This window comes from Aulonocara stuartgranti (genome assembly GCF_965226115.1).
Source record: "Aulonocara stuartgranti genome assembly, chromosome: 7".
NCBI classification, from domain to species: domain Eukaryota; kingdom Metazoa; phylum Chordata; class Actinopteri; order Cichliformes; family Cichlidae; genus Aulonocara; species Aulonocara stuartgranti.
This window is the reverse complement of record NC_138945.1, coordinates 64,299,846-64,427,600: the sequence shown is the minus strand read 5'-3', so window position 1 is coordinate 64,427,600 and position 127,755 is coordinate 64,299,846. Positions and strand designations below refer to the sequence as shown.

Below are 127,755 nucleotides of genomic sequence, written 5' to 3'. Positions count from 1 at the left end.
TTGCAACAATTGTAACTAATACTCAGTTGTGCATGTAGCTGCTATAGCTACAATTCATTCTTAAAGCAATGGTCATTCAATAACTGAAATTGTACTTTTTTAACATCACTATCACTTTGTACTGTGTCTGAGTGAAAGAGAGCAGAACAAAGACAGCAAAAGCAAAGCAGAGATTGTATATTTTGGGACAGTAAAAGCTGGGAGAATTCGAGGGTAGAGGAGGGAGCGCTCTAATAGCAGAGGTGGATAGACGGAAACAGTTCAGTCTACTGTGGCATTGTCCTGCCAAGAGTGAGCACTGGGGCAGCATGGAAACTTTCCCCCTCTGACTCTCAGGCAGTCGCAGGAGAAGTCGTCGGTATTGGATATCCAAGAGAAAGAAAAAAGGAAACAGTAAATTAAAGATCCAGACATGGATGGAAAAGTTTGTCAGCTGAATTCAATAGTTTTGCACGTAACGAGATCCACTGTTTTAGCAATTCCTTCTGAAGTCACTTCAAACCTTCTTGAAGAATGGTCCAGCTCATTCCCTAAACAGTTGCTTGGGTAAAACAGGCTATGTGATAGCTAATGTGACAAAGATGCATGACAGCATCATGCACGTTTGTAATGCTAACGAAAGCTGTCCACAAATAGATTCACACAAGCACCCGCAAAAGTCCTCAAAAGTAGGTCTTTGTCATTAGAACCACAATTTGTCCACAAACATACACACAACATACACAGACTCACAAGGTGAAAGCAGCACTACCTAAGCTATTACATTTACTGTAATGAGGGTTTTTTTTAGACACTTTATCAGCCAAATACCCTACATTCAGTGAATTTTGCACAAAAACAGCGCCTTAGTAGCACGTTAGCATCTCACTGCATAGATACATTAAAGCGGATGATTAGGAATTACAGAAACAAAAATAAAGACAGACAGCAATGAATGAGAGAATGCTTTCAAACTAGAATTGAGTTAAAAGTGGCCTTCGGCTGTTACAGGCGAGGCTCATATAGTAGGTTTGGACTACAGCATGTTATGCGTGTTATGTGTAGCAGATGTGAAATGGTCGACTGCGTTGTGACAACAGACACGGACTGGCTGGAAACAGGGTTTATTCCTATAAAACAGAGTGCAGCAGCAAAATCAGTGTCACACAGCGGCAGCAGGCTTCTCCTCACCCAGTGTGGAGTCCGTACAGCTCTGGCTAGGAAACCCCACACCCGCAATGTGGCCGCAGGTGGCGTTACACTGATTAATGTCCCACTTCAACAATAACACACGGAACCTTAGTTCCACAAAAATAAAGTTCACACAATAAAAAAGTATAACCTATGTACAATACAGTTTTGAGAATGTTCACAATTCGTACATTATATCTCAGCTACATACTCCCCCCTGAACTTCTCAAAACCCGTTAGGTAAGGGTGAGCAACTGAGCGTCACATATAACAATTCGTAACTGTCAGTGATCTGGAAATTCACTACCCGGTGATACGTGCAACAAATATGTTTCCCAACTCATGGGGAAAGTAAACAGAAGAAAGTTGGCCAGACCCCCTAATGTGTACTCGCAAGAGAAAGTGCCTTATACACTATCCTGAACAAACAACACGGTAACAGCTACTATATGATGAATAGTACTCTGAGCTGAAGACAATCTCAAAATAGGTGTTAACATCTGACATGAAAATCACCCAACATATAAAACAAGTAGCCCTCACAGAAACAAGTTCTTGGCAAAGCTGCTCACTACATTGCCTGTTTGTAGGTTTCTTTGCTTCATAGTCTGGATTAACCTATTCACAGGCTTCACTATTCGACCCACTCTCGTCCTGATCTGGCCTGCTGCATTACTTGGGGGTACACCACCATGTTTCACGAGGCTCCCAACCTCGCTGACTGGCTGACTTTCAGGGTAACTGATACTTGGTAGTGTTCCCTCCTCAACTGGGGTAGTGCAAGCCCTGCTGTTGTTGTCATCATCTACTTCAGGGTAAGCAGCTACTTCACTACTGGCACTGTCACTGTCCTGATGCTCCTCATCATCCAACTGCGCACAGACACTGTCTCCAATACTGTCACACTCTTGGGGTCCTCTAGGAGCCGGGACACAGTCATCCGTCATCTGAGCCACCCAACGGGCTGTGCGTTCAGTACAATCGTCCTCAGGATCAGCGACAGGGGATTCTCCATCAGATTGACTCTGCTCCTGGCCGAGTTCTGATTCACTGGCAAAAGACATCTCTGGTTCGCCCTCGGACTCTATGGGCAGGAAATTAGCCTGCAAAAGCAAGTTCCTATGGACAACTTTCTCCTGTCCACTCTTGACGTTCCTGATGCGATACGTGTGGCATGTGGGGTTCTTGGAGATCACAGTGTAGATGGTCGACTCCCACCTATCAGCTAACTTCCTACGACCCCGTTCGCCCTTGTTTGCCAAAAGGACACGATCTCCTTCCTCAATGTCAACACCTTTCTGCTTTTTGTTGTACAGGTCTGCTTGACGCTGCTGACTAGCTCCGGTGTTAGTCTGGGCCAATGCGAGTGCTTCTCTGAGGTCATCTCTCATCCTTTTTACATAACTGTCATAGTCTGTTACATCATTGTCCCTTGCAACATTGTGAAACATGACATCCACTGGTAACCTGGGGATACGCCCGTACATTAGGAAGAACGGTGCGTAACCAGTGGACTCATGAGCGGTGCAGTTGTAGACAAAGGTCAATGTCTGCAACATCTGAGGCCACTTGTGCTTCTCCCTCGGAGGTAGGGCTCTGATCATATTTCCCAAGGTCCTGTTAAACCTTTCGGTGTGACCGTTACCCATAGGGTGGTAAGGTGTCGTTCTTGACTTCTGCACCCTGGCCACTTGCAGCAGCTCTTGGATCAACTCACTCTCAAAATTGGCGCCCTGGTCTGAATGGATCCTTTGAGGGAAGCCATAGACACAGAAATATCTGTCCCACAACTGGCGCGCAACTTGTTTTGCCGTCTGATCTGAGCACTGGAAAGCATGGGCCATCTTGGTGAAATGGTCAGTCACTACTAGAACATCCACACTCTTGCCCCTGTGATCCTCTGCGGACCAGAAGTCTATGCAGACGAGCTCAAGAGGACCGGTAGTTTTAATGCTTTCAAGAGGAGCCCTCCCCTCAGGCTCGAGTGTTTTGCTGACAACACAACGTTTACAGCACTTGACATGCTCGTGAATGTCATGCTCCATGTTGATCCAGAAAAATCTCTGCCTGGCTAGGTACAGAGTTCTGCTTTGGCCCTGATGGCCAGCATCATCATGGACACCTGACAGGACTTGACTGATTAATGTGGATGGGGTCACGTACTGATGGCGCTTTTTGCCAGTGAGCAGGTCTTTGCTCACTCTGTACAGGATACCATCCAACACTTTCAACTTTTCCCACTGTTTCATCGTCTTTTGCGCTCTGTGCGACAGGTGAGCTCTTTCTCTACGTGATGGACGCCGACCACGTACGACGAACGGAATGACTTGAGACAGTGTCACATCTGCTCTCTGCTCCTCCTGTAGCTCCTGGAGCGAGAAGGCAGACAAGGTGTTCTGGCCTAGTGAGGGAAACCGATCTAGCTCTTGAGTCAACCAGGAGATTGCTCTCTGTTTTGAGCCTTGGTCCCACTCAGCGTGGCCTGCGAAGACTGCGGAAACTTCATCATTAGCCAGGGAACAACACCCTAGGCTCTCTGCAGGGGCCAAACACTCAACACTTTGGTGGTTGGCACTGAGCCTGAATGCATCCTGAACCGAGATTTCTTTGACCTGTTGCGACTCCTCTAACAGGGTTGCATAGGGTTCAGTCATGAGTCTCTGACTAACACGGTTGTGAACGAATGGCTGCCTGCTCAGTGCATCTGCAACGACATTTTTACTGCCAGGAATGTACTTGATGCTGAAGTCGTAGGGGGACAGCTTTGACACCCACCTCTGTTCACATGCATCAAGCTTGGGCTTCGTGAGAATATATGTTAGGGGGTTATTGTCTGTCCAGACGGTAAAGCTATGCCCCTTCAACCAGTGGCTGAATTTGTCACAGACAGACCACTTTAGCGCCAGAAACTCAAGGCGATGGGCGGGATAGTTTCTCTGTGCACGGGCGAGGGCCTTGCTGGCAAATGCAACGGGACGTGCTTTACTCTCGCCCTCTTGGACTTGTGACAGCACAGCACCCAAGCCGTCCTGTGAAGCGTCTGTCGACAAGATAAATGGTTTGTTGAAATCAGGGTGAGCAAGCACAACGGAGTCAAGGAGTGCAGCCTTCAAGCGTTCAAACGAGTCAACATGCTCCTTCTTCCAATCACTTGGGCTGAGCCTCCGGAAAGAAGCAGCACCTCGGGCATTTACTTTCTTTCCTTTAGGAGCGGCAGTCAGGGTAAAAAGGGGTCTGGCAATCTTAGAACAGTCCTGTATGAAGTGTTGGTAATACATTACCATACCCAGAAACGACTTTATCTTCTTCTGGGATGGCGTAACCCCGTCCTCCATCATGAGATCAGCCTCTGAGATAGCGGTGATCGCCTTAACCTTGTCAGGATCGGTCGAAACCCCGCCTTCAGTCACAACATGGCCCAGAAATCTCACACTCCTTCGGAGCAGATGACATTTTTTGGGGGCCAGCTTCAGTCCATGGGCACGTAGTCTGCTAAACACAATCTCCAACCTCCTGAGAGCCTCTGCTTCATTGGGTGCATAAACAAGCAGGTCGTCCAGGTAGCACAGCAGGGTTAGGAAATTCTGGTCGCCAAATATGCCCATCATGAGACGCATGAAGCTCGCCGGGCTGTTGCACAGGCCTTGGGGGAGTCTGTTAAACTCGTAGAGCCCCATTGGTGTTGTGAAGGCCGTTAGCTTTTTGTCCTCCTCTGCCATCTCAATATTGTAGAAGCCAGAGGTGAGATCCATGGCACTGAAAATTGCGTTACCTCCCAGGGCTGCCAGACAGTCTGACTGGTGGGGCAAGGGATGGGCATCCTTGACTGTGCGTGCGTTCAACCAGCGGTAGTCCACGCATATTCTGAGATCTCCATTCTTCTTCCACACCAGTACCAGTGGGGACGCCCACTCACTGTTGGATTTGCGGATCAGCTCTCGCTCCTCCATCTCTGTGAGCACCTGTCGCAACTTGTGGTACTGCCCTGGAGGGACGCACCGATAGGGAAGTCTGAACGGCCTGTCGTCAGACAGATGGATGCGATGGACAAAATCCTTTGCCAGTCCACAGTCCAGCTTACCCTTGGAAAAGACATCCTCATACCTGTGGATCAGTTGCAGTACCTGAGCCTTCCAGTGGTCTGAGACTTCACAAGAGTCGAGGTCTAGGTCCTCCAACCCCATCTTCTGCAAGCTGTCACGCAGGCTAGGGCAGGAGGGAGGGCTACTCTGTGCGTCGCTACACACTGTCTGGCTCTGGACCCTAAGGGTCTCACTTGGGTTTTGGTCAGAAGCCACTTCGAGATCTTCAACAGCTACACAAGCGGAAGCATCTGCTACCTTAGCGTTTCGTCTCAATGTGATAGGCTTATCACATGTGTTCAGGATTCGAACAGGGACCCACCTATCGCCACTCATAGAAACCACAGTTCTACAGACAATGACACCTTTTTTATGAGTTTGCGATTTTGGTGGTTCAACCAGAATGGCGCTGCCCTCGGAAAGGGGTGATGACGCTGGCAGTCTGCCCCATACAAGGTGCTCTTGCTTGGGGAGTAGAGTCACTGCCTGAGCTAGTTTGACAGTGCCAATGACATCTGGCATTTTGTCACCCCTCCACCGGTTAATGCCAGACAGCATATTCAGAAACTGCACTATTTCAGGCGCTTCTGCTGATTCGGGTTTGCTCAGGACTTGCCAGAAATGGGGGGACAGCCTGAAGTGTCTGAGGAGGTGTTTGATAACATTTGTCCCTAAAATCAACTGATCTTTCTGACCGGGGACCACTAGGGCAGGCACTCTGAACGTACAATCATACACTTCCATTTTCAACTCGCATATACTCTTGGGTTTAACCTGAACTCCACCACAGCCCACTAGCACAATGTCGGTACGAGTGTCGCTTAATTCCAATGCGACCCCAGCGCTCTTTAACTCTCGCTCCGCCTCTTCGCTCAAGGTACACGCCATGGAACCTGTATCAAGAAGGGCCTGCAAAGAGACTTTGTCATTCACCAATGCATTTGTGTAAAAAAGGCTGTCTGCCTCATCAAGTCTTACTATATTCTGGGAAAGTACAACAGTACCAGGTGGGGCACACTTCAGGCTTTCTTTGTATACAGTCTGTATGTCATCACTGGGATTGAGGGTTTCACACTCTTCGCTCACACTGTCCCCTCTCAAGTGCAAGCACCCTAGTTTCCCTGGGGATTATTTTGCTGGGTAATGGGCTCAGCTGCTCTGGGGCAGTCTTTCCTCTGATGCCCAACCTCCAGGCAACCTAGACATCTCCTCTCTCTCATGCAGTGAGTGCGCGTGGAATGTGAGCTATTGCCACAAACCTGGCACGAAGGGAACCTGGCTGAGGCTAGAGGCTGTGGTCTAATTACGGGGTGGACAGGCTGGTTGGAGCGCTCTAACACCCTCTCCAGCATACTGAGCACGCGGTCTAGAGCACTTGGGTCTGAAGCGGCAGCTCCAGCAGCCTTACCCGGGCTGTCCTGGGAACATTTTACTGTACCTGCTTGGGCATGGTTCAGTTCAAACTCAGGCGACTCGCTTGTGGTTGTCGCAGTGGCCACGAGGAGGGGATGGGGTCTGGCAGAGCCCAGGCTCTTCTTTTTTGCATGACACTCTCTTTGGTGTTCATCAATGGCTTCCTGAACCTCCATTACTGTCCATTTACTGATGGGCTTACATTTGAAAACACAGGCGAGGCTGGGATCAGGACAATTTCTGATAAACATCATGGCTATCTCTGCCTCCATGTTCTCCATTTTGCCTCCCTGACGCTGTAAATGCTTGTCAGCTGCCTCAGCAGCGATATTAAGCCTCACCCAATAGTCTACTGGGGTCTCTTTTGCAACTGCTTGGGTGGCATAGAAGTCAGCCAGTGGTTGACAGGAGCCAGGACTATCACTAAAATAACGCCTGAGTATGGCATAGATGGTCTCAGGGTTGGTCACTACACCAGAACATGAGTTACTTTTCAAACCCACCTTAACAATGTTTTTAGCTCTGCCGAGGAGGTGGTTTAAGACTTCATCCACCTGCACGGCTCTAGACAACCCTCTCTTCTCTAAGTACACTTCCATCATGTCTATCCACTCATGAACAGAGTACTTATCCGCATCATCACCTCTGTACATAGGTGGGTCTTTGATATCTTGTCGGACCACTAAGTTCACTTTGGAGAGGTCGAGAGTGGTGTCAGGGCTCTTAACTTTGGGGGACTCGGCTGGAGCTGTCTGGTTTGGACCAAGTGGGACTTGACTGGATAGTAGCCGGCTAGCGATTGATTCACCTATCTGGGTTCCCAATTCACCAATGAGCTCACGTAGCTCTTTGTGTGTGCTGTCGTCGCTCAAAGCAGGGGTTGAGGACTGGCGCTCATGAGCTTTATTTCCAATAATGTCATCTGACTCTGCTGGCTCATCACGCGACATTATAGACCTGTCTCTCACTTCATCTGCCCCAGACAGTCTCCAACCTCTCCCAGCGACTGGCGTGAAAAGGTTAAAGGAGTCTTGGCCCCTACCAGCCATGTTGCTTACAGGAGGTTAGCAATAACTACAAAGGGGATCAGAAACAAAAGGAATACAAAAATACCTATCACTCAGAAAAATACAACACAAGTAAACACGGCTCAGTTAGACTCTAACAGGTGTAACTGGGAGAAATGCCTACTAACAGAACACTGGAAATTTTTTGCTGACCCACAGAATAATTTTACTTATATTACAGGTGTCGGAAGTGTTCAGCTCAACCTCAGCGATCGGCAGCGGCTGATCAGATGCATCCGGGTCACGGCACCACTTTTATGTAGCAGATGTGAAATGGTCGACTGCGTTGTGACAACAAACACGGACTGGCTGGAAACAGGGTTTATTCCTATAAAACAGAGTGCAGCAGCAAAATCAGTGTCACACAGCGGCAGCAGGCTTCTCCTCACCCAGTGTGGAGTCCGTACAGCTCTGGCTAGGAAACCCCACACCCGCAATATGGCCGCAGGTGGCGTTACACTGATTAATGTCCCACTTCAACAATAACACACGGAACCTTAGTTCCACAAAAATAAAGTTCACACAATAAAAAAGTATAACCTATGTACAATACAGTTTTGAGAATGTTCACAATTCGTACATTATATCTCAGCTACATATGCACCACATTCAGGGATGAGGCAAAACTGTATCAGGGGAACCAATTATCATTTTTGGCAGCAGCTGTTTATAATAGCATTTTCATCACCTGTTGACAATTTATAGCAGATGTTTCTGAGATACGACACAGTAAGACACTGTGGCTTGTCATCCATCAGTGGTCAGTTAACAAGTTGTCCAGTCTATACTGACATTTTGTTTGTGGCACAGGTAGAAGGTGCTCCACCGCCACAGCTCACACCAAAATATCTTAACAACTACTAGATGGGCCTGCCATAGATTCCAGTGACTTTTCGTCATTGTTCCTGGTGTAATGACAACATACAAAACTTTAGAATTAATCATATTTACCATCACATGTTTTAATACACATAAGAGCAAGCTGACTGTGACATGTAGCACCCACAACCACTTCTTAAGCTCATAGAGTTGTCTTGTTAGATTGATTTGATTAAGTAGCAAATCAGGGAATTCAACTGATAATGACTGAACATAAATTATTACCATGGTGAGATATATATATATATATATATATATATATATATATATATATATATATATATATATATATATATATATATATATATATATATATATATGTAAAAAATAAAAAAAAAACACCCAGCACGCCCCTGCGTGCTTGAAGGATAAACCGCCCGCAGGGGCATGCTGGGTGGTTTTTTTTTTTGTTTTTTTCTTCGACACCCAACATTCTTCGATACCCAACATCCACAATGACGATATATATATATATATATATATATATACATATATATATATATATATATATATATATATATATATATGGCCAAATAAGTAACTATTGTGCACAACCACTGTTTCCTGATATTTCCTGTTTTTCTGACATAATCTCATATTTGATGTTTTATATTTTATGTTTGAAGAACATGACTGAAGGTTTAAATCATTTCAACTCTAAGCAAAGTACTAAATCTACTTGACACCGCAAGCATAAATCATTAGCCTGTCCATCCTACACCTAATTAAACATTTGCCCCTGTGCCATCAACACTAAATGAGTGGTCAGAGGTAGTGGCCAGTTAAGGTCAGAGTCCTATGTTTTTTTCTTGTCCCATGTTCACACACTCGAATGGACTGGGTGCATGCCGTGCAGCAATCCTCTGACTATAAATAGCAACCAGTGTCATGGGCAATCTGGATAGCGTGTAAATGTAGACCCTTCCCCCCTCCCGGATGTTCCGTTGAAGTTACCAACCTGACCTCTGACCCAAGAGCCTGGCTGCGACAGGGCCACCGCTGAACTTGAATTTCAGGGTTTCGAATGCAAGCGTGAAAACACAAAAACACATGAGCAATCTTCAAGTACAGTGCATGCACACATGCAAAAAGACACAGTCTAAAAATGCAGAATCTGAAACAGTTTGAGACAGGTAGCAGTTCAAATATGTCACCCGAGGTCCTGAATACTTGCTGCATTCAGTCACTGTAAGAAAGACGTAAGCTGAAAGATCAACTGACTGTTCAGCTTCTTTGTCTCTCAAACAAGGTGCCTATAGAAGCACTGCAAAAAAATAAAACAAGACAATCTTCTTCTACATTCCTATGGTAATATGTAATCATAAAGCTGCATGCAGTTTTCCAGAGATTTTTAAATTGACTGCATTTGGAATAAGGTGATTAGGTAGAGCGCTCACACGGGTTCCCACAGACTTATCCAGTGTCTCTGCCCCTGCCAGAGTTATGTGATAGACCGGGGGGGTAGGAGGAGTGGCTGACATGCATAAATGAGGACAGGGGCAACTGATCTTCAAGGTATGTCAGTCAACACTCTTGGGATATCTGGTGCACTGCACCACAGAAGACCTCAGCCTACAAACGTAACAACATTGTTCCTGATCTGTGATTCCTCTCGTCTCATTTTTGCGTCCAATAAAAGTTTTGTTTGATACCAAAAGAGCCATAAACATGTTACAATAAGAGCTGTGTTGAAATAAATAGAGAGTGATAAATTAAAATGTACATGAGCAGTGTACAGCTTGGGTTGCAAAAAGTTACTGCATAACAGAAAATATGCTTCAGTGAGAGCAGCGTTCAGCATCAACAAATCTCAGTGTCCACTGAGATTAGTCACCATATAAAAGTATGGGTTGACCAGAAGTCCAGTGAATCTATGCTGACTTTATAACTCAAGGCAAAATTAATGCTGACAGTCAGAATCCCACCTTCAATCAATCACACCATCACCTGCAGCATTTCTGTCCTCAGATGTCTTTTGCCCATCACATGAAACGGAAGCACACACAACAAACTAAACTTCACACACTTAATGACACACAGGTCTTTAAATATCAAAACACACATGGAATCTACCATGGATTCCTTTTTTTGTGACAGTGCTGTATCTAAAATGTGCAAAAGTCACAATACTAAAGAGCAACACGTTAAACAAAACACTTGGTTGTAACATTTTGGCTACTGTATCGTAGAATGTTGGTTAAACAACTTATTTTAAGTGCAAGCTGTTGTCACATGCTGGAATGCAGATCATTTTCAAAACAAGTGACACTTAACAGAAAGAGCAGAGAAAGGCACATCTGGATGTAAAAGCCACAAGCTCATTTAATCATTGCCATCATCTTGTTTTGCATTGTCTGCTCTGTACTGGCTTTTCTTTTTGTGCCATGCATTTATTTTAATATTCTTATGTGTGGTAGTTCATATATATATATATATATATATATATATATATATACACACATATACATATATATACATATACATATATGTAACTAAGGAGGAACACCTAGACCAGCATTTGATATTTGATTTTTGATGTTTTTTTATATATTCAAAATATAGCTTTTTGGTATAACTTATGCACATAATGCATAAAGGAGTAGGTTTACTGTAATGTATTTGCTTTGAGCTATATGACTTTGGCCCTGGAGATACAGCAGAGATGTGTGATAAATAACAGGTGCCTCATTTCATTTTGTAACCAGCAAAACTAACAAATTGTCAAAAACCATTTTAATCCCTGCAAAGTCTGTAGAGCCAGTCAACAAGTGACATAATTATTTGTCATTAAAAATAGAGGAAAAAAACATATTTGGCCATTGTGGTAATGAGCCCAAAGATAACGCGCACCCACCCCCCAAAACAAAACAAAAAACAACGACAAAAAACCCACCAAAACAAAATGAAATTAAATTTGTATTTATTATTTTAATTGCTTGAAGCTTGAATAATTTGGAATATAATTGATCCTAAATGTTTGAACGCTTCTTTCATGATTTCACCATCAGTCCTTGACATTACCCTTTGCTTTTCATTGAAACACCCGGAGATCTCATTTGGATGAGGTATGGCATGTTCCCCGACCTTGCCATTTCCAATAGACGCTCCTCGCCGTCTACCAAACCAAGAGTTGAGAAGTGTGCTCAGACTTTACGCATGGAGAGCGCAGGGAGAGTCTGGGAGCACGCATGGGGGTCCCTCCCTTCCAGGCTGCCCGTGGCCTCCTCACCCCGGCGGGCACTTCCAAGACTCTGCCAGGCCCCCTTGATCCCCTATTTCCCCCTCTCTACCTTTCCTCTGAAGAAACTACCCGGCGTTACGTCAGAAAGTGCAGGACAAGCAAGACAGCGTCTTATGAGCTATTCGCAGGCATTGCTGCCAAACCCTACTTGAGGCTGCCTAAGAGCTCACTGCACCCAATGCTATTTACAAATCCAATCCTTTTAAAACATCAGCAGTATGTGGTAAGTCCGTTATTCATTCATATCATTTTATTTCTGCGCTGGGCTTTTTTTTTCTCACAGCTTTCCTCACATGACAGGTCTCTGTTGCCGGCACAATTGCGCAAAAACCCAAAACAGCAGTGTAAACCGTGTAATGATAAAGAGTAGAATGGTTCACACTGTAGCTTCACTGAAAACACCATGACATGATGAAGCAACAGATGATTTTGACGCTCAGAGATTTCTGCAGCATTTTTACTCTTTGACTCTTTGCTGATCTCAAAAACAACATGCCCCACGCTCGAAATAGGAACCCTAGCCCCATCCCAGAGGTAACATGGGATACGGGATTGAAGGAGATGAACGAGACCTGGAAAGGAGCGATAGCCTGTCTCGGGGTTGCCGTCTTCTTCGTAATGACCATCGGGATCATATACTGGCAAGTGGTGGACCAGCCCAACAAAAACTGGATCCTTAGGGGAACTTTCAGCGGACTGATTTGGGAGAGAAAAACCCACTCGCTGCTCATACAGACCCTGACTGAGGATAAGACCTACGTGGAAATTGACGTCGGGAACGTAGGGAACCCCGATATAGAGATTCCCTTCGTGAGGAACCTGTGCTGGCTCAATAAGACCGAGTTCTGCTATACCTGGGACTCGGTGGCCGAGGTGAAGATCTCGCTCGAAGCGAATGAGGATACGGAGACGGAGTGTTACAGCATGACTTGGACACCGGTACACTGTCATGTGGAGCTGAAGGTAATGTTTCTCTTTATGTGCACACGAAATACACAAATCACAGCAAAATGTGGAGTGCAAACCCAGTTTTGCACTTTCTTCAGGCTAGGAACATTAATGTCCCCCTTTGTAGTTTGTAGTTTGCGGAATGACATTGCCTTGCTTTGATAACAGCCTATTTCTGGTGCACAGTGTGCAACAATTTATAAGCAGGTCCCTTTGCAAAGTTTCTCCGTCAAATATTATAGAATAAGAACTTTAAAAGTATATATTTTATATCAATAATCAAGAAGAAAAAATGTATTTCACTCACAATCTGTTTATATAACTTATTAACGGAAAAGAGAAGCTTTCAAAATGGTAGAAATCTCCTTTTAGAAAAAGTTAAATGTGTTTCTTGCGGCATACGTGATTATCGTTTTCAAAAAACCGGATAAATGTTTTAAATTTGTATAAATTTTTTTAAATTTAACTGGATTTTTATATTGATCTCCAGTGTATGGCCACGGAATTATGTTAAACTACGTGAAACAAACATGTGCACATACAGTGTTCTTTTCCTCCATTTTAAAATGTATTTATCTCCATATTTGTCACACTTGGTACTTGTTTCAGATAATCAAGCTAGTTTTACAATTTCACATATTTTAGACAAAGATAACATGAATAAATGCAAAATACAGTTTAAAATGATGATTTTATTTATTAAGCACAAAAAAGGTGTGGCAAATAACAGTTGTTCAAACCTACCTGGCCTTATGTGAAAAAGTAATTGCCCCCTAAACCTAATAACTGCTTGTATCACCCTTGGCAGCAAGAACTCCAATCCAGTGTTTGTGATAAGTCTTAGTCGTCCTAGTAGGTTTTGGCCCACTCTTCTGAGCAGAATTGTTTTAATTCAGCAACATTGAAGAGTTTTTGAGCATAATTGACTTTTCAAGGTCACGCCAAAGTGTCTCACTCTGATTAAAGTCCAGATTTTGACTAGGTCACTCCAAAACCTTAATTTTTTTTAGTTTTTTGTAGTCATTTGAAGGTGGATTTGCTTGTGTATTTTGGTCATTCTGTGCTTGAGCCTCAGTGAATAGCCGAACAGTCTCCTTCAGGATTTTCTGGTAGAGGTTTTCTTGAAAAAGCAGAATTCAAGGTTCCATCAATAACTGCAAGTCGTCCAGGTCCTAAAGCAGCAAAACAGACCCTCATGATTATGTTTGACTCTTGATAGGATGTTCTTTTAGTGAAATACTCTGCTATTTTCAAGCCACATGTAACGGGACGCAAACTTTGCAAAAAGCATTTGTCACATCAGTTCACAGAATGTTTTTCCCAAAATTTTGGGGATTGCCAAAATGTTTTTTTTTTGTAAATGCAAGATGAGTCTTTTTGTTCTTTTTGGTCAGCGGTGGTTTTCATTTTGAAGCTCTCCATTGGATGCCATTTTTGTCTAATCTCTTTCTTATTGCTGAATAATGAACACTGACCTTAACTGAGGCAAGTTAGATGCTATTCTGGGTTCTTTTGTGATCTCCAGGATGAGTTGTCAGTGCACTCTCATCGTAATTTTGGTAGACCTGTCTCTTCTTCAAGTTTTCTCCATTTGTGGATAATGTCTCATTCTGTGGGACTAGAGTTAGAGTAAGAGGGGCTTGTTTGTCTAATATTAATTTTTTGGGATAATCTGAAACATAAGTGTGACAAATAGACAATAAAGAAATAAATAAATCAGAAAGGGGACAAAAATTTTTGTCAAATCGTTGTAGGTGACTTGTTATGCTTCTTCCTGTCTCTTTCTAAAGCCATTTAATTAACTACACTGAGTGAAGTACTTACTGTACTTTCCCCTGCCTTAATCGTCAGAAGCATTTAACTGTTGCAAAGTTTGGGTAGGTTAATCTGTCCCCACTGGAACATTCCTCGACATAACTCCCTGTCATGTGGTGTGACTGCTCACAGAAAATCTTCTAAACCAAAGTCACATTTATTTTCATAATTTCCAAAAATCCTGCCCAGAGCCTCTCAGGTGACTACTTGGCACCTGTTTTGAAACTGCTTAATGGAGCCCAGATTTGCTGACGTGAAAAAATTAACTTAAGTTCTGCGTATTTGTCTCTTGAAGACAGAAGGGGAAGCATTTGTTTAAAAAAATGAAATAAAATTCTCTGACGCTCAATCCCTGCATTTTATTCACTGATATACCAGATGCAACCTTAACTGACACTGAATTTCAAATATTACATTAACTCATCCAGTCAAAAAACTGTTAATACAATGCTTTTATGAATAATGTTATTACATTTGTAGCTGTTTAAATTAAAGTAAAATCCTAATTTGAGAACAGAAATGAAATTTATTATGGACTGTAAGTCTCCTAAAATATTTAGACGCTCTTAAATAATTTGTTCTTGAGAGTTGCTGCCCTAATGCATCAACTGCTGTACTTCTAATTTCCTTATATTTACCACAGAACAGTGATGACAACCAAAAGCTTTCTGTTCTATTCTCTTTTCTTTTCTTATTATTTTGTCAAATACTGACAAAACGTTGGTGCCCTTTAGTGAGGTTGCTAAAGTGTTTTAAAACCAAAAGAAATTTTTTACCCTCTCCTCACAAACATTACTCTTTCCATACTTAATTCAGCTACTATTTTAATAATATATGACTTTTTATAAAGTTAATCGAATTAGTTAATCACTGTTTTATTTTTTCTTGTTTGCAAACATTTCACTCTGGTTTTCTTTCCCTTTTCCCTTTAATGTGTGATTGCATGTATATTTGCACATGCGTGTCTTTATTCAGGACTGCTTCTCCATGGCCAACATATCCTGGTACGGGGGTGCCAGTGTTCGGGGTCAGACTTGGCCGATCAACGATCAGAACACCACGATGCAGCCCTTCATCGTCAGTGATCTGAAGGACAATCCCTCTGGGTTCGGCTCTGCCCTGGAGCGCTACTTCCTTGGCTCATCGGGTAAGAGGTCACTGATGGGATTTGCTCTCGATCTCGTCGTTAGAAATGGATTTAGAAATCTTCTCCACGGCTATGTTATTACAAGAAAAAAGGTCTCCTCAGTAAGGATGTTGGCAGTTTGCCACGCTTGCTATTGGTGCAGCGTTAGAACAAGAACAAGGACTCTTGAAACTTGATCCCACATGAGTGGGTATACCATGTGTGGCGTGAATCCCAGGGCGCGAGGGAAGCCCTGTGGATGTTGTTGTGTTGTCCTACCCTTTTCAGCCCCTCATGTAAGCATTTATGCTTTAGCTGGCAAAAATGGTACTAAAGCAGCGTCCCTAAAACACACACAACATACTAGATAAGTTGGCTTCGCCACATAGATAGTGTAACACGATGCTGGCTGTGGCATGTCAGTTTATTAATTCAGAGATTAGAGTACAAAGGCAATCAAGCCACCTGTAGCATCTTAAATTAACTCTTAGGAATACCAGAGTAATTGTCTTTTGTTTCTATTAAAAGAGCAGGTTGGATGGAGGCCCTGCTGACTCTTATAACTCACCAGGTTATTTTGAGGGTGTTAGATTTTATCCTCGGGGGTAAAGGGGGGAGAGGCAGGGGCTGTTAGCGGATGTGAATGGTTAATATGACTGATGAAGAATGTCTGCAGAGAGTGTGTGCATGTGCGTTTACACAAATCTCATGGACTATGGAGATTCAATTTGTCTTTGTGTTGGGTTGGTTTCTGAGCTACTGCTTAAATAAACTAATCTTTGTTCCTATCGAATTTCGATATCAATCTGAGATCATGATTATTATTATTAGCACACTGACATTGTTCAAAAAATCTTTAATATTCACATATTCTCATTTCTACATGCAGGCCTTAGGTGTAGGGCCTTAAGTGAATATCTTTGAGCTCTGTAAATGGTTTAGGATTTAGCTGTGAGTAACTACAAAACTCAAATAACCTGCCACAGGGAACGCAGTGACATCACCCAATAAGGCGACACAAATAATCATCGACTTCACTGATTGTTAGCACTAGCTTCACTCAGTCATTTACATGCTGATGGAACCGCATGCAACCGCATATACACACATATATCTTTTGCTATGTAACAGTGACAGGCTTCGCCTGAGAGTCACATGACTTAAATCCCTTTTCCACCTTGTGAAAGGATGCCAGTAATTATTAGGACCCCCGTAACCCTTTGTTTATCTGCTTAGCTTTCCACAGAGAGGAAAACACACATGCACACACATGCAGCCAGAGATAGCATGAAATCCCAATGAGATCAACTGTTTATTTGTTGCCAAGTAACCTCTCACAGATACATAGCCCCAAACATAGCAAACTGATGCTCAGCAATGACAATGATGCCTGTTGGAGCATTAAAGGTATATTTAACATGATATCCTGCTTTAAAGTTCAAGGATGTCTTTGTTTGGCTCCAGGATTTGCATAATGTGCACATTAGGCCCGAGAGAAAATGTTTTTCCATGATCAAAGACATTTTCCAAGCATTTCAACACTTCTCACTTTGCTTTCAGATATTGGACACCAGTCCAACAGATCACAAGAACATAAGTTTCATGTATTTTCCTTATTTGCCAACAACATAATCAGTCTGATGTGTGACAAACTAGTAGCTTCTCGGTCCATTTAGTTAAAGAAGTAATTTGTGTAACCTACAGAACATTTCATCACCAACAAGGGCTTTAACCTTCAGACTTGTGTGGTCCTGTGCTGCAAGTAGAAATGTTACACCTGCTTGAACTGCACGAAAGAGCTGTTCTCTCCGGTGTAAACTTGGTACATTTGTGAATTAGCAGCCACTTTTACAAAAGGCATACGAGACAGAGTTTCAGAGGCAGTCCAGTGATGTACTGTGTTTTACTGTCAGAACTGACAGCAAATGGACACCTTCTCAGACCACATCACGTCACATGCCAGACAAATCAATCCATCCATCCATCCAGCCAGCCAGCCAGACATTCATTTTTTCTAGTAATGGAATTCAGGGTCACGGGGGGTTGGAGCCGATCCCAGCTGTCATAGGGCAAGAGGTGGGGTACACCAAGGAAGGATCAAAAGTCAGTTGCAGGGCTATCACAGAGAGACAGGCATTCATTCACATTCACACTTGTGCCAATTTAGAGTCGCCAACCAACTCATCTTGCATGTCTTTGGACTTTTGGAGGAAGCCAGAGTACACAGAGTACACACAATGAGAACATGCACACTCCACACAGAAAGAAGAGGAATGGAGTTAATATCCAGTTATGGTTTAATTCCAGAGTAGTTTGCATACTCTATTAGTATCTACCCTTTATTTGCATGACCCCTGTTATAGTCTCTCTACATGTTGAATTTACATTTATATTTTGTACAAAAATATTGCATTTTACATGCATCAAAATGAATTTGTGCTCATTTTGCTGCTCCGGGCAAAATAACAACACTTTATTCTCATCTGTATAGAAAGAGCATTTTGTCAGTCTTCATTAGCTGCGTTTATCTTCCTTATCTGCCCAGCAGCTCAGTCCAAAGAACCACATGATATCTCAGATTAAAATCCAATGTGATTATGACTGTGAACTAGGTTATTATAGTTAACCAAAACCAAAGTAAAAGCGTGGAAAAACATTCCAGTTAACTAAAATGGAACTAAAAAGCCAGGCTAAGTGTAAACGTCTGATACATTAATCAAAGAATATAGAGATAAATTCAAATGCAAAGGTTTTGGGATGACTACATTAATAGAATCTGCTGCTTTAACATTATTATGGCTGTAATGTCACGTGTATTCCAGTGTTATTGAAGTCGAGACACTGACAAATACCTGTCATAATAAGCAAACTCAGCTTGGAAGCCAGAACTGAACTATAAATGAAATGCAAATAAAAAAAAACTATGGAAAATTCAGCTATAAATCTTATAATGTGTTTGAGTCATAACTGCTTCATTTTTATGGATAATAGTATTGGGACAGGAAACAATTACAGAAGTTTTTGTGGCAAAGAAAATCCACATTCATGTGTGGATATCATTATAGAGATTTGTGAGGTTATACAACCGTGTGAAAGTTTAATTAGAAAAGTGATTTGTTCCTGCTTTTTTTCCTCTTTCTTTGCACTTAATCAAGTCTAATTGAATGCAGATGGAAAAATACTTACAGAAATATAGAGAAGAAATTATATCATATATCACTGGTTATTAGCATGCACAGCTCCTCACCCCTTTCCAAGTGCTAACAGTTTCTTCTCAAGAAAAGTTGCTTTTAAATCCAGCTGTGTCCACCAACACTCAGCAAACCGTGATTAGGATAGTGCTTCTCAATAGGAGTTAGCTGCATGCACACAGCACCGTATGCAGTCATAGACACACAGTACACACTGTTCATGTGTATTTGAAATGCAGCGATATGTCTGCGCCAATAAATGTGTATTGTAATGTGTATTAAAACAAGAACTCCAGTGTTGTTTTTCGTTTAAAAAAAAGGAGATTTTGGGAAGGCAGTATTCCAATAGTAATTTTAAAAAAAAGTAAAACAATCGCCACATGTCTTTACTTTTGGTTAATATTATTTATTATTAATGGACTGACAACACTTTCATCTGAGCTGTCTTCATAAATCTGCTTTGGAGGAACAAACATACAGTTAATGCAGTTTTAACGTAACATTAGGCTTCACAGCTGTTTGAACCCGCTGATCGTTGCAAGTGGCCTGTCTACACTGACTCTAGTTAGTCATAGCTAGAGTTATAAATGTTGTGGGCAGTATAGAGCTGTGGCTGACATTAAAAACTTAAGAGGACTCCTTGGGATAGTTAAAGACCATGGCAGACAGATTGAAATATTTGTGATAACAGAGCATATATGTATGGTAATTGGTCATATTAAACAGAGAATCAAGAAGAGAGGTAAAGAGTAGCAAAGTAAAGCCAAGGTAGAGAAACTGGATGAAAGAGATACAGCATGCCACCATGCAGCAGAGTGACATTTGAGAGCGTTTCCAACTGGAGGAACTTATCACAGCCACACCTGTCTTTATCCATTCAAAAATACAACTGGACTAGTAAGAACAGATTAGCTATTAGCAAAGTAGCATCCTAGATCACATGCATTATAATGGCATATTAAAAGGGCTACAGCTAGAGGTCCGAAGGCTTGACATGGGAATACTGCATGTGTTCAAAAAGATTGTTATTGTGTGCTGCCTGTGGGCTTAAAACAATACTAAGTAGACAAACCAGTAACAGATGAAAACTGTCTCTTTATTTGTCTCCTAAAATAACAAACAAAATGAAATAGATTATAATATAATGAGATCTTTAGCAGTAATGGGAATACAAGCGGCGGAAACGATTATTTGAAACACATTGATTTGAAAGCAAAGTAGCCATTTTTGTCCCGTGTGTGACTAATTAACACGGCAGGATTTATGTGTAAAATAATTGTTGGATGTTGGCACACAAGTGAGAGGTGAATTATTTGCCAGAAATTCTATTCTCATATATAAAAGACTTCATTTTTCCATGGCCTGTATCCAAATGCTTTGTACTGAGCTGAAGTTTGGCTTGCATCGTGAGTTTCCGAATTGTTATTACAAACGAAAGTTCAGAGCAAACCTGTTAGTTTTTTAAAAATGTGATTGTGTAACTACTTTAAATGTCCCCCTCCTGTTGTGCTCAGCCAGCCAGTAATGAATCTAGTTTTTCTTAATAGATTTTTTTTTCATGAAGAGAAACACACAGAACACGCTTTCTCCAAGATTCCTCGCAACAACTTTACAACAACTCTAAGATATTACACCACTTCCTCCACATGCACACGTGACTTCTGTCTCTAATATAACGGAGCTTTATGTTGACAAGGGATAGAACAGTTAAAGCTAAAACATGTTTCCATTACTCAGTTTCATGGAAAGCAATAGAAGAGGAAGGAAGGAAACCACAAAAGAAAAACAGATAATTATCAAAAAATTTTAATGTCATTCAGCAATCTGAATGCAAGGTATCCAAGCTATAAGCTTTTTACAAATGTTTTGGAGATGCAAAGACTAAATACACTCGCTTTCTCCTAACCAGTAATTGAAAGCGCAAATAAGGCTTACGGAGTACCAAAGAGTAAGAAATCAGAAAAGAAATCAGAAAAGAAATCTAGCTCTCTTAACTGTGTTCTTAATTTTTACTAAATATCTTCTCGTTGGAAATGTTTTAAAGATGATTTTCTTATTGGTTTTTAAACCAATCCGAGATCAAGATGCCAAACGTAGGACACTGCTCCAAAACACTCATCTGCGTTGCTCAATAGGTCACGACGAGGTCCCTGGGCAGCTGCCCCGAAACCTCGACACTCCTGCAAAGTAAGATGTGAAACACTTCAAGAATGACACCGTTAGCCAGCTGAAGCTTTGTTAAAAGCAAGCTGTCATCTCCTGTATGAGAGAACTACTGAATGAAAATCACCCCACAACATTTTCCACAGTTGACCTCTTATACTTTCCATGAAGGACAACAGGCAAGAAACAGAAGAAAGACTTTTTAAAGGGTGTAACAACGGGACAGCTTCTGTACTCTTCATATAGACACGTAACTTGTCTGTGGTTGCTCAGGTCATTTCCCTTTCCTTACTTTAACCCTGAGCTTTAGTGAAATCTTTGTTCAAGTGAGAATGTCAGAATATGAGTTTAAACGGTTTGCTAACGTCACCACTGAAGCCAAACAAAAAGTATTATATCAGCTCTCACAGTTTTTAGAGTTTGTCTAATCCAATCTGCTGGTAGTGAAAAGGACACATCTGTAATGTTTGTACAGAACACAGTGTCTCACCCTTGAAACAATAAAACTGATTGATGATAGGAGTAGAGCAGAGAGAGCCTCTTTAGTGTTTCATTATTTCTTCAATAAGTGGGATTGGAAATTTACTACAATGGCAATGTCCCAGTTTTGTGGCCATCAATTTCTTGAGGTTGGGCACAAAAACGAAATTTCCATTGTTAAAGAAGTACATGCCAAACACACACAAACTCGCACACACAGGGTTAGTGTTTGAATGCACATTTTTTTAACCCCTAGTCAGGTCTGTAAGTTTGCACGGTTGTCAGAAAGAACAGTAAAACTATGACAGGTAAACGAGTGCAGTTCATCTGGTCCACAGCAGCAGGGAGTCATAGAGTAGCATTTTCCTTCAGACCAGCACTCTCAAGGATCCTAGGCGCCACATTAAAACCTTACCGACCCTGGTGAAGGTGCACAGGGTCTGCTACCACCTACAGATGTTGAGGTCAGACTGAGTGAAAGTGAGCAAAGAGTCTTTATGGTCCTATAAGCTCAGCACTGTTTTTCTTGGAAAGCTGCAGTTGCACATTGAACAAGGTGTGCATGAGAGACGTGTACGTGAACATTCATGTATGTCCACATATATCTGATAGTTGTTTGATTTGCGTGTCAACAGCTACAAAACTGAGAAACGTCAATCAGATCTGTACAGCAAACGTGTGTAATCTTTAAATTAACGAGAGGCGAGGCGAGAGCATATTTTCCACCAGTCACAAAATGTCACTTTTTGAGAGCTAGTAAAAAAGAAAAAAGAAAATGTATTGAATTTTGGGGAATTTTTAAGAAGCTGCTTTAAAAATCTCCCTCACCTCCTGGGTACACCACTATGGGAGCAACTTAAGGCTTCAAATCTTGTTCATTTTCTTTAAAATGATCATAAATCCTGCTAGCATACGTTGCATCTTATAGAGCGTAATAAATAAACAGGATTAGAATGGTTTGGGTGGGGGGTTGTTTTTAAATGAGAAGCTCCCTGACAGGAAAAAAGGCACACCAGTGCGTTCATAGTGTTTTGAGTAAGATTTTATAAACAGACGACAGGATTTGGTATACTTAACTTTCAAAAATGCACGTTTAATCCGAGATGGAATAACAGGTACAGCAGTTTAGGATCAGTTTGTCTCATTTCCTTGAGGCTCTGCAGTGTCATTTCCAACAAAAATTAATTATGACTTGAGAAGGCAAATTCAACTCCATTTTCCACTCTGTATGCACTTTAGTAAAAGCCACTGTTTGCAGCTTCAGCAGCACATTAGTCTACGAGGCTTCTTGCTGTCTGGTGTAGTCCTTTTGCGTATGTTTCCACTACTTTCTTTCCACTTCCATCCTTCTATAAATCTTTATAATTTTCTCTGCAAACCACATCATACACCACCATACTCTTTCAAAGCACCTTTGCCTTATCAACTTTCTTCTATCGCGTCCATTCAACTCCTTTGTTATTGAAAATATTTCTGTATGTCAGAAATACATAAAATTAAATGTTTATCATAAATATTTCCTAAATAAAATCTGCATTTATCTGCCATTTATAAATTTGTAACAAACACGTGGATGTTGACCTAATACCTTGTGAGAGGCAGCTGAGGTGTTACCAGTATCTCTTTGACATTATCCATTGCAAACACGTGGGAATTACCCTGAGGCTGAAGGCTCCTCACAAGGCTTTTAAATACTGATCTCTGAAACTATTAATCTGATTATAAACTGGTACACGAGTATCCCGCCTGCTCCTGGTCCCTGCTTCCATGAGAACAGTAAGCCCACTGAAACTAGAGAGAGCAGCTGAAATGAGCCAAGGTCTCACCAGTTTCTCAGACTGTCTAATCTGTCCATTGATTGGTCACAAATCTTAAACCCCAGTTTGGTTACTTTGAGCAGCTTTTGCAAAATCTCAATACGAGGTCAGGGTCTGTGTTAATGGCTCAGTTTATTAGATGGGACAGAAACATAGCCAAGCAGAGCACAGAGGAACTGAAGGTTGTTAAAGCTGGGAGGGAGAAGGTGGGAGTCAGGTTAGGGGAGAAGTGGTTAGGGTTAGGGTAACCTGAGATGAATGGGGCATTCCTTCCAGGGCAACTACATCTGCAGATACAATTTTCAGCTACACATAATCTTGTCATTATGCAAGCCATCTGATGGACTGTATGTGCATGCAGTAGCAGAAATCTAAAGAGGCCCCCTTAACTGCAAGGTTTTAGAAGGATAAAGTAGACAAAAATCATCTTCAAATCTTCAATATTTCTGGTAAGTTTTGTTATTCGGAGAGGGAACATGCACGGGACATTCAATGCTCGTGTTTGCCCAGAAGCAAGCATAATGGACAAATAAAAAATGTTTCTAACCCTGCCCTCAGTGTTACTTTCCAGGCTACCTGAATCTCATTTCACTGGTCTGCAGTGTAACCTACCTACTTAGAACTTGCCAGTAGTTTCAGGGTAAACTCATCCAACTGTGTGCTGCTATATCTCATTCTGGGGAGTGTTTTTCTTACATCTGAGTGGAGCAATATCAGCTGACACAGGCTGCACTCTACCTCCCACAACACTCCATCCGTCATACTCATACTGGTCTCAGTAACACTCATGCACTATGTCATATAAGTGGAATTTGCAATGGACTGTCTTATTTGCGCTGATCTCTGCCTCTTTAAATCATAACTGTTTGAATTACCTGACTTTTCCTTCGCATGAGTGTATGACCTAGACTGTGACTTTATATTGCAGCTGTTTATCTGACTCCTTAAAGCAAGGTTTCATCCACAAGCATAATGTAAGCTAATGACCGACGCCCATTCCTGTGTGCTTCCTACCATGCAGGTGTCGCAGTGCTTATATCTCCTGACATCCCCCTGCAGCTCGGGCTGGACAGCAGACAGCAGTTCTGCCTACAGTCACTTCCAAGTATGGAGCGACTCCCTCTGCAGTACACTGTGTGTGTGGCCCACAATGTAAAAGCTGCTCACCAGGAAGCAGTGCAACAGCTCTCGGAGCACAGCAGGGAGCTGCCCAACATGAAAGCACTGCGGTTAGTTCAGTTTAGATTTAGATTAGACCAGATGTAAATTTCACTCTGCTTCACTTCTGGTTATTATAACAGCGGTGCACTGGTGTGGTTGGTGAGCACCGATTGAAACTTTAGTCTCGCGAGCCAACTGTGTTTAACTGTTCCAGTCTGATTCCTGTGTGTGTGCCGCAGGCTACCATTCTGGAAGCTGCTCGCCAACATGGACTCAGGGCCGAAGGTGGAGCGGGAGATGAGGACTTTCTCGAATCGTCTGAAGAGACACCAGCTTGGGGAGGGAGTCATCAGCCTCAATGAACATTCCACCACCCTCCTTTCTGATATGGTACATGATGCAGACACACACTGACTACTGAACTGTGCTGTGTCTTCTCCCAGCCTTTAAAGGCTGTGACAGAGTTAAGTTTTCATTGTGAAAATATTCTGCTAAGGCAAACCCAATCTGGGTCGGATAAAAATCCCACTGGTTAAACCGTTTAAATGAAATAAAAAATAAAATTAACCCACCAACAGGATTTAACAAATAGTGGATAAGGATTGGTAACACACTCAGTGTCTTGACAGTTTTTGTATGGCAGGTGTGAGCTCTCATATTAATAAATAGATTATAAAAAGTCAGCACTGCATCATAAAAGGTTGCTGTTTTCAGCATTTTCGAATGCAACCTTTGCTTTATCGCACTGAAGTGGACATTCCTGGTGGATTGGGCCACCTGCTGCGGTGCTGCTGCCATTTGCCATTGCAGGTATCAAATGATGGAGATAGAAGTTTTGCGGATGCAGGCATCAGCTGTATTTAGCTTAAATTTTTATTTAAACATTACAAATATAGTGTGTTGACATTATAGCTGGCTGCAGGGGCCATGCTTTATGTTCAATTCTACTAGTCTGTTGATACGAGGTCTTGAAATGAGAAGCCAGTTCATGGAGTTTCTATTTTCAGTAGAAGCTCTCTTCTTTTACTAAGCCTAGAAAAGTTTGTTAACCCAGTGACTAGAATTAAGATGTGTATATTATTCTTTTTTCATTCATCTTCATTTCTTCCGCTGCATAGCTGCAGATTTTCATAATCCACTGCTTCAACCACAGAGGTTGTGTCAGGTTTTGTGTGTGTGTCAGAACAATTCACTATTTATGCACAATAAACAAAGGAGCATAGCGCGACAATTTCTGTTCAGCGCCAGACTTGCTTGTAACCTATATCACCAATTATGTTAAGAAAAATGACGTATTAACTACTACAAAACTCTGACCTTTGTGGGAATGCTTGGAGCAGACTAACATGTGAGCTGGGGTGTTCTGAGACGTTATATTTGGTATATCCAGACCATCCATCAGCTCTTACTTTGGAAACATGGCTTAAAAAATTTCACTTCAAAAAAAAAAAACAAAAAACAAAAAAACAAAACGATCTCTTTACCCGTCGGCTTCCTGTGGCTGTCATGCGACCGGCTATTGCAGTTAATAATACAACAGCTTCATGCCATTTTTTGGGTTTCTTTTTATCGCTGTTTAAGTGAGTTCAATTGAAAGCCTGCGTGCGCTAGTACCTCTTGCCACAAGTTCCCAGAATCCTTTGCGGTTTTATCCCTGAATGACGTCACATTTTCAATCTTTATCCTGGTGGGCCGGTCTCTAGTCAAAATGCCCGGGCCGATTTTTTGTCCCAGTCCAGCCTTGACTGAACTGGCTGGATTGGAAACACGGACAGTACACAACATCAACGAAATGACAAAGACCTGGTGGAACCGAGGAACTTAAATACACAGGTTGAATGACGACAATGTTTGGAAACAGGTGAGTACAGGGCTGAACATAATCTGACTAATGACAAAAGCTGACAGGGGTGGGTGGGAAGGAAGTGAGAACATTAATGTGGCGAACTAAACTGAACATGAACAAACTGAAATCACTAACAACCCAGGAGTCCTTCTGCCACCACTATTCACAGTCTTTGACTGAACAGTCCTTGGGGGAGCAGAAAAAAAAAAAATCTTCCCAGTCCACATCATCGTCTATTTTTTTAAGTGAAGAGTCAGACGAAGAGTGCGAAAAACAATCACTGGAACTCACCACCGGGAGTTGCTCAAAATGGTCCATATTATGGAGGCGTGCGCGCCGCTTTCTCCGGGAAGAGGAAACCTGCAGGGTAAACAACTGAGCCTCTGGCGCGGGAGCCTCCGTTGAGCAGAGTTGGGAGGCAGAGCAACTGTGGCATGGCGAGGTTGGAGGTCCAGTGAATAAGGCGGCGGGTGTGTGAGCGAGGAGCGGAGCGGCAAGAGAAGGAGCGGCTGAAACACGGCGAGAAACGCCCACTCTCCGCGGCAAATGCTCCGGTGCAGGTGAGGCAGCAGGTGGGGGAACGCGGCGTCTGCGAGGCCTGCCCAGAGCCAGGCGAGTCCCCTCGAAGACATGCTCTCTCTCCGCTGTTTTCCCCTGAACTCCTCTGCCCAACGGGAAAGTGCTGCCTCCTGCCGCTCATAGAGGTCCGAGTCCGCTGGGTTCCAATCGTGTCTTCGTGGCACGGGTCGTGTCATTCTGTCAGGTTTTGTGTGGAGGCGAGGAAGAAGGAACCCAAACGCAGGACTCGCTGGTAGGTGACGCCTGGTGGTTTATTGGATTGGAAACACGGACAGCGTACACAACATCAATGACACGACAAAGACCTGGTGGAACCGAGGAACTTAAATACACAGGTTGAATGATGACAACGATTGGAAACAGGTGAGTACAGGGCTGAACATAATCTGACTAATGACACAAGAGACAAGCTGACATGGGAAAAAACAGGAAGTGAGAACATTAATGTGGCGAACTAAACTGAACATGAACAAACTGAAATCACTAAGTCAACGACCCAGGAACCCTGACAGGTAGTAAATCTGGTAAGAGTTCATTGGTCAGAGGCCCACAACTGGTCAGAGATAGAGATGAAGGAGTTTTCTTAAGTGGATCTCCAGAGCACTGGAGGCAGGGAACAAGGGAGGGAGGACAGGTTCAGTGAAATGTTACAACATAGAAAAACAAAAGCCAGATTAGGTTTGTTTGTTTGTTTGTTTGTTTGTTTGTTTGTTTGTTTGTTTGTTTGTTTGTTTGTTTGCCTAACAGAACTTAGTTCCACAAAATGCCGATCAAATCTTCAGGACACTTTGTGATGCCTTACAGCATGTAAATGGGGCACTTCATCATCAAATATGTTTTCAGATATTCTTTCAGCTGCACATTCATACAGTTCCCTTCCCTAAATGCTATTGCAAACTGCCTGGTAACGACACCACCGGACCACAGTCAAGTCAATCCGTGTCAACACCTGGTAGAACCTGGTGGTGTTCCGTTACAAAACAAATATAGTTGAGAGAAGACAAACAGAGCCTTTCCTAATAGGTATTAGGTTGCTCTGAGTGTGGTAACTGCAGGATGGCAAAGAACTGGGTGTTCTGAGATTTGAAGGAACCTTAGCCAACTAGAGCAAGTAATCCCAGCTTGATGCTCAGATATGACCCAGACTGTACAGCAGAAGACCATGCAGGCAGAAATGCAATCAGTCCATAAAAGGTTATTTCCAGACATCCTGTTATATACGTACACACTGGTAATGTTTCCATTGCATTTTCAGTAGTTGTGAAAGAACAGAAACAAAATAATAATACAGAATAATATGCAATCATGATGGATGGCGGATATTAAGGATATTAATCACCAGTTTTGTTGGTACCACCTCACTTCACTCCCTTCATACTTCAATAAAGAACCAGCCAAGCATAAAATCCTGCATGGAAACTTACAGAATTAACACATTAGGCTGTGTAGAAGTGTGGCTAGCAACAATGATCCCCTTTCACTCCAGTTTTACAAGAGTCCATACATTTTCAGTCACTCTGTTAATTTTTATTTTACAGTTTCCATTTTACTCTGCAAGAACTGGCATCAAAGTGATTTGGTTATTAATAGGTTTGCATTATTTCTAATTTTATTACATAGAAATTAAAGTAAATTTTTAGAATAAAAGCCTAGAGTCTAACACATTATTTGAATTTCTTTGCATTTTACTTCTTTCTGGATTAAAAAAAAGCAGAAGAAATGAATGGTTAGTGGGGGGGGGATCTAAGAAATTAAACAATATGAGCTAATATAGCCTTTCCTCCCACAGCTATTTTACATATGATTTGTCTTGTTCCACAGTTATGTAATGCAAAGTTTCCAAAGGACTCTAGCAAATGTCAAATGGTTCTGACAGAAGTTGCATTCTCAAAGCTACAATTCTGCAAAGCAACTTTGCAAAGGTGTATGCTAGTAGCACCATTAAACTATTAATTTAAAATTGTTGTCTGTCTTTTTGTCACTTTGCAGGACCATGACTACCTCAACAGCAGGAAAAGGGGGATGTCCAAGAGACTGACCAGGGACCTCCCACTTGTCAAGCTTCTTAACATTTCCATCACCATGTCCCCTTTCCTGGGGGTGGACACCACACAGTTCCACACCTCCCTTATTGATGGCACTGAGGCCTACTGGCTCAGTCTCCCTTCAGCCCCTCAGGGACAGCTGGTGAGGCATGAGAGGCACACACTATCATATTGTAAACCACTTAGTTGCGTCCACAGTAATCCACATTTGAACTTTGAACTGAGATTTATGTATTTTCATTTAGTTTGTTGTTGTGGGAGGCAGTATAAAGAACCCACCACATTTTTATTTCATGCTAAGTACAGTTTTCCCTGACAGTTAACTTTCCTCACGCTACTAAAACACTCTATTCGGTCAAACATGAAACCAGACAGAGATTTGGGGATATTTTCCTCCTGCATTGCAGACTCTCTGCATTAATCAGCTCCAGTTTGATCAAATTAAAAAAGCAATGCAATGCAAACGCAGTAGGACTAAACCAGGAAATCTATAATTGCAGCAGCAGTTGCACTGCGGTTTATAATTAGTCAATTATCCACAGAGAAAATAATAGCAGTGTAAAATAAACACCAATTAGAATGCAGTTGCCTCTGTCCCTCTACCCAGATCCCTGTGATGAGTCAGTGGCGAGGAAAGTTCTGTGTAAAGCTGAACATCACAAATCCAGGAGCAGTGAGCTGGTTCCTGGACAGGGTAGGAGCCCTTCAAACCCATTTAGGGATGGAGTACATCATGCTGGAAGGGGGCGAGGGGAATCTGTTTGAGGAGCAGGCACTGCGGCCACCGCAAGCTCTGGGTGGAGACAAGTACATCAGCCTGCTGGCTGACCTGGCCACCAGGATAGGAGATTCCACCATTATGACTGCAGGGACACGGTAATCTGTCAGCTAATGCACAATGACATTGCTTCCCGTAAGGCACATTTGTGTTTATTAGGACTTTTTCTGTGTCTCAGGTCCAGTTACAAGCCACTCTTTGTGAGGATGACCCCCCTGCAGTCTGATTGGAGCCCGATGGGTCTTAAGGCCTTCATTCCCAACCTGTTGCACCACACTTTGCTGGGATACAACTTCCTCATTCCTGATGCAGTAGGTAATACGAGAACCTATGGGTCCCTTTTTTATCACATAGTGATATTTTTGCCTTTTTGTGAGAACTGAAAAAAGCGCTTGATTAGTGTTGCTTTGGACAAAGCTGGGAGCTGTCAGTAAAACATGGGCCTGATATAACTGCCGTGAAACATCTTAAATTGTTCATTAGATATGAGGTATGAGTTGTATCAAGATAGTTTTAGTACAATGTTATAGCCCACACTAGCTTGCAAAACACCAGTAATTAACATGAACCAGATCTAAAAGGATAAATTGATCTTTTTCCAAAATAGAGAAGCCAACGTACATCATATTGCATTGTCTTAAATCTGCAAATTAAAAAAGCCGCACGAGTACCCACTGTTTAACTGTTTTTGTCTTTTCTCTGCCTCTGCACAGGTGGCTCTCTGTCTGGAGACCTGGTCACAGATGAGGAGTTGTTCATCCGCTGGCTGGAGATTGCAGCCTTTCTTCCTGTTATGAGCTTCCACACACCACCCTGGATCTTCGGGGAGGGCCAGGTATACTACCGGTCTGCCTCGTGTAGCCACCCGGCAGCAGCCTGCGTTTGGTGCCATTACAGCTGTGTCATCCACATTAGTGACAACCTAGCAGGTTCACATTCTGCTCATGACTTGCTAACCAGATTTTCGCTTGTGAAGATTTACTGTGGAGAGATCAAGTGTAGTGAGGTGTGAATGCTGCCAATTAGATGTTCTAAAAGGGGGTGGGAGATTATCCTTCCTTCCCACATGCTGCTGTTGAAAAAGTGGTTCATTGGCCCAACAGCCAGCCCTCAATTCTGAGGGTCAAGCGCTGAGAAGTTCCCACCGATTCTTTTGCAGAGGAGCTAGAGGACTGCTGAGACCTGATCTATCAAAACTCAGATCTGACTCTCCCCTCAGCAGGAGGGGCAGGACTGAACCATGAACCTCTCCATGGGAAATGAGGAACACACTATTCACCATGCACAGCAGGAAAACAAAGCCTTAAGTCTCTGATGACAGGTATTGATGCTTTTGACAATGTGTTACCAGAGCTCAGGTTCCTGAACAAAAAACGCTTTATGCTCCTGCAGAGGAAGAAGGGTAATGCCCTCCCTAACCCCCTTCCCCTCCCGCCTTTCCTCATCTCATTCACCTGTGGTTACGAGTCCATCTGGTCTGAATTACAATCCCTATTCTAGATTTATGGCTCGCTCTCACTCTCAAGGGCCACTTCAGCAGGAATGATAATGAATTTGAGGACAAGTCTTGGAAAAATACTTTATTGTGGCAATTAAGATTTCCATGAGTAATTGACAAGTGTGACAGAGTGGGAGTGATCAAATGAATTTTTTTCCACTAGGAGGGAGCTAAAGCAGCAAAATATATTAGTTGTGACTTGTGTTGTGTGACAAAGATAAAAATAGGCCTTTTTGGACGGCGAGGCATTTGACAGCAGCGATGTTTTCCATTTTGGTCTCTTGCATGGTCTTCAGTTCATAAACCCAGATGAAGTGAGAGCGGGGAGATATTTTAGTGGAGATAGACTGTTGCATTGCCCATGATAAATGACTCTTTTATAGACATTTTTACTACAGTTTTAAATGTGGTGCACCTTTATTTCCAGAATGTGTGAGACTGCAGTCGGTCACAGACAGGTCACAGCAGCAAATACGTTGGAATCGAATAGCAGCAAAACCTCAAAGCCACACACATGCCTGGCTTCTCAATTAGGGAAAGATTCACTCAAACCAGTGGCTCATTCCTACAAATGGTCTCAATCCCAAGTCATAAAAATACATTTTTTTATAGAGGCGGTCAAGTTTTGTTTTTGTCGTGAGACTCTGAAGAGGATGTGACCCTTCCAGAAATGCTGAAGTCGTTTGGGCAAAGGGAGACAGCACAAAGGCTTTGGCAGAGTTAAACCCACTAAGTCAACAATGAGTGACTGTTGAGTTGAGTCTGCGTGTAGAGATGGCACAAATGTCCTTAGCAGACCTCACTGTCAATATTTTTCTTGTACTGAAATCCTTGCGGTGGATGATTTAGTTTAGGAAAGGGCTGGTCACTGGTTTCAGTTACTCTGTTGATCCAGATTTCTTGAAAATAGATTCTTTGGATGAACGATGTGAAAAAGGCCTAAGTGGTTCTGAATGAAAATACTGCCCAAGAAAAAGGCAACGATGGATTTTAATTCGATTGTTACAATCCTAGTTGTTTTCTTTTGTTTTTTCTTTTTCTTTTTACTGTAATCCACAATAATGTTCGTTCTCGTGTCTCAAATTGTAATCCATAGGTGCTAAACCTAACTCGGAACTACCTAACAAGGCACCAGAGGGATGTGGCACCGCTGATTGAAAAGTATGCAGAGGAGTGGCAGGTGACGGGAAACCCCATCTATCGCCCAATGTGGTGGCTCAATCCAACTGACTCCATGACCTTTACCATCAATGACCAGTTCCTCATTGGAGATGAGGTCAGTTAATGGAGTTCTGATGATGTGGGATCTAATGCACTTGGCATGTTTTAGCAACTTCAGCCGTATCCTGATGTCACGCATGTGCAATCTCCCTTATACGTATTTATTTTCAGGTCTTAGTGGCACCCGTGGTGGAGAAGGGGGCAGTGCAGAGGGATATATATTTACCTGACGGGGGCTTTCAATGGCAGGACAGTCAGAACGCACGGGTGTTTGACGGGGGGACGTTCTTGCACGACTACCCTGTCCCCCTGACGGAGGTGGCTGTTTTCTTACGGAGAAGCTGACTCGGATGACTGTCCCACAGAGTCACGTGATTTATCCTGTTACTGTTTTGAATCAAATTCTTTTTTTAGGTACTTGTGCTGTTCTTAACTTGCACTTTTCTACTAAAGACCATTGACCCTGCCTCAAGTGCTGCCTTGAGACGATTTGTAGAAATATATACATACATGTATATACATTTTTTTTTTATACTTGCACTTTATGGTTCAAAATATTTTTTTCCTTTATGTTATTTGTCTTCTTTTCATTTGTTTTTTTTTATGCTGAATGGTTTTACCTCTTAGTGATTTGTTTCTGGACTTTTTCATCCACTCTGCTGCTTTTTTTGTTTGTTTGTTTTCTTTTTTTTAATGGTTCTGGAGAAGTATGTGTGTTTACATACTGCATTTCTACAGTCTTTAAATTTGTAGCTGCTGTTGGCTCTCTTCATAAGGAGGAACAAAGCAAGCTCCTTGTTTGCTTAAAAGTATCTGAATTTCTCAAGAAGACCAAATGAAGATGCAGAAAGACAAGGAAGGCGGTTAAAAGGGCCTTTTGAGAGAAACACTTACTGGTGGGAAATTAACACAGGAAGCACCATGGTACCATATGTCTTGCTCACTCTATGGAAAGGCTCTTACTTGAACTCATCAGGCCAAAGGGCCGATGTTTTATGAAAGATGAATGTACCTCAAGTAACGTATATGAATTGCTTTACAAAGTCATTAGACACAACAGCCTATCACCCCATAGTTCATATTCTTAGAATAGTTAAGTCATAGACATCCATGAATGTCCCTTTGTACTGTATGCTGATGAACTTGAGGCCAAGCCACTTTCATCGTAACTTTGCATATATTTAAATTTTAGATTAGAGTTTAACCTGCTGTATCAAGCGCTTTTAAGTGAGTGCCTCTTTCTTTACTGACTGTTGATGTGTTCTTACATGTGAGCCGAATTAAGTTGTAAAGACAACCTTGCTGATGACACCACATGGGTGAAAAGGAGATTTTGTATAAATACATGTAATCAGACCCTTTTTATCTGATAATCTGACTGTGATATCACTCCCATTCATGAGTAGGAATCCACCAGCAGCAGCTGTGAGGCTCAGTGAAAGACTTTGGACCAGGTATAAAGATAGTTTGGTCCAAAAGATGCAAAATCTGACTTCCAATTGTGCTAAAAATCACTCTTTTGGAGATTTCTCATTTGTCTATTCTGTACAAAAACCGAAATGGAAAAACAAAAAGTTGTATTTTTGTTATTTCTTAAGCCTATTTTACTGAAACCGGTAAATTTATTTTCCAATTTCTATGCAAACGTTGAGTGTCTTCAGTTTATAATTACTTGATAGGGACATATGATCGATGTGTCATATGATGGTACTTTTCTACCTACTACTACTCTCACCATAAAAATAAAGTACAAAACTTATATTTCTCCAAATGTTGAGCCACATCAAATAAATACAATGCTCTCAGTTGTAAGCATACCATGTTTGCATATGAGAAATTGGCTTTTTGGAGAGAAACAAAGTATTTGTGAAGGATTCACCTGAAATTGCTGGAATTGTTGAAAGCACAGATGTGCAGAGGCCCACCTGACATAAACCTTCGTGAGTAATTCAGCTTCTCTCCTCGTGTGTACCATTACATAGCCTACTCTCTGGACTATCTTTACACTTCTATCACTTTCTTAAGTTTAGTTGTTTACTTGTAAAAGCTGTTTGAACCCAGACTTAATGCTCTAAGCAAATGAAATGTAAATGAGACTGATTCTATTTTTTGATTATGTTTAAAATCAGTCCAAGAAGAGACGTAATCTTTATACCCTGAAGCTCGGCTCTTTATAGTCAACTGTCAGTGTTGCTTTTTTTTTTTTTTAATCAATTTGTTCCATAAAGGAAAATCTTAAATGGCAAACAATGAGGATACAAACTCTGGAAACTTAACATTTATCTCAACTAAATTGATTGTGTAACTTTGATCTAAAAAGTTGACTGTATCAGCTCAAACACTCAGGTCTAATGAAGTTTCCTATCAGATCACCGGATGTCTTAGTGCAACGCAGTATGTTGTGAACACATTAACGTCTTAATGTCTCCTGGGGCAGAATGTACAATGGACACACTGTGATTTCCCATAGCCCTTCATGTGAGGAGCTTTTCTTTTTCCCATTATATAATGCTGTTATGGAATGCTTTGGTAGGTTAATGTAGGAGTTGCAGGAAAAGCTTTGTTGTGTTATTCCTTCCCTCTACAGACTGAGTGAGCCATGTGCCTTAATATGCCACAAATCTGGACGACACAGGTGTCTAGATTATTGCAGTATCAGCAATGACCGTAATACAATGACTGTGCCATTACAAGTGTTTTTCTCTCTTCTGTAAATCAGATAACATAGAATGACAAAGTTGCAATAAAGTTTACATTTTCTTACTTAACTCATCAAGTTTGCATTTACTTCATGACATACTGGAGGCCACATTCAAGTGGAGCTGCCAGATTTTAATTATTATTACTTCAGAATTTTTAGTTCAAATCCAATCCTGAAGTTTGCACATTTTTTTTCTGTCTTGATGCTGGTTTGTGTTTGACTGTGCAGGCAGTGGCAATCTGCAGTTGCACCGATCAGGCGCAACATTATGACTACTAACAGGTGAAGTTAATAACACTGATTGTCTCTTCATCATGGCACCTGTTAGGGATATATTAGGAAGCAAGTGAACAATTTGTCCTCAAAGAAGAAGCAGGAAGACTTGTCCAACTTGTGATGTAAAATTGCAGTGCTTCTGGGGTGTTCCTGGTCTGTAGTGATTAGTATCTATGAAAAGTGGTCCAAGGAAGCAACAGCAGTGAACTAGTGACAGGTAAGTGGACATGGAGCCCATACTGACCCCTGTCCACTGCCGAAAACACCTACAATGTGAGCATCAACTGGACCCAAAGCAATGGAATAAGGGGGTGTGGACTAACAAATCACATTATGAAATGCTTTGGTAGGGTTCATGTAGGAGTTGCATCACATGATCAGCCAGTTATGGGTGCATTGCATACCTGGGCGATACACGGCACCAGGATGCACTATGGAAACTGTGGCAGTGTGATACTCTTCTAGAAAACCTTGCGTCATGGCATCTATGTGGATGTTACTTTGACACGTTCCACCTACCTCAGCATCGTTGCAGACTTTGATTACAACCTTTCATGGAAACGATATTGCATTCTTCTTTCAGCAGGATAATGCACCCTGACACAAAGCAAAAATGGTTCAAGAATGGTTTGAAGATCACAACAATGACTTTGTGACCCAGATTTCCTATAGTTCAACCCAATGGCTGGACAAACAAGTCCAATCTATGGAGGCCCCAAATCGCAACTTACAGGGCTTAAAGGTGCAAGATACAAGATACCACGCACATCAACTCCAAGGGTCAAGTGGACACCATGCCTCAATAGGTCAGGGCTGTTTTGAAACAAAAGATAAAACAACATCATTTTAGGATAGTGGTCAATAGATTGTTTTTTGTTTGTTTACATGCCAGGGATACTGGGGCATGCTTCAAAACCACAATTAAACATAACAATAATAAATATGTAAAATGAACACATTTTTAATTTCAGAATTCAAATGTATTATTTTTAACAAATATCCTTGTCATCTTGCACACATGTAATCTTATGCTAAGCCCTGATATTAACCCTTTACCCTCTTTCTTCTCCCCATGCCAGCAGGTCTATGTCTATATCTGTGAGCAGATACTGACAAATAACATCTGCGCTAATTCCACGTAAACCTAATAAAAGTTATTTATAACCTTGGCGAGTAGGCGGTGGAAGAGATTCTCAGGGGACTCACATTCAGCCCAGCCTCCGCTGAGCTCCGTTTCCTTACCTTCCTCTCTTGCTGCCACTTGGCTGAGCTCCACCTTGGGGCCCCAGTCCCGGCTCCTTTAGTGCAGTTAGACAGGTGCAGCTGAATGGAGACATTCAGAGTCCCTCCAAGCCGGCCACCGAACTCACCATCTCCGTTTACACCCGCACTTTAAACACTCAGATTCATGTGGCACTTTTTAAAGTCTGAGTGCAGTTCTCAGCCAGATTAAAATTCACAAGACGTTTTAGTATGGCTCCATGGTTTGTGAGGTGATGAAGATGCAGTGTTAGAGACTTGAGAAGACTCTCCTCCAAGGGACAGCAGAGGTTACAGAGTTAATTTCTTTGCTAAACCTTAAAGGAACTTTAATATAAAGTTCCTTATTTTCAGTTACTAGACAGTTGTTTCAAGAATTCAAGTTGTGTGTACAATAAATCAATTTCATATATGTTCAATATTGATCCGTCATTCTAAACAGTGGATTTCCCACCGTCAGTTCCAGTTTAATGCTAATTCACAGAACAATAGTACAGATCCTGCCAGAAATCCTGTGGTCAAAGACATCCACCCTTAAACTAACATTTAGCAGGAGGTCCAATTATTATATTTTTCCTTGGTCAGTGAATCAACATTTAACATTCAACCCAATTAGTTTGGGGCATAACCAAGCCTTATGTAAGTTGTTGAGCAGTGCAGGAAAAACAAATTGTCCTGCCAAAAACCCAAATCATGAATGACATGAATGATCTACATACGGTAGCAGCAATTAGAACAATGTTATTCTCTACTGTTAACAACTGCCAGTGATTACCGCCAGACAAAATGGAATCATCTCTACCCCTGCATGCATAAATAGCTTATAAAACAGGATAGGCAACGCTGGCTCCCCTCTTTTCTTTGAGGGTGTTTTGGCGCAAGTGGCACATGGTGACAAGCAGAGGCCACAGATCTTTCTCAAAGTCTACTTTTAGAAAGTGCAAGTCAAGGTTTTAGGTGTCAGTGTCTGTTCCCGAGTGAATGGCTTTTCCATCTTGCCAATTAGGTAAGCCAGCGGTTAAAGCTTCATGGTTTTGTAATTGATTGAGTGAGGGTCTTGTATTTTGAGCAGAGAAGAAAGTCCTTCTTTCATTTGTTAGAATACTAATCAGATGTTCCTTTATGCACAGGAAGTCTGCACAGACTTTATGCTTTTAAAAAACACTTTTGAAAAAGACAAAGAAGTGGCTTTGAAAGCGAAATCTTTTTTTTTTTAAGGCAGGTGCACAGAGAAAGAAAACCGTCATGTGTAATGACTTCTTGCCTGCCCCTCTTTGGAAATCTGTCACCATGCAATGCCTTTAAATGTCTTCAATTTAATTTAGGTTAATTGTTGAATGCACCCTGAACAGCCTTAGTGGAGGGACTTATTAATACCCTCAGAGACGGAACTGATTCCTGGGTGTCATCCACTTGAGCTCAACCACCTGTCCAGATGGCAGGCTAATGCCATCACCCAGCTTCCTTTTTATTAAGTAAACACTAAGCTAAGGAAGGAAAGATCTCATTTTCACACCAGACCAGTTTCAAGAGGTTTACAAATTGTCAGAACTAAGAAAAGCTGATGAACATAGCTATGACCTTTAGATGCAGATGGGGGTGAGACGGTTGCAGTTAAAGTAAAATGCAAACAAGGGATAAACAATCGTCATGGTGCAAAGTACATGACCTTTGGGCTTAGGGGGATTTTGAAATAGGTTACAAATATATCACTTTAGGAACACATACACTTTTATGACTTTATTTATCCATGGTCGCTGGAGGATAAAACACAATAACTTTTGGAAATCCCTGAATATGATAACTATTTTTTAATTAGTAGTAGTAGCTTTGATGCACTGCTCTTTCTGTGACCGGTTTCCTCGTTCCAGCAACTTCCAGGAACCGACCTCACCAACCAGCTGAGGAATACACATTTTTCCTGCACTACTAGTGGTGTATGATGTCCAGTATAGAAGACAAGTAAGTAAAACCTTTATGAATGTGTACAGGGTTTACCTCAAAGTACTGCTATGTTTTAGTGCTGTCTAATGGGAGAATTAAAACATTAGCGCTGTTACAGTAATAACAGTAAATATTGATACACTGTATCAAATATGCTCAGAATTTTAATATAGAAATTTAAAAATATAGAAAGTATTTTTCCCACCTGAGTGGGGGAAAAAAAATACTTGCTAAAAATTGGCCTACATTTGAATGTGCTTTTCAATTCGATTTACTGTGATCATGCAGTAAACATTCTTTAGATAAGATGCTTTGTGCCACACTAAGCCTCTAGATTCATTAGTTTCATTAATAAGTAGTACTGGAACAGGTATACTGAATAAAGTGACCCGTGACCGTATGTAGCTGAGTTATTTACAAAGTAAATTACACACAACTTCAGAGAGCAACCAACAATAGCACTCACACTACAAAAAGACTAAATACTGAAATAAAAGCTAAACTAAAATGAGCAAATCTACTCCAAAAACTCCTTAAAGCTAAATTATGCTGAGGAATAAATACACAAAGATTATTAGTCTTTATTTTACTTGATTCTAAAAACTGATGCCATGTCTTTGGCCATAAATCGAACAATTCCAATGACTGTTTCGCAGCCTCCACAGTGGCTGTGTGGTGAGTAAAATGCTTTTCTTTGGAGAGAGATGTATTAAGCGTAATAAGCAAAAAGGGACACCTCAGAGGTGATGCAGCCATCTGATATTTACTTTATTGTTCAAACATAATTTGGTATATCAGCTGCTTGTCTTTTAACAATTCTTTAAATTAAAGGCAAACATATACAGCTTCATCTTCAAAAACATGCAGCAGTGTAAACATGAGGTCTAGATAAAACTAGTCTGGGATAACAAAACTGTCATGACAAAAGAAAAGGAAGCATTTTGTCCATGTTTTTTCTTAAACCAGCAAAACCTTAACTTAGGGGTCATCATTTGTGACGATCCGCTGTCAAATAACCAAGATGTGTTAAAATACAGAAGCTAAAACCTGAAAAAATAAATATGATGGACTGACAACATATACATTATTTAAAAAATGCATTCCTATACATGACTAGAAACATGCATTTCTTAAAAAATAGCTGAAGAGAAGAAATGATATCCAACTTTACTGATAAGACCAAAAAAACGACTATGTGATTTTCTTGACTTAAAAACAACAGCTGCAACACTGCTTTGATATAACCAACAATCCGATTGCTCATAAAAGTTTACAGAATTTTTTTTGAGGTGACAAAAGGCTGTACGGGTAGTCTGGAGTTCCTAGGTTTGAACGATAGGGTCAGAGATGGAGTGCGCAACAGAGCTAAAGTACAGTTAATTGGCGATTTCCCCCCCTCAACCCCTCACAAAAGAAGTAAAGTCACTGTTGACCTCACGCTGTCAGATTCAATCCAGACGCACACCTCCCTGTCTTACGAACTCTCACTTCAACAGCAAACTTCACGCTATGCTATCTACCATCTCACTGGAATCACATTGGCATTGTACTGCATTTCAACGTCTAGTGTTGCACATTTACATGTTAGCAAAAGCACTCGTTTTCAGTGTTGTAGCCAGCACCCTAGGACACTAGGCCAAGTTAGCAAAACCTGAGTATGAAAACAACGAACAAGAAAAAATCATGTGCCTTTGTCGCCACTTAATAAGAGTCATAGATGCCAAACCTGAACAAAAACACTGGCTGTGCACTTGGAATAAGAAAAGACAGTAGCAACGTGTTGATATTCAACATTACAGTGATGTAAGGCTCGCTACTCTGATCCAAGCTGAATGTTTATAACTTTTGCAATCACAGACACCTTACTTTACTCCTGTCTGTGTGAAATTACTGGGTATAGCTGCTAAACGTTCAGAATCATCCTCTCTTTAAACCTCACTTTATGAAATAATGGAGAGCACACACAGCATGCAAATTTAATGAAATTCAACATCAAGTTTGCTGCTTTGGTCAGTGCTTCAGGAGCTGCAACTGCAAGACATTAAAGAAACTTAAGGACAAAGCTAACGCATTGGATGGGAACAGAAATAAAGATATTGCACCATCATGCAACTTAAAATGCAATTCAAGTATTTGATGATGCCACTGAACAAGCCTTTAGCTGAAATATGTTAATGCAGATTTGATCTCAGACGCCCTTTCTGCCCTTTTTACATTAGTGGGTCAGTAAGGCACCGGTATGTACAGTCTTGTGAAAAAAAACCAAAACCAACTTTGATCTGTGCATTACCTGTACCCAACACCACCGGTTACTCGCTACGCCTAAATATACAGCTTACATAAGTGCCTTGCAAACGTATTAACGATAATGCTTCCTTTCAATCATCCTTATTTTTGTAACATCAATTAACATAAATATAACCTCTAAACCAACAAGTGACTCTATACAACCTTTTTTTGAATATATGTTACTCATAGCCTTCCACCAGCAAAGACAGCCATCACTTGGAAGCTTTGTTGTTGAGCTCAAAGAGACCCAGGATGTCCAGCATGGCCTGTCTGATGTTGGTCCCAAAACGATGCGAGTCCTAAAAAAACAAAAGAAGAAAGAAATGCAGAAGATTCCAGTAAGCTTTTTCATTTAAAATGGCCATTAAAGAAGAAAAAAAATGGAAAATTAGTGAACTTACAGTTTCTGGGCTTGAGTGTTTGCTGGAGATGTGGAAGTTGATGTGGTTCTCACCAAGAATGATGTAGGAGATGCCATAACCATCATCAGCCACCTTGTGGGCAAAGAAAGCGAGAGAGTAGACTCTGAGCTTATCCCATACACAGTAATACATTTTTATTGCTTTAATATTTCAACTTTTTTTCTAATTTAAGGATTATACAACCTTATGTGTTTTGTTGCAGGAAAACTAACACAAACAGCTGTTAAAGACACTGTGAAAGCTGATGGACAACTTACTGGACCAAAACCACCTCCAGAGGACACATATTCTGGGTGTCTGACCAGATCGAACAGCTCAACCTGCTGCAGAGGAGTCTGGCTGGTGGACAGCTTCCATGGCTCAGACAGGACCTAAATGTAAAGATTTATGAAATCCACAGATTAAGACACATTATTGTATTGGTCGTTCGCTCGTAACTTTTTTCTATGTATGAAAAAGTTTATAAGAGCAATTATGGGCATTATTCGAGTACCTGTAACACACAAAACTTGTGAAAAGAAGCTCATACCTCCTTCAGGAAGGGTGAATCCTCTCCGAGGTATTTGGAAACCACATAGAGGCAGAAAAGGTGGCGATCGATGCCCTGTCCTGTCATTGCCAAACGGTACAAGTTTTGGTGTTTTTCTGCCGCCAGCTTGAGCAACCTGAGACGCTCTTCTCTCTGTAGAAAGAAATACGAAAGGAATAGAAGTGAAATATGACAAATAGTTTAATAACACAATAACAATAATAAAGTGAAAAAACAATAAGTAAAAAAAATCGGTAGCACATAAATGAAAGGAGGGGACTTACTGTCTCATCTCCGACCATGGCACGAACAAAGGCACAAGTCTCCACGGTGCAGGAGCGCACCGTTTCTGTTCGACCTTCCCTGAACATACGAGTCATGGAGGCTTCATAAGTCAGGCAAAACTTCCCTTTGTCCTGTTGAGAGAGTAGAATTACATTTAATTAAATCACGATTAAAAAGAGAAAACATTTTATGTAAATATATTTTTTTATGCATTAACAGTAGAAATGATTACAAAGGCCTGCGGCTTTTAGGAGGTTTATGTATTATTATTAGCTATTAATTAAAATGGTGTGACCAATTAAGAAACATACCATAACTAACGTGCAACACCAATGTTTTGTGTCATATTACTAATTAAAGTGCAACATGAATAATTAAAAATAAAAGTTTTAATTCGCTATTAAATCCACTAAACACTGCTTGACTGCCTACAAATCTATGCTGGCCAGCTAGTTGTGACTGCCCTCTGCTGGAACTTAATTTAATTGCATGCGGCTGGAAAGCGCTGGCTTCTGAGAAGTTACATCTACACTTTTAAATATGAGATTGATTTTATAATATATATATATATAAAAAAAACTTATTTCAGATAAGGATATGAACAGGAAAAAAAAATGGTCGGATGCGGGAACTTACTCTGTAATGGGCCAGCTGCAGGGCAATCTGGATGAAGGCATCAGGACTGGTGCGGCATTTCTTAATCAGCCCCTTTCCAAAGTCAGTGAAGGGGATAATGTGACAGTCCACGTCATCTGCCAGAGCTTTGGCTACTGTCAAAGAACTCTCGATGGCCTCCTGGCACTAGAGGAATAAAGGGAACATAACTGTATGTTTTACTCAGACAAAAATATCTATTTATATATATGCATTTTATGAAGAAACGTCAAGATGATTAAATTATTAGATTAGTTTTAGAAGCTATTTAAATCCAAAAAATAACATCCAATAAACAAACATCTATATAGTTAATTACATCCACTCTGGTGTACTTAGCTTATGCTTCCACAAGAGGGAATCCAAGTTCTGCTAATATAAAATTATGGTGTAAAGTAAAAGATTTTCTACCTCAGCAGGGATGGTCCACTGCAGCCTTTGAGGGCCGGGCAGGTTAGGATGGGGCTTCCCAACACAGTGACCATCCTCAGTGTATCCCAGCTTTGGATCCATGGAAAGTACATGCTGCAAGAGAGTCAACACTTTAACTCATCTCACTCAAAAGTTTCTGCTGTTTTTCTTGCAATGTCTTCTTGCAATTTTGCTTCTGTACACCACCACGTACACTAATTTTAAATTAAAAATCCTTTTTAACACTTGGATTAAAAAAAAAAAATCAGTAAATAACTGAATGAGTTACTGAGTCACTTAAGATGCTGTGTTAGGCATTTACTGCAGCAGTAACCTTCAGATGCGGCTTGCATGCTTAAAAGCACGCTCTATTAAGTTGAGATCTACGGCCTGAGATCTACGGTAGTTCACTTCTTGCAGGGTATATTGCCATGGTAACTTATGCTATGAACTGTTCCAGACCAGCAGGTATGAAATCACCACCTACTGAACAATTTTCTCCAGAAAATAGCGTCACCATTCCTAGAAGTCTCTTGGACAGTGCGGGGAGTGTAGGAGGGTCTAAAGTGTTTCAGTAGTGTCTAAAGTCTGTCTCCCTGATGAGCATCAGTAATAAATTCAGAAGCAGCTTTGTTGGCCACAGTTTTGCAATAGTAATTTGTTTTTCTATAACATATGATCCTAAAAAGGGACATATCAAATTTGCATGTAAACTAAGCCTATGTTTGAATTTTGTTTTCATATTCAAACTTTACTGCCAAACGTCACTGCAGTCTGCAGAGACTCCGTCATCTGGAAGCACTTATTCTTTTATTCACAGCATGTTTAAGTGTGATATAGATTCTCTGCTGGGGATATATATTTTAAATATGCAGCTTGTGAAGTCTTAATAAAACTTCTGAACAAAGCACAAACTGTGCGTCACATTGTCACAGGAATGTCCATGCATTAATCTGTTGATTTAGAAAATGTTCTTCTGCTTCATTCTAATCTGCTGCCAAGTCTCTTTTACACTACTGGAATTGCAGCTATTGTAGTAAGTTTGTAGGTGACACTCATAGGGATCATTTTCTGTAGAAGAATAATCATATGATGACTCTTAGATTGGTTAGATGCTGCCAGCAGCACCACAAGCTGATAACCAGCTTCATGTGAATGCTTATACTGATTGCCAAGGCTTAGAGTAAGTGAATCCAGATAACAGAAAGGTATCCTGGGCATGCTGAATTCAGCAGTCAGGTAACCCTGTTCCACTGGCTGCCATACATGTCCATCATAAACTGTTTCTCTCTTTCTCCATACTTCCCATTCTTCCCATCATTCTGGTACAAGTTAAGCTCGGTTTCATCTGTCTACATTTTTTTTCCAGAAATGTGCAGGTCCTTTAGATGTTTTATGACGTACAAGTATAACTTGACCTTGTTCTTAAGTATAACAAGTGCACTTTTTGCAAATCCTCTGCATTTACCTTCATGAAGGCATCTTTAGATGGTAGATTTTAACAATTTTAACAATAACACGTCTACCTCCTGACTTGGCTGTACTGGTTGTCTTTAGTAGTCGTCCAGGTGTTTTGGTGTTGCTCACCAGTAAATTACTCATTTACTAAGACATGAATGCATCAGACTGTTGGTTTGGTTACTTTTAAAGTTTTTGCTCTGATTCTTTTGATCTGTAGTGGTGCAGAGTTAAAATGACAAAACTTGTGCCTAAATATTTACGGCTTTAACTATATAATATTTCTTGTGATATTACGAGATACCGTATTTACTTTTTTCCACAAAACCAGTGACTTACCTCCCACAGATGGCCAACAATCGGAGCATCTGCCCAGGAATGCTCTGCATTCAGTCCCATCGTACCATTCTTGTAAACTATCATATTAAAGGACTTATCAAACCACCTGAAGGGTTACAAAATATTATTAGGTTAATTTGCAAACAGGTTAATGCCACAAACCTACTGAAAATTGGCCATAAAATCTATAAAGTTTATCTCCACCTGTCGTAGCATTTTCCATGGAGCAGGGACTTGGCATAAATGTCCAGAGACTTGACTGGGTTTTTTGCATCGTAGCGCTGCTCTGTATCATCGAGGGTGAGGAAGAAGGCTGCCTTTTCTACAGCATCCAGAGACTGCTTGTTCTTTCCACGGCTGAAGAACATCTCACGGGCCTTTGCCCACGGTGTCCTAACAAGGTAGAAACAAAAAATATGTTCAAAAAGTAAAGCATAGACATAACTGCATGAGTGTAAAATATGTTCTTTTAATCTTTCTAACAGAAAGCATATAAAAGCTGGAGCTAAGTGTCATTTTACATAAATACGCGTACATTTTTCTTTGTCAGTATGAGAAAACTGTGAGCCGTCAACACCACACTCTTTATTACTCCGTAAAAATGTATTTTACTAAGCTTTTAGAAAATGCTTGTGAAATCGCTTTTAATTAAATTGCTTTTTAATTACAGCTGCACTTCAAACAAAACAAGTTAGTGGTTAATCTTGTTGCCATGCTTGAAATATGATACATGCCCAGGCCCATATTATTAGCCTATTTTAACATGACTTTGATGTCTCTTTGATTTCAGGTTTATTTTCTTTATTTCAAATAGCAATTTGCAATCACATTTTTAATTTCTTAAAATATATCTTTCAAAATAAAGTTTAAGTTCTACCAGGAGGTTTTGAAGAATACCAAACTCACTGATTCAGCCTATGACCACTGTAAATGTCCACGCATTGCCTACATTGCTGTACTTCCTGTCATGCTACAGATTAAAAAGTAAAATTGTGTGGCCTCATCAATCCTGGCTCCAGCTTATTCTGCAATGATACCCACCTATCCCCTGCAGTGAGTGCTGCTAGTCTCTCCTCTCCTGGCAAGGGCTCCGACTTGTCTGCCAAGATCCTCTCCATCTGCTGCTCGATCTCCCGTGGCAACAGCAGCCGGCCATCATAAAACATCCACACCTTGAAGTAACGTCCCTTATGGTACACAACTATGTGTTTGCTCTCATTCACGTGCTGAAGGGTGTCTAGTGGAGAAAGAACAATGACAGGAAGAGAGAAAACAGGAAAACAAGAAAGACAGATGAAGAAAATCTGTGGTTGTGGGGGAGAAGGGTATATTTATATTTGTACATGTGTTGTGTTTTTTCTTTTTAAATAAAAGAACTTGCATACCACACATCATGTGGGTGACTTGTGTGTATAATCAGAAATGCATGTTGTTTAATGCCAACATCTTTGTGAAAAGGGAGAAATAATTATAGAAATATCAAATATCAAGTGGATGTTGCATTATTTTATTTCTGGTAGCAATACAGATGTTAGTGAACAGTAATTTGCCCCAGAAGTAAAAAGATGTGATATCCAGTTTTCTTTTAAAAGAAAAACATAATTCATTTACACAATACAAAAACTAAGGCGGGTTGAAATGAGGAGTGCAGCAAGTGGGATGAAAAAGGGAAGGACTGGGAACAAGAATGTAGTTGGGAACACAATGCTTGTTTGAACAACAATGTGAACAAATGTGGGAAGCCAGTTTCAAAGCTTTACTTGCATAATCTCATTGCTACTGTGTTATTTTACTACAAATTTGGAGCTTGAGCACTCAAACAAGCAATGTACTTGGTACTGGTAGGATAAAGGGAAACAAATACTTACACCAAGAACAAGCCAAATAATAATATTTAGCCTACTGTAGTTTCTTATAGTAAGGACCTCCATCAGTATGAGTATTCTGGGCCCAGTATACCACAGGGCTGAATTGGAAAGCCGTTCTAATCACTGCAGCAACTCAGATCTTTCTGCTTACAGAGACACTGAATACAACTTATTTTATTAAATTTATTTTTAAAAGCACACTACATTTTTCTATTTTTTAAATGCCTTCAGTCTAAAAAGGTAGCGTTAAATACCTTCTGCTGGGTCCCATGTGGCTGCTAAGCAACACAATTTATTATTATTGTACATTTATTATTGTCTTGGCCTCGAGTCTTTCAGGTTTGAGTTTTTAAACTTAACTGCTCGTAATCTTGATTAGAGGATTTTTACCTCTTCTAAGAAGCTTATATTTTTGTAGTAGTTGCGTGCACGTCATTGTGCCTGTAAACACGGCACCTCAAAAAGTTTGGAATGAATCAAAGTAAACACTTGCTGATTTTCACTGCTTTACTTTACTTCTTAAATTACGTTTAAAAAGAATAATTTTATGTATTACAGAAATTCAATCTACAAGGCCAGAACAATGTAATCTGATCCATTTTTTTATAAAGTTTCCAATTAAGTCATTTTAAAAACAGGTAAAGTCATGTACTTTAAAACAAATGAATACATCCCACTGTTTTTGACAGCATTGTTTTAGTTAATTGCAGTTTGCAGGATTTTTTATTAATGTATAGCTCTCTTTGGGTCCTGACACAGCAAAAAAAAACAGTTATTTTCATATTTATTTTCTAACTGCACTGTCATGAATTTTAACATTTAACATGCAAACTAAGAGTAGACTCTGAGATGTAGCTCTTGTGTTTTTTTGCACTTTCTATGACCATTGCACGTTCTTATCTTGGGGTTAATTTGCTGAGGCATCCCTTCTTGGGAAGACTGTGAGACTGTGTTAACACACAGCAGAATATTCCAGACCAGCAAGCAGAAAGAAAACAACAAGTTCTAAATTTATACAGGTGATCACACTTGTTAATGACAAATTAATCACATTTGATTAACTGCACCTGTCTACTACTAACTCCTTTAATTCCTATGGCAGCAGTAACAGTGTACTTAATGTTTTCCAGGACTGTGAAAACATTATTCTTATAATTCTTTCGTAAACTGTGTATTATAGTAAATACATATTCTGCATATTTTTATTTGCATGAAAAATATACTTCTTTTATTTATTTATCTAAGACTGTTTGTCTTCTAAAACTTATGAACTATATTTCAGTGACATGCAAATTAGTCCTAGAATGTGCACACAGCAGCACACATGCATTATCAATTCATAGAGGTCAGACTTCCAACTCAAACTGATGGACAAATGTCCTGAGGAAAAGTACAGTTGGAGTAGAGGAGGCGCCAGCTAAAGACTCTACCTGTTTCTACACCTGGGACACGAGTCGTGTTGAACATATGCTCGTATTGGGCTGAGCACATGGGAATAGTGTGTAGGAGCATGAGCTGAAAAGCAAAAGGGGAGAGTCAAACACAAAGAGATGACAAACTAATTTACTAAAATCCCAGAGAGAGCCGCAGCAGACACACACCTACATGACCAGGAGACTGGATGAAGTGCAGTGGGAGTGATGAGGATTGGTTTGATAAGCAAGGTTTCCAGGGAAAGAGACATGAGCGGAGTCCAGAAACCAGTGGCTTACTATCTCAAATACACCAGCAAAGCCCTGATGCAACAGTATTTTTTAAGAGAAATTTGAAAGCTTTTAGAATATTGTGACATAATGTATCACCTAAACAAATGTGAACATTCCTATGTATTAAAGCAAATAACAGCACAGGGCTGTGCTGATGAGAACGAGTATAGTAATCAGGGTTTCCAAAGGCTATTGCAATGAACATGACCAGGGTCACAGGGGAGAGGGGGGAGAGGGCACGATGGAGACGTGCCCTCCTCTTACCTGTCTCCAAACCGGGGATGCGGGAGGTGTTAAACATTCTCTCCCACTGAGCTGAACACAGAGGAACCTTGTTCGCCAGCAAGTATATCTAACGCAGCGTCCGGCACAAAACAGTAAAACAGAGACAATCGAGTGTGAGTCTGTAACAGAGCTAGCTCATGCAATGGTCTTTGCATAAATGCATACAGTTGGATTTGGTGAAAGGTAAGTGGGCATTTTCACAACATATTTTGCTATTGTGCAAGTGTAAGAATTTGCACTTAGGCATCATGCAGCTTGGTGAAGGCAAGGGGCTGACGGGGATGCAGGAATAAATGGCACTGGGGTGGGTTAGTTTCTTTACTAAGCTTTTAGAAAATGCCTGTGATATTGCATTGTTGGTAATTACAACTGCACTTCAAACAAGCAAGCAGAAAGCACAGTGCATGGTTAGTTACGGTGAGCTGAGGGTGACAGAGTATAAATATAATAATTCGTGAGACTGTGGATAACAAACTTACATCAAAGCACACAAGAAATGGTCGTTAAAAGATAAGCAGCTTTTCATTGTAAACTTAAAAGGAAAACACACTGAGATAATACCTATTAATCAGTAAAGTATGAGTTAAATATTTACATGGAGCCAGTGTGAATGAGTAGGAAATTTATATTACAACTATGTACGCTTCACATAGTTCAACAAATCATTAAATGTCAAACAGAGGAGCTCTGTACTCACAGGTTTGATCTGAGCTCTGTCCAGTTTTCTCCTGTACAGCATGATAGAATGAATGGCGTTACCTGCCCTGGCAGCCTGGACGGAGGTCGGGAACACGTACAGGAAATCCTGGAGAAACAGAGATGATCAATAAGAAGTTCTCACATCTTCCTACAGCTTGTGAGGCAACAGAAACATAATAACTACCACTTAAGCTGCACATTTAACCTGTGCATTAAAAAAGTCAGATTGTTGCTTTGTTTTAACTGAATCTTTGTTCATCGTTGGTAAACACAAATGTGTGACCAGTTTTGAAGGTGCACTCAATGTGGAGTGAGGTGTGTACCGTAGTGCAGTGAATCCTGTGCTAAATTCTTGGCATTGTTATTGTTGTAGTTCCACCGATAGATCACACTAAGCAAGTTGCCAACGTCTTATCTAAAGCTGTGCACTTGTACTTTTGATAGCTGATTAATTTATTGAGTAATATGTTGTTCTAAATATTACAACAATACCATAAACATTTGCAGCTCTGTTTTGTTTTAACCTGTTGTAGCACCATTAGTCTTTCAAATATGTAAGCCTAAAGACTGAGATGGCTCATCTGGGAACAGGGACAGTATAGAAACTCCTTCCTTCTTGCTCTCTTACTCACAAGAGAATAATCTACACATCTGACAATTTTTTTTCACTAGATGCCTTTCGTTTCCAACACTTTCAGCAATTTGCGCTTCGACTTGTCTCAAACCACAGACTTTTCGAGATGTTAGCCGAATGTGTTATCCACTAAACTATACATCTGGCAGCATGTGTGGTTTTAATTTTTGGACACACTGGAGTTGTGACTTAATTAAGAGGATGAGTTGTTTACTATGTCAGATGATGAGAAAATGTGTCTTTTATGTCAATTTACACTTTGCCTATTCATACTGTATTGTCTTAAAAAAGAAAATCCAAAGAAAATGATCTTAGGTGTGATCTAGATTGTACAACTCAGTCTGCAAACTGGTCTTTGAACTTGAAGTCTGCAGCTAGCTTAAATCAAACCTCAGATAATGTGTTGTTCTTACAACAGGTAAAAGCTAGAATTGATACAAATGCAATCTGGCCTTTGATTCATTGTAGTTATTTTGGTCAAAGACAATTTGCATAGAGTATAAAGAGGGTTTGTAAGCAAGAGCATGGATCCATTTTTGTTCCGGTTTTAGTGACAGATTTACAATTAACAACTGCACACAACTGACACATTTGCAGTGTCCTGACTTTGTCACTGATCCAGGTAAAAAAATGGGAGGTTTAGATTTATGCAGACACTGCGGCCAGTCAACCCATCCACAAAGTACAGATGCTGTAATTAGGTGATTGGCTGCCAGGATTCTGCTGAAGACTTGACGTCTTTAACTCCAAGACTACAAGACTTCAGCTATAACTTGCCCTGAGAAATTATAATAAAGTATATTATTACTCGTGGACACACGAGGGTTAATGTTGCAGAATGCATATCATTAGGGTACATAGAAAGATTTCCATTTACTAAACACTAAGTTACAAATTAGATTATGTGTGTAGCACAGAAATACTCTCATTCAAAAGCCAAATATGAAAATCGAAGTTAAAGGAAGACAGTTGAGTTACATTTTAGACAGTTCACACGTAGAAACAAACTGAAAGTGTTCGTTCCATTCATTCAAAATCATAAACTCAGAGGTCGTAGTTTTTTGTTATTTGTGCTGTTCTTATCCAGTATATATATAGTAGCAATAAATAAATTAGTCTCAAATGTTGAGTTTCGTTTTGCAGATAGTGCCGTGAAGCTGCTCGAGTGTTTGCGTTACTGTTTTTTTTCTTTTACAACATTGTGTAACAAGTATGTCACAAGATAACTGCTGATTACTCTGCAAAACTTAAAGATCACACACAAAGAGTTAATAATTAAAAGGCTAAAAGGGTTTGTATGCAATTCACAACCATCCACGCTTTTGGGGGTCAAAGTGGTGATAAACGGGTCACGTTAAAATGAAAACTGCTCAAATTGGAGCTTTTGGGATTTAGCCAGGTGTCAGGGAAAAAAATAAAAACCCACACACAAAATGCCTTCAAACACTCAGACCATCATGAGGAGACTACCTCACTATTACCTAACGGAGGTGGAGTTGCCTTACCATGGCATAATAGTTACTGTTCACCATGATAGGTCCACGGCCTCTCAGGTAAATATACTCTTCCCACCAGTCACTGACCTGTGACAGGCAGAGAGAAGGGGGGGAACAAACAGAAGTTTTCAATGCTTTGCTTTTCAGGGTAAGACTGACCTAAGAATCATGACAGTGTGAAAAGTCAGAGAAGAGGAACTCACATAGTTGGACGCCCACCAGGACTTGAGTTTAAGGTACCACTGCAGCCTCGGACCCAGATTCTTCTCAAAGTCTTGAGTCAGGCCTTTCATTCGTTCAAACTGCTGATCATCCATCAGTGGGCGCACTGACTCCAAGTACTGAAAACACCAGAAAAATCAAGGTAAGAAAGAGTGAAGCAAAGAGTATCTGACTTAACAAAGAGCACAAAGGGCAGGGAAAAAAAAAAGGAGCACACAGTGTCTTCTCAGACAGACAATCACAGGCAAGAAGATCACTTTCCAGTCACTGCCCTGCACCACAGAGTCAAAGCCTGAGGGAATGTGTAAATGAATTTAAATCAGTACCTTTAAGGCTTTTTTGTTTACATGCAGTTCCAGTATATTGCATGTTTGGTTTTTTTTTTGTTTGGTTTTTTTTTTTTTGGGGGGGGGGGGGGGGGGGGGGGGGTAATCTTAACTGGTATCCTCAATGAAAACCTAGAAGTTTTTTGCTCTTCAAAATGCAACTTTGGTGCCAGTCCAAAGCCTAGCACCTTTATCAGCATGATCATCAATGTAGATAAAAACACCAGATAACAAATTACCCTTTTGCAGGTGTCCTTGATAGAAGGAACAGGTAGTCGTGGCAGAGAGTTCTGGAAACTGTACAGCATTGGTTTCCGGCCAGAGAACACCTTCACTAGAACCTGGATAAGCAGAGAGATAAGGCAGTTTGAAGTGATGTTTTGCTTCACCTGGAAACCAGCAAGGTACGAGGCAAAGTCCAAAGACATAACCAGCAGTAAATAACAAGATGACACAAGTAGCACTTTGAGTATGGCCTCCACAAGATTTGCATTGTATCTCTGCCTGGACCTAATTGTCATAGCAAGTGACTAATTTTTGAACCTTAATAGCATTATAATTTAGCAATAATTACCTGCTGTTTAGAACTCATCTTATAAGTAAAACAAGCACACATGATTATAATAATGTTTAAAATATAGTATAAAACCTCAGCCCTGTTTAATGTAGAACATTTTATTCAGCATATGACCAGTGAAGACACTCACAAGTGCTTAATAACACTGTTGCAAAAACAGCATTGTTTATTCAAGGCAATAAGGTCAATCTCTATGACATTCTACCAATTAGCTCCTCTTCAGTGACTGGAACAATGGAGCACATTATCTCACCATCCAAATGCGACTCGACCAGGACAAGGAGCCATGACGTTCTTCCATCCATCCATGCCATGACAGCAAGGACTTGAGGACAGTCCTCATAATCATTATTATGGTAACCCACAGGCTCGTGCCCACTAGAATTCCTCCGACTATCCTCTGGCTGTCTGTGGACATATATCGGCTGTGGACAGAGAACGAAACAGGAGGAAGGACAATATAATGTTAAAATTTTAACTGCAGAGTGGACACAAATTATGGTTTTGCTTAATAGGGCTTTACAAGACTAAGTATGTTTTTGTAAGTTAGTAATCTAACTGAAGAATAAGTAAAGTGCTATGATGTTCAAAGTCATTGTATAAACAATTAATTATCAACCTTGGCCAAATGAGCAATCTAAGACTGCACTACACTACAACAGCGTAGTGAAAACATGGGGCAATTACTGTCACACAGCTACTTCCTGACTTGGCGATGTCCAAAGTCAGCAAAGACAGACTGACTCATGACTGATAAATGATGTATGTTATTTGCTCTGATAGGAGGACTAAAACATTTTGATGAATTTACTGTCAGCAGTAAAGTCCTAAACCGCTGTTATGTAGTGTAGCCAAGGTTAATGAGGACAGATCTGATCATGCAGTAGATTTTTCTGTATTTGTAACTTAAAGGTTTCAAACATTTTAACACCAACAGGTTGTACTTGTTACTAAAACAAAAAAGAAGGTTCCAGTACTCTTAATATTTCAGACATTCTTCAATAAATTTAAAAAAAAAAAAAAAAAAAAAAAAAAAAAAACACCATCAAAGAACAGCCGACTTGACTTGAGAGCACTGTGGATAAGAAAAACATTAAAGGCTTTGCGTGTTCAAGACATGGTTGCACAGTATTACTAAACATGATCAACATTGTTGGCAAATTATAAAATCAGTTGTGGCAGGTAGCTGGAAGAAAATGTGTAGCAAACAGACTAGTTTACAGACTCATGTAACACACAGACCTGTATGAAGCATGCGCATTATTGCAAATGTTGTAACATCTTTAAGTATGAGTCAAACACACTCCATTGCCAACGCATTTGGCAAAATACCTGCTTCCAGCCAAACAACACCTAGCTAATTCCCACTGCATTTGTTTACCTGCTTTCTCACTTATCATTGTGCCACTATGTAAAGAAATGCGCATGGTAGTTAGGGTTATACTTAGAAACAATCTACTTTAGAAAACACTAATAAAAGTTATTATTTTTTAATAGGAAAAAAAATGTACAAAAAGCCATATAATACCAGGATATCACCTCGTGGGATCAGCTTACCTGATGGGCATATGCTGACCCAGCTTGGTAAACAGCCCCAAAGATGGATCCAGCTGTTTAAATTTATTGTAAGCCATGTAGGACCCAACCACTATGGAGAACCCAGCTGGGCTGCCCGGGTACACACCAGTCATTATCCCATTCTGTGGAAATGTAAGTCAAATTGGGGATTAAAGAGGTCATATAGGGCCAAGGAGATAAAATTAAATTACTTCATAACATGTTATCATGAGTCATGAGGATACATGTGACAAATCATTAATTACATACATGAAACAAAAGAGGAATGTGTGAAAATGCTAGCAGGTCTTTGGGTTTGAGTCATTCACTATGGCGGTGTGTAAACAGATAACTAGGCCAAAGGCTAGGACACAAAGAACGGGCAGGAAGGTTAGTGTCACAGCTGACTGTTTGTGTGAGAGTCTATGACCTTCTAGTGTGAGCAACCTAATAAACAACAAAGAATTACTTGGGATCTTGTAATGTTAAATAGAAAAGAGCTGTAATGTTGTGTGCATAGCCATTACTATACATAAAACCTCTGAACTTTGCTCTTTGGTTATTTTAATGCCTCCCACCTTGAAGCGAACAAATCTTTTCTTCCAGGAGTGGATGCCAGAGAGGTAGACTTGGCGAAGAGCCTCATGAGACAGGTGTAGATCAATGCCTTCAGGGGTGACTGTGAACTGAAAGGCCACCGCCTGGTGCGCTTCTGCCATGGTGGCTACTGATGTACAGGGTCACTGAGGACAGTAAGAGCAAACAGTAATATTAGCAAAGTGAGAGTTTGAATAAAGTTTATGCCAAAGATTTAAGGACCATGTCAATCAACAACTGATCCAAATCTTCATTCTTGTTCCTACAAACTCTTCTTCACACAGCTAAACACAGATAGTAACTTCAAGAGTGGTTACACACTACAAGGTTCAACACAGCGTGTTGATCTCTAGACAAGGCTGTGAATGATTGGTGTAAGCCAAATATCAGAACTATCCCTCAGCTTCTATCAGTGTCTTGAAAGCATTTGTCCAACACTGCCGATTATCTACCATTTTTAGATGTAATCTGTTTATCTGCAGGGAATCAGCCACAGGGTTAAAAGGGTTGCTGCTGGACTTCTAAAACAGTTGAATGCAGTTTCACTGACACCTGCACAGTCACTCACACAATCTAGGTTTAAAGGCAAAACTAGTGCTAGTTTTAAATGTGGAGCAGTTGTGCACAAGCACAAAGCAATCCATCTGTCATGTGAGGAAGCACCGACACAAATATTTTTAAAAACCCACTTCAAAAATAGAAATTGTGACTAAAGCACAAATCATTTTTAATTATTATTATTACTTTTTTGCATTAGAAAGAATTCACAATGGGCACTGCTCTCAGCTTGGTAAGGATCATAAAAAACTGTGTATCCCTTTTAGCAACTGTTGTGATTGGATTAGCGTCCTTCACAAAATGAAAGTCATGTGTATGTTTTTAACTAAACAGGCTCCTGCAAACTGAGATCAGAGGCCACACACAGGTGGGTGACCCCTTACAAATGTCTGAACTCTGAACTGGTTATACTGGTAGTCCAACATAACTGATGTTTGGCATGAGGCCTGTCTTGTTTTAAAACCGTCAACCCTAGTCAAGATATGGCTGCATAAATAAATAAAGTAAATCTTTTCAGCTACCATAATTATCTACCCCACCCATTCGTTTTGGAAAAATTTGAAACTAACTTGTCTCAGTAAAAGGCAACACTGGGAAGTAACCTTGATCAAAGCAATGTCTGGTCTATTGTATTTGAACAAGTGGGTCTTCCAGCTTACTTACTATAAAAGACTCCATTGTAGTTTGTATATTTATGAGGCAACCAAGAAAACAATTAACATGATGCTTTTTTATGAACAAATGAGAACCAGTTGCTAGCGCCCTGGATATATATTTTTATTTAGATTTAATTGTTTCTTGCTACAAACAGAAAGCAACTGAATTAAAAATGCTTTATTGGCTTAGAAGAAACATGAATGAACTTGACAAGCTGTGCACAAATTCTGTTATATTTTAAACATAGTTTATAAGACTTCCTCAAATAATTCTTCTAATACACAGATCATCTGCTTTGTCATAAATTTACCATGGAATAAACCTGAAAATGACGAGCATGATTCAGGTTTTACAGATTCAGAAAATTAATGAAGCCCTTATTTCCAAAGAGATGTCTCTCTGCAAAGACCATCTTCTTTTAAAGGATTTCTATCTTTTTTCCTTTTTTTGTTACAGGGTCCACTTTTATTTCATTCAATGAGAGCACTCTGAAAGCAGTACACGTCGCTTCTTCCACTCCTCTGAAGGAACAGCATCCACAGAGCAGCGTTTCAGCAGCCAGTCCCCTCCCCCCAGCTACTTTCCAACATCACATGATCCACCCTGTGCTGCAGAAACTAGGGGAAAGGTCGCAGCACAGCGCCGCTTAGATGCCGCGTAAAACTGGCAACACAGTACTCAAGAATCGTCCTGTGCCACCCAGCACAGTCAAATGTGGTAACAAAGGAGCCACTGAAAACATAGCCTTTGCTGTGGATGTCGTATAACCGGCGATAAACATTTAGGTCTTTGCAACCATTGCAACTAGCCCTTGTCTTTATGCAGTTACTGTACTACTGTCTGCATTATCATTATGGCTGCAAACACCACACTCACCCCATAAAACCAACCGTCATTACCGAACACTTACAGGCTCATAAGCTAGGCCCACATATGCCGGTTACATTTGTAAAATTATATCAAATATCCTCCCACGTGGTCTAAGTGAAATTAGGTCACCAGTGTGTAACCTGGATATAAACACAGTACGTGTTATTTATTTATAATAACAAATAATTAACCCTCCCGGTCCTATAAATTGTGTTTTATTGTAGTTTATGAATGTAAACACGCTCCTACAACAAGGACACCACAAGCCAGCTTTTGCTGACCTTCACAGGTAGGTGACATTTATACCCACACCCTTCACTACATGTGTCCTCTGGTGCAATCAAATAATTTGCTCTCTAAGGTTCACGTCCGCGTTACTCTACATTACAGTTACATGCGTTTTATAATGCGATGGCCACTAAAAGGCCTTTATTTGGACTTTTGCCGACATAAATGTTAGGAACAAGAACATAGGAATCACCAGGGGAGTCTAACATGAGAAGCAATATCAAAAACAAAGAAAGAAAGAAAAGTCATGACAGGTGAAATGTTTATATTCATACAGATATGCAGTAGAGGCCTCTTTGACATGCATTCCCATGACCTGCTGTTAAAATAGCTTTGAGTGCAATGGACCGTTTCAGTGGTTTAGGCAGGATGCTTACATTGAAGTTGATCTCTGGTTTCTGTAGGCCAAGCTGCCACACAGAAAACCTGCAGCTGCGTGAGTGGGTGAGGGAAATGGCCTGAACGCCATGCAAACACCTCACAGCTCCACACACTACGCCGACAAGGTACTGCAACAAATTGACAGTCACGGATTTCACTTGTCTAGCCTGTAATATTTCCCCCCGTAGCGCACGTAGCTCTGCATTTTCCCCAACTAATTCCAAAGGAGCACAGAAGAGAGACGGAGAAAGAAAACAGTGTCATGAGAGGCCGCTACGCACTAAGAAAAAGAAAATACGCACAAAGCTTTGTTGTCAGCGTGGAAGAGCAAAACTTACAGTTGTGAGGAGGATGTGACTCTGGCTGGCTGTCGGCAGGAACTGCTAACGTTTAACACTCCTTATGAATGAGAGCGCAGACTTGTATACACGGACTGCCCATTTTGCTACGTCACATATCTCAATTTTCGGCGGCCTCCGTATATAAAGGTGGTTAAAACAGCGCCCCCCTGAGGACTCCCGCTCTACAGAAACTATGACAGCTGGTAACCTGTGCAAAGACATTACGCTGGAGATGGGATCAGTGACACCATGACCATGCCATAACAGGTGAAATGTGGGCTGTTAAGTAGTTTAAGGGGTTGAATATAATGTCATGGTGCAATCCTGTTAGAGCTGATAAGGCTGTTTAATGCTTATTACAGTATGACAGGTGTACAACTGAATTTTATGGCAAAGTTATAAATGATCTTTATATAAAATTGTCAAATTGTAAGATCCGTTGTGGAAGAGCTCTGATTTCAGCTTTTGAATGAGTGTTTGGGGTGCAGAATATGGAATTTGCCCTTGATGGTGAGGTGGGTGGAGTTCTTCATTGTTGATCTTTGAGCTGGTTAGTTTATGATCATCCTCAAAATGAAAATTTGCCCTGGTCATGTAAGCTACTTTTCTTTAAATGTGTCAGGAAATCAAACTCCATTCCTCCATGAAGTTTGTAGGTCAAAGAGGCTCTTTACTCAATATCTCTCAACTAACAATGTTATTCCATTCACTGCTCCACACTGGGAACGCCACTTGTATCTACGAGTTCATTGTTTGTTCTTGGCAAGCTTCAATGCCCCACACTGATATCCAATACATGGAATGAGGAGATAATGTTGGGGAAAGTGTATGTTTGATAGAAATAAACTGCTTTCTTCAGTTCTCAGTGTACTGATAGCTGATAATGAATTTATGTTAAGCCACCCACTGTTTGTACAGGTGACAAGGTGGATGGGTTGTTTTGTTGGATAAAGCATTGGCAGTAGTTGGGGCACTGTCTTAAACAGACTCATTACTGTTGTTCCTGGTGGAAAAGCCATGTCCATCACAGGTTTGAATGTAGCTTCTGCTGCTGAGCTATTTATTCAAACTAAAATATAAAGAGATATGCATCATCAGGTAACAGCAGGAGGTGTGTCTTGATGCTCTGCCACCCTTCTCCTTGTTGGATCAGCCCATTTAGATTTGAAATTTTGATGTCACAGTGAAAAATGTCAAATATCCTTTGTTTTTCTGCCATTGTGTCACAGTTGTTGAAAAGTTTTCTGTCTGGAAGAAATTTGTGTTTTTACTGCTGCCAAACATTGCCATCTCTGACACTTTGTCCAGAGCTCACTATTGCTGAAGTTCTGCTCTGATGTTCCATCAACAAAGGCTTTGTTTTGGTATGCTTCTAATACATGTCAACTGATGTAATCTTGGACTTAACCAGCTGCAAAAGTCATTATAAACCTTTTTTGGGATTCTCTTGGAAACTTCTTTTTACATTTTGCATTTGGGCATCCTGGAATTATTAATTTGTTCTTTCAGATAGCTTAGAAATAAACATTTAAGCATTAAATATAAAAATTCCTCCCTTGAATCATATATCCACAACATTTTTGAGAGGCCATATTGTGAGGCATTGTTTGACCACAGATCTAAATAATTAAATTTCCATCTATTACTTTTCTTATTTATCCTTAACCTCCTAAGACCCAAACTCTTCCACAGCATGCATTTTTAATTTCTCTTTGATATTTGGGCATTTTGGGGCCAATGTAAAAACAAAGAATTACCAGATTTTTTTTTTTACCTTATTTTTGTTTTTAAGAAAAATAAGAGCCACATATGAGGATATTCGTTTAGAATTTTGATAGAACAGTAGCAGTATAATGTCCTTGTAAGTGGATATCAGGCCCATGTAGAGCAAAATTGAGTATTTTAGTCTAAATAACCCAAAATGTGATGTCTGCATATGTGGACGCCAGGTCCTAGGAGGTTAAAAAAATTAATCTGGAAGTACCCCTGTCGAAGTACCCTTCAGTATTGGCATTGGATCCATCAAAGTGTGAGTGTTAAATAAAATTGCTTAGTTATTGATAAAAAAAACACTGTATGAACATGAGTGTGAGACTTGAAGTATAAACCGCTTTGCATGTTCAAATTAAATAGAAAGGCACTATACAAGTGCCAGTCCATTTACTATATACTTGAATATTGAGTTGCAAAGCACAAAGAAATAAGGAACACCACTGAGAAGATTCATGAATGAAGTCAAGAAGAGTTGGTGTGACAGAAGAGGATATGGACAGGGTGAGATGGAGACTGGTGCTGCTTTTTATCACCATAGCAACAATTCCAAAAAAGTGTATCAGCCGAAGGAGGGAAAAAATAAAATCCCTGATCACTGAGCATTTCTTAGAAGATCAAATGTCTGCTTGTCTAAATATGTAAAAACCCAAACCTTATTTATGGGATGCAGCTCAGCTTTCAGTATCACCTGCATAGCTACTGTTTATCCAACAGAGGGCGCAATATGACTTTTTTTGGACAGAGTTTCTCACATTCATTTTCCTAGATCTTTTTAAGTCAAATACTCTACAAACTCTCTAAGAACACCAGTGCGTTAAGATGCATTATTGTTATAGCCTTCCTTAGCGCTTCCATCATTCGTCTCTGACAACTCAGTACGCAAGCTCAGTACGCGAGCTGGGGAGATTTCCGCTCTGAACGCGCAGGACATGAACGCAATATGAGGGAAACGACGCAAGAGCTCCCTTGTTGACATTTTGTATACACTTAAAATCGACAGCCTACCGTGTGTTCGCCTTTACGTTCCTCCGTGCAAACACGAAAAACACGTCCAAACTTTGGATTCACGGAGACGTAAGGATCCCACGGCTGCTCATGCGCGTGCGTCATACGCTGTCACTGGTGTGGAGCCTGTCAGACAGCTGCAGCCAACTCGCTCGCGGCATGTGGAGCAGGGCTGAGTGAGGAGGGAGGAAGGGGTGGAGGGGTTGTCCGTTTGACCAACATCGATTTGAGCGGAGGTAGTCGACACTCGTGGACGAGCCTTTACCGCGGTGGCAACGTCGGTGTGACAGCTCCCCTTCGCAGCGAGGGAGAGAATGAGAATAGTGGATGTAGTTTGTACAGCGCGGCAACAGAGAAGTCACTTCAAAAGGTGAGCGGAGACAGCTTTAGCGTCTCTGACACACTGTGTTGTCTTCTCCATCTGATTAGCGCTTGTAACGAAACGACCCGTTTGTTACTGTCTTTTCCTGTCCTGTTATGTTTTCACAACTTGCGCAACCAGCTAGAGATCAGTAAATGAACCCCTGTTCACTCGTTTTAAAACTAGTCGCACGTGCAGGGCTGTTAGAAAGCGCTCGTGTTAACCGTTAATGGAAGTGAAGGTTTGTGCTCGTGAATGTTTTAGGGTTTTTTTAGGGAACAGATACGGTTTATGGTGAGAGAAGTTGGCTAACTTCGCAAACCCTCTGTGGTTAAGAGAAGTGTAGGAGCGGTATTCATTTTTGGGAATTTCTGATTTTGCATCACTCTCACGAGCTTTCCAGCTGTTAAATTACGTGTTAACCGTGACAAGACAAGTGTTTAAGAACAGGGAAGATGACTCGGTGTCCTTAATTATCTGGCGTTTCACCCGAACACCACTAGTCTGGGGTTTTTTCTCACGAAGCAAAGACATTTCTTAATCAGTTTCGCTCTAACCATCTTTAAGTTCCGCATTGTGTTAATGTATGCTTCGCAGGTATGAGAGAAGTGTCAAAATCGGGAACTATAGTTGTGTTCGACACAATGTCCTGTCGTTTTATGTCCGAAAAGCGACATAGTTTTTTAACTGGAGCCAGCTGGGGTTTACTCTGAATATCCCACCACTCAGAAAGCAGACTCCAGCATCCGAAAGTAGGCCAGTAGCTGGTCTGTATGTCATGCTACACCGTGTTTGGTCCCCCCTCTGGAAGGTTAATGGGAGTCTGGCTGGTTCAAATGTGGAGTGGGGGGAGGTTACAGACAGACAGACTCAAGTGAAAGATGTCCAGCAGCTCTAGCTCTCCTGTGTTGGATTGCAGACTCATATTACAGATGTGCATATTGCTAATGTGCACATTACCTCTTTAATTTAAATATGTACTTGGTAATAGCATGAGAAGTATTGTACAGGCGTATTAAGTCAGTGCTATATTAGGTTTTCATACACACACTTCACAGCTGTGTTTTTTTAAAGATGCTGCTTTCTGTTCATATCAGAAAGGTGTTTCTATGTTTTTGCTTCTTGTTGTGAGAACCCCACCCATACGTCACAATTTCCTGCCTCTTTAATTATCTCCTGCATCTGTTCCTAATTATTTTAGTTAAGAACTGATTTCATTTGGTTTATGTTGTAAAGCTTTTCAGATAGCAATAAGTCAACCACCCTTTAATATTAGATTTTCCCTTATGAGAAAAATAAATCTGTAAATCTGTGTGCACTTACAGATAGGGCATGGCATTTTCAAAAATGAATATTACGTGGATCTCATCGTTTTCAAACCGTCAATTTGATCTAGAGTCCAACAGCACATGATGACTTTAGGATATGTGTGTGAGTAAAACTTTTCCCTTTAAACATTGTTCTGACTGCAAGCAGGATGTCAGCCACATGTGAGGCAGAGCATGTGAGCCCTTATTTTATTATCCTTGTCTTTTTTTCCTAATGACTCACTAGAATTTGCCTTTTTTAGAACACTGATGTGTTCATTAAGCTTTTATAAATTTGCTGTTTTATATCCCTGCTTAGCAGACTTAAAAGCAATTATGTAGTATTATGTTCTGCGGTATTATAGATAATAAGTAAATCCCTTGGTTAGCACTTGGAGGAAAGGATCATAATTGGCTTTAGTCAAATAAACCATAAACACAGACGCTTTCTTTTTTTTACTCTGATACAACATTTACGTCTGTTTATGGTTCACATGTTCGTTTTCAGCCAGGAGTTTGCATTGTTTTCTGTTGGGATAATATTATTACAGCAGAGAAGCAACAATAGTCTTTTTGTTGGTCTGAATGGCGGCTTTATGATAGATTCCAAAGGCTTACAAATGGGCCAGTGTCACAAAAAGCACCGAATAGTGAAGCCTTTTGCCAGCCTTTTAAAGAAAGAAGAAAAAGAAACACTTTACCCCAATAGTGTAACCCGTGAAAGGTTTTCAGTGGCCTTGTCACATGATTAAACCACCTACAGGTAATCTCTGATCATCTTGTTGCAATGCAATCGTGGTCAGAGCTGGGGAGGTGTACCATATCGCGTGTGGGGGCTTAGTAGTATAGGCTATAGCTATGTTTATGAAAAGTTGTTCCGAGGCACACTTGAGGCAAGTCCAGGTGTTGGTCTGTTTTTATCAACCAACAAAATAATGTCTAATTTTTTGTTTTTCTTTTATTTACTGTATCGTGCATAAAGCTGTCCGGCCTATTTCAAATGAGAGCTACATCAGAACCAGAAGCTGCAACACTGCTTGTTGATCTGTATGAAAATGTCTCGCACATTGTGTTGTGAGCCATGCTAGGTCGAGATATCACAAATGGGCTGGTCAAAATCCCTTCATCTGACAGTATTATTCAATCATAATCTATGGTAGGGTAGATGTCACAGAAGCTATTTTGGACAGAAATGAGTAAGATTTTCCTCAAAATATTTCAATATCCCCAGCCATTAGTATTCTACATTTTTCTTTTCAGGGTGACAAGATCCTGGAGTTTGTGTCACCATGCATTGCGTAATAGACCTTTGCACACCCTGAATAGCTTTTCTGTGTTTTTACAGGCTACATACAGACAAACATAGTCACACTCACACCTACATACAACTTGGGTTCCTCATTTACCAAACCTGTGCTTGCACTCCTAGAAAGAACTTGAAAACTCTGCACAGAAAAGCCAAAGTCATCCAGTGGATTGGAACTTAATAGTATAGTCCGTGAATATCTCAGAATAGTGGGGCATTTATGATGCTTTTATGAAGACTGCGATTGTTAGCACCTTTTAAAATTATATTAATACACAAGGATGATCATATTAAGAAGGCAGTTATAAGAGGGCAAATAGATTATAGATACCAGTGTAATAAAATTACTTTACACTATTATAATCCTTAAGTCTCAAATACAGCATTTTAGCATTTGATCAGTATGTTACTTTATCACAATCATGGTGCAAGAAACTAGGTTTCTGCGAGAACTCATTTTGACAGTTGCATGAGCTAGTTTGTCTATAAATGATCCCAATTCTTTTTCCCACACTCCGTCATTAGTGAAATTGAGGTCACACCACTGTTGAGATTGTAAATTGTCACTCAGGCTGAAAACTGCTACACCCATGAGGACACGAGTGGTCGGTTCATGGGATAATAGCTGAAATCTTTGTTTGTTTGTTTTTTGACATTTGTAGAATGGCTAAAACGGACCATCTTGGAATTTCCCCTCTATGATTGGCTCTGTTTGTGTCTTTTCTAGATGCCACTTTAAATTAGTTTTTGCCCCAAATACTTAACCTCGTTTTGCTGAACTGCTTTAAGTGTCCTTCCAGTGTATGCTGTCCCCCTTCCATAATCCTCTCTTTCTGTTCTTGTAAACAATCTTAAAACTGACCGAATCACACGCGCCGTGTGTAACGGTAAGCCTGGCATTTTTTCTTTTTTTTCTTCAGCTTTTGACTTTGGCCGTGGTCGGCTCTTCCTCATTGGGTAACATCCTCTCTTTGTGTTCACCTTCTTGAATTATTTAATCTATTTGGCTTTCCAAAACCTAGCACTGTGCTGTGGTGGGCAAAATATAATGGTTTGTAAAGAGTGGAAGCTGTATCAGAGGTTACGTTTGAACTTAGTAATGTGACCTGAGCGTTTGCTCTTAATTTGGTGAAGGACGCTTGTTGTGCAGCAAGCTGCTTTTGTAAATGGTTAAATATGAGATCTGTCTATCATCAGCATGATTTAAGCATTGCTTTTTTTAAAACCTGTTTTTCTCTGTTTATTAGTCATTCAGCTTCACGTATGAGTTTACTAACATTACCACAACAGTAGTTATTTAAAGTGTGGATATACGTTGGGTTTTGGGGGGTTTTCTAGCTACACCACTTATGTTGTGACTGTGTCTTTCCTAAGATGAGGATCCATTTATGAGAATGTGGCTTTCTCTGCAGGATCTGAGGTTTTGTGTTTATAAATATTCTTCCCTTGACATTCTTGTCCTCCTCATACCACTCCTCAAAAAATTGCTTGCACTCTGGGAAACAGGCCTGCGATGGGCTTGCTTCTCTAGCATCTAAAACTTTGTGTGGTCATTTTTATAATTAGACCCCCCCTTCCTGCTCTCAAGCCACAGTAATGAACAGAGACTGCTTTCAGTCTGAGTGATACAAGGTGAGGTGAGCCCTCTTCCTCCTGCTCCATCTTGTTTTTTTCTTTGTCATGAAAGGAAAAAGGGCACATTTGGATGGTGAGTAATGTTGGTATAATCTATGTTCTGTGTGGCTCTCTCTGGAAAAATGATAAGGCAGAGGGACATGGGTAATATAGAGTGCAGCAGGACAAAAAAGTCCTTAGGGACAGCAAGCTATTCTGAGCCTTTGTGCTTTTTCTCAGTCCCTGAGCTCTGGATGTTTCCCCCTGGGCCACAACGTCTGTGTCTGTATTTTCTATGCATAAACACTACAAAAAAGTGAGTGAGATGGGGCGGCAGGGGAAAGGGCCCAGACAGTAAGGAAGACAGGGAATCTTTTGTTAAGGAGACCATAGCTTCTCAAAAGTAAGATTTTCTCTAAGTGGCCTAAGGTGGGTGGTATTATTCTTGTCTCAAATTGTCCTTTGAATTCCTAGTATGGACTTGCTGTTTGCTTCAGCTCAGTCAAGAAAAGATTTAGTACACAGTTTATTTTACTTTGCTATGAGTCAGTAGCCACTATGAGCAAGCCTTGAGAAAAATGCTACTGGCATGGGCACGGTGAAACAAATGGCTCTTGTCCATGCACCATCACACCTGCCAAACATGTTTGTTAGTATGGAGCCATATATAGAAGCTGTTGATGATACTGAGATATCTGAGCTTGTTTTTTATATTAATGTGATCATATTTTGAGCATGTTAAAACGTGGCTTCTAAAAATAGGACTTGGTAGCTAAATGTCCATTATATTGTACTTAGGAAAAATTCTCTCTGATTAACTCACCTTGAGTATACAATAATCTTGTTTCAGCTGCTTTGGTCTTGCTTTAATGGAGGTTTCATAACTTTATTTTTTTAGAGGCAAAAATAGTCACTCTTGTGTTTGTTGTAATAATGATTCCTGTTCTCTAAGTAGGTTCTAAGCTTTCTATGACATTCCTCATCTCTTAATAGTGCTCTCAGTTGGCCTCTATTACCATCTAATTTGACCCTGGATGATCATCTTTCTTCGCCCCTGCTTAAAGTAGGGAGGGCACCTCGTGGCCGTTGCTCTCTGTCTGCTTTTTCCAGCTCTTTTCTGCTTCTCTTGGACACATCCGTGCTTACATGCATACACTGTGTGTCTGACACCCATTACAAAACTGGAGCTCTGTTGCCATCTGGGACTTGAGCGTTCTTCATGTGGAAATTAAAGCCATGTGGTTGCTTGTAAGCTTCCCTTCTCTGAACTAGAATGACATACTTGTTCTTCACAGCCGCCACAAAGCTACACCACTGAGCTAATGTAATGACGGGGGAAATGGAATGCACCACAGGACATTCTTTCAATTTAATTGTCATAAATTGTTCTGCTAATGACTGTAGTAATTAATACGATTATAAACTTAAGCAACAGATGTATAATTCCACCATATTCTTAATTTGAATTGCTTTTTCATTTGATGTAGGGAAGTGAGAAACCCTTGATAAAGCATCAGATTTAGATCATTTACATCTTAGTCGTGACTCATTAAAAATGTGTTTGTCTTTGACACTTCATGCTTATTAGTACCCTGACGGTGAGGTTGTAAGATCCTCTGCAGGAACAGTGGTGGTTTACAGTACATGTTTATAATAAAATATGCATCTGAAGAGTGAGTGTGAGAGTTTACTCTGCAAGGTAACCAGGCTGAGTTGGTGCATGGTTCAAGCTTGTCTGATCTGAGTGTCCTTTGGCTGACCATGCAGCGCTGACTAATCGTGTGCTCAAAAGAACGAAACATCTGGCGTCTTTTGCTTTGCGTCGCCATCAGCAGTGAGGTTAGTGTTTTGAGTGACAGCCACATAAAATACATTAACGTAAAAATTTGATATTAATAACAATATTAATATCAGATATTAACAACGAATCTGACCTTCGGGATTCAGGTCAACTTTTTTCCAGTATTTCCAAATTTGACCTTAGCTCGTCTCCCTTGTGTTTTTGCCCTTGTGCTGGTACAAACTGTCTGAGGTAGTTTGACTTGAAGGCTTCAGTTCAAGATATCAACCCACATGCACATATTGCAAATATGTCATCGTGTCTCTATCTAAATAGGAGTCTAGCGCTTGTGGTTAGTTTCCAGGGCCCTACGGTAAGTTATTGCCAGACTACTTGTAATCCCAAGCTTTCATTCTTACTTGGCGCTTGTATAATCCTCTGTCTTAAATCGGAATCCGCTCGGATTAAGATTGATTATAAGCCAAAAGAGAGACGATCAGAAACCAAGGGAAACAGAAATATGTTTAAATAACATTTGAGAATTGTGTTCTGTTTCCTGTGAGATTAAATATATCTTTTAGTTTTTGAACCGCAGTTAGCTGATAGAACTATAAATGGCCTTTTGGTTTTCAGTGCGGAGAGCTGTTTAAAAGTGTGCTACCAGTAAGTCTTTGAAATAAAGCTACTTGGCTTAATTTTTTTCCTTGCAAAAGCCAGGCTGGTTATGGCTTTATCCATGACATTTTAGAGTATGTGAGCAACATTTAGAGATAGGAAATGTTAGTGATAAATCAGTAAAGGAAGTTTTGACTGCCGCATCACGGCATCACCGCTGAAGACCTTGTAATTAGCTGACTGTGACTCAGAATGCTTTGCAAGCTCTTTGTGGTTACAACTGTGCACTGTGAGCTTATATATGTGAGCCTAATTTAGAGCCCTATGTCATAACAGGAAATGATGTCATCTAAGCCTTAGTTTCTACCCTGTTAGCAACATGGTTGTCAAAACGTAGCCATACAGTTGTTTGTTTTATTTTTCTTCTTCTGAATGTTCAGCGGTGTTAACCATCTCAAATTCCAGCTTACTGTTTGCTCACTATCTTCTCACTATCTCAAGCGGCCGATTTTGTTTCTTTCAAACACATAACCTTTATTCATTCCTTCTGTTTTCTACACAGTTAGACAAATGACACATCCCTGTTCATATTAACTCCCCCAGGTGTGATATTCGTGTGAGGTTTCTCCCACTTGGTGACCTTCTCAGTTGCTTAAGCAGATTTTCCATTGAGCTTCCATCTGTTGACACCCTGATCCCGACCACAAGTAACCACCTTCCTGTTCACCACTTAAAAAGGGCAGTAAAGTAAATTACTTTGATGCAGCCACGGATGTAGCCTCAGCTGTTTACTCTTGTATTTTGCTTATGAGTCATAAGCAAATCACCAGTTGTATTAGTGTGATATGATCTTACTTCTCGGATGAGAGGTGAAACGTCTTCAGAAAACTTAAAGAAGTCCGGTCGCTTTTCTTTCCAAGCTCCTTAGATTACTTTGACCTGGATGACTGAGAACCTACACAGACAGATCAACTGCAGTTTTACTGAAATCTTTCTTGCTGATCACACAGTCCAAGTCTGAAAGAGTTGAAATATTTGTTTAATGGCTGGAGGAAGAAGAATTTTGTCCCACTCTTTCTGTAGTTTTCCTTGAACCTGTTATTGAAGGAGTGGCAGTCACTAGTTTCCTTTTCTTCCTGGCTCAAAAACAATGCTATCAGCAGTGTGGAGACTCAACACAGGAAGAAAGCATCTGAGACCTAATGATGAAGCCCAACAGATGCTTTATTTATTTATTTATTTATTTATTTATTTATTTATTTATTTATTTATTTTTAAAGAAATTCCCTCAGCAAACAGGACTTTTAAAAAGTGAAATTCCATTGTACAAAGCATAATGAAATGTTATACATATTCGGAGTGTGTATATATATATTTTATACATTTACAACTTACATTTATAAACATGTGAAAATGCAGTAAAGCAATCCTCACTTTGATGACCATAAGTGTTAAAGTTGTTGGCATATAAATCAATTAACTCCTCATGCATTTGAATTAGGTTTCACTGGCAGTACCATTAAAGCTGAACTCATAATAACAGAGCACGTTCTCTTGGCATAACCTTGCTTACACATCCATGTTGTGTGACGTTCCTACTAAGTCATTGCATTAAAATAAGATTAGTCCTCGATATTCACTTAAATTCAGTGCATGTCTTAGAAGAGAAACATAAATTAAACTTTTGATAATTGTGAAAATACAATTAAATCAAGAGGGCTTAAAAATTCGATTAATTAAGAAAAACAATTATGTAGCTTTACAATGTGGTGCCATGACACTCCACACATCAACTCCGATGTTAAAAAACATTGTGTGCATAGTTAAAGTATTCAGTGCAATTCAGTTTTATTTATATAGCACCAGATCACAACAATAGTTGCCTTAACGTGCTCAGCTTTTTATTAATTTATTTCTTTACGACTTATTTAGCCTATGATAAATACACTAGTAAGACCACATTATCTGATCATGTGATATAGGTAAGATAAGACTTTGGTTACCGAGCTCACCTCACAGACGGTTTACACAGCTGTTCAGAAAGTATGCTGATGCCATCAAAACCCTGAAATGGCTCAAGCTGAGGTGGATGAGAAAAGGGAAATTTTGAAAAGGAAAGCAAAGAGCAACAGAGTCCATTTGTTCAGAGGTCTGGTTTCACTGAGCACCTGTTTCTACTGTGGCAAACCTCTTCCATTATTAGGCTTAATTGTAGGAGAGTCCCAAGAAGTGCTCATATTTCAGCAGCACTGGATACCTTTTTATGTGTGTGGGAAGACACCTGAGAAACAAATTGCATCCTGAACTTGTACGTTTTGTGAATTGTAGATCGCTTCAAATGCAATGTCTCCTGTCAGCACAATGAGTAAGGGTCTGCAGGGAAAAGTTAAAGGGTCTTTGTGTGAGATGACAGGTGCATTCACACCTGTTGCTGCTTGGCATGCTACGAAAAATCTACTGCCTGAGGTTTCTGTTGGCTGCATGTGTCGAGAATCAGTATAACATAGTATTATTCCAAAGAGCTGACTTATTATACTAATTTCCTGTGTAACCTTTTTAAAACAAACACTCTTCAAAAAGTCAATGTGAAGAATTGCATTGGACAATACCATGCAAGCTAATTCAGACAGCCAACTCTAACTGCACTGCGTCATAAACATGTAACATGCCTCATCCGTTATATTCCACATTTAAATTTCGAAATTTGCTACATGTCAGTGCCGCTGCTGCGCTGCATTGCTTCGTGCTGTTTCAAGCCCTCTACCAACTCCAGCATACACTCATAGGCTGTTTACCCCACAATTTCTGTATGTGTCATATTTTTATGGAGGGATCTCGTTAAGTTTAATGCAAGGAGATTGTAGCAGTTTTATCTTACAGTTATCTCTTTTACATTCAAGCAACATTTTATATCATGGATCAAGTGTGTAATTATCCTACCATACCAATCAGCAGTAAATCAATATTTACCTCAATATTAGGTCAATATTCTTCCACATGCCCAATGTATATGCCAGTGCATTGGCATATACACAGGTTAAGAGAGATTACTCTCTTAATCTATTTCTGTGTGTTTTCTTATAGATTTTGACATGAAGAAGGACATAGACACATTAATAGCAGAAGAACGGGCTGAAATCATCTCTAAATATGACAAGGTAGGTGTTTACAGGAAAACCTGTGACTGTGAACATTTCCATAGTGACCAATTTGTGGTTACACTTAGAATATTTTTGCAAAGCATAATGCATTTGTAGAGGTGTAGCCACAGAAGATTGTCACGTTTCATTTGGAGGATACTACACAGATCAGCATTCACACGCTCCCTACCTTTGCATGGGCTAAGTCTCAATTGCATCTGTCAGGAAGGCAGAACATCATCAGAAAATGTCAAGGCTCATGTCTCAGGCTCCTAATTTAAAATGTAGTGCACTGACTCGCAGGGTTTAAAGAGGAAAATAATGGATCTGTCCAAATATGCATGATTTGAACTGTTTGTGTTTCAGGGCAGGCAGGAGGGTGTCAGTATTGATCCGTGGGAGGATGCTGACTACAGCATTTATAAAATCACAGACCGCTTTGGCTTCCTGCAGTAAGTACATTTGAAGCTTTGGTCTCTACCTTGCACTATTTTAAATTTGTGCACATTCCCTTGCATTGAATTGGTCCCATCGTTCTGTCTATGCTACTTCTCAGATTATGATGATTTTTTTATCATTATAAAATGTAGATTACTCTCTTAATCTACCGCTTTGATACATATTGTGTATTCCTGCCCTTCTCCAGTGAGGAAGAGCTTCCAACACCAAGTGTGCTTGAAGAAAAGGTATGAACATTTTAACGTATAGCTACTTCATATTTTTACCATATTTTTACCATTCAAGTGATCTATTTATGTCCGACTCTCACATGCACTGAACCACATGTTGTTTTGTCTTTCTTCTCTCCAGCAAAAGCAGCAGGAGCTCGAGCGAGTTGAGAAATGGCTGAAGATGGTGAAGAAATGGGACAAATACAAGAGCAGTGAAAAGGTCGATAGTCACCCATCAACATTCAGACACCAACATGTCTTAATTTAGCCCATGCTTCCTTTTTTCTGCTTGGCTATCTGATGTACTATTTCTGTTTCTTTTTATAATCTGTTTTCCATTCCTCTTTTAAGCACAGCTCACTCCTTTATCCATCTCCTCTTACCAGACTATCGTGAGGAGATGGCTAAAAAAAAAAAAACAAGTACATGAGTGTATGAGATGAATCCGTGTCAATCAAGAGAGCTAAAAGGCGTACACCTCAAGAAGCATTCAAACGTGACGCCTGTGTTCATGTGTTTCTGTCACATCTGTTTCAGCTGGCGAAGCGTGTATATAAAGGTATTCCTCTCCAACTTAGAGGACAAGCTTGGGCCTTGCTTTTAGACATAGAGAAGGTGAAACAAGATGGTAAATATGAGGTAAGCTATTAAAATTGTTGGCAATTTTCTATGATTTTGAGAAACTGTGTCCTGGTTTTTACACACAGAAATGTCATTCCCCTGTTATCCAGAAAATGAAGCAGCAGGCTCGTAACTTCTCCACAGAAATTAAGCAGATAGACTTGGATGTTAACAGAACCTTCAGGAACCACATCATGTTCATGGATCGCTTTGGAGTCAAGTGAGTTCTTAGCTTCACTCAGGAGGAAGCTGAAGTATTTCATTGTATCCACATGTAACACATTATACACACATACAAACTGTTAAACCTTGGTTGTTGTTTTTTTGTTTTTTGTTTCTTTTTTGTTACAAGTGGCCTTGTCAGGTTTTTTTGTTTTGTTTTGTCAGGTCACATGTCCAGGTTTCCCCTGACAGAGGTTCCTGCAGGGTGTGACCTCTGACCTAAACGTTGCAGTAGCCCTGTCCCCTCCCCACTTACACACGCACTCACACAGTGCCATGCACACACACACAAAACCAAAGATGTGGTTTCCTCCTCTCTGCATTTTATTAGCCTTCCTGTCAGTGCGCAAAGCCCCACAGGAAATGGCATTATACAGAAATGTGCGCTGGCGTCACATGTACTGTAATACCACTGCAACAACAGAAACTTATATCACCAAATGTACACAGACTTACCTTCCAAACACTAAATACCTTCTTGTGTTTCTCATTGTATTTGCTTGGGGCAAGGCGCTGTTATGTGTTACTCTTCACTCTGAGTGTGTAACTGAGTGCTCTGTTTTTGCCCTTTGTAATGTACTTCCCCTCCAATTCAAAGCCACCGAGTCCAAATAGACCAAAACACCGCTCCATCCTGCCTGGCTGCCCACTCCTTCCCTGCAAGTCAGCAGCTGTCTCACACACACTGAGAAACTGACAGCTATTTAAAGCTCCTTTCCTGTCTCTGTCCCTGTCCATAAGACATCTATTTACTATAGAAGCCTGTGGGGGCATTGTCCTATCTACATCTGCGTACATTAGATCTGTTACTATCCCTACGCCGTGTGCACGTTGTACACATTAGCCTACACACATTGGCCGCCTGTGTTCAAGGTCTGAAGCAGTTGTAATCAGATGTAATTTCTGGAACATCTGTGGGGCTTTCCATATATGACAGCATATTTTCACATATCATGAACAAAATATATACTTCTCTACTTCACAAGGTCATTACGAAAAGAAAACCATAAAAGTTAACTTTTTGGTCTTTTTTTTTTTTTTTTCTTCAGCCATAAAAGAAGTCCTGTCACACATTAAGACTTAAATGTGTAGCAACAATACTGAGGATTGATTAAGCGACTGGGTGGATAAAATAATTGGTTCAATTGAACCGCTTTACTCCGACACAGCGTTTCAGTTTGTTTGGTTGTTTTAACTGGTGGCTTCTCTGTTCTCTCTCCAGGCAACAGGCGCTGTTTCACGTACTAGCTGCTTACTCTGTCTACAACACGGTGAGCAAATTTGTCCGTGTATCTGTGTCCGTACTTACGGTAACATTGTGTTGCATAATATGGAGGAGTCTTGTGTACACTAGCTGCACAGGAACAAGCAGCACATCCATCAAGAGTGTTAGTTTCTGTACAGTGGAAAACAGGCCGAGCTATCCAGACCCATCTGTTGTCACTCTTGTTTAAAGCCTTAGGAGAGATCTTTTATTTATGACTGGCTTGGCCTAATTGCTACACAGTGTAGCAGATAGACCGTTGTTCACACTATTAGACCAACTTCCCCTTTTGACAATATTTTAGCTTCAGGACAAATATTAAGCCAATTCACTCTCTTTTGTTCTAAGATTTTATTCTGTCTTAATGTAAGAGGATGCCTTGTTTCCAGCTAAGCGCAGCTTTTAGAAAAACAAACCTCACATCCTCATTTCTCATAGAAGCCAAGTTGGTTACTTTTCACTTAGCAGTCATCTTAACAGTGTCTCTGCACCAGTGTCTTTGAATCACAGTTGTGGATCTGAAGGCAGAGATAATGAGTTTTTCATGCATCTGCTTGAGGGTCTTAGTGTATTTTTCCAAGTGTTTCTCTTTGCATGGTGAAATTCAGAGTTTACACACATGCACAGAATCACCAGCACTCGTATGCATTTGTATCCTGTGTCTGAACACTTACATCTATCATTTGCATTCATATTGAACAGATTTTAATATTCCTACGCTTTTCAACTAGCAGAAATTTAGCAATAGACTTTTGAAGAGTACACCACACGCAGGCAAGCCAAAGTCTGTTTTTCTGATTGGTTTTTGTAGTCGATTCCTGTGTGGTAGAGGTGTTTGAGCCAGAGGAAATGGGCATGTGTCGTTCCCTTTTTCCTTTTTCCCCTCTTCTCACACACTGCTCAGAAGAAACTGGGTCAGTAGGAGAGCCAAGAGAGAAAAGGGAAGAGAGAGTTGGAGGGGGGGAGGCATGTTTGTTCTTTTTGCCTATGTGATGGTAGTGAAGAATGTGGGGAATGTGTAGTTTAACCTCACCATAACCCTAACTGTATTTATGCTTTTCCTTGGAAGGATATTCTGTCGTGTCCGTTGGTAGCTACACAATAAATCAGCCTTAATATGGACAAATACTAAGCATGTGTCTGTGTTTGCATGTATGTGCTTGCCAAGGGCTAGTTTAGTTTAAGTCACTGAATCATTGTGAAGTCATATTGTCAGTAATTGAAGCTGGATGCATGACATTACTGAGAGTCTTTGATTGGCTAGTGTACATATTTGTACAATCCAGGTTTGAAGTGCTGATAATACCAACACTACATCTTGTTGTGTACAGTAAAACTTCCAGAGTCTGTCTTCAGACCTCATAAGACATTCAGATGCTCTCTGTTCCCTCATTTCTTAGCGTGTGTGTGTGTGTGTGTGTGTGTGTGTGTGTGTGTGTGTGTGTGTGTGTGTGTTATTAAATTATGAATACTTCCTCTCATTTGCCCGTTCTGTTTAACTAAAGCCATTTCTGCTCCTGTCTTCCCCCAGGAGGTGAGCTACTGCCAGGGGATGAGTCAGATCGCTGCCATCTTGCTCATGTACCTGAATGAGGAGGATGCCTTCTGGGCTCTGTCCCAACTCCTTACCGACAACAAGCATTCCATGCACGGTGAGACAGAGATGGGAAACAGGAAAGCACAGCTAATTAATGTCTGGGAAGTAACTGTACTGTTTAAAACCAATTAAAAATATAAGGATGCTTTACTAACTTTAGTAATCGTTTTCTCTTTAATTTGTATATAATACATCTCTGCTATTGCCATACACAATTTATAGTCTGCTGACTAATTTTTTTCCCTCCCCGCTAGGGTTCTTCATCCCGGGATTTCCCAAGCTGCACCGTTTCCAGGCTCATCATGAGCTAATCCTGTCCAAAATGCTGCCTAAGCTCAAGAAACACCTGGTGAGTAGCAGACTGATGACTGATGCCTTCCATCCATCCTTCCATCCACAAGAGTAATTGAGCTCTTTGAAACCTTAGAAGTTCAGACTCATTTCAAACAATCAGGTCATTTCTCATTTTTTTGATTAATTCATGTTGCAAAGGACCGCATGTTGCAGATCTTAGATCCCAGAGTATTTGGAAAGCGAGATTTATAACTGAAAACAAATTCTAAGGCAGAGTTTCGCATTCATTCCTGCTCCACAGGACAAGGAGCAGATGACAACAGGGATTTACACCACAAAATGGTTTCTGCAGTGCTTCATTGAAAGAGTGAGTATTTGGATTTCCTCCAGATCTTCACTGTTTTTTCGGGGGGGTTATATCTAGTCCCATTAATGAGTGCCTCACAATGCTTTCTTTTACTTTCACTTTTAAATTAGAACTACACCTATGGCAGTTTTATTATGTTTTGATGAGACTGACTCTTAAATTAACAGACACCTTTCACCCTCACCCTGCGTTTATGGGACATCTACATATTGGAAGGGGAGAAGATGCTATCTGCTATGGCTTACACTATCCTCAAGTTACACAAAAGTGAGTATGAGGCTGTGCCATGCCGCGCTTTATCCCTAGATACGGCCGCGGCTGCTGTTGCTACACGAGTGTGTGTTACTGTGTGGATTACATCGCACGCTTCCTCTCGGTTGGCTGCTTCCTAACTGGATGGCTTACATAACAGAAGTAGTCGGTTGCTGTGGAGAAGAATCAAAAGCTGATTTTTCATTGGGTGGCATACTCTAGCACTGGCTCAGCACATTGGTTGATTTCTTGCAAAACAACTCCTTTAACAGGCCAATTCTTTACTTGGTATCTTTAAACATTACATCTGAGCTTAACTACTCTTTTTAACAGTAACATTTCTATTCCTCACCTCATGGAGATTATCCTCATAGATTACTTTGCTCCTCCTTTGTCTGTATTGTGTGTGTAATCAGAGCGCCTGCAGAAACTTCAGTTAGAGGACCTGAGAGAATTTCTTCAGGAGCAGCTGGCTGCTTCTTTCTTCATGCCTGATGATGCTGTAGTTGAACAGTTGCAGACAGCAATGACTGAACTACGCAGTAAAAAGCTGGACCAACCTCCTCCAGGTGCACCTATGTTCTTTTACAGGCCTCCCCCCCCCCCCCCCCCCCCAATCCTAAGCTTCTTTGTCCACAGCGTTTGTCTTGTAATAACCCACAAATTCTGTTTCCTTTTTTAGCCAAGTCAGATGAGTTACCCAAGAAGCCTCTGGGTCAAGAGAGACCAGTTCTCCTTCTCCCATTGCAGCCTGACTCTTCTGTGAAGGTCAAAATAAGTCCGCAGTCTGAGAGCCAGCCCAGTACAGATACCCAGGAAACAGTTGGCATCACCCCACATCAGCCTCCCTCCCTTGAAGAGCCCCAGGAATCAAGAAGCCTCTCCAGGCCAAACACACCTAGTTTGCCTTCACCAGACCCTGTTGTGGTTCACACACAAGGGACACCATCTTCTCTGAGGCCTTGTCGAAATCCTCCGATCCCTCCAAAAGTAGGGGTAAGGAGAGATGTTAAGGAATTGTTCCCAGCAGTTAGTCAAGAGAGGGGCAACGAGGAAAACGAGACCTCAGTCACAGAGATCCAAGAAGAACCTGTGGATTGGCCTCCACCCTATGAGCCCCCTCCCTTGGATATGCATACAATGGAAGCTGAGGAGGAAATCATGGATCTCCCTGATCTACCACCTCCACCTTTCATTTTCCCTAACCAGATTGACCAAATGCCACTGGGAGGTTGTTCGCCCCATCTGGGAGCTAGGACTGGCCCGGGTATCCAGCAGTGCTCTCACTCCCCCCGCTCAGCCTCACCACTGGTCAATCAAATTAAGCTATCCCCAAAACTATACCCTAAACCTCCGATATCACTTGACATTTTGCAGAAAAAATCTTTGCCCTCAAAACCCTCCCCCAATCGTGCCTTCACAGATTCGTCTTCCTCTCCCAGAATTCCCCCAAAGCCAACCAAGTTCCCAGTCTCTCTATACGTCCCGGTATCTGCAGGAGATAGACGGCCTTCTAACACCTCACAGTATGACAACCTTTCGGAGGTTGATGAAGATGACCGTAATCTAGAAAGAGTGCTGAGCTCCACTCCTGAGGAAATTCCTAGCCTGCACAACAACCCATCATACAACAGAGAATATGACCCTGCTGTGTACCCTCTGCCTCCACCTCCTGTCTACATGCATCACTCTGCTTCCCCTCCCTCACTATGTGCCCTTCCCAGTTTGCCACAAGAACCAGAATATGTAGGAGAGGGCAGTTGGGTGGAGGATCCTATCCTTGCCCCTCCTCCACCTAGTTTTGCCGACAGACTTAGTCCCCTCCAATGCACCACTGCCAGCTGTTCAGACCCGCACAAAGCCATGTCACCCGGTTATTCTAAGCCTTTCTCCAGGGGCCCCAGAGACCATTCTGCCTTCCCAGCACCGCTGTTGTACACCGGGTCACCTCCGACTCACTTAAGATCCTCAGGACAGTCAGAAGTAGGAGTAGCTTTGGTCCAGTCCAGTCCAGACTTTTGCAGGGTGCCTCAAAGTGGACATCAGTTGCCCAAGTCGGTGACATTTTAAAGTGTTATACAAATGTTACTGAGTTATTGATTTTGACAATATGCTTGGGATTCTCTGTTACTGCTTGTCTAGTTTTCAAAGACATTTTCAAGGTGAAAGGCCAGTAAGTTTTAAATTTGTTGTGTGTGTGCTCGCGTGTGCTCATGTGCTCATGCTTCGTGTATTAGATTCTTGCACCTTCTTTTATGGGCAGTGGTGTCAAATTTGTATTTAAATTCTGTTGGCTGCACAGAAAAAGTGTTAACTTGCCTGCTCTTGTTGTCATGTGAGAAAATGAGGTTTCAGTTTTTTGGATTGTAATAAGAAATTTTCAGACTGTTTGTCCATACAACCTGCGCATTTCACCATTGGTTTGTTTCTCTCTGTTTAACAGTGTCCCAACAAAGTGTCTTAACCTTATCATTGTGCACTGAGGGTTGCAACTCTAACACAAGGGCTTTGAGGCTGCCAAATGAGACCTTGCAACCAAAGCCTGTACATTTATGCTGAATTTATATCAAACTGTGAGCAGGCTCACATATCTAACAGTATATCAAACTGTAATGAGAAACTGTTATTATTCTTTACAGAATTTTTAGGTCAGTACTTGATTTAAAAAAGGACCACTAATGCAGTGCACAGGCAAACCTTTCAGAGAGTTTAAAGCTGTATCCACCAGCAGCAATATGAAACGATGTGATACTTCTCTGCTTTAAATACTGAAGTTTATATCACATGAAGCCTGGTCAGGTCAGCTATTTCCCAGGCAGGTAGCAGTGGGTACTTTGTTTGTCTTTTTAATTTCTTTGTTTGGATGCTTTTGTTTTTCAAAGTAATAGTTCCAGTGTTATCTGTTTGTCTAATACTTGATCTCACAGCAATAATGTACTGTGTATATAAACATGCATGTATCAAATTTAATTAAGGAAGGACTAAAATGAGGTTTTATTCCATCACATCAGCAGTTTCTCAGTAAAATCCATTGACACTTTATTTGAGAGTAGCGCCATCTAGTGTTCAGTGGTAGAATAGATTCAAAGACCGAGATGCTTTTTGGGAAACTACTTCTGCTTGTTAATAGTTCTTCCTTTTATTCTTGGTTATGAATGTGCACATATTCAGAGACTTATACATGAGCAAATCCCATATCTCACTGTTTAAAACTGATATAAACCAGGAAGAAAAATTCATCTGAGTTTCTTCACATACTTTAGAGCTATTGGTGACTTTAGTGTTTTATTTAATTGCTATAAGGACTTTTTTTTTTTTTTGAGAAATGGAAGTTGAGCCATAATATAAAATACAAGGAACTACTGTATAGTCAAACATGTTTATGTTCTTACAATTATGACATTGTATGTAAACATCAGTTTTGGGTTTTGTTTTGTTTTTTTGCACTGACATTTGTTATTACAGACTTTGCTGTTCTTAATGGGTTTTTTTTTTTTTATGGAATTACAAATTAGTGCTAAAGTCTTTGGTCTAGGTTTGCAGACTCACTGTACATTCTTGTCTAACAACTTGGACCTTAGCTCCCACACAAGTATATTTTGGCTTGCTGGAGTATTCTGTCATGTGACCTGCCCACCAATTGTGGATCAGTACTCCTTTTATGGATCTGTTTGGCATCAGTGAGATTTGGGCTCAGACCAAAGCTTTTGTGCAGTTATGCAACTATGAGTTTTATAAAGAGACAAACCCAGGTTATCTGTTCTTTTTTTTTTTTTCTCTCTTTTCTGCAAAAACAATTCACAACTGCTTTCAGATATTTATTGCACACCCCACAGTATCATATAGTGTATATACCTCAATATCAAGGTGCTTAAATTAGTTTTTTTATTTATTCCTTTACACAAAGTACATTAAGGCACGAGATTTAAATTTAGACCTTTAGAAGTTCCTTAATATTAAATATGAAAGAACATTCCAACATAATCCACTGATTCAACGCCAGCATCCTACAGTACGTATAATATTCGTACTTCATATTTTATCTGCAGCCACCCTGATTTTTCTCCTGTTGGAATGGGTTAAACATACATTTTAGGTATAAGCGCACTCTTGTCTTCAACTTTGGTTGTTCTTGACAAAACAGTTAAAGGCTACGAGCGTCACAAGTTTTTATGTTTTTGCAGAAAGTTTCTGTACATTCATGTATCAAGTTGTGACAAATTGTCATTTTTACCCAGACAAAATGAACGGCTTGTCATAGATGTGGTTACTGGGAACACAAAATGCTGTCTGTACATTGACAGTATTGACTGATTTGCTATACACTGAGGAGAATGGATGAACAAATGCTGTGATTAGGTTTATATAAATTCAAAATAGAAGTAACGCCTGTAACCTAAAAACTTTAGTGCAAGGAGAAACCACATGCAACCTCAGCACAGACACAGTCCACCCGCTGAGGACGGGGTAGTAAGTAGCACAGCTACGCCCACACCGCTCGTATCGTTCATATCCTAAGTTGAGCCATGAGGTTGGAAAGGGAGGTAACGCTGTTCCTTAGTTTGGAGTCTTCTTCCTGTCCCAGTGACACTCCAGCTAGGCGTGTGGAACCGTTTACTCCCATAATGCACGGCAGACTGAGGAACACCTCTACAGCTATGCCACCCCAACCCTAAAGTAAACAGAAAAGGCTTTTTTTTTAGAACAAGATAATCAATGACCTTTCCTACAATGCCCTGAAAGCATCACACACTCACACTCTCTCACACACACACACACTCACTCACATTATTTGAATTAGTTGCTTCAATAACAAGCCACTTAGTGTTGCTACCTGAGCAAGTGTGGAGACAGAGTGCACCTTCCTCTTATCTGTCAGGACACTATTTGTAATGTCGGCGATAGAAAGGCCCACCGACCATGACCGCTGGCCTCGATTTTTCATGATCTCAAAGGCTCTGCAGGCACAAATTAAAATAAACAATTTTTTAAAAAGAAAAATATTTACTTAATTGATCAAAAATGCACTTATAATATTTTACAGTTATTATAACATTTTGTTCAAAGTTATAATAATTCATTCCAGTACCTGTCTAACAGTGGTTTGGTAGAGCTGGATCCTTGGGCAATCTCAGGTGATCACTGGAGTTCAACCCAGAGTTACTCATCACAGCAACTGTGAGACAAAAACAGAAACGTAATTGTTTGGGTGACTGGTGTTTTTTTCCAAGTCCTTAGAATAGAAAGAAAGTACAAGTTGAACCGGTAGTGCAGCATTACTGCTTATGGTTGAAATGGTTGGGGGAAAAACACGTGAGGTGAATAAATGGGTTAAGACATATCTGTAAATGGAAAAACCGTCAGTGTACAGGTCAGGAACTCACTGAAGGAAAAAAAAAAAAACAACAAATATTTAAATAGTCAGTCCTTTCTTTCTGGCTCACTTTTGTTATCTGAAAGTTCTCCTATGACCCAGGCTGGTTTGTGTGTGTTCAGGTTGATATCCATGACATGACTGAGTCGCTCCGAGTCCAGGTTACACCCTGCTCCAATCACATGTGTTGGAGGCAAGCCACTCTGCCTCCAGGCAACGTGGGTCATTATGTCCACTGGAGAGAGAGAGTGAGTGACCGTACGTTATTTATATAATGAGCCGAGCAGTCAGTAGAAGGCGTGTCTGCTGCTGTTACCGACCTGGTTGTGATGCAATTAGCATCACTGCGCTAGGGCTGAGACGTGCCAGACTGGGAATTATTCCTCTGTACAAGTCAACGTTGGTCTGTACCACGGTGACATACGACTGTTCACTGCTCCATGCGTTTGCAGTCACCACGACCACCCTGGAGCCTGCAGAGGCTGAGATATCTAGCACAGCAGAGACAATGGTAATTAATTCCTGCAGACCTGTCACAGCAAAACTTGTAAAAGAAAAACACAAAGCTTAGGCATTGTTAATTCAGCAAACATTGACTGTGGCATTCCCATTCTTGTTCAAATGTTTTCTTTTTCCTCTTTCCTGATGAGTCATCAAATATGCTCTCTACACAAGCACAGTGCCAGTCCTCTCCCTTCTAATCAAACTGACATCACTGGTGACTCAGTGTGACGTACCTCTGGATACTTCAACCTTTGGCAGACTGAAAATCTCCAGATCTGTACTGCCACCCTTGGTGGAACTCTCAGCGACATCAATGAAAACCAGTTTATCCACTTTACACTGGATGAAAAGCAAATAACAAGATAAACCACTTCTGAATAGTAAAATAGGAATTGCTAACATCTGAAGCTGGTGAAATAATAATTGTATGACATAACAGTTTATTAAAAAAAATACAATAAAATCAGGTGATTACCTTGGATAAAATGCTCATCACTGATGCCATTCCTAAATCTCCTCCCCCAATAACTGAGACTTTGTTGATTGGTTGATCGTGATGGCTGATTCCACCTGAAATTTAGTAAAGCCATCACTATGAACTACTTGTCTCATTAGTGATCATCAGTTATAATAAAACTATATATTAGGAGTTGCACCATCACTGATACGGAAATTGGAGACAAATGCCAGGAGCTCATGGGGATCTTTCTTGTCTGTTGTGGTCTTTGAGGACAATGGAGGGTCTTCCTGAAATTTGGTAACCATCTCATTCAGAAGACCCACCACAGATGACTTTGGCTGTTACAGAGGAAACGAAACAGCAACATTTCAGCACCTTGTCCGCTTTTAATTTTAAATTTCAACCAGACAGTACAAGATCTTACATGATCCCAGTTGTGAAGGCCAGGTAGGTGGATACGTCCATGGGCATCAACGTGCTTGCCCTCTCTGATGACCATGTTAGAAGTGGGTTTCAAGTGGCATATGGGAGGAGTGAATGGGAAGGAGTCCAACAGCCACAGCTGAATGGGGAAGTTGTAGGAGCGACCTTTGGACAGAGACACCTCAGTCAGTACAAAATTATGACCTCATGCTCAAATTAGTGATGCTATTAAATTATACAACTCTTTCTATCAAAATTGGGAGGCAAGTGAGAAGAGTTTGGGTCAGCCACACCTTCATATTGGACCGGGATGGTGCCAGTTAATTTCAGAAGGTCTTTTTGGGTGCTGTCACTAAATGCTGAAATATCAGTAAAGATAGTATAAGTTTAATGTTCTTGTGTGCGAAGGTCAGCAGTAAATGGGTTTAATGTAAGAACTTACTGTATGTGCCTGTGGATAGCGTCATCCCAGGATAGATTCGATTGATTTTCTCCAACTCCTCAACAGCAACATCACGAAATTTGTACTAATATCAGGGGGCAGAGAAGGAAGACTTAACTGTTTCGTATTTGGGTTATATATTACACACATGAGGTATATTGTACCACATCAGTTCTCTACAGATTTGGGTCATTACAGTAATCTTTTATTTACATTAATTAATTTATTTGTGGCTGTAAGAACATTTGTCATCGTACATTTATTCTGACAACAAAACACCCAACAATTACTTTTATATTGACATTTTCTTGAAGGGTCCAACAGGTCATTGCGTATTGCTGTATTCCACACCTACAATGGAAATGCTCATTGGCACAAACAACAATAAGTGAAGCACAATAATACTGCAGTCCACGCAAAGTTAGACACGAGTAGAAAGCAGCTCAGTTTAGCACTTTTTAATTGCCCTTCCTGTCTCATTACTATTTTAAATAAGTTACCATTCTGTTCTTTTTTCCCGTCTCATTGCCATCCAGGTTTCTCTCAGACTTCAGTAACAGAGCTGGTTCGGCTAGTTAGTGAAGGGAGACAGCAGCTAACCTAGCCTGCTATACTACCCGGCAATTACGTTTTGAGTTTTAACTTAAGAGGATCTTTCGAAGCAGCTCGTAATAAATCACTAACCTTCGAAAGAATCCGCTGGATTTTCTCTGACGTGAGGTCCATCTATTAAAGCACGACTCCCCGAAAGAAAATAAAAAATAATCCTCGTTTCTTTTGATTTCCACCAGACTGAGACTTTGCTTCCACTTGAACTCTAAAAAACAAACTTCCGCAAACTTTAAGGAGTAGTCTGGCGACACAGGGCGACGGATCCCGCCCACTTGTGACATCAACTACGGCAAAGTGGCAGGTACAAAAACATATGTAACGCCATTACCACACTGTATGAGCACAACCTTACATACTGACCATGCCAGTTTCTTTAAATAAAATAAACAAAAATACTCGACACAATTTAGGGAAGGAAATCGTTTTTGCTCTCTCTTCCACAGAAATACAAAGCAAAACATTGACTACCTGCTGCATTGCATTTGCAGTCCAAAAAAAGCTTTAGATTGTCATACTCTGAAAATGCAGACATAAAACTAAACAAAAGCCTTAATGCATTATTGTCAGTCAGATCCTTGCAAAGATAAAACAAAGTATCAAATGGTAATGTCGTCTACATTTTACTGAGTTTACAATAAAAGTCTGGAAAAATATGCAACAACTTCGCCTCAAAAATAGCATGTCATCATTTATATAACATTTCATGTTAGCGTTTTGTTTTGTTTGTTTGTTTTTTTAAAAAGAGGAAAAAGAAAGAAGAAAGAAAGAAATCAATCACACTTTTCCATTACTGTAGTTGTTGATGCCAATCTTTTTTGTTTGTTTTTTTAAACAGATGGGACTGTAGGTATCCCTGCACTCAGCAGGTAAAATAAATAAGAAAGGACAATGTGAGAACTTTAATCCTAGTGCCTGAATAATTTGTGCATATTGTCTTTTTTAAGCCTTTTTTTACTAAAATTCTTCCTCTCCAGTTTTCTTGAGATGCTGCTAGGTTTTATCTAATCTCAGGGAGAGAAGCAATGACAAAGCACCCAAAGTGGACAGTCACTGGGTTTTGTATATCCCTTTGTCGCATCTCTCAGCAAAATGAAGAAAATGATCTTATTTTATTCCTCTCAACGACAATGAGGCCTCAGTTCATTTTTTTCCTCTTGACGTTTTTTCTTTTCAGCTCTTCTTCCTCCCTTCTTTCCTCCTCCAGATCCTCCTGCACAGCCATTCTCAAGCTAAAGTGGCAAATCACAGAAATACAGAACAAAACATTATTTTGTATTTTTTTTTAAAGGAGTAGACCACTATGGACAAATGGCACACAGACAGAAAAAGAAACTGAGGTCCCCCCCCCCCAAAAAAAATCTTATTACCTCCTAGCTTCTTCTTTCTGCAAATCTTTCCAGCTGCTCTCCATGAATTTTAGTGCATAGTCACTCTCATCTCTGTATCTGCAGAGGTTGAAAACAAATATAGAATTTGATTTTCAGTTCAATTAAATGGATTTTTCCTTACATCAGACCATGTAGTGACACGCCTTACCTGCTTCGATCATAGCCAAAGATTTCCTTTATGTGCTTAGAAATTTCCTCCTGCACCTCACCTCCATCATCAATAAAATCATCCATTTCTGAGTCATACTCATCTTCCTCATCCTCATATTTCCTCTTGTATGCAGATGTGATAGGTGGCAGCATCGGTCCTGGATAATGAATATAGAAATTACTTTCAAAATGCGGCATATCAAATTTTTCCCTTGTCAATATAAACATAGTAGGGAGAAGACACTGAAATTATGTTTTGTCTGAGGTAGGTCGCAGCTCTGCGACACAATAATGAGGACAAAGGCTGTGAGTGTTGCTGACACTTCATTCAGTTGGGCAAACAAACCCTTTGCCCTGTAGCAGACTGTTGTGTTTTTTTTCAGGCTGTTAGCAAATGTTAGCAATTTTAAATATAATATAATATGATATAATAATTCTAGCCTATGCCGCTTAGGATTGCTGGAATTGATGCTTTTCCACACAGACCCCACCCTGCAATCCACACGGTCCAAACAATCCACAGTCAGTGTCCTGACACAGACACAATGTAACACCCCCCAGATGTCCCATGTTCATGCTCCAGTGGGTAAGAGCTGTTTTGCAGCAGTCAACACAATATTACGCTGATGGGTTTATTACTGTGTGCACAATGTATAATACAATTTCCTTTGTATTGTGTTGCTTGTGGGTTACGGGAAGTTGTTTTTTCTCTCTCTCTCATATATATATATATATATATATATATATATATATATATATATATATATATATATATATATATATATATATCTCAATATATCTCAATGCCCCACAGCTGGATACTGGAATGCCTAGAATTGTACAAGATCAATGGGACCCTAAGAGCCTTCATCAGGAACTCAATGGGGATGTGGCGTACAACACTAGAGGCCAACTCCAAGCCCATAGCACAAGTCACCATCAAGTGCGGGATCTACCAAGGAGATGCTCTGTCCCCACTGCTGTTCTGCATAGGCCTGAACCCCCTCAGTGAGATCATTAACAAGACTGGCTACGGATACCGACTACAGAACGGAGCAGTTGTCAGCCACCTCCTGTACATGGATGACATCAAGCTGTATGCCAAGAGTGAACGAGACATCGATTCACTGATCCACACTACCAGGCTATACAGCAATGACATTGGAATGTCGTTCGGACTGGAGAAGTGTAGTCGGATGGTAACAAAGAGAGGGAAGGTAGTCAGAACTGAGGGGATTGAACTACCAGAAGGCAACATTGCAGACATAGAGGACAGTTACAAGTACTTGGGGATCCCACAGGCGAATGGGAACCATGAAGAGGCCGCTAGAAAAGCTGCAACCACCAAGTACCTGCAGAGGGTCAGGCAAGTCCTGAGGAGTCAGCTGAATGGTAAGAACAAGATCCGGGCCATCAACACGTACGCCCTGCCCGTGATCAGGTACCCTGCTGGGGTAATAAGCTGGCCAAAGGAGGAGATAGAAGCCACTGACATAAAGACAAGAAAGCTCCTTACCATGCATGGAGGGTTTCACCCCAAATCCAGCACCCTGAGGCTGTACGCTAAGCGGAAGGAAGGGGGCCGGGGACTGGTGAGTGTCAGCACCACAGTCCAGGATGAGACAACGAACATCCAAGAATACATTAGGAAGATGGCCCCAACTGACCGAGTGCTCAGTGAATACCTCAGGCAGCAGAAACCCAAGAAAGAGGAGGGAGACGAGGAACCATCATGGAAGGACAGGCCCCTGCACGGTATGTACCACCGGCAGATAGAGGAGGTGGCTGATATCCAGAAATCCTACCAGTGGCTGGACAAAGCTGGACTGAAAGACAGCACAGAGGCACTAATCATGGCAGCACAAGAACAAGCTCTGAGCACAAGATCCATAGAGGCTGGGGTCTATCACACCAGGCAAGACCCCAGGTGCAGGCTGTGTAAAGATGCCCCAGAGACAATCCAGCACATAACAGCAGGGTGCAAGATGCTAGCAGGAAAGGCATACATGGAACGCCATAACCAAGTGGCCGGCATAGTGTACAGGAACATCTGTGCCGAGTATAACCTGGAAGTCCCGAGGTCAAAATGGGAGATGCCCCCAAGGGTGGTGGAGAATGACCGAGCTAAGATCCTGTGGGACTTCCAGATACAGACGGACAAAATGGTGGTGGCTAACCAACCGGACATAGTGGTGGTAGACAAACAGAAGAAGACGGCCGTAGTGATCGATGTAGCGGTTCCGAATGACAGCAATATCAGGAAGAAGGAACACGAGAAGCTGGAGAAATACCAAGGGCTCAGAGAAGAGCTCGAGAGGATGTGGAGGGTGAAGGTAACGGTGGTCCCCGTGGTAATCGGAGCACTAGGTGCGGTGACTCCCAAGCTAGGCGAGTGGCTCCAGCAGATCCCGGGAAAAACATCGGAGATCTCTGTCCAGAAGAGCGCAGTCCTGGGAACAGCTAAGATACTGCGCAGGACCCTCAAGCTCCCAGGCCTCTGGTAGAGGACCCGAGCTTGAAGGATAAACCGCCCGCAGGGGCGTGCTGGGTGTTTTTTTTTTTTTTTTTTTATATATATATATATATATATATATATACATATACATACATATATTACACTATAATATGAAATACTCACCATTTATATGACCTATACATTTGACCTACAAATACTTTTTGCTTGTTTTGTTACAGGTAACCATTGCAATAAGAGTTCAAATGTTGAATGTTATTTAAAATGTAGAGAGAAGTTCTTTGTATGGTGCTTAGTGTTTCTGGATTATGTTCGTCAGGCTATTTGTAACACTACTAAATATCCTCGTGACTAAAACACTAAACAGTGTCCGTAACTGAACCCATGATAAACTTAACTTAATTTCATATCATTATTTTCACTCTGATTGTTACCTGGTGGCCTGTTCATCATAGGTCTCTGTGGCATCCCCGGCCGAGGTGGCATCCCCGGCCGAGGTGGCATCCCCGGCCGAGGTGGCATGCCTTGCATCCCCGGCCGAGGTGGCATGCCTTGCATCCCCGGCCGAGGTGGCATGCCTTGCATCCCCGGCCGAGGTGGCATGCCTTGCATCCCCGGCCGAGGTGGCATGCCTTGCATCCCCGGCCGAGGTGGCATGCCTTGCATCCCCGGCCGAGGTGGCATGCCTGGCCTGGGTCCACCAACATTCTTGGATGAGATGGTCTCTGACACTACAGTGCACTTTGGTCTTCCAGGTCCTAATCCACTACTGCTAGTTGGTCTTCCTGGTACAAGTCCTCCACTGCCAGGCCGACCTGGTCCACTTCCTTGAGGTCGGGATACAATACTTCCAGGATGACCTTGAAGGCCACTACCACCAGGCCTGGCCTTTGGCACACTACCAGATGTTCCTCCAGTTTTTGACTGAGGCTGGCTCCCAGCCTTAGGGGGGCCACTCAAAGAAGGTCTCATCACTGAATTTCCACCTGATTTTGCTGCAGAATTCATTCCAGACCGTGGTGGTTCTCCCCTTCCGAACTTGGGGTCTCCATTTGTGGGTCCCTGCTTTGAGGAGCTACCCTGACTAGGCTTAATCTGTTGAGAACTCACCTGTTTGGACTTCTGGCCTGTGCCAGCTGTACAAGAGGGCCTGTTCCCAGGAATACCTGAAACTTTTCCTTGAAGTAATGACGAGCTTTCTCTTCTGAAGCTAAGGTCACTTAAGGTGCTGGATTTGTGGCTAGACGAGGGCTTTGGGGCCCCTTGTTTGGCTAAAACCTGAGATGACATGGCTTTTGAAGGTACTTTACTGTTTATGACACCTGATGAATTAGACAAGCTTGTCTTGGATTTTTCTTTATCACTGCAAGACAGCTTGGTTCTTTCTCTATCACTACCAGAGAGTTTGGAAAAAGAGAGGCCTGTATCATTAAATACTGTTGGTTGTGACTTCTTTATTGACCCACTGGGCACACTTTGTTTTTCTAAGCAGATCTTTTGTGGTCTGCTGTTCTTCTGTTCCCTCTCAAAAGTGTTTTTTTGACTTGAACTATAACCAGACTGAGACTTCCCATCTCTTCCTCTGTCTGCCTTTGAGTTTTTGTCTTTGTCTTGTTTCTTAGCCTTGCGCTCAATCTCCAGTTCCTTTATCTCATCTGCTGTGCGCAGCCTTTCCTCCTTTTTCACTACTTTGGGTTTTAGATCAACTGGTTCAAACTGTTTCTTTTCTGCCAATTTGAGCAAGTCAGCAAAGTTCATGGAAGGTGCAGGGGGCTTGGGCGGCCCATTGTTTTTTTTAGAAGAGGTTTTGCCACTACTACTGCTACTATTTCCCGCTATTCTCCCAGGCCTCAGTGGCTCGGGCTCGGACTCTGGCTCTGAATCTGTCTGTTCATACTCGTAGTTGTCCTCATCATCCTCTGGGTCAACTGTATTATTCCTAAAACTTCCCCCATTCAAGTCATCTTCCTGCATATCATGTTTTGATCTCCTCTTTTTGGGAACCTCTACCACTGGGACACCATTGTAGCCTCTGAAGTTATCCTTAGTTCGGGAGGCCATGGCACGCGCTTTACGGTCTGACTTTAACTCAACCCTCTTGGCTAATAGCTCCTCTTTCTGTTTCTTCATTTCCCATTCTAGGAAAAAACACACACACACACACACACACACACACACACACACACAAAATGAATGAAGAACAATCTGTATACAACAGTCCATAACTAATAAATCCCAATATTCTGCATTAGAAACTTAACAGTTATTAAATCATTAATACCTTTCTTTTTGTTTTCAGTGACTTGCTTCTTCAGAAGTGCCTGCACAGCAGCAGGATTTACACCCTTTGACTTTGGGTCCTTTTTCGGGGGTCCAGCTTGTAAACTGTATCTCTTCTGCTCAAAGAGAAGAACACATACAATACAAGTTGTAGTTTATGGGGAAAGTGTACACTCTTGTTTAACATTTACAGTCCTCCCCATAATGATATAGCAAAAATGGTAATCTAATGTCACAATAAAATGTAGCATGTTTGTACACGTCTATACAGTATGACGACAATGAAAGTTGGCTACATTAACAGACCCTCCCTGATCTGTTTTTTCACACACATACCCACAGATGTTAAGTTTTCTCAGTGGCCTGAGTAAAACGTCTGCCAGTGAGAGCCTTCTACTCACCTGTACACTGCTGAGGCCCTGGTTTTGTGAGGCGATGTTCAATATGTTATCAAAATCCATCATTTCGGTCGGCGATGTAGGCTGGCTGTTTGAAGACTCAAGTAGGAGTGCTGAATGACTGTTTAGCTTTCAGGCGTTTCCAAACTTTACTTAGCCAGACAGCTGTAACAAACGACTGTATCAGTAACAGTCTACTGTAGGACATTTGCAAACAGAGTAGTTAATCCTACTTTCTTCACAATAGCACGCGTTAGCAAAGTTAGCTAATCTAACGTTTGGCAACGTTAACGTCAGCTAACCAAAAAGCTCGAAAGGCGAACTTCCGCTCTGCGCTGATAACGCACCAAACTAAGGGAAACCCCATCCAAATTTGCGTATTCAGCACCTACAGATGGACAAAAACCTCCAAATAACAAAAAAATAAATAAATCGAGCACAACCGACGCCGGGTGTTAGTAGAGACTAGCAGCTGGGTAGAACGAAAATTAAAGGTCCGAAGAGCTACTAACGGAAGTAAGATGACTCACTTGTGCGTATATCCGGCTTTGTGGGAGTACGAGTCAGAAAACGTTTTAGTCCGAAGTGTATTCGTGTAATATTTTATATGTGAGCGAGTTTTTGATTCATTTTCACGAACAAAATAATAACCCAACAAATTAACTTCCAAATACAAATATTTATTTTTGTTGACGCGTGTCCGCTGAAGACAGGACGATGACTCTGAAAATGTCACATGGTCCTCCTAACCCATAGACTGCATCTTATATACACTATAAGATGCAGTCTTATAGAAACTCGTTGTTTGAGAAGCGGTGATCCATCTTGATCGTGGATAAAGGAACCGACTGTCTGTTCGTATAACGGGACTTCCAGAAGTTCCTCCATACACTTGCCGGATACATGTATGAGGAGCACTTCCGTTTTCGGCCCCATAGTTTCCTTACGCAATGTCCGTCCAGAACACGTTTTGACAGCTGCAGACCACATGGTGTCGCCACTACTGTGGAAATCTAGAACACTAGAAATTTGATGCGAGGTATCAACAGAGCTGTTTCCACGTGTCTTTTCTTTCCTCGTCAAATAAATAAATAACGTTTATGTCTGGGTCAAAAAAGAACACAGAGAATGCTACAACTTGTTTCCAGTGTTGGAAATATTTACAATAAAAATCATGTAATAAAAGAGGACAGGCTTACAAAAGATAATACAACAATCTTGGAGAGTGAGTGGATGCCTATGGAGAAGAAGTGTATTGGTACTGTTTTTCAAAAACAAGAGTGTGACGTACGTACAGAGGTGTCGTTACTACAGAGCAGGGGCGATTCAAGGATCAGAGCTTTGGGGGTGCTGAGCACCCAGAGAGCTGCCCATCCAGGCAAGGTAAACTTTACTCATCACGATGAGACTTCTTCCTTGTCTCTTTTAGTCCCTGCATCCCTAAATGTCTCCAGTTGTCCCAAATTCCCTCTGACTGTCTCCTTGGTGCATTTAAACCCCTGTTCCTCCCTGTCCTCATCGTCTGTTGTCTTCATCTCCATTATCAGTCATCATAATTTTACCCTCTCTGTGCAAGTCTGCAAATTTCGTTATTAAATCATAAGATTCTTAAATTCATCAAGTCTCTCTGTGCCTGGGTCCTCGTCACAAAACATGACATCACTGTTTTGTACATTTTAACACAATTTAATCCCCACATTTGTGAAAGAAAAGCAAAACACTTTTTTGACAAGTCTGTAACAAAACCATCAAATCTGATAAAGGTTATTTAAATGCTGCTAAAGAAGAATGGATTGGAATTTAAAAAAAAACTGATGATGAAAATGATGCTCATAGTGAGTAAAAAGTAAACTGAGTGCATTTTTTGGACAGAGATTCACTTTTAAAGTGTATGTATAATATAATATAGATACATAAAAAATACACTCCAAAAATAAAAGAGTCCTTGAAATGTACAAAATATTATTAAAAAATTAGGAAAATTGAGACACCTTGGCCTATGGTATAATGTATGAAAAGATCTTTACTGCAGATACTACTATGGCTCTGCAGATTTTTTCTTTTCTTTTAACCTATGTCGCCTCACCTTGAGGTTGGCAAATCTGTCTATCACATTTTGGTGGTCAAGTCTCTCAAGCATCTCTTTCTCAACTGACATCACAGCCAGGTGCTGGAGTCTGCTTTGACCCATGGTCCTTCTCAGCCAGGTATGGAGCTGACTCAAGACACTAAAAGACCTCTCACAACCACAGCTGCTAACTGGGTTTGTTAGGGCAACCTGAATAACAGTTTTCAGTGTGGGGAAGATCTGATTATCCAGAAGATTGTACAATGTTAACATATCTGGAATGGCACCAGCCTCACTCTTGAGCTTCAAAAAGTCTTTGGCAACCGTGACTTCCTCTGACTGAAGCTCAATATGGTAATGCAGTGCCAGGGCTGACAACCCAGTTTGTTTTGCAGATTCTGTATAGCAGCTTTAATCTAGAGAGAACACAACTTCCAGATTGTATGAGTAAAATTAATTGGGTTTTTTTTTCTTTGCCAGTTTAACAGTTTTTGTTTTGCCTGTTAGTACTCCCTGTCTGTTTTCTTACCTGGTTCTTCCTGACCTTGTACTTTCTCCTCATGCTCCCCTCTTTCCTCTCTCCCTCTTTGGACTGACAATCATACACAAATAGATTGTATTCAATTAGATAAAAAAAATACTATTAAGATCACTAATAAAAAAGTCCTCTCTCAGTGTACTTTCAACCAAAAGGCAAATAACCAAACCACATGTACATCTAATAAAGGATATAAATATTGAAACACTGATCCAACATTACCCAAGGTACTAACTAGTCAGTTAGCTAGTTAGGTTTTCAGTTAGGGTTCAATATCGGTACATACACATATGACAAAAAAAACAGTTTCTCTCATTACATTTCAAACAGTTGTAGCAACAGTGGTAACAACGGCAGGCTACAGACAATGTTAAGTTTTAGATTTTAAATAGGCTATATACATTTCAATGAGATCAACAGGACAGTCAAATATCGCTGATGTTACTACAGAGGAGGACGGTTTGTAGGGTAGCAAACATCATTGGAAAACAAGTTTTCAACACTGCAGGTTACCTGGGTGTAATGTTTTTCAGCTAAAAAGAAACATGGCCTTCCACCTCCCCTCCGCTGCAGCCACTATCGCTCTGGCACAGCAACGGCGCTAGAGCCAGAGCAGGGGAGAGCCGAGCTGGAACAAACCATTTTGGGAGGGGGGAGGGGTTATCTATACTTTTGTTGTTAAAATGTTCCATCTCAATTAAGTACTGTATGCTTTTTATATTTTTAGTAGTGTGTCCCACAAACAGCAAATATCTTTTAAAAAAGTAAGAAATCTTTGGGGGTGCTTTGATTCATTTTGGGGGTGCTGAAGCACCCCCCAAAATGGGCTAAAATCGCCCCTGCTACAGAGGCATAAAGCTGATGAGCCACGACAGCTAGCTAGCTAGGAAACAGTTGTGGAAGCTTGGTTAAGAAGGGAGTTGACAATCGGTGAGTAGCAGTATGTCTTCAAGCGGAGAAAAAATGATAGATAAATAAAATATGTTTGCTTTGAGGGTGTTGATAGAGAAGTGTAGAGAAGATCAGAAGCTGCACTGTAGCTTTGTGGAGCTAGAGAAAATGAGAAACTGGTATCACATAAGTAGACGCAGAGATGCCTGTGAAGGTGGTGGAGAACATGTATGAAGCCAGACTGTAGTGAGGTGGTAGGGGTGATAGATGACTTCAAAGTGTGGGTGAGATTGTGATCTGTAGTGAGAGCAGGTGGACAAGATCCTGGAGAGGTGGAGGTATGTTCCAGGGAAAAGAGAATGAAAGTTGGAACAGAATACATGTGTGAATTAGAGAAAGAGAGGTGTTACAGTAAATGCAAGAGGGTAGAAGTAGTGAAGGTGGACTAGTTTAAATACCTGGGGTCAGCCATAAAAAGCAATTGACAGTGCACAAGAAAGTTGAAGAAGGGAGCGCACACAGGTTGGAGCAGGTGGGGAGGAGTGACAGGAGTGGTTTGTGACAGTAGGACAGCAGCAACAGTGAAGGTTGACAAGAAAGTAGTGAGGCCTGTCATGGCGTATGGTTTGGAGACAATGACCTTAAAGCAAATCGAAGCAGCGGTTTCTGTGATTTGGCACTAAATAAAACTGAATTTAATTGAATTAAAACAAAAAAAAAAAGAGGAGCGTAAGGTGTCAGAGTTGAAAATGCTCCGGCAGAAAAGTGGTTATTAATAGCTTAATAGCTTTCAATTCATCATCCATACAGCAGTAATGTTTTCTCATCTCTAACGCTCAATATGATCAATTAACGCTGAACTGTCAATGTGCAATCAAAAACCAAGCTCGACAAATCAAGCTCCATTTCCGTAGAATGTAAATAAAGGCCATCTGCTCCGGTATGTAAAAGGAACCCCGACTCCTCCTATCAGGGCGTCGCCTGACGCCTAATCCCGCCCTCTAAGACCAGTCTCTGCACCTATTGGTCAACACTGAAAGGCCTGTCACTGCCTCTCTGATGTCGGACCGCCCACAGGATCGAGGACAAAAACAATCGGCATCTCGCCTTCCTCAGTAAAACATAAACAAGAAGACTCAAACGAATCAGTGTATCCTTTTTAAGCGGCACGGGCAGCACCGAGGGAGAAATGGTTTCTCCAGTAACAGTGGTAAGTACCAGTTTCAAATGGCCATTTAAAACATTCAGGAATAAACAGCGGCTAGTTAAGCTAGTGATACAATAACGAGACTTCCGAAGATAACATCCTTAATGTGTGCATTGTCGACTGCCTCGAGCTGCTATTCAAGCATTTACTGGGGCATTTTCGTTGTTATTCATATCTTGTCATACTTTATCTCGGAAGGCCAGCGCATGCTCTCTGGTTCATTATTTAATTGCCAGTAAATAAGCGCGTCTGCTAAATGAAAAACCGTTCGCTCAGGTGCTCGCGGTAACTCACGCAGCTATCTCATTTTCTCGTCATTAAATAGTGTCCCTCTGTATGTGTTTGTGCAGACACAAGGCAGAAACTTTCTTGTTTCCGTCTAGCCGTTTCCCTTTTTTGGCACAGCAGCGACGCTGCTCGCTTGTTCCTTCTCGGTATTGAACATACACAAATTTCGAAAGGCTATCCCTGACAAAAAAGAAAAAGCTGTCATGCCACGACCTTTTTTGTGTTTTTTTTCCCGTTCCTTACCCTCCAGTAACGCATGCGCTGAGCTGTGGTCGATTCTGGCTTTCTTTTCATCTCCCTTGTTGTAGCTGTGCTTTATATAGAGTTTATTGTTTGGCGTATCTATTGGCTCAATAATGGACCTCACCTGGAAATCGTCCATTTTGACAAAAAGCTGATAACTACATGAATAATTTAAGCAGGTGGAGCATCATCTTGCTCTAGCAGAGCTGCTATGAAATTTTACCCCCTTTGCTGGGGCCATGAAGGACGGTTCATTGTAAGTTGGCCTGTAGAAAACCCGGGTGTGTAAGCCTGTGTGGAGGAATGCCTGCCATACAGACTAGTTTCCTTAGTGATGAAGATACTGTGCAGGTCCTGGTTTTCCTTTATTTCTATTAGGGTCCCAACATTGCTGAGAAAAAGATGTATGCTTTTATTCAGGGTTGTTTTTCTGATGCTGAAAAATTATAATATATTGGTGTGTTAGTGTCTGATAATTGCCAGTACCTGTTCAGAAGTAAACGTGATTATTGTCCCACTGGAGGCTGCTATTATTCAGTTTTACTTAGATGCAGTTCAACAGTTCCTGCTTGATTTTTTTTTGGTATGTTTTTTTTTTTTTAAACACAGTACTACACTCAGTTTTACAACAGTGAGCAGAATGTTGTCCTTATAAGGGACTCTATGAACATTTTTAAATCTAGATATGTCAAGGAACCATTCAAACAGGCAGAGCACATGCAGTCTGAAACCAATCTGTACTGCCCAAAGACTTTGACTCACGTTGCTTGCCTTAACTTGATTTGCTTATTTTTGGCTATATTGATCATCTGTAGAGGCATCAGCACATCCAGTGCCCACAGTGGGGGGGATTTTGTTTTGTTGTTTTTTTTTTTTATCAGAAACTGAAGTTTTTACTCTTACGTCAGGAACTCAAGACGTCATACAGTGCAGCAGTAAGGTTGTATTCCTTTCTAGTCTGCATCCCCAAATGTCTTCAAGTCATCTTTGTTGAGCTAAAGCAGCTCAAAGATGGAAAAAACAGAGTTGTGTGATGCTTCGTAGAAATAACATTGTCATAAGACTCACATGCCAGCTGTGCAGACTTTAGAGGCGCCATATTTCTGTACTTCAAAAGGACACAAAAAAGAAAGAACAAATTGTCTTTTCTTTGGTTTAGGATACGAGGTGCCTTTTAAAGGTCAGTCGATGTGTATTGACTAATCATGCAAATATAGTCAATCATTAACAGTATTATTGTTTAACAGAGGACAGGAGCAGGTGTGTGTAGCTGTTCAGCTTTATATGGTCCTGCACTTTTGCAAACATCCTTTATTTATAATGTGATCATTTAGACAGATAAATGATGACGAAATGATTCATTTTCTTTGCTTCTTAAGTGAGGTATTATGTTCTCCTTTTTTTTTTTTTTCTGGCGACAGCCGGCTATTACAGGACTAACAGCCATCGCTAATGTCCCTGTCTTCAGTGCTCCCACAGACAAACTGACGCCTCCACGAATAAGAGTGGACTGGTTTACAGTTGAGATGATAGTGTGCTACATAACTCCACCAATTTCAGTCAAGTACAAGAAACTGAACAGGAGAACAATGCTGATCATCTGAGCAAGAAACCCATTAAAACTGGTATAAAGCAGTTTATGGATTCCCACAAGCAATTATGCTTTCCTGATGGAAAAATTTGTGCAATCACATTTTAATGGGGGTGGGGAAATATTACAGCAGCAATTGTTTAGGATATGACAGAAATTAATACTTGAACTCCTGATACTATCATAATCTGGATTCATATCCAAGTCTGCAAAATGAAACTTCTTTTATAGAACACTGTAACAAAATTGAAGCCTAATTGTATTAGAAGACTTAAAGGATTATGTTATAAATGTTTCAAATCCTATTTTAGTTATGCCTTTCTCCTTCTTAAAGGATTTTGTTTAGTGTGTACATGCCATGATTGGATGGCAAAGAATAAAAAATGAAACTGAAAAGTATCTCAAACCCAGCATAGAACAGACTAAAGGTTATAGGAGTCACTGACTTCCTCCCAACTTCCTTTCCTTTCTTAAGTGCCAAACCAATCATTAGTCTTGTCTGTAGATGGAAATCAAACTGACACTGCCTTATTGAGCATAGTAAACTGTTTTCACTGGACCTTATTTAATAAGAACTAACTGCTAAATGTGTAATGAGAATACCTAAAGTCATCCTTGAGTCCCAGGAGTGTAACAGATATGGCATGTGGTGTTTTCTTGTGCTCTGTCCTAAAGTAAGACAACCCTGGCTTTTTAAGTAGAATTTTCATATCGGTTAGTCTGGGAGTGTTGCCAGGGCCGTCTCCTTGCCTCGCCACCTATGTGGCCTTAATGTGATAGATAGGTTCACTGTACAAGTACAGCAAAGTGGATAATGGAAAGGAGTGCATTAGTTCCCATTATATACCTAGCCCTGGTTTGATGGCAGTGGAAAACAGCATTACACTTGTACCTAGAGGAGACTGATATTAATCTTAAATGTATTGTGAAAGCAGAAAACAAAACTGCTGAAATTTATCTTAATCTTGTCAGAGTGAAAAAGTGGCAGAGCAAGTATTGTTACTTCTCTTTTTGCCATTTTGGTAGGAAACCTAAATATTCAAAGAAAAATGACTGAAACAACTTTTATTTTTACAGGATACATCTAACTAAAAGTACTTTATAACGCAAGAATTTGAAGTAATAATCAGGGGTAATTTTAGTATTGTAATCCATATGCTGAAGCGGCTTAAGAGGTGAGTTTAAAAGTAAATGTCCAATCTTGGCACGCAGACCACTAGGTATCCAGAAGCTCTGTGTGCGTGTGCTAGGTATCTTCATACACTCTGCAATCACATCTTAAGGATATATATATATAATTAGCTAAAACTTATATTGTGACTATGGAACAATATCAAATAATGTTGTGTATGAAGCTTTAGTAGGTCTGCAGAGCTCCTGGGAGGATCATATAACACATGTAAGCAGTGGATAAACATATAGCTAACTGAGTGCTAAAACACACTCCTGGCATATCTACCTGATGGAAACCTGTTTCCAAGCAAGGGCTTTCCTGGAGACCATATAATTCAGGAAATTTAGACAGATACATTACTGCCTTTTTCCTCTATTGTCTCGTTCTCAATGGATGTCCTTGCACCACACAAGCCCTTGGAAGTAATGTGTTTGTTGCATCCTCCCTGAAGCAGACTGTTGATTACATTTAGAAAAATGGTCAAAGTGCCTTCCTAGTCTGGCATGCTTTCAGGGAACATGCAAATGATCTTCTCAGCATCCTGCTTTTAATACTGGAGAACCCAGGCAATAGTTATTTTGCTGTCCTACTTTTAGCTCAATATGGTCATGACTGTATGAACTTGTGCGTCAGATCCCTGTTGTTTTCCTGCTGGTAGTCTATCAGGTACTCTAGAGTAGGTTTGGTGTCACCTAAACTCGGTCACTTAAACCTCACCCCCTTCTTCCTTCTCCATGTTTCCGCGTGCTTCAGCACAGAGAATCGTCTGATCATTAGGGTTTTCCAGTTAATATTGTAGGGGTTTACCTTGCTATATAAGTCTCATTCATTCTACTGTTGTTGCAAATTGGCAGTATACAACTAAAATTGAATTAAAATAAACTGAACACTTCAGTTGATCCTGTACTGTCATTTGATCTGTTACTTTTTTGAAGAATTGTGCATTTCTGGTCTGTTCCTTTCTACCTTCCTTCACAGAAATAAACTGTAAGATCCTTCAGTCTCTATCCTACTCCTCCTCTGCTACTACATCCAGCTGTCATCTGAATGGTGGTACACCAGCTCATTCACTGTTTTTGTTTTTTTTTGTTTTTTTTTTCCCCCTAAGGCTTCTTTATTTGTGCTTCTTCTTATTTTCCTTTCTCTTTGTCCTAGTTGCCCTTTCTTTCCTTTTTTTTCTCTTTTGAACTTTGCAACCATGCCAGGGCTTTTTTTTGGGGTTTTTTTTTTTTGGTTTTTTTACATCATTTTGCTTACCACTGAATATATCAGGGTAGGATGCAAAAAAACACGCTGTAAAATAGCCCTTTGGGACATCAAACCAGCAGTTCTTGCCCAGTCTTTTGAAACTTTTCCTTGCTGCACTATGACCCATTGTTCCTCCTCTTCTTCCCGCCTTATTCATATACTCTTCTCTCGTCCAGCGATCTCACCTCTAGTGAACCCACACTCAGTGCCTTTCCCTTCCACCTCACCCACTTTCTTTTTTCTTTTGCCTTTTGATCCCACAGGCCTGCCTCAAAAGTGATTCTCAGAATCACCGGTGGCTCATCATTCCAGGGGTTTTGTGAAACTTTTTCATACTCTGGATTTGTATGCGTGTTGTGTGCCTCATCTATTTGGACAAAAATAAATATGACTGGTAACACAGTTGGAAAGAGGAACTTGAGTGATGATTACACTTCACAGTTCTCAGTAACTTCATATACGAGGAAGAAGGTAAACCAGACGAGAAAGAAAAACAAAATAATAAAATTAGTTGCAAAAAGGAGAAATTTAAAGGTTACTAGGAGTCACAGTTTGGGAGCGTTCTCATTTCCTTCGACAGCCTTTTCCCACAAAGTTTGGTTTCAGTGACACGTGTACGTATGGCTGACGGCAAGAAACTAATGGCCACACAAAGTCAGCAGTTTTAAATCTCACTACTTGTTTTTTTTCCCTCCTTTATTCACAAATATAACACTATGCAGCTCAAACAGAAAATGCATCTATTTTAACCTCGTAAGCCCCAACGCCCCCAGATACGGGGGCAAAAGGCAGGACATCAGGTACGCTTGGGGCTTAAGAGGTTAAGTCGATGATTATAAGAGCATCACATGTATTTGCAACTATATTTCAGTTATTAATGTAACTATTCATTTTACTTTCAGGTCAAGAGTGAAGGCCCTAAATTGGTGCCATTCTTCAAAGCAACCTGTGTATACTTTGTCCTGTGGCTGCCCACCTCAAGCCCATCTTGGTTCAGCGCCTTGATCAAATGCCTGCCCATCTTCTGCCTGTGGGTGTTTTTGCTGGCTCATGGCTTCACCTTTCTCTGTGCTCACTCCAGTGCCCGCAAGATCTTGGCTGGTCTAATCTTTTCTGCTCTGGGTGATGCCTTTCTCATCTGGCAGGAGCAGGGCTACTTTGTCCATGGTGAGGAAAAGCTCTGCATTTTAACAATTATCTCATCAGATGTAATTCAACCATATAACAATAAATGTCTAGGTGTGTCCATTTAAAAACATCTCTGTAAACAGCCATCAAATATTAACAGACATAACCCCTGGTTCAGGAATTGTTTTATCACCTGACTCCCCCTGGCTTCTTGGCCTTTTGAGCCCGTTGAAAACATTAATCAGAACCATTAGAAAGACTAAATAAAACTCAATGGAAGCAACTTGTATTAAAACCTAATTATTATGATTTCATGTATTATTTAATATTCTACAGGCCTTCTGATGTTTGCCATTACCCATATACTCTACTCTTCTGCTTTTGGGATGAAGCCCATTAACGTGCGTGCTGGGCTGGTGATCACTGCTGTATCCTTTCTGTGCTATATCCTGCTGTACCCCTACCTCTCTGGCCCCTTCACCTATTTGGTGGCCGTCTACATCGCCCTAATTGGTTTCATGGGCTGGAGGGCCATCGCAGGTTTGCAGCTGGCGAATGACCTGTGGACCTGGACCAAGTTGTCTGCCTGCCTGGGTGCCGTGCTCTTCATGGTCTCTGACCTCACCATTGCAGTCAACAAGTTCTGCTTCCCTGTGCCCCATTCGCGAGCCATCATCATGGCCACCTACTACGCTGCCCAGATGCTCATAGCACTGTCAGCTGTTGAGTGCCAGGACGTGGAGGTGGCCAGGAAGAGAACATGAGTTGCAGCAGTCTCCAAACCATGTGATTATGGACACATCTCACTGCCAGGTTCCCAGCCCCCAGCCTTCATCTCAGTGTGGTGCTCAAACACCGCTGGGCCACTACAGCCTTTACATCACCCTTCTGCCCCATTAGCGTTGTAATCTCACATGTGTCCTCTAACCAAGAAGATACAGTAGTATTATCTTCTGCCTCACCCAACAACAGTCCTACCTGCCTCCTCTAAAGATAGAATGGCTTTCAACCTAGTTACAAAGGTGATAAGTGCAGTAATATTAACCTGCTATGTAGAGAGTATTACATACTTTTAACTGGCTAATGGAAGCATGTCACTGGGCACCTTCAAGGAGTGTGTATGGGAGAGCAATGGGGTCTGTGTGCGTTGATGTATTTGATTTTTACCTCGCTTGGCACACAGTCCTTTCACACACCTCACACTCCCAGCACAGACGTATGCTTTATGTTGTCCAGCATTACTATTTAACATTTAGTTTGTTATTTGTTGTTGTTAAAAAGGGAGGGTTTTTTTACTACCGACATATACATATTTTTTCCATTCTCTGTTGCTCTGTGTTCCCCTTAATTAAGGGTGCTATTCTAAAAGCTTGTCCAAACCTGTTTTCGTTATCTGCCATCCCCTTGATATTATTTATAACAATCCTGCCCCTCTACACTTTCATAAGTCATCATCAACGTATTTTTTAAAGTATTTTTTCTTCCATGATGTCCTCGAATAACTAGATGCACAGCTTAAAAAATGATAAAAAGTAAACCAATAAGGCTGAAATTCAGGGAGGGAAATTTGGGTGTCAACAAACCAGTGTGTACTGTAAGTTTCATGACTGAACATTTATGTTGGATGGGGAAGAAGTTTAGCTTTCTCCTGAGATTCACACTGCTGTCAGTGTCCCGCTGTCACAAAGAGAACACACTAAATACCATAGTCACAGCAGACTACGGCACACATTATTACTTGCTGTGTAGTGTGCACCTGCTTCTCCTTTTGGTGTTAAGTCCACCAGGAATTTGTTTTCCCCACCAGCAGCTTTTTAAGAAACGCAGGTGCAGATGTTACCACGTACACACACCTGACACCCACAGCTCCTGCTGTGTTAGTTATTGGAAAAAGTTCATGGGGATCTTATTGCTAGAATGGATCAGCTGACATGCGCTTATTTGGCCTAATAGCAATGTTATGAAGACTGAAAAGAAGGGCTATGTTACAGGATGGAATCTTTTTGTTTATCAACTCTGTGTGTGTCTGTCAGGGCCCTGGGAAAGGGCTCACTCGCTTATAATGAAATGCACGCATACATGCACAAAAGTGTGCGCTTTGTCCTTAAGGCAGCCAAAACAAACTGAAAAACCAAAATGGGGAAAAAACTAGGGAAGACAAGGGAACTGGCATGTCATGTGAGGAAACAGTTATCCCATTATTCCCAATAATTCCCTCTCACAGGACACTTCATCAGCTTTAATCCTGCAAAATCCGCCACAGCTAATCCCTAACAGGCTGGCTCCTATTTTGTCTTTCATCTCTTACATATTTCTGCTTCTCACCTCTCGTTTGTTTTGTCCCCTGCAATTTTTATTTTATTTTAAAACTAAGTGTCTTACTGAATATTTAAGAATTACACTGCAACTTTTTCTTCAGATGTCTACACTTGCACGTGTTTTTGAGCGTCTGCATATGTGTGAGAGTGCGTACACTGCTTTTTTTTTTTTTTCTTAGCTGTTGCTTAAACATCTGTGTGTTCTTGTGGCAAATCAGAACCAACTCGAGGCCCGAAATGCTGTGAACCAACAGAGTTTCTATGAAGTACACACACTACTGGGTATTTTTATTGTATTATAACAATGCTCTTAAAACCATCTTCATGCCCATCGCCTCTTCAGAACTGCAGCTTTGTAACAGACTGCAGATCTACTGTCAGTTAAGAACTTTAGGCTAGTTTAATAATGAAACTCTCAGATGTGATGCTGTGTATATATTGTTTATGAAGCAACCGTGGAAAAATACAAGCCCATGTTATGGGTTTCTTCTGCTGGGTCATTGACCCCAACAGCTGTCAGCAGCTACATGCGCACAAAAACAAAACATACCACAAAAAACCCCACACACATTCAAACACTTCAAAAGGTGTTTAGGCATCACCTTAGCCACCATGACAGATCTGCAGGCAGACAATGGTGTTGACTGTCATCAAGGTTTTTATCAATATCAGTATCGCAGTTTTGCTTTGACCAAGAAAGACACTTGGCACAAGTGGCTATTCTTGACTACTGCTTTGCCAGAAAGTTCCTCAATATTCTTTCAGCCTGTCACTATGCTTGTCAGCACAATGTTTCTGCTTTGTCAGTCAGAAATGTTCCATCAGTCTGGTCGTGTGACCACTTGTCTTCTGTTGCGTGTTTTAATTTGTCCTCCCAGCACTGCAGACTCTGACTCTGCAGTTCTCTCCCTGTTTTCATCACCGATGGAGCACGTTCTGTCAACAATTAATATCGGCCGCCTTTGTGCTAAAAGCCGTCCACCGAAGCTTGATAGCAGTCTTAAAAGAAAGTGGAGTGCAAGTAGAGATGCTAGCCAACACAGACTCTAGTACATGGCCTCAAGTAAACCATGCAGGGACTTAGTCAAGCAGTCTTACTCATCCTTACTATGTGGGCAATTTCTGTGGGCACCTCCTTCTTTGTCCTTTGCTACACAAAGCCTCCTGACTGTTGTTCCTACAGTACAGAGCATTTATTTTTGAAATATTTCTTCTTGGCCAAACTGTTTCTTCTCTAAAGTATCTGCTTTTATTTGATTTGGGCTCCAGAAACCAAGCTTAAATTATAATTCAAAACTGAACTCATTTGACTGAGTGGAACTTGTCAACATTAGAGGTTTCTCATGTGTCAAACCAGCTGTTGTTGTTTCACAGGTGACAGAAATCTCCCCCCCCCCCCCCCCCCCCCCCCACCACCACCACCACCACCACCACTGGTGCAGGATTGCTTTTAGCTTTTTCATTGAGGACGAAGGTTATTATTGGGTGATATTGTAGCTTGAATTAGATTACAAGGTGAAATATGACACAGAGGGGAAGCTGTTAGCTACCACCCTGTTCCCCCACAGATGGCAGGCCAGCAGGCGCATCAGTTTACCTTAGTCTGTCAACGGCCCGTTGTTCAAAGCTTTGTGTGCGCATATAAAAGGGACCAGAGAGAGCTGTCAGAGGTCTCCACAGTGAGTCCTGTGGTTTCCCTTGGTCCTCTGAATAGGTTAGCACTTTTCTTTGATTAGAAGTTTTCTTGCTGAATTCTTTTTGCTGTTGTTTCTTGTGATTGTTGATTTGAAGACTTTGCTGCTAATGCACTGTGCTCATGATTACGAAGTGGGTTTCATTCAAAACGGATAGCTGTAAAGTTTGTATATTTATCATGCATGACTAGTGGGCTGATGTGACTCCTCCACATCAACACCAATGTTTTTTTTGTTTTGTTTTTTACTACAGCTGACAGCCCTGCAACATCAGTATGAGCTTAAGAGAAATATGTGGAAATAAACATCTTTGTAAAATTACCCCCCTCCCCCTCCCCATATTCTGCACTTTTCTGTACCCAAAGTAAGGCCAGTTGATCTCTCCTTAAACCTAGCAGTGAAAGTGTTATTAACAAAGGATTATTGTGTACTGTATCCTCTAAAGTATATGCTCATTTTTCCTTTCATTTTTTCTCGAAAAGTTAGTGTTTTGAAAGTGACAAATCAGCATGTGAGAATCATGTGTTTTCTTTAAAAGACATTCATTTTAATTAAGTGTTACTTACCTTGATGTATAAATCTTTTTTTAAAGTGTTATCCTTTCATTTGCAGAAAATGAAAACCCAAAATGTTTTGCCTGTCAATGTGGGAAAAGCCAAATTTGTTTCCCACAGATTATTTAATTCTTGTTTTAAGGTCCCTTGCAACGCAGAATTTGAATTCCGTTTATTGAAAGAATGTTTCACTTTTCTTTTAATTCAATGACGTGCTTTACCTTGTTGTCCTTGATTTTTTTCACTTTATTGTGATTTCTTTCTTTCATGACTGTAGAGATGAAATAGTTTCTTTCCTGTAGTGAAACTGCTATGAATGTGAATAACTATTGGAGAAATAAATGCAATTACAATGCAAGTTCAGCAAAATGTGTTTTGTTTTTTTGTTTTTTTTTCGTTGTTGTTGTTGTTGTTGTTGTTGTTTTGTTTCCTAGGATCACTGCATTGAAAATGTCAGCAGATGTTTATAACTCTTTGGTTTTTTTGTGTTTCTACTGAAGCTGATGGTCCTCAGCAGTAAAGTGCCATTACAGACAGAATGAACTGGAGGACAACAGAGAGCTCTGTTCTAGTAGCTGCTGTGCAGTATTGTCTGGCCGAGGGATATGTGCTTTCAACAGCAGTTAACCCTGTGAAAACTCAGAGTTCTACCGACAAGGCTCTGTTTCTCTTCCATTTCAGCTTCCTGTTACCTTACCTTGTCTGTATTTTCTTCCTCAACGTGCACACAGACATCTTAAGAATTTTGTCTTGCTGAATCCGTGCCAGTTCTTTTCAAATGTGTCCCATTCATTTGCAGCCAAAGTCTTGCCATCAAAGAAGTCCAGTCTTCTAAGAAATAAAGTATCTCTTTTATGGCCCTTATAAAAACAGACCTCGTGAGACAAGAAATATACATGAAACTGATGAAATAATGTCACTCCTGAAGAGTGAAGAAAGTCCTTTTTAAAAAAAAAAAAAAAAAAAAAAAAAAACTTAATCACATTAATGAAAATGTGATGCAATAAAACATCAAAGAAATCTATTAGAAATGCACAAGAATCAAGTTCCGTTTGAGCGCAGCAGCCTTTAGTTTCTTTGAAATGCCGAGACTAACCATTCAAAGTTTCACTCCACGGTATTTCAACTTTATTGTGGCTTAGCTGAATAGGGGAGAAACGGAAGGTACCTGTGACGTCAGTTTAGTGCCTTTTGGTGCTTAATTGATTTGAACCTGGCAGTCTGACTGCCAGTCCTCTGGTGGGTCTATACAAATGGAGTTGTGGGCGCCAGCAATAGTGACGCAAGGACAGAGAGGGGTTGTAACCCCTCTCTGTCAGGCTGGCAGCTCCTTACCAGACCACACTCAGTCTCAAGCAGCAGCAGTCCGCTCTGAGGTAATGTCTTTTAAAGAGACTGTCGGATATGCAGATTAAAAGTAATCTGGTATTTTTTAAAGCACTGGATTTAAAAGGAATGGATAACACTGTGGCTAAGTGGACGTTATGGTTGAAAGTAGAATCTGTTGGATTCATACACATCCTTTATACAGGCATTGCATTGTAAGGCAATACAGTAAGTTAGCATGCAAGCAGTGGCCAAGCAGCTGGCATGCAAAGTTGATCACCTGACCTCAAATCGGCTGCAGATTGGTGTCACTGGCCAAAAGACACAAAAAACTAAGCAAAAAAACCCGAAGCCAAACAAACCTCAAAACAAAAGACAACCAAAAACGAAGAAGTGAAAACGGATCCGTGCAGACTGTCCTAAAAATGTAGTTGTACCTGAGGCCCTGTAGCACTTTGAGGTACACAAGTTCTTGTTTTTGTTTGAAATGCATCTTGAGGCAACTTTGATTTTTGTTTTGTTTTTTTAAAGCACAGTCCAATACGCCAAGCAATGCTGGGTGTGCAAGAAAAGAAAGATATCTGACAACGGCTCCAGCCTGCCTTCAAGCACAGGTCATTGTAATTACATGATACAGATCCGCAAAGTAAGCTATGGGGATAAGTGAGCTTTAAATTGTGGCCTTTTGCATAATTGGCAGAAAACTATTCTCACACTATTGTCTGTTGTGGATGTGGTGCAACATGTACCGTGAGTTAATTTAGTTTCGTTTGAATCTTAAGGTCACACAAAAACTAGAGCAACAAACTGGAGGGTTTTTTTTAAATAGGTGGCCTGATGCAGAGTCCCGTGAAACAAGCTATTCTGGAAGAACTGGACACCTATAAGGAGGAAGAAAAAAACATTTTTTTTCTATTCTTTTCTTTCTTTCTTTCTTATTTTTAAGACAGAAAAGCATTTGTGAGCTAAAGATAAAAGACAATCTCTCTGGCTGAATGAGCTGACTAATGACGAGCAACCCCCAAACATACCAAACATTTAGCCACTCCTGAAGGAAGAGTGAGAGTCTGACCTCTAGTGTTTGCTAAAAGTATTACCAGAATTGAAAAAAATGAAAACAGAAAACTACAACATGCCTAACAGTTACAATCAGTGATATACAGAACTTAGTCAAACCAAAATGAGTGAAAATGCCAACAGCAATGTAAGAACAAGTGAAGTGGCCAATTATAGAAGACTCCTTCCAAAATAAGCATCTCTTTGTTTTTCTGATTAGTCAGGAAGCTCTCCAGCAGACCCTTGTCATCTTTATCTGAAAGTTCTAACATATAGATATATATTTAGTAAGGTAATATCATTGTAAATTATTAATTATTTCACTCTCCACCCTCTCTCATTGTAGAACCTACCATACACTACTAGGTTACAGGTACACTTGACCATCCCCAGAGGGTTTTCCAGCACCAGAGTGTATTCTACATTGTCTTGAGCTCCACAAGTGGGGATGACTAGAGTGCACACTCCATTAACTGTGCGGTGCCAAAAGTGAGTGGAATCAGAGATCATGGATTCCCCTTGATACCAGCAAGCCTACAAAGGGGAGAATTTTTTTACTTGTGGGCAACAGAAGTAAACATCTGTGTGTACAAAGTTTAACATGACTTTGAGGTAATGCATATTCCTTCCCCTGAAGGCTGTTGATGCTCTCTTGGAAACACACAGCAGACATAAATAAATCTGAGTAAAGAGCGTGACTGAGACTGAGAAATACACTACTGTTACCTTTCTCCTTGGCGATGATGAAAGGTTGCTTTGAATCTAAGGGATCCCTGTCACCGACTGAATTCTGTGCAGTGACCCTAAAAATAGTACTTCCTTCCTGGAAGCAGTCCAGTAACAGTGTACTTGCTAATGAAAACACACTCGGTCACAGTAAACCAGGAAGCTGTACATAATGTGTTGCCTGATCCTCATCAGCCAGGTCACGGGTGTGATCCCATTGCAGAGCCACTGTGTCCAGGATCTCCTCCACCAACTGGAGGTTGTTTGGCGGTTGGGGAACATCTGAGTACAGCAGCAGGAGAACAAGAGGAAGAAATTACTGTAAATTTCTCTTGACAGATCTGGAAGTTTGTATAAAGCTATCAAAACAGCAAAAATGGATCTGAAGTGACTTCTTGTTACAGAATACAATCATTAAAGAAGGACAAAGTGGGGAGTAAATAATGAAGCATTCGTCACTTACCTATAACCTTGACATGGACTTTATAGTGAGCCTCTCCATAGTTATTCTTCAGGAGAACAGATGCCAGAGTCAAGTTGCTGAGTGGAAGAAGTGAATGACTGGGAGTGATTCTTGGTGTTTGTGATGACCTGTCTTCCTGTGGTGAGAATGCCATCTTGGATATAAATGTGTCTGACTGGATGTTTGTGGTTTGTGTTTCGAGGTACAGTTATTACATCCTCCTGAAGAGAAAGACAACTGTTAAATATTAGCCACTTTATTTCACTGATGAAGTCTTACAGTGAAGCTGAAGTCAAGGCAAATTGCCTTTCCAGCCTGGAAAACCACACGATTATGGCCAATACACCTTTTGCTAGCTCAGTGGGCTCCCCCACCCCTTTTTCATTGACAGCTCAGACACGGACGTGGTACCTCATCTGCTCCTGAAGTCCCACCACTGTGAAGGCAGTACAGGAGACAGGGATCTTAGTGGCTTTCCTCCACGTCTTAGCATCTCCTTGATAGGCTCATCTCCTTGGCATGGAGGAGTCCACTTTAGAGAAACGGAGGAGTTTGTGGAATCAGATACATTCAGGTTCCTCACTAGGCCGGGAGCTGCTTCAGGGGAAAATTAAAATTGTATACTGTTGAATAAATCAAATATTTAGGTACAGAAATAAAAGGAACATAAACTCCACATATATAAAGTGAATTGCTCAGGTTTTTTTAATGGCCAACAGGGGCATAAAAAAAGCAAAACCATACATTAGAAATGGCAAAACTTTACACTTAATTTTTGATCTGAGTAAACATTTTCCAAATTACTGGATAAGTTGCTAATTTCAAGTTTTTTTTAATACAGCACGTTATCCATTTAGAGTAAAATAGGTGATAAAGCAAATGACTAAGTGGTTAAGACACAAATTCAAAACTCAAAGCTTCAATATGGGAGCCTACATACCGATGGGCTCCATCCTGCTGATTCAGGAAAGAAAATAAACAACACACTGTGAGGGGAAGACGTACGTGCTGGATTTTTAGCCGGCATGGGATTAGAAACGTTGCTGGGAGTGCCTGCAACAGCCCTGTTTACACTAGTCACTCATACCCCATATCTTCCACCAATCCGCACACCATGAAGTTGGTTTCTAGAAACAGTAATAAAGGCTTGAATGTGATAGATGTGAATGTAGCATCAGTAAGGAAGCTAGGTTAGGAGTCAGGAGTTATTAGATAAAATGCTAAAATGGGCACTTCGGCTTGTAACAGTACCACTGATTTCAATAAAAAATTTGCTCTGGATAAGTGGATTTTAAACAGATGTCAATAGACATCTCAAATCCAGGATATGAAACTTTTAGCATGGCAATGAAGTGGAACTGCAGTGAACTGTAAACCATAAAGCATTTCTCTTTACCTTTCACCTCTAGTTGGACCTATTTGGGCTGATTTTGATCATGATTAGTGCTCACCTATGGGCTCTCCACCATGGCCTCCTCTGTCTCCAGAGGGTCACTCATTCCCTCTTCATTGATGGCTCTGATGCAATGCTAGTATGCATGGCCCTCCTCCACTTTATCATCAGTGAAGGCATTAATGCTACTATCCACTTCTCCAACCCTGTTCCAGGACCTCTTGCCTACCATACAGCGATCGATCACAAAACTGGTGACCTGCTTACCCCCGTTGTCACTTCGAGCCTTCCATTTCATCTTGATACACTTCTCTTACGGCTCAAGAAACTCAACTTTTCCTTGAGGAGGCTTTGGGCGGTCTAAAGAAAGCGATGTGTTAGTTAAATACAAACCTCCATTTCAAAAAGTGCTTTAAATTAATATGATTGTGTGATTTCATCCACCAATCACAATGAGTTGCACGTCAGTAACAGCAGCACCACAGTCGCTCTTGAGACAACGCATAAATGCGCCACTAATCTTCTCTCACGCATCAAGTAAACATCCAAAGTAAATAAAAAAACAACTGTATCTGCATATGATACAGCATGACACCCTTTATTTTAATCCACCTGCTAAGCACCAATGAGGTGCTATTATCTGTCTGCTCCACCTTGGTCCTCTCATCCTCCATAACCTTCACACCATCCTTATACCAGGTAAGCTTAGGATCTGATTTGCCTTTGTAATACCAGATGCTGTAAGTTTAGATACATTTCACTGAGTATTGTACTTGTATAACTATGCATGTGACAAATAAAGAATCTTGTTTCCTGTTTTATTGTGAAAGTCCCTGTGCAGTGTGCCTAGTTTTGCTTCCCCTTGTCTCATTAGGTCTGATTTGTCCCAGCTGTTCCCCATAGAAATAAACCACAATGGAGTTTGAAAAAAAAACATGGGCGTGTGTGTTTGGAGGATGTGTTTGTGCGTGGGGGTTTCGGGGGGGAGCGAGGATTTTTCTTGTAAAACAAAGGGGGACCTAGCAAAACAGTTTGGGAACCACTGCACTAACCTGCAATACTGGGCACAGCCTCACTTTCAGCCCCTTTAGCTCTGAATGTGTACTTGCTCTCATGGGACTCATTCACACCAGAGAAAATTAGTTTGTGCACAGCTCCCTGTTTTACCACCTGAACTCCATTCAGCTTCGAAAACTGTTGAATTTAACACAAAAGGATGGATGAAAAAGGCAAAAAAAATTGCCAAATTTACATTTCAGGATTAACAGCTAACAAGTCTTTTATCCAGTTCTGCGTTATCTCTTACCTCCACCCCATCCTTCAGCCATACTCCATCCACCTTCTCATCAGCAAGAACAACACTCGGCTCTGCAGGGGACCCTGTCGAACACTGAACATCTGACATACCACTCTTCAGTGAGGCAAAACACTCTGGCAACACACAGAGAAAAAGAACTTAGAGAGAATTAACATTCATAGAATTAATTATTAATCAGTTATGCTGTGTTGTTAGATTTTTACAGTTTTTTCCATTGCCTTGGCTTTGGCTGATTCAAAAACGTTAGCTGAAATCTGCAAAAGAAACATCCATTTTACTCTCTAAAATATGCTAGTAGTATTTTACATCCAAAATGATCCATCTTATTGTCAGAAGCTGAAAGGTGGAAGTCACGAGCATGACTATTGTAAAACATACTTACAGAACTTGAGAGCAGTAAGCAATTTGTGAACATGGTGGAGTCTGCTCAGATAAAAATTCTGCAGGGGTAACAGCCTGAAAGAGGAGGAAGGATGTGTGGGAGTGCAACAAGGGAGAGACAAAAGAATATGGGAAGTTACACAAGAGTGAAGAAGATAGATCGCCATACTCGCAAGTCTTTCTACTGCAGTGTTGCAAGGGAGAGCACCGGGTGCTTGCCTGATAGGAATCTGTGGCTAACAGTTCAACAGTTGGAGCACTTACTCTCACCACTACTCTGTGGCTGTGCAGTACTATAATAATACACACAATAGGCCTGTGTTTTGTTTCCACAAAGCATCTTTTTTGGCACTGACACTCTGTTTTGTTCTGAACAGCACTGTGCTATTTTTCTATTTCTCTGTTGCTGTAACTGCAGTTTACTGCATTGTTTGATCAGTGGAGGAACACATGCACTTTCACCTTATAGTCCAAGAAAATTTAAGGGTTCTTTTTCTCTATAGAGCAGAATTCTTACCAGCCACAGTGACTTTAGCAGACTTGACATATTCGTGTGCATCGTTGTCCTGAGTGCAGACAACAGAGTACTCTCCCTCATCAGCCAGCTGACACTCTTCTATAGTAACCTCAGCCCTTTTCCCCTCACGCATGAAGATGTAGCGCCCGCTTGCTGTGATATCACACCCATCCTTCAGCCAGTGAATGTGCACGTCCTTGGAGCTCATCTCACACTCCAGGCGGGCTGTGCTTCTCTCATGCACACAGACATTCTGGTAAACTTGATGGGAATGCCTATATAGAATTAAAACAGAGGAAGAATGAAAATAAGAGAGGCACTTTAGCGCTAATGTGGACTTTATTAGCATACTACACTTACAAAGTTTTAGTAATTTTAGAAGTAGAAGCACAGACACTGATGATTACAAGGTGAAAGTATGAACAGAATTTAAATGCTCTTGCACTTATTAGGCTTGTTCTTTATATTCAGTCCCAGAAAAAAAAAGATAGAGCGTACTCATATTCATGAATAACTATAATTAACACAACCTCAATTGCTATGCTTCTCTTGGTCCAAACCCAGAGGACAGCCACGTGTCCTTGTAAAGATATTTACATGCCCCAACTTGCACCTTGGGCAAGTAAATGTCTTGTTAGGCAGAGCTGTAATAAATGAGCTTGTTGTGAGCAGGGATTTGGTTGGATTACTTTCAACTGAGCACTAGGAGGGAGGATTTATTGCACTCCCCATACATCTTCATTTGAAAAACAGGGAAGATGATGTTGTTTTGCATAGCTACGAAGGAGCGAAGCTTCTAATCTCAGGGGAGGAAAACAAGGCAGTGGCAGCTCATATCTCAACTGTGAAGGTTTGTTTCCCTAGAAATATTAGCTCCAACAAGACAGCTCTGTTGGGAAAAACAAAACAACACAGTGGACATAGATGGCTTCTTTGACTCCTCTTTCAAACCATCTGTCCTCTCTGTCCAAAATGTGAACATTGGCATCCTCGAAAGAGTGTCCTTTATCCTTAAGATGCAGATGGACTGCTGAGTCTTGTCCTGTGGAGGTGGCTCTTCTGTGCTGTGCCATGCGCTTGTGAAGTGGCTGTTTGGTCTCTCCAATGTAGAGGTCTGAGCATTCCTCGCTGCACTGTACAGCATACACCACATTGTTAAGTTTGTGTTTTGGCGTTTTGTCTTTCGGGTGAACCAGTTTCTGTCTGAGCGTGTTGCTGGGTCTGAAATACACTGGGATGTCATGCTTGGAGAAAACTCTCCTGAGTGTCTCTGATACACCGGCTACATAGGGGATGACAATGTTGTTGCGTCTGTCCTTCTTATCCTCTCTCGCTGGTGTCTGGTCTTCTTTTCTGTGCCTCTTTGCTGACTTTAAGAACGCCCATTTAGGATAGCCGCACGTTTTGAGTGCTTCCTTTACATGTGTGTGTTCCTTCTTTTTCCCTTCAGGCTTAGAGGGAACATGTTCTGCCCGGTGGTGTAGGGTCCTGATTACTCCAAGTTTGTGTTCCAGAGGGTGATGGGAGTCAAAGAGGAGGTACTGGTCCGTGTGTGTGGGCTTCCGGTAAACTTCGATGTTGAGTTTGCCGTTCTCTTCAATGTGCACAGCGCAGTCCAGGAAAGGCAGACAGTTGTCCTTTGTGTCTTCCCTGGTGAACTTGATGTTCTTATCCACAGCGTTGATGTGCGCAGTGAAGGATTCCACTTCTTGTGTCTTGATTTTGACCCAGGTGTCGTCCACATATCTGTACCAGTGGCTGGGTACTCTTCCTTTGAAAGAGCCAAGAGCCTTCCTTTCCACTTCCTCCATGTAAAGGTTGGCTACAATAGGTGACACGGGGGAGCCCATGGCACAGCCATGTTTTTGTCTGTAAAAGCCTTCGTTGTACTTGAAATATGTAGTGGTGAGGCAGAGGTCTAACAGTGTGCAGATCTGATCGGGTGTGAAGTTGGTCCTGTCCTCCAAGGAGCTGTCTTCTTGTAGTCGTTTTCTGACAGTCTCCACGGCCTCCGTGGTGGGTATGCAAGTGAAGAGAGAGACTACATCAAAGGACACCATGGTTTCATCTGGATCCAGGGTAAGTTTCTGGACCTTGTTGGTGAAGTCGGTGGAGTTCTTGATGTGGTGTGGGTTGTTCCCCACGAGAGGAGCAAGGATGGTAGCAAGGTGTTTTGCAATGTTATAAGTGGCTGAGTTTATGCTACTGACTATGGGTCTGAGTGGGACAGCTTCCTTGTGGATCTTAGGAAGTCCATAGATGCAGGGTACGGCATCCCCTGGGTAAAGGCGGTGATATGTAAGGCGGTCAATAATTTTGTCCTTTTCAAAGTCTTGAAGGCAAGCTATAACTTTCTTTTTGTAGCTGCTTGTGGGGTCTCGCTTTAGGGCTTCGTAGGTATTGTTGTCACTGAGGAGAGTAGTGATCTTTGTATGGTAATCTGTAGTGTTTAGGACCACGGTGCATCTTCCCTTATCAGCTGGTAAAACAGTGATGTTGTGGTCTTTGCTCAGGGAAGCGACGGCCTTCTTTTCCTGTATTGTGAGGTTGGATGGAGGGACTTTGGCACTGGAGAGCATGGCTGAGACTTTCATCCTGATTTGCTCTGCTTCTGTCTGTGATAATTTATTAATCCGTATGGCAGATTCTGTGGCTGTGATGAGGTCCACTATGGGCAACTGTTGTGGAGAAATGGCAAAATTGAGTCCTTTGGCTAATACTCTCTTTTCAGGTTCAGTGAGGATCCTGTCTGAAAAGTTCTTAACCCATTTCTCCTGACTGGCATCAGGTGTGTTTTCTTCTCTGGGTTGTGTAGGTTCAGGATGAGGAGTGTGTGTTTTGAAAGCAAGGTGGGAAATTTCCTGCGTTGTCTTTCTTTTCCTTTAGAGTGTTGGGCCCGCTGAGCCTTGTCCACAAACTTGTAAACCTCTTCTAAGATTGGACAGGGTAGAAGGATTTCCAGTTCCTGCAGGGTCTGGCTGATCTTGATCTGGAGGGCATCTATGGTGAAATGGACCTGTCTTATCCTTTCACTTAAAAGGTGATTTTGTGCTCTCTGTAGAATCAAGTCTGCTCTGTATCCCCTGACAGTGGATCCAAGGCGCAGGCTCTTAGGAACAACTCTGCTTTGTCTACATCTTAGGTTGAAACGGAGATGGTTCCTATAATCCGCTAGTTTCCTTGATTCCCTTTCATACTCCCGCACCAGTTGAAGGGTGTTCCTCCCAAAATGTACGGCAATATGTCTGTGAAGGTTCTCAGTCATCCAGGTCATCGTAGTCAAAGGAGCTTGCAAAGAAAAGCGTCTGGACTTCTTTAAGTTGCTTGAAGACGTTTCACCTCTCATCCGAGAAGAAAACGACTACAAGAAGACAGCTCCTTGGAGGACAGGACCAACTTCACACCCGATCAGATCTGCACACTGTTAGACCTCTGCCTCACCGCTACATATTTCAAGTACAACGAAGGCTTTTACAGACAAAAACATGGCTGTGCCATGGGCTCCCCCGTGTCACCTATTGTAGCCAACCTTTACATGGAGGAAGTGGAAAGGAAGGCTCTTGGCTCTTTCAAAGGAAGAGTACCCAGCCACTGGTACAGATATGTGGACGACACCTGGGTCAAAATCAAGACACAAGAAGTGGAATCCTTCACTGCGCACATCAACGCTGTGGATAAGAACATCAAGTTCACCAGGGAAGAGGACGGGGCTGTGGCCCCCCCACACTCCCTAGCAGATCATTACATGGAGAAACCTTTGGAATGCAAGCATGCTGATCCACACAGGTATGCACACATGGGTATTCACAGACGCGGACTAAAGCTTTCTTGGCTGCTGCCTCAAAGCACACTGTGCGCTGTCTATCTTGCGTGCTGCACAATATCGTTTATTATTTAGTAAATATTGATATCTATGACTAGCTAGTTTATTGTGATGGTGCTTTGTTTTCTCTATTATTATGTTGCTCTTTGTTGTTTGCTGTCTCCTCTGTTTGTTTTTTTTGTTTGTTTGTTTTTTTTTTCTCCATACAGGTGACCCAGGAGTTCTTTTTTTTTTTTTCTCTCTCTTCCCCCCCTTCTCACCGTCTCTTCTCCCCTTTGGTTTTCTTTCTTTCTCTCCCCCTCTTTCTCTCATTCATTCCCCCTGTCCTATTTATTAAAAAAAAAAAAATGACAAAGGATGAACTGAAGCTCTGCCATCACGTAATGTCACATACTGCTGTTTCTGATGTCATTTAGGAAAAAAAAAAAAAAAAAAAAAAAAAAGTTCACCAGGGAAGACACAAAGGACAACTGTCTGCCTTTCCTGGACTGCGCTGTGCACATTGAAGAGAACGGCAAACTCAACATCGAAGTTTACCGGAAGCCCACACACACACGGACCAGTACCTCCTCTTTGACTCCCATCACCCTCTGGAACACAAACTTGGAGTAATCAGGACCCTACACCACCAGGCAGAACATGTTCCCTCTAAGCCTGAAGGGAAAAAGAAGGAACACACACATGTAAAGGAAGCACTCAAAACGTGCGGCTATCCTAAATGGGCGTTCTTAAAGTCAGCAAAGAGGCACAGAAAAGAAGACCAGACACCAGCGAGGGAGGATAAGAAGGACAGACGCAACAACATTGTCATCCCCTATGTAGCCGGTGTATCAGAGACACTCAGGAGAGTTTTCTCCAAGCATGGCATCCCAGTGTATTTCAGACCCAGCAACACGCTCAGACAGAAACTGGTTCACCCGAAAGACAAAACGCCAAAACACAAACTTAACAATGTGGTGTATGCTGTACAGTGCAGCGAGGAATGCTCAGACCTCTACATTGGAGAGACCAAACAGCCACTTCACAAGCGCATGGCACAACACAGAAGAGCCACCTCCACAGGACAAGACTCAGCAGTCCATCTGCATCTTAAGGATAAAGGACACTCTTTCGAGGATGCCAATGTTCACATTTTGGACAGAGAGGACAGATGGTTTGAAAGAGGAGTGAAAGAAGCCATCTATGTCCACTGTGAGCGACCATCTTTGAACAGAGGCGGGGGTTTACGACACCAACTCTCTGCCATCTATAATCCAGTTTTGAGATCCCTTCCCACTCACATCCTGGGCCATCTGACCTCAGGAATTCGCATGATAAGGTGGGGCCAGGTTTCACAATGAACTCACCCGAAACTCTGGCTGATTGGGACCCACGCCCAGTTTCACACCTTGGCTCAGGGAATTAGAGGATCATCAGGGGTCCTTTTGTCCCTCTGTGGGGGGATACTCCCACTAGGTTTATATCTGGGACTCTCCACCATTTGACCTTAGAACTGAAGAAGCTTCTCGGATGAGAGGTGAAACGTCTTCAAGCAACTTAAAGAAGTCCAGACGCTTTTCTTTGCAAGCTCCTTTGACTACGATGACCTGGATGACTGAGAACCTTCACAGACAGAGTAACTGAGATGTTAAGAAATTCAGGAAACTATCTTTAAAAAGCATTTTCAGTCTCATCCTATATGCGATATCATATGATAGTGTAAAAGTGTAATTAAATTCTATGATTCTCTTCCTGAACTACACACTAACTACACTAACCTTCCAGATTAGGGGTCGATCTGTTTTCTTGGAAAGATGGACCTCAAACACAGCAGTCTGTCGCTCATTTACTCTTTTTTGGCTTTAAGTCAGACACGACTTTAAGCAGTTCATTTGAATGAGATAAAGCAGAAGACAAGAAGGGTTTTTATTGATCAGTCAAGTAAACATATCCAAGGATTCCAAGCCAACTAGCTATGGATCTGGGGGGGAGGGGGTTGACATGAGGGTTTTTGAGTAATATGAACTAAGTGAGAAAGTCTGATCTCTGGGTCAAATAAATACTGACACTGAATGGAGGGGATAAAATATGACATGGTGTTAAGTAATGACAAATGTAAAGAAAGCATGTAAAAAGGAGTATGTAAATGGGGACAGTAAATACAATAAAATCTGTATTATGAGCAGTGAGAAGGAGTCCCGAGTTCCACTCTGCACATGCCGAAAGTCTCTTGTCTCCAACCTGCAGAGTGTAGGTGCCCATGTCACTCAGGTGCACGCAATAGAAATGCATAGCATGTGCTTAGTTCCCATCAGTTTCACTTCATATTTCCCATGAGAGTACTGGACCCACTGCAGCTCTGCGCCCTGAATTGCAAGCACAACGCTGAGATGAGGGGAGAAATCGCAAGTGGTTTATGTCATGGTAACATTCATAAATAAGAAGACTTTGACACTGAACCAGAAAACTGATGTGCTTTACCAAAAACCACTGATCCTGATGTTTGGATCCTTCAGTTCCAAGACAGTGTTGAACACGATGTCAACTTTGGCAGTGATGGGCTTCAAGACACGCACCATCTTGTAAAACATATCAAATGTAGAAATACTTAAATAATGACATTTTGAATTATTTCCCATCTTCACATCAGCTGACTTTTGCTTTACTAACTTAACTTTGTCGCCAAGTTGTGTAAACTTTTCTCAGTTCTCCCTTGCTCTATTTTAAGCTGTTTTTTTTTTTAAATATCATATCCCAAACCTGTTCATCTTTATTTGATCCTGTGTCATGTGTGCAAGCTCTCTGCATCACAGGTCTACCTCCACCTCCACTTTCTCCTTCATCTCCTTGAACTTCTTGAGAATGCCTCTGATGTTGCTGAAGCCATACTTGGCACAGATCCCCCCCAGTCCTTCTTGTCAGCTCCAGCCAGGATCTTTAACATCTCCTCCTCTGTAGGTGGCTTCTTCTTCTCTTCTCCATACCTCTGCAAAAGAAGAAATATGTTACACAGGAAGCAGTTATACAGGTATATACTATGCTTGTTTGCATGCATGACATAGAATAGGAATATGTGCGATAGTAGCTGAAAAGAATCTTCCTCAGTCCCACCAGAAACTCTTTAGATCTTGTCCTGTGGGTATTTCTGGATACATGCAAAAACATATATCTGGCAATTGATCAGAGAGTGCTCCATCACACCTTGACAGGTTCTAGGAGTGTCACAGCTAGTATTAGACAACATGCGTGTGCTCCTGCTGCTTCTCCAGCATCTTTTTGAAGTCCATTGGTGGTTCTGGAAACAAAGAGAAAGCAACTTTCACCTGTGGCACTAGGAGAAAACTGGAGGCAAACTGTGCTGATGGCTTCCAAACAACCCATGCTGTACGATATGGCTGGCTTACTTTCTGTAACACTGAGTGATATGGAGAAGGCAGCATCTCTGTGCTTGTTGGAGGCAGTGCACTTGTAGACATCGGCATCCTCCAAGGTCAGATTTTTGATCTAATTTGGAGAGAAGGTATTAGACATTAGGTAAATGACTAATGAAGGAAAAAGCAACGTGTCTAGTTACAGTGAGACGTTTCAAACTGTCACACTGTCATTCAGGTCATTTTTATCCCACTGCAGTACTCATTTTAAGCAGTAGAAGGCAGTGGCATGATAGGAATAACTCCTCAACACACAGTATTGGAACTTAACAGTCATCCCTTACCAGAGAAACAGATGGCAAGGGGAGATGCATATGTCAGCACCCACAAGTTAATTGCTTTATAATAGCTATTTAAGCTTCAGTTAAGCTCCCCGGCTGGTACAGAGAAAGCACTAAATCCACTGTGGAGTGGTTATAGATAAAAGGTTCAGTGAGAGTTTTTTTCCCCGTCCTATCTACTTTTCCTCATGATGCATGGTGTGTCATCTCACTTGACAGCACCAAAACGGGGAGCTGTTCAGCTAAATGATAGGCTGTACAGAGATACCATGCCCAGAAAGAGTATTTCACCTTTTAAAGCAACACATTTTTACTAGATACCCTAAACCCTGAATTCACACTTCCAGATAATGATGCTGAAATTACAGTCTTAACTTAAAAAAAATAATGGCATGATTTATTTGTCAATAGAGTAACATTCAGTGAAAAACTTGAGAAAACAGAGTACACAAGTACATGCAAAGCTATAGTAAATACTACTTACATGTATAGTGTTAGATGACTAAAATTAAACAGGGATGCTCATCAGATATAACACAAGCTTAACATTAGTCAGCAGCAACACAATGACAGTGAACAAAATCCCTTAATGTTTTAAAATATCACATAAAAAGGGGGAAATTTAATCTTCTTCTTCTTCTACTTTCAGCTGCTCACTTTAGGAGTTGTCACAGCCCATCATCTGCCTCCATCTTATCCTATCTCTAGGGCATTCTCCTCTGTCACAACAACAGTCTGCATGTCCCTCTTCACTACATCCACGAATCTTCTCTGCGATCTTCCTCTTTTCCTCCTGCCTGGTAACATCCTGGTCAAATATATCACAATCCCTCCTCCGCTCATGTCCAAACCATCTCAGACACACTTCTCTAACTTTGTCTCCAAACCATTCAGCCTGAGCTGAACCTCTGATGTATTCATTTCTTATCTTGTCCATCCTAGTCACTCTTAATGAAAATCTTAACATCTTTACCTCTGCGACCTCCAGATCTGCCTCCGGTCCTTTTTTCATACATCATGGCAGGTCTAACTAGTATTTTGTAGATCAAATTTCAATTAGGCCAAGGATAAGTCATGTAGTTTTACAGTGTCAAACCTTCAGTATATGCTGTTTGTCGATGTTGTCATGGGAAGATTTTGTTGCCACAGACAGTGGGAACCCACTAGCTCGCTCCCAGCTCACACTGGGCTGTGGATTCCCAGTCACATTTGCCTTGAATGCAGCATTGTCACCTATGAATGACAAAAAGACAGATCAGGTTAAGATTTATATTTTGCTATAACAGTTGCCATAACATTAAATGATTTAGGATCATCATTTTCTGCTTTCCTTTTGAGACAAGTAGCTGTAGGGTCATTCCATGAATGATAATAGCCTGGCTACTCTGCAGTATTCTGCATATTGTGATGGGCGAGCTTCTGCAGCTCTCTTAATCTATAATTTACAGGTAGAGGTAGAGTGAATCAGATTAAAACGCGTAGATTTTATGCTAAAAAGGCACTGGTATTCAGCATAAGCAGCAAATGCTTTTTCAATAGAGGTGATGAGAACTATAAAGTCTTTATCACAGTATTTCTGTCCTTGGTGAGGTCTTTGTTAGGACTTTTATCAGATGCAGCCCACAGTACCTTCGCTCAGTAAGAAAAAATGTTTACCTAAAGTTTTCACATCACATGAAACTTTTGTTTCCCAGTAGAGTTTTGTTTGTGTCATCCAGTGTTTCCAGGCAAATCATGGGCAAGTGTCTAAATTTGGCTGGTGCACGCTTTTCTTATAGTCTCAAGGGCACTTGCTTGCAATATAATGTGAGGAGAGATTCTGCAAGATGCAAAGGGCATTTTGTAAAATTTCAAGCTGCTGTGGAATGAAAAGAATGGTTCACCTCACCCTCTTGGGCAGTGATGGGCCGTAGCTTCACTTCAAAATCTGGGACAGACTCTCCCTCTGGGATTTGGGGGGATTTTTGTACCTGGTTGAAGGACTCCACCACAGCGGAGGTCTTACATTGAACCCCAGAGTGCTCTAAAGGTGAGTCAAGTACATCCACAGTAAGACTATCAGAATATTGTACAAACAGGCAACCTAAGTGCACAATTGTTTCTTTTTCCTTTTTTTTGAAAGGAGAAGAGAAAAAAGAACGGAGGCCTGACTAAGTGCTGAGAAGTCTGCAGTAGGTAATAAACTTTATTTTTGCGCTCTACATTAGGGGATTTGACATGGTTGTTGAAGCTAATCATTGATGTTAGTTAATTATGCTGCTTTTGCTTATAGCAAAGACAGCTCTTTTAGATAGTCCTTCCTTGCCTGTCTCATAATACCAAAGATTTAGCGCTAAGAATGCCAGAATGAAGGAGGATCTCCTTGCATGCAAGATCCCTACCCTCTGCGCTCCTTGCCAAGCCCTGAGCCACCTTAGGATACTTGGTGGAGCTCATGGAGGAGGTGAAGGTGGACGAGCTGCAGGAAGAGGTCATCTGCCTCTCTCACATGTGCTGTTCTGTGTGCTCTGCTTTGACCCCGGAGGTCTGGAGGAGCTCTGATAGTATGATGATAGTGATGTAAAGGTGAGGTGAACTGCACCTGGCTTTAAGTAGACACCAATAGAGATGTGAAAGTATAGTTTTGCAAATGGCAGATATTGGGCTCCCACTTCCGTGGGGTTAGGTGCAACATCATTTAACTCTAGTGGATAAGAGGGGACAAAGGCACATCCTTTCCAACTGATACAGTGATACAGCTAATATCCTATATTGTGACTTAATAGGACAAGCGGAAGAACCGCTAGCCCTGTGCTCATGCTTATATACCTGAATGTGTTTAGGTCTATATAAAAGTGTGCCGGTTGCATTTAACACACTCTTCCTGTGGTGATTGGGTGTGTGTTCCCAAAAGCATGCAAGATTGTAACTCACTTCCCTTCCTCTGCTCATTCCCTGTCCTTTTCTTGCTTTGTCATCCCCCTTTCAGCAGCGACTACAATAGGCCTTTGCCTTTTCCAGTCTCACACCAAGATCCAATTAAAAGGTAATCCACACACCTGCTGTGTGAGATAAAGCATTGTGTTTGTATCACTGATGAACTGTGCTCCTTCTTTCTTACTTTGAATTTGGATTTCTCCCTCATGCCCAGCCCTAATTTCTTTTCACATGTGTAGCTGTGTATCTACTTCTTTGTGTGGACATAATGAATACACACTATGAGAAGCTGAAGGAACAATACTGGATATATAAAACCTCCGTGAAAGTATGAGCAAATGTCAAGCTCCGTATACTGTTACCTACTAGATAGGATTTTTTTTTTAACAAAAGAAAAGAACCGAACATGCATTTCACTACACGTGAGCATGTTTACATGTGAGCTAGTGTACAAATCCAACCTTTTTTCCTCACCCTGGGGTTTTGCATGTAAATTTGACTTTAAAAGCCAATGAAATGAGCAATTAACCTCAACATGAGTGATAAAAAATGTAAATCCAAGAAGTTTATGTAAGTTTTGCCTCCTGCAGCAAATAACTACACATTGAGAGCTAATTAGCGCTGTAAGCTTTGATACCTGCCATAGAGAGTCGTTTTTAAGCAGCCCCAGCAAACTCTTTGATGGTATAACTCTACAGTCTAACCGAGTAGCAAGTGACTGCAAGCTACAAAGTGCTGAACAGGTTGCTGTCTCACTGCAAGTGGAACACAAGAACGTCTTTTCTCCCTGCTTACTTCTCTGCCTCTTTGTTCAGTGTCCTTGATCTCTCTCTCGCTCTCTCAGCAGCCAGCATAGCAAATTGCAAAAGGATTTTTATTCCCCCCTTGGCTCGATTATTTCAGAAAAAAACAAGACACACAGCCAACCAAACTTACTTGTTAAAAAGCTTTTAGTTTTTCATAGATTTAGTCTGTGCCCAAGGTTTCTGGTTATACTGCTTCCAGCCCAAATGTCTCCTCTTATGATGTTCTTAATCCACACAATGCTCCACGCTCTGTGGGATCCTGCCAGTTTGGTCTCCACATTTTTCTCGAGTCTTTTTTGGTGAATGAGCCATGATAGGGCACTCAGCTTGAACCCCTGCTGTGTCCTGTCTCTGGACAAATAAGGCTGTGATCTGTTCTGGGTTATGATTGCTGAGGCTACACTCAGCAGGGCCATAATGCTAATATTTCCCACAGGTCACTTTGTTTGATGGTACTCTGTGGGCTATTGCAGGCATTAATGTTCTCCAAAGAGCTTGTGCTGACAGAGAGTTTCTAGCAGCCTCCATTTCTGATGAACATTTTCCTTTCTGCTTGGGTGTCAGAGGTCTCAGTATATCATTACAAGTGGAAAATGTATGTACATCTAGCAATGATACATCCATTAACCAATACATTATCATCCTCTGCTCTCAGACCTTGCGTGTCCTTGTGTGCTCTTCAGGATGTTAAAAAGCTTGGTTATACCATGTGCCGAGAGCTGCAGTGTGTCTATCACTCCAACACAGGATAAACGGCTAAACTATAGACTGTAATAATATAATACAATATAAAATAATATAATGAAGAGAAACGGTACAGCACCCCCATCCCCCCTTCTTTTTTCCAACTGGGGCAATGCCTGTGGCATTTAACAGAGGAAAAAGAAGAAGTCTGTATGAATTCCACTGAGGTCACACCCTTGATGTTTTTCTGCAAATTTGCAAAAAGAAAGAAAATCACACTTTACAGTTTTCAAGAAGATAACGTATGGGTAAAAAAATTTATTTGTCGATTCCAGTATGGCAGATAAGGAAAACTACTGATAGAAATAATAATATCTGAACACATCATTACATTAATAAAAACTTTAAAATGTCATATGCATGTTTTTTCTTTTTTCCCTTTATTTTTACTTTTTCCTCTTCATTGTATGTCCTGTTCTTCTCTGTCTAGTTCCTAAAAAACAGATACTGAGCAAAGGCCCATTTACAGCTCATTGATTTTACCAGGTACCACTTTTGTCTTCAGAACGAAATCATTCTTTGCAGCATAGATTCAAAAAGTTGCTAAAATTTTAGTCTATAATGAGATGCTAACACCTCACAGTTGATGCAGATTTTTCTGTTTCACATCAATGATGCAAACTGTCCCTTTCAACCAAATCCCAAACATGCTCTATTGAACTGAGATGTGGTTGCTGTGGAGGCCATCTGAGTAAAGCGAACTTACTGTCATGCTCAGAGAAGCAGTTTGAGTTTGATTTGATTTATGTGGAATGGTGCGTTCAGAGACAGAGACCAGTCAGTCACTTGAAAGTTTCTCTTTTTGGAGGAGTTAAAGTTCAGCAGGTCATCTTGATCATGTCTACATCGCTAAATGCATTTAGTTGCTACCATATAATTAGCTATTGTGGATACACTGTGTTTTTGGGACATTTTTTACATTTTCATGCTAATTCTGCTATTGCTATAAAGGATCTGAAAAAAAAATCACTGCTGATGATTACTTAATTAAAAAGTAGTTTAGAAAGTAGCACATGAAAAAGTGAGGGGATTGCACAATGAGATGAGAGTAACTCAAAAGAGAAAAAAAAAAGCAAATGTGAAAATATTGCTACAAAAGTTAAAGAAAGTTGGAAGAAAATTAGAAGTCCAGAAAGCAGTGGGAGTCTGGAGAGTCTAACAGAGACGAGAATATTTAAATATCCAAACCAGTCCAAAAGGCAGCAGGTGGGCACAGATAGCGTTGGTGCAGTGTGAGTTCAGGGTAAAAAAGAATTCGTCTGTTGTGAAAACAGAAGCGCTTTAAAGGAGCACTGGTGGGAAGGCATTGGTGAAAAAACAGAGCCGATTTCAGCTAAATGATCCAGTCTTGATGAAGATGAGATGATGAGATGATTCTGATGACTGAAAGATGATGACTAAGTTAACTGAGAAAATGTTCTTTAGTTGCAGTCCTGCTCATATTGGCTGAAAGTTGAAGAGTGAGTTTAAAAAAAAACAAGAATGGTGGTATGAGAAATAAGGTGAGAAAGTTTGTTGTCGAGATGATCTTACTTCTGTAAAACTGGCGGCCTCCTCCTGCTCATCTGTTTCAGTGATCTTTTATTATTGAATGGATTTGCATTGATTGCTCTACACAACAAGACCTTGATTTCACATCTATATTGATTCTACACTACATCCGTACCTATGGCCAGTTTAGATTCTGTAATTAAACTATGAAAGGTAGTTGGAGGAAACCACATAGGTGCAGGGAGAGCATGTAAACTCAGTAAACTCCACACAGAAAGACGCCAGCTAACGAGGGGATTTGAACTCAGATCATCTCTGCTGTGAGACAACAGTAACAACCATGGCACCATGTAGTGGTCATGCATCAATGCATCAATTCATCCACCCAGTTTTGCATTCCTAGTGATGCCCCCCACCCCCCATCTTCTTTTCTGCTTAATTTATCAGAAGCACAAGATCCTTAAAGTCCACCTGATTTTTCATTGGATTCCCTCTAAGGATGCTCTGTGCTTTTTATCCTGCCTGGCTAATTTCTTTTTTTCGTCCTATGTTTTTGCTTTTTGAAGGCATCTCCCTTTTGTTTTCACTTCCTTTGCCTCTTATGAAATAAATCCAGGGAGGTGGACTGGTCTGAGTGGTCGGCAGAGTAGATCTTCCTCTCATCTCTAGAGACGGGGCCCGCTAAGACCTCAGACATCTGCTTCACTGATGATAGTTACTGACTTCAATTTTCTGAGAATGAATCTTTAGAGATTTTGTCTTCCTGCTAGATAGGAAAAAAACAGTAAAAAGTGCTTCTTGTAAAACTGCTAAAAACAAAACATGACCTCAGGAAGAACACACTGAGAATATGAGACCATTCTTATTTAATTGTAAAATTTAATATTGTTGCAAGACCAACACTTTAGATTTCTTATGTTATGACTAAACTACATAAGCTACAGATAATCATTTATGTCCAAAATATATTCTTTTTTTTTTTACATTTCTGAGGAAGGTATAAACTCAAGCCACTTTCAAACTTATGACAGTTCTTCCTCTCTATCTGGCAGATGATCAGTGTGTCGAGGTTTGCAGAAATAGCACCCAAACACAGGACTCACAGACAGGCAAGAACAAACTAAAACCAACCTTTATTTGGCAGGAAACCAAATTACATAACACAAAGTCTGCAAATAGAAGCATAAACCACACTGTGGCTGAAGAGGAGACTGAAACTACATGTACACAAGATGTAATTTGGGATCACAAACCATAATCCCCTGGAAACACCTGGAGTAAAAAGACACAGCTGAAGTTTACTTGGAAAATGACAGGAA

General features: G+C 41.0%; 6 protein-coding genes and 1 pseudogene across 12 annotated transcripts; 3 read left to right on the top strand and 4 right to left on the bottom strand.

Annotated features, from left to right (window-relative positions):
• The first annotated feature begins 11,764 nt into the window (after positions 1–11,764).
• On the top strand, positions 11,765–35,283 carry LOC309710447 (SITS-binding protein). 3 transcript variants are annotated; one of them, XM_082539916.1, is made up of 11 exons: positions 11,765–12,075; positions 12,153–12,815; positions 15,591–15,762; positions 24,414–24,621; positions 24,793–24,943; positions 28,968–29,165; positions 29,631–29,899; positions 29,980–30,116; positions 30,515–30,636; positions 32,396–32,575; positions 32,692–35,283. In XM_082539916.1, exons 2-11 carry the CDS (start codon positions 12,345–12,347, stop codon positions 32,863–32,865), a joined length of 2,082 nt encoding a protein of 693 aa, XP_082396042.1. In that variant the 5' UTR covers positions 11,765–12,075; positions 12,153–12,344; the 3' UTR covers positions 32,866–35,283. The 3 variants fall into 3 exon arrangements, with proteins under 3 accessions (XP_082396042.1, XP_082396044.1, XP_082396043.1); XM_082539918.1 differs by lacking the exons at positions 32,396–32,575; positions 32,692–35,283 and adding an exon at positions 31,024–31,094; XM_082539917.1 differs by lacking the exon at positions 11,765–12,075 and having other exon boundaries at positions 12,086–12,815.
• Positions 35,284–39,448: 4,165 nt separating this feature from the next.
• Positions 39,449–61,023, bottom strand: cpt1ab (carnitine palmitoyltransferase 1Ab (liver)). 3 transcript variants are annotated; one of them, XM_082539965.1, is made up of 19 exons: positions 60,929–61,023; positions 55,037–55,201; positions 54,459–54,601; positions 53,155–53,326; positions 52,564–52,665; positions 51,980–52,117; positions 51,786–51,863; positions 49,645–49,752; positions 48,927–49,014; positions 46,130–46,325; positions 45,293–45,481; positions 45,089–45,194; positions 43,292–43,405; positions 42,863–43,027; positions 42,226–42,357; positions 41,942–42,094; positions 41,670–41,783; positions 41,392–41,484; positions 39,449–41,289 (listed from the first exon to the last, which is right to left on the bottom strand). In XM_082539965.1, exons 2-19 carry the CDS (start codon positions 55,175–55,177, stop codon positions 41,203–41,205), a joined length of 2,319 nt encoding a protein of 772 aa, XP_082396091.1. In that variant the 5' UTR covers positions 55,178–55,201; positions 60,929–61,023; the 3' UTR covers positions 39,449–41,202. The 3 variants fall into 3 exon arrangements, with proteins under 3 accessions (XP_082396091.1, XP_082396090.1, XP_082396092.1); XM_082539964.1 differs by lacking the exon at positions 60,929–61,023 and adding an exon at positions 58,148–58,265; XM_082539966.1 differs by lacking the exons at positions 48,927–49,014; positions 60,929–61,023 and adding exons at positions 48,387–48,471; positions 58,148–58,265.
• A 160-nt stretch (positions 61,024–61,183) lies between these two features.
• Positions 61,184–80,091, top strand: LOC309710462 (uncharacterized protein). Its single transcript, XM_082539960.1, has 14 exons — positions 61,184–61,298; positions 70,996–71,069; positions 71,418–71,503; positions 71,698–71,737; positions 71,862–71,942; positions 72,260–72,361; positions 72,454–72,563; positions 73,788–73,836; positions 75,361–75,481; positions 75,681–75,775; positions 76,022–76,087; positions 76,255–76,354; positions 76,756–76,908; positions 77,022–80,091. The coding sequence occupies exons 2-14, from the start codon at positions 71,004–71,006 to the stop codon at positions 78,407–78,409; spliced, it is 2,457 nt and encodes an 818-aa protein (XP_082396086.1). The 5' UTR covers positions 61,184–61,298; positions 70,996–71,003; the 3' UTR covers positions 78,410–80,091.
• A 53-nt stretch (positions 80,092–80,144) lies between these two features.
• On the bottom strand, positions 80,145–84,435 carry uevld (UEV and lactate/malate dehyrogenase domains). The gene is given in 13 exon segments (XM_082539995.1): positions 80,145–81,011; positions 81,174–81,297; positions 81,429–81,480; positions 81,483–81,515; positions 81,784–81,948; positions 82,034–82,204; positions 82,451–82,556; positions 82,693–82,787; positions 82,874–83,015; positions 83,102–83,265; positions 83,394–83,459; positions 83,543–83,627; positions 84,227–84,435. Coding segments are annotated over 13 exon segments (1,410 nt in total). The 5' UTR covers positions 84,269–84,435; the 3' UTR covers positions 80,145–80,846.
• Positions 84,436–84,761: 326 nt separating this feature from the next.
• spty2d1 (SPT2 chromatin protein domain containing 1) lies at positions 84,762–93,980 on the bottom strand. Its single transcript, XM_082539967.1, has 8 exons — positions 93,963–93,980; positions 93,441–93,503; positions 90,847–91,008; positions 90,447–90,561; positions 88,600–90,303; positions 85,691–85,850; positions 85,522–85,599; positions 84,762–85,383 (listed from the first exon to the last, which is right to left on the bottom strand). The coding sequence occupies exons 3-8, from the start codon at positions 90,907–90,909 to the stop codon at positions 85,290–85,292; spliced, it is 2,214 nt and encodes a 737-aa protein (XP_082396093.1). The 5' UTR covers positions 90,910–91,008; positions 93,441–93,503; positions 93,963–93,980; the 3' UTR covers positions 84,762–85,289.
• A 367-nt stretch (positions 93,981–94,347) lies between these two features.
• tmem86a (transmembrane protein 86A) lies at positions 94,348–106,129 on the top strand. 2 transcript variants are annotated; one of them, XM_082540463.1, is made up of 4 exons: positions 94,348–94,379; positions 95,255–95,550; positions 100,994–101,258; positions 101,556–106,129. In XM_082540463.1, exons 2-4 carry the CDS (start codon positions 95,530–95,532, stop codon positions 101,981–101,983), a joined length of 714 nt encoding a protein of 237 aa, XP_082396589.1. In that variant the 5' UTR covers positions 94,348–94,379; positions 95,255–95,529; the 3' UTR covers positions 101,984–106,129. The 2 variants fall into 2 exon arrangements, with proteins under 2 accessions (XP_082396589.1, XP_082396590.1); XM_082540464.1 differs by having other exon boundaries at positions 94,363–94,379; positions 95,292–95,550.
• Positions 106,130–106,734: 605 nt separating this feature from the next.
• Positions 106,735–122,954, bottom strand: LOC309709494 (immunoglobulin superfamily member 22-like; annotated as a pseudogene). Its single transcript, XR_014280669.1, has 15 exons — positions 122,861–122,954; positions 122,368–122,502; positions 121,576–121,712; positions 120,172–120,271; positions 120,010–120,062; positions 119,587–119,753; positions 119,249–119,346; positions 118,931–119,133; positions 112,966–113,218; positions 112,056–112,180; positions 111,802–111,943; positions 110,808–111,109; positions 109,098–109,175; positions 108,521–109,056; positions 106,735–108,432 (listed from the first exon to the last, which is right to left on the bottom strand). The product of XR_014280669.1 is annotated as an immunoglobulin superfamily member 22-like (transcript).
• Between the last annotated feature and the right edge of the window lie 4,801 nt (positions 122,955–127,755).

Excerpts from the sequence above, each read along its gene's own strand:
- LOC309710447 (XM_082539916.1), top strand. The coding sequence starts at position 12,345 with ATGCCCCACGCTCGAAATAGGAACCCTAGCCCCATCCCAGAGGTAACA. Across the intron at positions 24,622-24,792 it reads CCCAACATGAAAGCACTGCG|GCTACCATTCTGGAAGCTGC; the intron begins GTTAGTTCAGTT and ends TGTGTGCCGCAG. Across the intron at positions 30,637-32,395 it reads GGATCTTCGGGGAGGGCCAG|GTGCTAAACCTAACTCGGAA; the intron begins GTATACTACCGG and ends TGTAATCCATAG.
- cpt1ab (XM_082539965.1), bottom strand. The coding sequence starts at position 55,177 with ATGGCAGAAGCGCACCAGGCGGTGGCCTTTCAGTTCACAGTCACCCCT. Across the intron at positions 42,095-42,225 it reads CCATGGTCGGAGATGAGACA|AGAGAAGAGCGTCTCAGGTT; the intron begins GTAAGTCCCCTC and ends TTCTTTCTACAG. Across the intron at positions 41,784-41,941 it reads ATTCACCCTTCCTGAAGGAG|GTCCTGTCTGAGCCATGGAA; the intron begins GTATGAGCTTCT and ends CTTTACATTTAG.
- LOC309710462 (XM_082539960.1), top strand. The coding sequence starts at position 71,004 with ATGAAGAAGGACATAGACACATTAATAGCAGAAGAACGGGCTGAAATC. Across the intron at positions 76,088-76,254 it reads TGCAGTGCTTCATTGAAAGA|ACACCTTTCACCCTCACCCT; the intron begins GTGAGTATTTGG and ends TTAAATTAACAG. Across the intron at positions 76,909-77,021 it reads GCTGGACCAACCTCCTCCAG|CCAAGTCAGATGAGTTACCC; the intron begins GTGCACCTATGT and ends TTCCTTTTTTAG.
- spty2d1 (XM_082539967.1), bottom strand. The coding sequence starts at position 90,909 with ATGATGGATTTTGATAACATATTGAACATCGCCTCACAAAACCAGGGC. Across the intron at positions 90,562-90,846 it reads AGGGCCTCAGCAGTGTACAG|AAGAGATACAGTTTACAAGC; the intron begins GTGAGTAGAAGG and ends CTCTTTGAGCAG. Across the intron at positions 85,600-85,690 it reads TTTGGCTATGATCGAAGCAG|ATACAGAGATGAGAGTGACT; the intron begins GTAAGGCGTGTC and ends CAACCTCTGCAG.
- tmem86a (XM_082540463.1), top strand. The coding sequence starts at position 95,530 with ATGGTTTCTCCAGTAACAGTG. Across the intron at positions 95,551-100,993 it reads TGGTTTCTCCAGTAACAGTG|GTCAAGAGTGAAGGCCCTAA; the intron begins GTAAGTACCAGT and ends TTTTACTTTCAG. Across the intron at positions 101,259-101,555 it reads GCAGGGCTACTTTGTCCATG|GCCTTCTGATGTTTGCCATT; the intron begins GTGAGGAAAAGC and ends AATATTCTACAG.